Source organism: Ictalurus furcatus, chromosome 29 (genome assembly GCF_023375685.1).
Source record: "Ictalurus furcatus strain D&B chromosome 29, Billie_1.0, whole genome shotgun sequence".
NCBI classification, from domain to species: Eukaryota; Metazoa; Chordata; class Actinopteri; order Siluriformes; family Ictaluridae; genus Ictalurus; species Ictalurus furcatus.
The window spans coordinates 11,510,693-11,632,388 of record NC_071283.1 but is presented as its reverse complement, the minus strand read 5'-3'; the positions used below and the strand labels follow the sequence as shown (position 1 = coordinate 11,632,388).

At 41.1% G+C, this 121,696-nt stretch overlaps 5 protein-coding genes across 9 annotated transcripts; 3 read left to right on the top strand and 2 right to left on the bottom strand.

The window, feature by feature from the left end:
- Positions 1 to 11,849: 11,849 nt before the first annotated feature.
- On the bottom strand, positions 11,850 to 37,062 carry LOC128604482 (serine/threonine-protein phosphatase PP1-beta catalytic subunit). The gene is made up of 8 exons (XM_053619647.1): positions 36,907 to 37,062; positions 17,502 to 17,633; positions 16,590 to 16,820; positions 16,255 to 16,359; positions 14,447 to 14,518; positions 13,965 to 14,116; positions 13,444 to 13,578; positions 11,850 to 12,550 (listed from the first exon to the last, which is right to left on the bottom strand). The coding sequence occupies exons 1-8, from the start codon at positions 36,956 to 36,958 to the stop codon at positions 12,446 to 12,448; spliced, it is 984 nt and encodes a 327-aa protein (XP_053475622.1). The 5' UTR covers positions 36,959 to 37,062; the 3' UTR covers positions 11,850 to 12,445.
- A 5,126-nt stretch (positions 37,063 to 42,188) lies between these two features.
- rela (v-rel avian reticuloendotheliosis viral oncogene homolog A) lies at positions 42,189 to 59,967 on the top strand. The gene is made up of 11 exons (XM_053619646.1): positions 42,189 to 42,391; positions 44,335 to 44,370; positions 45,227 to 45,363; positions 49,406 to 49,551; positions 49,960 to 50,051; positions 53,256 to 53,390; positions 53,649 to 53,753; positions 54,240 to 54,455; positions 56,999 to 57,076; positions 57,239 to 57,322; positions 57,586 to 59,967. The coding sequence occupies exons 1-11, from the start codon at positions 42,385 to 42,387 to the stop codon at positions 58,353 to 58,355; spliced, it is 1,806 nt and encodes a 601-aa protein (XP_053475621.1). The 5' UTR covers positions 42,189 to 42,384; the 3' UTR covers positions 58,356 to 59,967.
- A 949-nt stretch (positions 59,968 to 60,916) lies between these two features.
- On the bottom strand, positions 60,917 to 65,815 carry c29h11orf68 (chromosome 29 C11orf68 homolog). 5 transcript variants are annotated; one of them, XM_053619652.1, is made up of 3 exons: positions 65,617 to 65,815; positions 65,416 to 65,473; positions 60,917 to 62,873 (listed from the first exon to the last, which is right to left on the bottom strand). In XM_053619652.1, exon 3 carries the CDS (start codon positions 62,827 to 62,829, stop codon positions 62,107 to 62,109), a length of 723 nt encoding a protein of 240 aa, XP_053475627.1. In that variant the 5' UTR covers positions 62,830 to 62,873; positions 65,416 to 65,473; positions 65,617 to 65,815; the 3' UTR covers positions 60,917 to 62,106. The 5 variants fall into 5 exon arrangements, with proteins under 5 accessions (XP_053475627.1, XP_053475626.1, XP_053475628.1 ...); XM_053619651.1 differs by lacking the exons at positions 65,416 to 65,473; positions 65,617 to 65,815 and adding exons at positions 64,694 to 64,869; positions 65,193 to 65,406; XM_053619653.1 differs by lacking the exon at positions 65,416 to 65,473.
- Positions 65,517 to 75,884, top strand: drap1 (DR1-associated protein 1 (negative cofactor 2 alpha)). Its single transcript, XM_053619654.1, has 7 exons — positions 65,517 to 65,654; positions 67,373 to 67,445; positions 67,859 to 67,952; positions 68,078 to 68,200; positions 70,122 to 70,212; positions 73,399 to 73,487; positions 74,427 to 75,884. The coding sequence occupies exons 1-7, from the start codon at positions 65,613 to 65,615 to the stop codon at positions 74,599 to 74,601; spliced, it is 687 nt and encodes a 228-aa protein (XP_053475629.1). The 5' UTR covers positions 65,517 to 65,612; the 3' UTR covers positions 74,602 to 75,884.
- Positions 75,885 to 82,390: 6,506 nt separating this feature from the next.
- Positions 82,391 to 118,747, top strand: LOC128604276 (mitogen-activated protein kinase kinase kinase 11). Its single transcript, XM_053619285.1, has 10 exons — positions 82,391 to 84,153; positions 103,153 to 103,333; positions 106,854 to 107,002; positions 108,025 to 108,200; positions 108,362 to 108,608; positions 111,895 to 112,002; positions 112,287 to 112,443; positions 113,386 to 113,492; positions 113,612 to 114,187; positions 114,271 to 118,747. The coding sequence occupies exons 1-10, from the start codon at positions 83,397 to 83,399 to the stop codon at positions 114,876 to 114,878; spliced, it is 3,066 nt and encodes a 1,021-aa protein (XP_053475260.1). The 5' UTR covers positions 82,391 to 83,396; the 3' UTR covers positions 114,879 to 118,747.
- Positions 118,748 to 121,696: the final 2,949 nt, after the last annotated feature.

Genomic DNA, 121,696 nt, shown 5'->3' with positions numbered 1-121,696 from the left:
AAAATGGCTGCTAGTCCTGTTTTGTTGTTGTCGTTATTGTTATTTTTAGCCCTGAGAAGTCTCTTGTCTCATTTTACACATTATGTGTCATATAGTAAGCGTAAACACGTCTGTTTCAAATGACCGAACGAGCTGACAACGCTGTTTGAGGCTTGTGGGTGTAATTTAGGCTTGTAGTTTGTGCTAGAAGTACATTAGGTTCATGACTTTATTAGCAACATTAGCCTAGGGTTGCCTATCTGAATTTCAAACTCCACACTAGATTGGAGGTCATGTAAGCTTGTTTCTGAAACAGAATACTTTAGTTTCTATGACTAAAATACAAAAGGAGATGCTATAGGCACTTTTGCTCGTTTCACACTTAAAATGACTTCCGTCTCACTGTATGGGAAACGTGCGAATATTCTCAGAAGCAGCTTGTTAAAGACTTTAATTAGGGAGTTCTCAGTTTAATGGGGCGCTACAGCATGAAAGCTATCATGTGCTTTTTCCTCCTCCATATTTTTCACAATTCTCAACACATCCTGTCTAGTCTACGTTCTTAATAGGAAGTCAGGCACGTAATGTATGCAATACTTTCAGACTAAATGTTATTATCTTTTATTCTTTGTTTTTAGGTGGTACGTCACATTTTTTGTGCTAGACTTCGATTTTCATTTGTTACCTGCTTTAGGTAGTGTAGAGCTAGAAGGATTAGCGCAGTGTTAATAGCTGAAGCTGAATAAACAGCATAGACTCGCTAAATTAGGTGCCTAGCTAGTTAGCAGGAGAATGGTTACAGAGAACATTTTGAAATATTCCTTGGCTATATCAGATACCATATGGGACACTGGTCCAGGACACCAAACTAGGGGACTTGACTAGCCAATTGCCCATACATCTTTTTTTAGGTTTGTTTGTTTGTTTGTTTTTTTGTCATAGAGGTTTTAAATGGAGAATCATAGCATAATGGAGTTTTCCACCGGTCTTCTGCACACAAAGTGACATTTTAATTGAGTTAAAAACTAAAACAATGGCCATTTTTTCACAAAACTGTTTGTAAGTGAACTTTTAAAACTAAACATGACCTAACTAAAGATAACCAAGTCTTATATAGAGTCACTGAAACAGGAAGAGTCCACTGATACTCTAAGAAAAGGCAGTTCACACCTGCGAGTTAGTTTACAGATGTACCTGTAATACTCAAATACTTGTGTAACACTGTGTATTTACGTTCATGAAGGTGTCTCTTGAGTGTAGACTTTGACAACGATATGCCTACCTCCTCGAGAGTGTTCTTGACTTGGCTCGATGTTCTTTTCACCAAGGAAAGAATTCTGCAATCAACCACTTTAATTGTCTTCCATGGTCTTCCAGGCCTTTTAGTGTTGCTGAGCTCGCCAGTTCTCTCCTTCATTTTAGGAATGTAAATTATTGATTAGGCCACTCATAATGATTCTGCTATCCCTCTGATTGGTCTGTTTTGGTTTCCGCCTAATGATGGTCTCCTTCACTTGCATTGAAACCTCTTTGGACAGCACACTGAGAGTTCCTATGAACAGGAATCAACTCCAGACCTTTCATTTTCTTAATTTGCCATGAGATAACGAGGAAACAAACCACACCTGTCTATGAAACTGCTTATCAGTCAATTATCCATTTACTCAATTACTTTAGTCTGTGAGAATGGATGGACTCTGGATAAAATGGCTGTAATACCTAATGTGTTCATGCAATATTTTTGTTAAACCCCTTGAATTAAAGCTGAAAGTCTACACTTCAATTAAATATTGATTGCTTCATTTCAAATCTGTCATGATGGTGCACAGAGGCCAAATTACAAAAATTGTGGCACTGTCCAAATATTTCTGGAGCTGACTGTATAGGCTGTAATTATTTTTGCAAGTCCTAGTTGTTTGGAGGAGAAAAGAGCCAAACTGAATAGCAATTCGATTTTACACAACATTTTCATCTGTAGGAGGTGTCGCATTTCAAAGGGGCTTTTGTATGAGCGACATTTATCACTTATTCATGAACTCCAACAATGCAGCGGTTTGTGGATGTAGTGCACAGACCAAAGTATTATCTTAAAGGTGACAGTTAACCACACAGAGGGACACACATAGACAGAGAGAGAGAGAGAGAGAGAGAGAGAGACAGAGAGAGAAAGAGAGAGAGAGAGACACACAGAGAGAGAGAGAGAGACACACACACAGACAGAGAGAGAGACAGGCAGACACACAGAGAGAGAGAGACACACACAGAGAGAGAGACACAGACACACACACACAAAGAGAGAGAGTCACAGACACACACACACACAGAGAGACACAGAGAGAGAGAGACAGAGAGAGAGACAGAGAGAGAGATAGAGAGAGACAGAGACACAGAGAGATAGAGAGAGAGACAGGCACAGAGAGAGAGTGAGAGAGAGAGAGAGAGAGAGAGCGCTAGAGCGAGAGAGAGATCTTGTGTACCCGAGTACTATAACCTGTTAGATGTTTGCCTGTTTATCAGTTGGGAAAAATATATATATGTAAAAAAAAAAAAGGACACCCTGGAATTTGTGAAGGGTGTGTACCAACACTATTATTGTCCTCGAGTTGAATTTATTGTAATGAGTAACAGCTGCTGGGAAAAAAGAGACGGTAATTATTTTATCATTATTGCCATCCATAACACATGAGCTGAAACACATGGGAACACTGTTTACTTTTATTTCAAACCACAACATTTTCTGAAATGCTGTATTTTTTTTCCAGAAACACACTGGTTTCAAAATGATTTGTATTTCCATAATTGGTGGAGCCTCCCCAGTAGACTATCAGCACTAATTTTGCATAGTGATGGATGTATATAAAGAACCAAAAGCAAAATGATAAGCAGTCAACTCTTGAATCAATGAGCAAAAACATGTCAAAATAATCACACGTGCAGTTTTGAGCGTATGTCAAATAGTACATTGGTTTCAAAACTACCAGCATGCAATGAATATTTGTTGAAGATGTCCCTGAGGAGAACCAAAACCTGCAGAATATTTTACATTCTTTTAATTTGTTTTTTTTTTGTGTGTGTGTGTGCATGTCTACAGTTCAGACCATAGATCAAGTTGCACTTGAGTTTCAACTTACGGACTGAAGACCGGATATTCTCCTTTAGGATTTTCTGGTAAAGAGAAGAATTCATGTTTCCCTCAATTACTGCAAGTTGCCCAGGTCCTGAAGCAGTAAAGCATCCCTACATCATCACACTACCACCACCACGCTTGACCGTAGGTATGATGATGTTTTTGTGGAATTCACTGTTTGGTTTACACCAGATGTAACGGGACACCTGTCTTCCAAACAGTTCCACTTTCAACTCATCAATCCACAGAACATTCTCCCAAAAGGTTTACGGATCATCAAAGTGTGTTTTGGCAAAATTCAGACAAGTCTTATTGTTCATCTGGGTTAGCAGTGGGTTTGCAGTAATCAGGCCTGGGTGTATTCAGTCCAGCTGAACCCCATTATGAATGCAGTTTCATAGATTGTGGGGGGGGGGGATCCATTTTCACACAGGCCAAGTTGGTAGTGGATAACTTTTAAAATAAGATTATTATTTTCAAATTGTATTTTGTGTTTACTCAGGTGCTTTTATATTAAATTTGGTTTTAATTTCTGAAGTATAAGAGTATAAACATAAATAAAATATAAATGAACTATAATAAGTAATTAAATAATATAATTAATTAATTAAAATGATAACAAATATTGAGTAAAAAGTTTCGATGCAAATATCTTCCGTCGTTTTTAGGGTACTAATACTTTTGGAGTCAACTATAATTTTTTTTAACCTTGCCTGTAAATTTGAGTTTCACATCAGAAATGACTAATCCTATGAGGATATATTTTAACACACACACACAGACACACTATCGCCTTTGGCACATAAAGCAACAGGTTGATTGAGTGCAGAAGGTTAAACTAATTAAGGCATTGTAGAAATGTATAAAAACCTACTCTAGCAGACGCAACCACACCCGCATGAAATATTCCCCATACTGAGTAGCTCATTAACTTTTCCCCTCATTTGTGTCCCTGCATTTATACCAAGTCTTTCTCACATTTGACCTCTGAACCTTGGAACGATTGAGCCGAAACCCGATCCTCCGGTTACAATACAATGTGCTTGCATGTTTGTCTCTGCAGACACCTCGGCTGCGGTGCTGACAGAAAGCCTCAGGCTTCTTATGTTCTCTAAAATTTAATCCTCTGGCAGATAAGAGACACCTCATACGAGCCAAACTGTCTGAAACACCTCGCCGTTCTTATGATCGTGCCAAGGTATGTTGGTTTGTCGCCGCTGAAATAATGGCGCATTGGAGCGAGACTCCATCTAAGAAAATCAGACCTGTCTGCAGTGGCATGCTCTGTTTAATCCCATTGCACGGTTCTGGGGTTTGTGTATGGGTGTGAGTATGTGTGTGCACTTACACCGTATAAGGCCACAGAACAACGTTTTAATATTTTGACAAAACAACATATGAACTATGACTTGTATACTTGTTTGTATTAGTTTGGTCATATGACATCACAACAACCAGCGTGTTTTATTCATACATACAATTCACACAATTTTATACATTTCATACAAATACGAAGTTTCATACAATCCATTCTCTATGCTAGCTTTGCACTGTGTACATTTCATCTCGATTCTAGCTTTCCTTTTGTAAGTTTCATCTCTATGCTAGCTTTCCTTTTGTACATTTCATCTCTATGCTAGCTTTGCATTTTGTACATTTCATCTCTATGCTAGTTTCCTTTTACACGTCATCTCTATGCTAGCTTTCCTTTTGTACATTTCATCTCTATGCTAGCTTTCCTTTTGTACGTCATTTCTATGCTAGCTTTCCTTTTGTACATTTCATCACTATGCTAATTTCCTTTTGTACATTTCATCTCTATGCTAGCTTTCCTTTTGTACATTTCATCTCTATGCTAGCTTTCCTTTTGTACATTTCATCTCTATGCTAGTTTCCTTTTGTACGTCATCTCTATGCTAGCTTTCCTTTTGTACATTTCATCTCTATGCTAGTTTCCTTTTGTACGTCATCTCTATGCTAGCTTTCCTTTTGTACGTCATCTCTATGCTAGTTTTCCTTTTGTACATTTCATCTCTATGCTAGCTTTCCTTTTGTACATTTCATCTCTATGCTAGTTTCCTTTTGTACGTCATCTCTATGCTAGCTTTCCTTTTGTACATTTCATCTCTATGCTAGCTTTCCTTTTGTACGTCATCTCTATGCTAGTTTTCCTTTTGTACATTTCATCTCTATGCTAGCTTTCCTTTTGTACATTTCATCTCTATGCTAGCTTTCCTTTTGTACATTTCATCGCTATGCTAGCTTTCCTTTTGTACATTTCATCTCTATGCTAGCTTTCCTTTTGTACATTTCATCTCTATGCTAGTTTCCTTTTGTACATTTCATCTCTATGCTAATTTCCTTTTGTACATTTCATGTCTATGCTAATTTCCTTTTGTACATTTCATCTCTATGCTAATTTCCTTTTGTACATTTCATCTCTATGCTAGTTTCCTTTTGTACATTTCATCTCTATGCTAGTTTCCTTTTGTACGTCATCTCTATGCTAGTTTCCTTTTGTACGTCATCTCTATGCTAGCTTTCCTTTTGTACATTTCATCTCTATGCTAGCTTTCCTTTTGTACGTCATTTCTATGCTAGCTTTCCTTTTGTACGTCATTTCTATGCTAGCTTTCCTTTTGTACATTTCATCACTATGCTAATTTCCTTTTGTACATTTCATCTCTATGCTAGCTTTCCTTTTGTACATTTCATCTCTATGCTAGCTTTCCTTTTGTACATTTCATCTCTATGCTAGCTTTCCTTTTGTACATTTCATCTCTATGCTAATTTCCTTTTGTACATTTCATCTCTATGCTAGCTTTGCATTTCGCACATTTCATCTCTATGCTAGCTTTCCTTGTGTACATTTCATCTCTATGCTAGCTTTGCATTGTGTACATTTCATATGTATACTAGCTTTCCTTTTGCACATGTCATCTCTATGCTAGTCTCCTTTCACACATTTCATCTCTATACTAGCTTTCCTTTTGTACATGTCATCTCTATGCTAGCTTTCCTTCAGTACACATAAACTTCATGCTTAGCTTTGTATTTGTTTATTTCAGGTCTATGCCAGATTTGAAATATGTCCATGGGTATCTACTTGAACGTATCCTTAAATGACCTTGTTACACTGATTGTAGTTACTTTCTAAAATGAGCTCAGACAAGTTTGCTTCACCTACCCTGAATTTTCTTAAAATCCATTCAAAGCACTTAAAACACAGCTGATAAAACTTGATGTATGAGTAGGCATTATGAGACAGTACAGGTGATTGGAGAGGGATTTGTGTTGCCAGTATGTGGGCGTTATGCAAGTTTTCACATGATGTCGTCGTCTTAATATGAAATTGACCGAGTGGCTGTCGAGTCTTGGTTACTTGTGTTTGCACGTCTTCGTTGTATCTTCATCTCTCTTCTTACACAATCCGCATATTTTTTCAGACTCAAACTGAAAATAGAAACCTTTCTGGCTACGCTGCTGCTTACGCTTGCAGAAACCTGGTAAGCTCTGTTCAAGTCCCATGTCTCTGTTAACCTGCTCAGGACAGAAGTTCATCTGAAAAAGTCATTCACAAGCAACAATTTAGAACACCACTAGGTCTTGTGTTTCCCTGCTTCACAAAGATCCAGGCTACAATGCCAAAAACAGATGGAGGAGAAAAAAACTGTGTCCCTTTGCTGCAACACTGAATCAAGGGTAATAGTAATCCTGAGGAACCTAGATGGTACTCATTAATACACTCTGGTTTTCTCAGCTGTTGCGTGTGTGGATCCTTCATTGCTGGTCCGCCCAACCTATAGAGGAGGGTCCCTTCAAAGATTCCTTTAATTTCATCCCTAGTTTTTAATGAATTTAATTTCAAGGCTCCAGATCTGGAATGTTGGCAATTGAGAACCCCACTAAGGCTTGGGAATTGGGCTACCTTACATGACTGCTAGAACTAAGTATGCCGCACAACTTCCACAATAACACACTCAATGTAAGAATCATTGCAAAATCACTATATTCCTCATGATCAGACTTTTTTTTTTTTTTTTTTTTTTGCAGATTATCTTCCAGCTTTCAAGACCCAGCCCTTCCAAGAGCATTTTAATGATGCAGAAACACCCTCAACTCTCTCCCACTGATTCATGTCTATGGAGGTGTGTTCCCTTTTTCCATGATGTTACATTTGAAGTGATTGACGTGGTTAATACTTAAAGGCAATCATATACTTATCGCATAAAAGACTAAATTCTTCTGTTGGTAATCTTTCCCTCGTGGGTGTGAGCACAAAATGTGATCTCGGCATTCAAGTCAGCACTTCCATTATTTGATGCAAGTATGGCCTTTCTCCTGGAGCGAAACTTTCACCTTTCTGTACTAGCAGGATTTGGTAAACCTACACATCCTATCATGAGTGTTCCAGTGTTGCGGTCGGAGATGAGCAGTCCTTCACGACTGTCCTTCACTGCAAGCAAATGTCAAGATCTGACTCCAATAAACATCATTTTGAACATACAACAGTCTCTTGAGTGAACCTGTGGCCATTGTTGGCTCAGATTCCTGGTCTTGGCTGACAGGAGTGGAACCCCATGTGGTCTTCTTCTGTTGCAGTCCATCTGCCTCATGCTTTAATGTGTTGTGGATACTGAGATGCCTTTCTGCTCACCTCAGTTGTAAAGAGTGGTTATTTGAGGTACTAAAGGCTTCCTGCCAGCTTGAACCAGCGAATTGTGTTCCTAATGAGTGTACTGGAATATTCCTTTAGATAGCTTTTCAAGTATTTCACAGTTATGCCAAGATTACCTCATGGCTCGTTAATAGTGACTAACATTAGATAAGATAAAATAGTATACGTATAATTTACGTTTTTAATAATTTGAAACTCTACAAATTGCTATTTGGCCTGCAGCAAGTCCTAATGAGTTAAAATGGTAGTAAATACCTCTGTATACCAGTGCCTATGGGTGTGCAATGTCTCTTTGAGAGTACCATACTCTACATGGATAAATGTTTGTAGACGTCCGACCATCACACCCATACTTGGGCCTTCCCCAAACTGTTCGAAGCCATCAGACTGATTAATCAAGTCCCCTTCGCACTCACAGTCAAATTAACACCAAATAACATATAAATAACACTAAATAACATAAATATGCATGCATTATTATTATTATTTTTTTTTTTTTTACGAGTGCATGCAAGTACAGTGGATATAAAAAGTCTACACACCCCTGTTAAATTGGCAGATTTTTTAACTTAAAAAAAAAAAAAGGAAACCAAGATAAATCATGTCCATTTATCTGGACATTTCTCGGGGGTGGGGGGGGGGGGGGGATTAAAAAAACGCACAATAACCTGGTTGTATAAGTGTGCACCCCCTTTTATAATTGTGGGTGTGGCTGTGTTCAGAATGACCCAATCACATTCAATCTCATGTTCAAAAGTAATTATCGTACAGCGATTTTCTTCACATCTTCACGGTTTCATCTCACTGCTGAAGCCATGGTCTTCAAAGAGCTTCCAAAGCATGCATGGTATCTCACAGTCAGGAACTGATCAGGAGAGGGTTACGGAAAAATTTCCGAAACATTAGACGTACCATGGAACACTGTGAAGGCCATCATCAACAAAGAAGCCTGATAACTGTAGTCTGTGGAATGATGAAAAGGTGAGCTGTGGCACATACCAAACGTGTCTAACACTTTTGGTCTCTCATCAGGAATGTGACAGAACGGCGATCTGTGAGAGATTTTCTTGTGATGCCATGAAGCGAGGCATGCGGCAAGACACAGAGCTGCATTCTCCTTGTGGAGAGTTTCTGTTTGCATAGCCTCTCGTTCGCTAACTGATAAAACGGTGGCATGCTGAGCTAGTGACTAATAATAACAGGGTTTCGGTATTCCAGCCGAAATGACCTCATTAGGGCATTCTTAGAAAAGGACAAAGGCGAATGTGTGTGTATGGAGTGTGTGCATGTGCACACAGGTGTACGTGTATGTGTGGGTGTATATATATATATATATATATATATATATATATATATATATATATATATATATATATATATATATATAATCTCTATTTATCCCCCAGCCCCCACCCTTTTGAACTTCAGAGATCATATGACACTTGAATTGCATTTTAGTCTACTAATTGTGTGACTTCTAATGGTAGCAAGAACTAATTTGGGGTTTTCACAGCAACAGGTGTGCATACTTATTTAATCATAACATTTTTATGTTTTTTATACATAAAATTTAATTGAAATTAAATCCCAATGAAGTCCATTTCAGTTTCATGTGGAACTGTTCAAGGGGCGTGAATATTTATGCAAGCTACTGTGTATGTATGTGTGTGTATTTGGATGTGTCTCCATAGTAATACAGGTTTACTTCAGGCTGTGTGTGTGTGTGTGTGTGTGTGTGTGTGTATAAGTGTCAGTAGCAGGTCAAAGACACAAAGAGTGTGTGTGTGTGTGTGTGTGTGTGTGTGGGTGGGTGTCCAAAGAAACTCAGGCCTACCTGTCATTAGCAGGCTGTGTAAGAAGCAGCAGGTCAGGTCTAAACCTTCCCCCTTCACCTTAAGGCTTTCTTAAAGCTAGCATGCTTTGTTGACCTTTGACCCCTGCTAAGCAGTCCAGGAAAACAGGTGGCTGAGTTCCGTCAGCTGCCCAGTAAAGTGTGTTTTATTGGTTGATTCGCTCCAACAGCTGTAGAAATCTACCAAAAGGCGATCCACACACCAGTCTGAATTCGTCAGCTCATTCACACGTGCGGTGTTAAAGCAGGAACACGGTATTCCGTGCAGAGTTCAAGAGCTCCGTTGATCGCATTTGTTTCCTTTGTCACTATGGAAGATTAAGGTATAAAGTGTTGATTTTAATCTTACCACAGTGTTTTTGTTTCAGAAAGAGCTCCAAACAGAACTGCTTTATGACGCAAAGGTCCCTTAACTATCCAGAATTATTCAGCAATCCAAGGGGGAAGTTGGTGGAAGGCTCATTTGAAATGTGACAGGAAGTATAGAACTAAATGCCTGCAAAGAATTGTGGGAGCGAGGGTTTCAGGCCTGACTCTGAGTCTTTTATGCAAAATTAGCTAATGTTAGCCAACCGGCTTTGACATTAATATAACTAACATGCTTTCTTATATTGTGCACCATGAGTCATGCCTGTATTTCTATTCTGAGAGGGGATAAACGCTACCGGCCATTCTAGAGCCCCTCCATACAACTAGAATTATGATATTAAGCAGAATTTGACTGGATGTACCAGCATAATAGAGCAGTGTAGTCTGGACTGGATGTGTTCTACGAATCGCTGCACGTCTACTGTGTATACGTGATGACACACAGTGTGGTTTCAGATGCATTTCATCTTTCTGAGGTACTATTTTGGCACGCTATTTACAGCAGACGTATGGACACAGCCCCTGACCATCCTCCTGCCTCAGGCTTGAGGAATACGACATGTTTATGTTCCTGCCCTGCATCCACCCTCTGAAAAAGGCCTTGGCCTCTAATCAGTGCCACCAGGCCGTAGCTCCGGCGCAGCGCACGGATAAAAAGTCCGTCCGTCCAAGTCCTCCTCCTCATAAATCATAAAAGCTACATGTTGTGTAATTTCATGTTTCATGGGTTCCGGAAAGTGCCTGTTAAGTAAGTGTAGACATGAGCGACAGATGTAGCGTGTCGTAGCGCCGCAGCTATCCATTCAGTGGCACCGAACGGTGCGTGTTACCGTGCTGTTTTCCAGAAAGTACAAGCACAAGCACGCTCCGAGCACAATCTGCTCCAACCACCTGCGGCTGTGAATTTGAAAATTGGTTATTGGAACATGGCAGTGGAAGCTTTGAAGCTAATCCTAAAGGTGGGGCCGGTAATTTTTCAATCAAAAACTTTTGTAATCATTTCACAACGTTCTCCGGCAGCTGTCGATTAAAATATTTATTCCGATAATAAACTCCAGTCTCTTTGGATAAATACTGAAATGATAAATAAAAAAATTATTTAAAAAAAAAAACAATTATGCAAAACTTAAATAGAACTAACTAACTAGCTAACTAACTAAAATAAATCATTTTCAGCTAATTGTCTGACACATTCTGGATTCATTAAATGGTATTTAATTTAATTTAATAAATAGAGTATCAATTTCATTAGCCTTAAGTAACCTAGCCTAGATTAAGCATAAGGATGACGTACAGTTTGGGACATATTCCGCCTCACAGAGGACTGGAATATACTATGTGGTTTAGTCTTCCATTAAAATCCATTAAAAATGATCTCTGCTAATAGTTTTATTTCCATTAGCAGGTGAGGTGACGTCGTCCCAGCTAACGTTTTCACGTTAGCAAAACATTTTTATTACGATATCATGAAAAACGCTCAATCTGTAAAGTTTTTTTTTTTTACGTTTTCACATAACGTTTGGCAAACCTCCCTACAACATTTTTCTGTTGTTAGAAATATTTGCGTGAGCAACGTTCTAATAACATCGTTAAACACAACCATTATCACAGCAGATGGCAACAACTTTGCGTTCTCTATGATGACCCTTTTAAAGCCGCTTTATTATTAAATATTTCTAACTTGCAGTAGTTACCTTCGAGTGAAGCGTGTTATTTATTGTGAAAAACATCATTCGAAGCAGATTGCACTCAACAGCAACATCTATTGGCCTTTTTGCGTAACTGCAACCCTTTTTATTTAATTATTTAAAAAATAATAATAATAATAATAATTTGCACACACAGCACTTTCAACTATTCTGGTTTATTTACTGAAAACCCAGACGAAGTTATTGGTTTATTTACGTGTTCCTGTTTCTCTCCAACAGGTTCGGGAAGAATGAAACAAAAAAAAAAACAAACAAAAACAACAGAAAGAACTAGTCAATGTACATCATTCTGCCATAGGTAAATCTAAACAAAATCCAAACAAAAAGAAAGTGGAACACTCTGATATGCAGACAGACTAATGTGTGTGTGTATGTGTTCGTGTGCGTGTGTGCGTGTGTGTGTGTCAATAAGTATACATTTCCCCCCCCAAAACACTTCATTGAAAAACTTGGTTACACAGACAAAGACTCGGACTGAAAGATGGAGAAAAGAACAGAGTATAGGAGTACAGAAGAACGTTTAGGAGATGAGGGGAAAGTTTAATAAGTGTTTAAAAGCAGAAAGGGTCGCTTCTCGCTGTGTATATAATAACTACATTGTTTTTCCATCATGGTAGAAATTGCAGAGGGAGTTTTGATACTCGATCTTGCCTTTACTTCATCCTCCGATTTGTTCAATCTTTTCTCTCTCTCTCTCTTGCTCTACTTTTCGCCGGCATTCGTTCGAGTGTTCACCGTTTTTTGGGTGGGGCGGCTGTGCGGGGCGGAGTCACGGGGCGCCCCGAGTTCATCCCTCCGTACTGGTACTTGGCCTTCTTCTCCGAAGGCTTCAGGATCTAATGAGGACGAATTGAAAATGATAAAGAGCAGTTTGTTTATGTATTTTTACAACTTTCATGCTACGTCATTCTACAAATAAAAAAAAAAAAAGAAGAAGTAAAGAAGCTTTACCAAAGTTTGGCTGATAAATATTAATATATGTTAATTATTAATAAATATTAAAGAGTAAATAAAATACATGCATCCAAACTGAACCAAAAAACAACGCTCCAAATAACAAATAAAAATGGAGACATCCGAAATGAATCAAAAACACTTCAAATAACACAACAAAATTTGTCAGTGACGGTTTTTATTTATTTATTTTAATCACGCTCTCGTACTGTAGAATGACAGCTGACCCTTCTCAGCCACTCGGATGCAAACGGGAAAAATGATCTGTATGGATTTTTGCCGATAACCGATCGGTGCCTGATTAATCGGTCGACCTCTAGTCTAGACGTACATGGATATTTCTGAGAAAACATTCACTGATGATCAAGAAGGCAGCACGATACATTAAGAGCCAGGGTGAGGGGGTGTAAACTTTTGAACAGGATGATCGGTGTAAAAAAAAAAAATAAAAAAATTCATTTAGTACTTCCTTTCAGAAGCTACATAAGATATTTACATGTTTCCCAGAAGACAAAATAATGACAATGTACACCGATCCTCCTGTTCATAAGTTTACACCCCCCTGGCTCTTAATCTATCGTGTTGCCGTCTTGAGAAATATAGTCTTGAGGACTATATTTAAACTTCTGTTATTTCATTTTGCAGATTCTGCAAGGCGTATGTAAACGTATGACCTCGACTGTATCATCATATTCCCCAGCCCTAGTGTTCTCACATCATTACTTCTGACTCCAAACAAACTCCATAAGTGCGTGTGTGTACGTGTGCGTTATACCTGGAAGGAACACATGAGCGTTTCGTCCACACTCATCATGCCGCCAGCGTTGTCGAACTCGCCGCAGTAGTTCGGAGCAGAGAACAGAGTGACCAGCTGTCTCTTGGCAAAGAACTCATACCCGTCCTCCACCACCTGCGGTCACACAAACACACATGCACGATATTACACTTTTATACACACACTTTAAAAAATAAATAAATAAATATTAGTTTCTCATTGTGCTGTGTGAAAATATCACATACACATCTGGCTAGTTTCTGTATTTCAGGCTTTTGTTTACATTTTTCATAGGCTGGATATTAAACTCATCCCACAACGTAGTTTCAGGAGAGGGGGGTGGGGTCTCAACCTCCTACAGGAATCCTACCAACGTATTTTCAATATATTGTAGAAATGGCATCCAACCCTTATGTACGTATTTCGAATGCAATCACCATGGAGTCGTTATTGAAAGAAAATTTTTAGGATCCTTCTGAAGGTTTAGGTGTTTAGGGAGAAACTGAGTGAAGAGCGGTCACCTGGTGCGCTCTGCAGATTAGGTCCAGATCGTGGCGGTTGAGGAACTTGCTGACCACGTCGGCTCCGAAGGTGAAGGACACGCCGCGGTCGTTCTCTCCCCAGCCCTGAACGTCTTTATCCGGGTCGGACCACAGCAGGTCACACAGCAGCCCTGCCGATCAGAGCAGCGGACGATATAGATCTTTTTACCACAGTACTGTTGATTCATTTTCTACGTTTGTGGCCTTGTTGCAATACGTTTTCGTTTCTATCACAGGTACTAACAGGAACTAACTGGCTATGCGGACATGCCAAAAAAACATTAAACGTAACTTTAAGTACCATGAGTCGTTCGGTAATACATTAAAAACTGTAATCATTGGCAAATCGCGCACTTGTAATAGAAGCCTGTTGAATTCTGGAATATTTGTATCGCTTTCATGAGTTTTCTAACATGAAGCTCCAAATGTTTAAAACTCCTCCTTTCGGAGAGCGTGTGTACCTGTGTCGGGGACGTCTGTGGGCCTCATGATCCGTCTGATCTGCTCCATGGACTGCAGGTCAGGAGACAGGCCTGTGGCAGAGGTGGGGGCGGTGAATCGTTTAAAATCAGTCACCTCTGTTAGTCAGTTAGAGCCACTACGTCAATTAAAAAGAGCAGCGCTGATTACACGGGTCCTCTGAGCGCCACGATGGAACTGAGATACTTTATATGTTACGCCCAGGGATGTTAAACCCTGAATTTATGGGTTTTGAAGACGATTACAAAATTTCTGAGTCTAATAAACCCAGATGAGGACGGGTTCCCTTCTGAGTCTGGATCCTCTGAAGGTTTCTTCCTCGTATCACCTTAGGGAGTTTTTCCTCACCACCGTCTCCACCGACTCGCTCAAGAGGGATAAAATTCACACACTTAAAATCTGTATCCTGTGTTTATGTCTCTGTAAAGCTGCTTTGAGACAGTGTCCACTGTTAAAAGCGCTACACAAATAAAACTGAATTGAATTGTAAACATATTGACAGACATCCCAACTCTCCCGGAAGTTCCCGTAGTCTTCCCTTATTTTAATAGCGGCTCCCTGACACCCGCAAATTATATACAATATCCCGGGAATCTGTTATTTTTAGAGCACGTGAGAGAGAGAGAGAGAGAGAGAGAGAAAGAGAGAGAGGGAGAGAGATGGAGAGAGAGCGAGAGAGGGAGAGAGAGAGTGAGAGGAAAAGAGGGAGAGAGAGAGAGAGAGTGTGAGAGAGAGTGAGGGAGAGAGAGAGAGGGAGAGAGAGAGAGAGAGAGCGAGAGAGGGGGAGAGGGAGAGAGAGAGATGGAGAGAAAGAGGAGAGAGAGCGAGAGAGGGAGAGAGAGAGTGAGAGGAAAAGAGGGAGAGAGAGAGTGAGGGAGAGAGTGAGAGAGGGAGAGAGAGAGAGCTAGTGACAGACGTGGTGAGAGAGTGACAGAGTGCGCGTTCAGATTGGTCTCTCCTTTCTCTTTTCAGTTTTCTTGGTAGGCTGGCTTTACGGTCGACCTCTCTCTCTCTCGCTCTCTCTCCCCTCTCTCTCTCTCTCTCTCTCTCCCTCTCCCCCTCTCTCTCGCTCTCCCTCTCTCTCTCTCCAGTTCATCCATCAGTTTGGTTCAGTTTAGTGTCTGCAGCAGCCGGTGCAGCCACCTCGCTGAAATGAGTTTTTGCAGGTCGGGATGTCTGTATTGAGCAATTTGCTCTCATGCCATCAGAAATCCTGTTATATATCGTTTGTCTTTTTCCGTAAATGTGTCAAATAAGGGGAATTACCGTCGAAATGATCACCACAACCCGAGCCGCAAAATTCAGCTAGCAAGGTTACATCAACTCGGCTCAGTTAGAATCATATCTGTAAGTCAGTAACAATCCTAAAATCGAACTCCAAAGAAAATCCAAAATAAAATCCGAAAACTGAAGAAGAAGAAAAAAAGAAAAAGCGCACCAATTTAAAGTGAGAACCATCCAGCAATAATCCGGTCTTTGAAAAATGTATTTTCATACAGGTTTTCGGGATTCGAGTTTGTCGAGTTTGAATTAGAGGCAGAGTAAAAATCGCTTTCCATCCAAGTTGTGAATTGAACATATTCAGTTTAACATTTTCCATCGTCTTCTTATTAAATAAAAAAAAAAAAGATCTACTTCGATTGAGCGCATACATTTTTCCTGTGCATATTTTGGAGATTTTATTCGCATCTGGTGTTTCCATCCAGCGTTTATTTTTTATTTTTTATGCCAAATCCATAAAAAGACACGGATGGAAACATAGCTATTGATAGTTTCCACGTAAACCCACCTCCATGGCAGCAGAATATTTTCTCATCGACGATGGCGGCGATGGGAAGACAGTTGAAACAGTCGGTGAAGGTCTTCCAAAGTTTGATGTTGAACCTGCGCTTGCCTGAAACCGCACAATTATTTGTGAAGAAAATGATCAATTATCGCATACAGACATAAATACAGCATACAGTGAATAAGACAGCCATTTATTTTTCAGCGTATAGTTTATGATTGTCCACTAGGTGGCACTAAATCTATACTCACAAATCTCTATAACTCTCAGAACTTATGCCGAGTACCAAACAATAAAAATAGCACGAAGGGCATATTAAAGTGTGCTTGTGTGCGTACACTCGTCGTAGAAGCCGTAGATGCGGTTGATGGAGGCGCACTCGTGGTTTCCCCGCAGCAGGAAGAAGTTTTCGGGGTATTTGATCTTGTAGGCCAGCAGGAGGCAGATGGTCTCCAGAGACTGCTTTCCTCGATCCACGTAATCGCCCAGGAAGAGGTAGTTCGCCTCCGGGGGGAATCCGCCGTACTCGAACAACCTCAGCAGGTCTGTGTACTGACCGTGGATGTCACCTGTACACACAATCGAACAGGACAGGGATGCTTAAAAAAAGATTTAGTAGGGGAACAAGACAAAGAGAGGCAGAAAGACAGTGTGTCTGATGACGTGAGCTGAATGTCACTAGAGTCTGTGTACTCCAACATCTCAGTCATTCTTGGGACGGTTTGTCTGCACTGTGAATGGACAAATCCTGACGTCCTCAAAAGTTTCTCTCTCCCACTAAATGATGGCTGCAGAAATGGATAGCGTGGACGGAAATCGCAGAAAGCCGCTGTTAAATAATACGGAAAAGAATTCATCGTTTAAAGACATCCTTATTTCTAACCAGTGTTTCTTTTTTCAACGTCCTTTGGCTGTGGTATCTGGGAGACATCATACTTCTGCGGCATTTCCAGCTGTGTTTTCTCGATATCTATATATATATTTGTTTTTAAAAACGACGAAAGAATCTTCTCGTGATCCGAAATGTACAAGCTCCTCTGCGAAACGTGGTGGAGGGGTGGTGTTAAGAAGAAAATCACTTGAGTAATTAAAAAAGCACTGACATGTGACAACAATAACGATGCCTATTTTGATGTTAGTATAGCACAATATCGATATCATGTCATCACTTGACTCAGCCGCACTCCAGAAACCCCCAGGGGTGATGATATGAAGCGGTAAACATGACTGTAAATGTGTGCGATACCAACCGCAGATTTTGAGCGGGGCCTCCAGCTCCAACAGAATGGGCTGACTCAGGAAGATCTCTCGGGATTTAATACACAGCCCTCGCACCTCCGCCTCCGTCATCTGCACAATCTTTCCAGGGCGACATCCTCGCACTGAGAGAGAGTGTGAGAGAGAGAGTGAGAGTGAGTGAGAGAGAGAGTGAGAGAGAGAGAGAGAGTGAGAGAGAGTGAGTGAGAGAGAGTGAGAGAGAGATAGAGAGAGAGAGAGAGAGAGACAGACAGAGAGGTGATCAGACAACAGGTTTAACAATGCAGAATGTATAATACACTACACTACCGGCCATGAAAGGTATAGAGATATTTTTAACATAAGGTGCAGTAATCGAATTCTCGATTCTGATTGGCTGTAAGGTGTTGAATCGTTTTCTGTAACCACAGCTCTGACATTACTTCCAGCTGTAACCATTTGTTATGGTTTATGTCCTGTCTCCGCCCCTGTATTGTCATTGGTTGTTTCCCGTATGTGTCATCATTAGTCCCAGCTGTCTTGTGTTCACCCTTGATTACGTTTGTCATTTAAACCCCTCGTGTCTCTTTGCACCTTGAGAAGTATTACGTGAGTTATATATATACCAAGCGTTTGTTTCTCGGTTCGTGTGTTATTGTTTTGATCTTGTTCTCGCCTGACCTATTGCCTCTTTATGACCACGTCGATGTTTCACGATTTGAATTTGTCTGCCTGTCTTTCATATAATAACGCTCTTATCTGCATTTCCATCCGTCCTAACCTCCGTTACGTGAATTACGTGACATGTATGGTGAAACATGGTGGTGGTAGCAGCATGCTCCGCGGATGCTTTTCATCCTCGGAATGGGGTTCTGGTCAAAACTGTAGGAAGAATTTATGGAGTTGAAATAGAGGCAGGAGAACCTGTGTCGGCCCGCTGATACTAAACTAAACCTTGGAAGAGAAACTTTGGCTTTAAGCAGGAAAAAAAACGGTCCCGAACACACGGCTCAAAACGAAACAAGAAGATGAATGTTCTACAGCGGCCGAAGATCTGAACGCCGGTGAGGATCTGTGGCACTGTTTGAAAACTGCAGTCAGCCATCGGTCAACGTCCAGAGATGAGTCTGATTATCATTCTGAAAATATCAGCTAATACATCACAAAGAGAAACTGTTCTTCTTCTTCTGAAGGAGAAGAAAAAAACCAACGCACTGAAGGCTATTAAAAAGATCGAGGGGTTAATCCTCCAGCTGGTGTGTTCTGAGCAGCGTTTCAGCAACGTAAGCAGAAAGACATAAAAGCACGAGCTGACTTCTCTGCGTCTCGGCGAGCGATGCGAGCCGGAGTGCAAACTTCCTGAGCCAGAGGCGAGCGGCCTGAAGAGGTGATGCTGATGTTTGATAGTGTGGGAGCAGACTCGTATCTGATTCACAAACCAGATTACAGTCAGGTGGCACTGTCATGCTGCATGATGATTTCATATCACAATCGATCATAGCGGTTTCTCGATATTACACAGCACAAAGTTCCTTCAGCGATCAAACTCACTCTTTCAAACGAGTCCTAATGGAAAATATAGGCAGAGACGATATTTTTAAAGCAGCTCCAATAACAATACGACGTGTTATTACCACTTTATTGGACACTGCATATTAAATACACGCTAGAAATACACCTAGTCACACATTTTTATTCTCTGAGGGGGGAAAACATCCAGGTTGGAAATTCTGCGAGTGGAAAAAAAAAGTATTTTTTTATCTATTAGAACTTGGACGTGGACATGGACTGTATGGGTTTATGTGTGTCTGACACTTAGCACCTGTCTACACACACACACACACACACACACTCTCTCTCTCTCACTCTGAAGTGAGAGCATTTACTGGACATCTAAGGATCAGTTAGCAATAAACTAGGCTTCATATAGCACAGAGAGATTACGGCACTTTACACCACCTGGATAAAGTTACACTGACTGTACATACTGCTAGGGCAAGCTGACGTCAAACACACAACACACACACACACACACACACACACACACACACACACACAGAAAGACATCAGCCTATTTAAAGCATGGATGTATTTTGATGAACGAGCATGCACACAAACAACCGAGCACAAACACACAACTGCAAGTGCATGCACTCTGACCTAAACAGTTGAAGAGGCATGTACATACACACACACACACACACACACACACGCACACGCACACGCACACTTACACACACACACACATTTCGCCTTCTGTTCGTCTGCAGGACTCTGCTCTGTGTTTCCACAAAGGAAACTCTCCATGGCAACAGAGTCAGGTGAGGCGAGGGTGAGGGGCGGGGCGGGGCGCGATGATCGAAAACGCGCCGACGGCTCCATGAACACACATTACCGTTTTATCATATACAGTTTTCTTAATTCTCCACCATACACGTTTTATTATTATTACTACTACTACTACTAGATCAATTGTGTGTATATATATATATATATATATATATATATATATAATTCATATTTATTATTATATCAAATGTAATGATTAATTATAAATTTAACAAGTATTTAAAATAAAATATTATTTTAAAAATGATAAGACGGAAAATAAATATTTTCACAGTGAATATGTGGGGAATAAATGGTAATTTATTATAAATTTTGAATTAATATTTAATAGATTAACTTGTTAAAAAATTATGTTGTAATACAATTTTTATGATAATATTGCTACTTATTATTTCATGATGATTTAGCACAAAAATCCGTTCCTCCTGTACACATTTAGGCTATATATATATATATATATATATATATATATATACGGCGGAACACTGTGTAACACCGGGAACACTGACTATCGCAGCAAGCCAACCATCCATGACTTTATATTGAAATATAAAAGCTGTTTAAAGGATTTCAGTGTGTTCCAGTACTTTTTGTACATTTTCAGCACATTTGAACAACACCGTGATAATACTGATAACCATGATATGAAATTTTCATACCGTTACATCTCTACTCCAAAAGTAACGGTGCCAAAAGATTATATGACTTGCGATCGGTATGTTCCTCGCTCCTCAGACACACAACAGATCAAATACTGAGGTACTAGAGAGCCGAGTGTATGTGTGTGGTCTGAGAATGTAATGTGTAGTACGAGGTTTGAAGATCTGAGACGTTGCCGATATCTCTGTATTGTGTTTAGGAGAAGGACAGGAGGAGAAATACATCATGTATTGAGATCATCTGAGATCAAGAGTAAAATATCTGTGTGTGGGTGTGTGTGGGGGAACTGCATTCTTCTCCACAGGGCAGCTGAGTACATCCATCCAAATTTGGCCTGGGTTATGAGAAAGAGGGAATTAGAGAGAGAGAGAGAGAGAGAGGGAGAGAGAGAGAGAGAGATAGGGGGAGAGGGAAGGAGAGAGAGAGGGGGGAAAAGAGAGAGAGGGAAGGAGAGAGAGAGAGGGAGAGAGAGGAAGAGAGAGAGGGAGAGAGAGAGAGAGGTAATTAGAGAGAGAGAGAGAGAGGGAGAGAGAGAGGGAAGGGGAGAGAGAGGGAGGGAGAGAGAGAGAGAGAGGGGAGAGAGAGGGAATTAGAGAGAGAGAGAGGGGGAGAGAGAGGGAAGGAAAGAGAGAGGGGGGGGAGAGAGAGAGAGAGAGAGAGAGGGGGGAGAGAGAGGGAAGGAAAGAGAGAGGGGGGAGAGAGAGGGAATTAGAGAGAGAGAGAGAGAGGGAAGGAGAGAGGGGGGGAGAGGGGGGGAGAGAGGGAATTAGAGAGAGAGAGAGAGGGAGAGAGGGAGAGAGAGGTAGAGAGAGGTAGAGAGAGAGGGAAGGAAAGAGAGGGGGGAGAGAGAGGGAGAGAGAGAGGGAATTAAAGAGAGAGAGAGAGAGAGGGAGAGAGAGAGAGAGGGGGAGAGAGAGGGAAGGAAAGAGAGAGGGGGAGAGAGAGGGGGAGAGAGAGAGAGAGAGAGAGAGAGAGAGAGGGAGAGAGGGAGAGAGAGGTAGAGAGAGAGAGAGAGAGACATGGTGTCCTCTTTGGTTCTCCTTTATGCCAAACTAAAACACTGCAGTGCAGATCTTTGGCCTTCGCCTGCCCTCTTCCTCTTTCCTTCTTCTTCTTCATATCTCTCCATCTCTCTCTCTCTGGGCCACTGCACCACTTCCAAGCACATCAGGTTTTATTCTGTACAGGTCATTTTTATTTGTTTAAGGTTCTCTTTAGCTGCTTTAAACTGGAATCTCAGGAAGCTTTGGAGGTTCATGATGCGGACGAAGATCGATGACGTGCGAGTACCGTGTTGGCAGAAAACCGACCGGCTGAAAGGCGGCCGTGTTTGTGAAAGTTACAGATTAGCAGAATGAAGCTACGTGCACACACACAGCGACTCGTAGCGACAAAGCGACTGGGGGCCGTTCATTTTCAGCGAGAGCCGGAGACTTCCGGTGACGTTAGCGGCAGCGACCGTTGGCGACTAGATGTGGGCGTGTCCAGTTGAGAAAAGTTTAACTTTATCCAAATTTGGAGCGACCTGGTGCAGAGAGAAGACAGTGGAGCGAAGGTGATCCGTGAGCCACCATGCTGCCTGAAAGTCTGAACTGTTTTGTGGACCCAGACTGTCTGGCGCTTGCGCTTGTGATCGATGATGGCCGAAAGATGGCCATGATGGCAAAGACCACACGCTGCTTCTCCTTCATCTCATAGGCTGTGATGCATATATACATATATATATATACACACTGATGAATTTTACATAGTCGCTCTCCCCCCAGAAGGTTTCATTTTAGCGGCAAGAAAACTGGTTTCTTGTCAAAACTGGAATGCTAGTTTTGCCCCCCACTGAAAAATGTTACTATGGCAACCAGTAGTAGTAACACCTACTGGTGACTTCAGAGTACAGTGACTGGTGACTTGCAGTGAAAAAATCTCCACATGACCTGACTGAGATGATAAGACGAGTAATGCAGCACTGCCTTTATCATCATTCGAGTTTGCCACAGGCAGACTGCGTGGCGTGTTTTTCCGGCACCGCAGGTGAGATCATATATATGCTATTCACGAGAGAGGAAAAAAAAGGTGCCGGGGGGGGGGGGGGGGGGGGGGGTGACCAAGCCCTGTCTAGCAGAGCCAGCAAAACCAGCATGAGGACATACTGAGCACCTGAGTGTTACGCCTGTCACTCAGGCACAGAGACCTCTGAGAAACGAGTGCAGAAACACATTTACGGTAGATTTTAAGATATATGTGTGTGTGTGTGTGTGTGTGTGTGTGTTTGTGTGTTTGTGTGTGTGTGTTTGTGTGTGCGTGTCTGTGTGTGCATGGGGAGTAAGAGTGAGAGAGAAGGAAGGAACAGAGACATATATGTATACAAATGACTCCCTCCAAAATCTTACTGCCATATATGGGCAAAAACGGAGAGAAAGGAAGAACCACACACACACACACACACACACACACACACACACACACACACACACACACACAGGAAAACCGTGTCCCTTCGACTGGCTTGTGAAACTGGAAGAAAATGGAGAAGGCCTTTTCACTGTTTATGGAGTGCACACTGAATACGTCTCATTGTGTGTGTGTGTGTGTGTGTGTGTGTGTGTGTGTGTGTGTGTGGGTGTATGAAGTTTAGTAGGAGTTTCTAAAGGCATTATGTTGCATCCTGGTGCCAGCTCTGGTGCCAGGAAGGGAAAACAGCAACACACACACACACACACACATGAACCTTTAGTAAGAATTTACACAGACTAAACCGTTGTACTTACACGCTGATAGTTTCGACTGATTCGTATGTACGATTCAGAGTCTAATGGACTGAATCCCTGCTGCACTGATATTCAATACACAGCACTGTTTTGTTGTTGTTGTTGTTGTTGTTGTTGTTTTCAGTACACAGTCATATGTGTGCTCCTGAGATAAAGTGCACCCTGTTCAAGAGGCCGAATAAGCACTGGAGTCTTTATTATCAAAGCGGACAATCCCATAATTCTGATCAGCGTGACAAAAACAGATCAGGTTGGTTAGTTCTGTCGAACATGTTTTCCCCAAACATACACGTTTTGTAACGAAGGACGTCTCAGATTTTCAGATTCATCACACGTGTGGAAAAACCTGAGCGGCGTCTATATTGCGCAAGGAAGCGATGCGCACACACTTCACACTCTTCCGCTTTCTAAACGAACGCGAACTTTATATGAAATCGTCTACAGCGTCATCGTCGTGCGACCTGTAGCTGCATGAGCGTCACGTTTTTCATCGTAATTACAGTTAGGCCTGTCACGATTACTACATTTGTTGGACGATATACCGTCCCAGAAATAATTGCGATAAACGATATTATTGTCACTTTAAGACCGTTTTCTGCCACCGATATAATGATAATAATATAATATCATAATAACGCAAGTTTCAATCAGAACCCTTCAAACCCTTTCAAACAGAAATAAACGTTTCATTCTGAAGACTATCCAGACATTAATACAATAATGTGAATTATTTACGCTTTAGTTATTCATTGTCCATGTTTTAGTGCGTTGTTACGCTTGGAAAGAGCGTATTCACGACGTGGCTTACCCGTTCTACCTAGCTAGCGCCTTACTGAAGTTCAAGTTCACGTGGGCATTCGCGTCGTTTTGTGCAGAAGCGAGTTGTAATTTGTTGTTTATGTTTATGCTGTGTGTAAATGTCTGATTAATCTCATACGTGTATCGGATTTGTTTGTCTGATTCCGTTGACCCGTTAGTAATGCGCGTCCGTTTACCGCTGTTCAGTTCGCTCTTCGGCTTCAACGGCTCGAGCCCAGACATTACTCACCACGGCTGGATTATTTCCAAGGCTAGAACGTTTCTTTCTAGATTTTTCTTCTTCATTGATAAAAACACTGATAATATCTCGCGTCACTGACGTGATTACCGTGACAGGCCTAATAACAGAACCAGCTTCAGATGTGTCATGGAAATCCCGGAGGCTACTCTGGACTACAGCTCCCAGCAGCCACTGCACTACGTCACGGTCACATGACCACCTGCGCCTGAATCACATTCTAGTTAACGAGCACTATATATATCTATATATATACATATCTATATCTATATATATATAGCCCCAGTTTGCACTGCACGTTTGTCTTGCTTTAATTGTCTCACTTTGCCGTTGTGTTTGTTTTGTCCACGTGTTTATAGCTTCTTTTGTGTTTGTGTTGATTATTATAAAGCTCTTATCTGCACTTGAGTCCGTCCTAACCTCCGTTACAATGGCTTCGTCACCCGTGACTATTAGTTGCCTGGATAAAAACGAGGCTTCTGATTGGCTACCTATAGTTGTCCTGATGATACAGCTATTCCTAGCTGGGAGTCCGGAGAGCAGAGCTGGACGTCTCTCGTTGTGGGAGGAGCCTACTCTCCGTTCGCTAGAAAAACTAGCCAATCGTGGACGTCTGGTTTGAGCTCAGGTATGCGGAAGAGGCCTGGTAGCGCACGTCGTCTTGCAGCTTCACCGGTACACACTGGATGCGTTTCATCCACAGAAATCCTCTCTACCTAGAAAGCCTCTCTACATCAATATTACTACAAAAATTATTATTATTATTTTTTTTTTTTTAAACTGTCCTTAATCAAGAAGGGTTGATTCAGTGCACTAAACGTTCCTAATGTGTTTTCATTATGACTCATTTTGGTAAACCATTAAGAAGCTGACGCTCATTATCCTAAATACCCACACACACAAACTGCGTGATTTACAATTTGTGTTTTATGATCATACGGCTTTATAGCCATAGCTAATTGGCAGGATGGAGGGTGGGTGCAATTACTCACTCTCTCTCTCTCTTTTTCTCTCTCTGTGTGTGAAATAATGACAGAAATACACACAGAAACAAAAACAGAGAGCGAGAGAACAGAGCTGCTGTTGTTTTATAATCTGGAGAGGGCTAACGAGCTAAAATATGAACACCCCCGCAACACACACACACACACACACACACACAGCTCCATTAAACGTAATGAAAAACAGAGGCGAGGACGGTGAAAATAAGAAACAACTTAAGGTGTGCTGCAAAAACATACAGCTCTTTCACAACAAGGTTTTAAAAAGAAGCACTCGTTTATTCGCACATCTGTCCGTCATTTCGCCTGCGACGCTGTTTCATCATACGGGTTTACTGGTGCGATATACGTAATATATATATATATATATAAGCAGTTATCGTTTCATGATGATATCTCGTTTAACTGGAGTCCAGGATAATGAAATGAAATACGATAAGACTGATATTATATAAATAAAAGAAGAGCGGCTCTGTGAATCGTGGGGTTTCCTGTGTGAACGTCTAATATCTGATGGACAAAAGATGCAACTTCCTTTCAGTTCAGTCAACACGTTTAAATATAGACCGCAGTTACTGCTTGCTTACGAGTTTTAAACCGTTCTAAATCGACAGGCAGAAAGTCAAACGATTCATCGGACAAGAAATATAAAGAAACATCAGAGTCAAAGATACAGAGAAGCAAAAAGTCGCGAAGAAGTAGTGAGACAATCGAAAAATATTGGGATTCGGATCGGGATGAGGAGCGTTGTGGCTCCTGGACACGCTGATATAATCCTCGATGAAGAGCCAAAAGTCCAGGGGGTGGAACTGGATCTGATCCAATTCCTCCTATAAGTCTAACCCCTAAACCCTAAATCAGACGTGCTCCGAATTGTCTCCACGTTCTAGACTTTTGTCTTGACTCCGCCCATGTAGGAGGACCTAGATCGTGTCCAACTCCACCCCATTTTTTTGTTCTGCAACGAGGAATACTTGGATCCAGAGCATCAACTGCAAGTAAGGTATATATGCACGCGTGGCAGAATTTTACGATAAAAAACGAGGTTAACCGGCATACTGTTGTATATACGGTGTAGACCTACAAAATCCCGACAGCTCAAGTCTTTGAGTCAGATCTTCATGCGTACATACTGTACGAAAAGCACATCGTAATGCTCGCTCGCTCGCTCGGCCCTCGGGTTGCGTGTGAGCTGTCGCTGTCACTAAACAGTACAGCAGTGATTACTAACAGAGACAGCTGTGCCTGCTGACATTTACACAGAGACAGAGAGAGAAACAGCGAGGGGAAAAGTCATTTCTGTCTGTACTACGCTTGTCGACAGGCAAAAATAAATTCTTTTAAATGTTTAAGAGGTTTCGTTTCGTTGTCAGATATAAAGCTGTGGGAAACATGAGTCTTGTAAACTTGCTAGCTAAACGCCACTGACGTGCTTGATTTCTAAGTAGTGAGGAAGAATTTCCAGGTTTTTTTTTTCTTTTCCCTGTCGCTGAATCTTAAATGAAAGCCTGTTGGATATTAAGCAGGTCCTACGATGCGTTTATGTTATTAAGCCTACGTAGTGAGCACATACAGCGAAGACTGAATACTTCGAAGGTTAAATCTTAGTAACTCAAAGTAACCGGGGAATGAAATTTGTGCCAAAATTGTGCCATTAAACAAAACCTTTCAAGAAACAAACAAAAATATATACGATGAGAAAGAAGAAAAACGGTGAGCTCAAAATTTGGCAAAAATTTAACCTGGTCTTCAAATAAACAGCGTTCCGTTAACGGTTTTCTAAGCTTCGTTTTTTTTTGTTTTTTTTTTAATAATCGCGGTTTATGAACGTGCTGCCAGAGTTTTCGTTTACGCGCCGCAAGTTTACGTTCGCCATTCTGCCGCAAAACCTCCCGTGTGGGCAGGGCTTAATGGCGATTTACTCTTATTGGCTAGTGAGATTGGGATGGACAGCTTCCTGACCAGGAAGTAGAGACGCTCCTGAGAGCTCACCTCGGAAAAATAGTCGTGTGAGTCGACCCGAACCTCAAATATTAATTATCAACTAATATACTAACGAAGTAAGTCAGTAATTTCCACTACAGCGTACACACACTATAACTGAAATCTCTACTTCCAGGTCAGGGAGCTGTCGACTCAAATCTCACTAGCCAGTGAGAGGAAATCGCTGTTAAGCCCCGCCCACTCGTCAGGTTTGGACGTAAACTTGCGGAGCGTAAACGGAAAGTTTGAAAGCGTAAACGAAAACTCTGGCGTTAGGCACAAATTTCATTCCATAAGTAAAACTGCTCTAAAAACTCGACGCGGGCCAAAAAACAGTCGACGTTGCGTTTGTGTGATTTACTAACTGGACAAAAAAAAAAAAAAACGAACATTTTGCTATGAATTGATTCGGTATCCGGACGGGATTCATTTTACACGGGGTCCTGGGGTCATTTCCTATTTTACAGTTATTTTATTTTGGTCTGGCTCGGCCATGTCGGTGTTTCGCCGTCCTCCTCTGGGAAAATTACAGGCTGAATGACCTGTACTCAGCACTTTTTAGTGCTGTGTCCGGGATTTTCTACGCAGATGTCACCTCACGTTGGAAAAAAAAAGAAAAAAGATTTGACTGCTGCTACTTGCTACATATGTAGTCTTGTATCAAAGACCCTTCCCCAGATATTAAACACTTCCCAAGTTGTGAAATAAAAAAAAATGGATGGCTTCTCGTGTGCTCGGGATTACATCTCTGTGATTGCATCTCTACATGATACATGATAGTCAATGTAGTGCTAGAACTAACGATTATTTTCATAATCGATTATTTTAACGACTAATCGGATGGGGGAGGGGGAAACATCCATTACCATTTTTTTCGTTTATTTAAAATAAAATCCACAAACTGAGTGTTACGAATATAAACTTCAGACTAAAATTTTACACAACTGTTTGTCCAATTATATACGACTGAAAAGAACCCAACACACACACACCAGAATATATATTATTCATTTAGGACTGTAGTTTAATTCAGTGCTTTTCGTGCATCCATAAAAACAATGCATAAATACTTTTTATATATATATATATATATATATATATATATATATATATATATATATATATATATATATATATATATATATATATATATATAATGTAAAGTAAAATTTAAGTTTATATTATATAATAGTATTTATGCATTACTTTTTATAAAAAGTAACACTTAGAGACAGTAAACTGAAGAAATTCATTGTCCTTGACTCTGGGTATTAGGCTAAAGTTAGCGGCTAGTATGATGTCATGCGCCGTCGACTAGGAAGCGGCTTATACGTCCGGTTAGAAAAAAAAAACACTCGTGTTACATTTGAGACGATATTACCTTTCTAAAATTCACACACTAATCGAGTACATAATGCATAGTGTAAGTGTACAGTACATCATTTTGGACACAACTTTAGTATTCACTCTCCGCTGCGTGTTTTCGGAACAGAAGTAACGTAGTGAGTAAATGCCCACCGTGCTATGTGCAGACCGACTAATCGATAACGAGATTCGTTTCCGACGATTTTCATAATCGATTATTATCGATTAGTTCTTGCAGCTCTAATTCAATGACGATATTACCTGTGCGTTAAAGGACTGAGCTGAGCGCTTTAAATGCTTTATATTATATACTTTGGTGTCTTTTCTGACGACACTGTAATGTGAGCCAATATTGTTTCTGCGATGTTGCTGTGCACGACGCTGTGACGCGTCTATTCAAGTGTCCATTAAATGGCCTGTTTATTTATTCAGCAGTCGAGAGCGCTGAGAGTGTAAACAGTGGTGTCAGATAGAGCTGTTGCTGGATGCTTGTTGTCCCTGAGAGGCGCTTAGTCTTGTTAAAGTCCCAGAAAAAGCTATGAGACACACTTCTGTGTGCTTTACAATGAACAGAGGGAGAGGAGGGCTGAGGCTTTACTACTGCAGCCATTTACAAAGCGGAATGGAAAATGGCTCGGGCTGACGGGAAAGAGAGAGAGAGAGAGAGAGAGAGAGAGAGAGAGAGAGAGGGTGGACCGGTGCAAACGGAGGGGTGACGTTTGAAATCCTGGAACGGTGGTGTTTTCCACCGTTGTACTTGGGTGCTCTCTTGGTGCCCCCATGTTAGTGCAAATACCATAACTAGGTTTAATTATAAAAAAATGTTGGGATTTTTTTATATTAGAACAACAGCATCACGGTATCTGTAGTGTCAAAAGACAGACTTCTGGTACTTTCTGGTACTAAATGTGGACAAGAAATGCCTACTGTTATTGCAACTGACCAATCACACATTTTCCAAACTACTGGAAGAACACATTTCGTCGGCAAACTTCGGCGAGAGTGTCCTTGTTTCAAACAAAACAATGAAATAACGAACTGATTTTTTAAAAAACGTTTATACGTGCCAAAATCTTTGTTCTACGATTCAGTTTCTACATCTTTTCCTGAAAAGCTCACTGCGTCACAATATTCACAAGCATATTTGTTTACTCGTTGCAAGCTGAATGGCACTGAAGTTTACAACATATGAGATTCTGAAGCTTGTGGCCAGAAAAGTGTCCGATAGGTATCGGACGCTTTGTGAGCCAAGGGTCGTGTGGGTGTGTGTGTGTGTGTGTGTGTACCCGAACAGAAGCCAATACTCCTCAATTTATATTAGAATAATCACCCGAGTGATCTGCGTTGAACAAATTTGAACACGACTGTGCTCGGCGTCTTTAAAACGACCGCAATGAAACCAATGATCCGCAACAAAAGACCTACTGCGTTAGGCCAGCATTAACTGTTGTTTTATGACGCAGTGTTATCTTCAACATGACCTCTTTTAATGATGACAGTCATAACAGACTCTTTCCCATCGCAAAGGAAAAGCACACGGAGAAGTGGCTATTTTAAGAACCCTTACTTTACAGCATAAGGGTTGACGCCTAGGCTGTGTCCAAATAAGGCTCTGAGTGAAAGAAAGCGAGTGTGCGCTCTCCTGTCGTCTCGAGGGTCCCCGTGTAGTGCTGAAGGTCACTTTGAAGGTCACGCTCGTGCTACCGCTCAATACCATCGTCTGGCGCTGGATTAATGTTTGCTCTTACAGTACAGCGAGAACTATATTGCAGATTTAGTGCAGATTTTGGAAGGAAAAAGGACCTCATAAGCTTGCTTTGAGGATTAAAATGAAATAAACCATGCTTGTCAGAACCAGGGTTGTCAAAAATGTCTGATGTCTAACTTCCAGAGACGTACTAATATTATGTTTGCTAATATTATTGTTTTCTAACATAATATTCTGAATCTGAGTGGCGACTCTATCCGCCCTTGTCCGGTAAACGCAAATACCGGAGTGCCTTTTTTACGAGAAGGACTGATTCAATTTGTCCAAGACGTTAAGGTATATTAGAAGCCTCCTCCCAAATGGCGGGGAAGCTGTGTAGTAAAGTGTGTGAATGTTTTCGTAAGCCAAACTGAACTATTTCCTCCAAAACGTTCTTCGTATTCATGTGTCTATGTGGACAAACGCCAATCATCAATATGTTATCAAGCGCGTTCGGCCACACCCGCAAAACTCCATAAAAGACAAAGCTCACAAAAATGAGCACCTCCTAAGCTTGGCATGCGCTAAATCTTCCAGTAATGCAGCTCAGCCGCTTCAGAGCGTCAGCTACCATGGACAACTAAAACTCCTTTATAGGGCGCCATTATTTTTGTCCTAATTGAACGAATAAAACTGTAGTAACTCGGGACAATTATACGGTAAAGCCAGGTTCACATTAGCGAGTCTCTCAGCCTCAAGAGCTCTTGTGGGTAAGGTTGGGCGATATGACAAAATGATCATATCACGATACTTGAGGACATTTTTAGGATACACGATGCGTATCACGATATATAATTTAGCTAACAAACTGTCCGCAAAACAGTAGTAAAATAAACAAAAAAAACGTTAAATTGAGTTTGACGATACTTTTCTTTAATGCCTTCGACGACAAAGAAGAATGAGTTGGTTTTTTTTAAATGACGTCAAATCAACGCCATCCATTCACGAATATTAATGTTGTAATTAAATTATTAAAAACGCAATTATTAAAAATGCATCACCATACCAACGATATCTCAGAAAAGTGTATCACATAATAATTTATTACGATATCGATATCATATCCATATATCACCCAGGCCTTCTTGTCGGATACAAACGTTCCCCCCCCCCCCCCGCAACTAACTGGATTTTCATTCCTTGTGTACACGCTCCTACAAACAATTTACGAATAAACTTCCTCATATCCGGCTTTAGACATGAGGCCTATTATGTGTATTAACCGTCACATTTAAGCTTCATAACGAAGTGCGAAGCTGTTTCCGCTTACTTATTTATTACTTGAGGTGTAACCACACTGTTGCCTAGTTACGTAATGTGTGGTGCAGCTAGCTAGGTTCCTCTGACCGTAGCTGACAATCATTTCAAAGTAGCTCTAACTAACAGATAAAAAGCGAAATGCCATAAACTTCACCGTTGCCAGTCGATAAAACACGGTCATGCGATTTATTCGTTAATCATACAAATTGTGTCGAAAAAATTCATCCCGCACAATTTCCCTCTGGCGACCGTATGAAGAAATTCCTTGTGCGAAGACGTTACGTAAGCGCCGATGGATGAATCTGAATTCTTTCTGGAGCGGATTAGCGGACATCCTGTTAGTCATCGACACAAACAGGCGTCTGTCAGAAAGGACGCAGGGCGATAACTACGTTTTAATGTGACGTGCAGATAATAACAATATTCATAACTTGAGTCCTATAAAGACTAACCATGTGCCAGTATTACATTTATTATTAATGTGACAATAATATGTTCACGATATAATCATAACGTCCTTAATCAACAGAATTTCTTTTCAAAGCCTTGCTAAGCATTTCTCTTTCACGGCAATTTTATCCGTGTCTAACTTTCCCAATTCCTTACTGTTAGAGACTCATAAACTCGACTTGGAGAAATGTGAAGATGTGATTTATTTTGTGTTGAACGTGACCAATAATCCAGGTATGAATCAGAGTGAGAACACCAGACCACTGGATGATGTAAACCCTTTCCCAGCATGATAAATGATGATTAAAATTTAATATACTGTTAGGAAAGTGCACACACACACACACACACTCCGGAACTGGGTCTCTGAAGCGAGGTATGTCCTCAGGAATTCATACTTTGCGTGAACAACCACGGGGACACTTTAATCACCACGGATTCGACTTACATGACGGCGATAATGTCAGATTTGTTTGTTCTTGTCCGTGAAGTCGCGCTTAAACATGTAGAGGATCTTGAAATGTAAGAATATTAATAAATATCATCGAATATTTTAAAATATAAATAGAACTGAAACTTCATTACCAAAAAAAGAATGAAATGAAAAGGCTATAACGCTTGAACGGAATGAGATATTGTCACCAAATTTGGCAGACGTATGTACGGGCTCATTCTGAGGTCACATGCACAAAATGGCAGCACTTGGCAACGTGATGATGCTATAACAGGACAAAACATGAAATAGGTGCTAAATATCGAACCGTTGGCCCGATCGACTTGAAATCTTACTCGGAGTGACTTTGTCCAAGGTCGAATCAGTGTCTATACGGACAGTTGCGAATCTTGAAAAACATGCCCGCCTTCGGCCAATCAATGTTTTGGGCGTCGCCCATTTTGAACCGTGTGTTAAGATGCCGTGTTTCACTAACGCATTGGCGTATCGTTACGAAACTTGGTACATGTCATCGTCCCCATGTCCTGAAGTAAATTAGAGGGTAACAAAAGTAAAAAAAAATACCCCACAAACATGAACAACTGACTTTTTAAAACACATTTTGTTTTTCTTCACGGTTTTTGGACTATATCAGATTTTCTGTGTCATTATTACTTTTTAAACATCCAACTGATCCAACATCCTGCATCCAAACGCATAATCCACATTTTGTAACAAAACTGTTCACCGAATACAACATGACGTTTTGAAGAGATTTTGGATCAGCAATGTTCACGGTAACAAACAAACAAGTACGGTCGTGTAATTATAACATCAGATCGTTTCACAATGTTTGAATAATAATAAAGCGAATCAACATTCCAAAAAAATAGCTAATTAACACATTTTCCCTTGTGTCTGTCAAATCTGTCCTTGCTTATTTATTTTGCGGGAGTCTAATTTTCCCAGGAAAATGCTCTTCATCATCCATCATCGCATCAGTAAAGAATCCATACATCTCCCGTGTCCTGTTTTACACCTTTACTAAGAGCATGACTGCGCGTCTCTGCAGATAAAAGCCATTCTAAACATATTAACTTATACGAACTTGATACAGCCGTGTATATTGTGTTATGGTGGTTATTCCGCTGAATTTCCCGCTACATAACCCCCTCATAGTATAGTAAGTAACTAAAAATAAGTTTCAACTGAGGCTCTTTACTAAGCACGCCACAGTTCATATGTCAAAGGTCAAACCTCAAATATCAGTCTTACTAAATCTGTTCTCAAAGTACCCAAGAGTAAAACGTGAATAAAAAAATCTGTTTTAAATCCTTTACGACATGTAATAAAGGAGTTATGAATGCATGTACTGAGTACAGATCCTTTAATAAAGCCAAGCTTTAATAATACGAGTCGAATTAATAACACTAAGAGCTTGGCCAATACCACACTTTTTCACCGCTCGTGACCATACATAAGCTTATAACCAGTTATAACTACACACAATGTCACCAGGTGTCCCAAAAGAAATGTCAAATATTAACCATTCTGACCGGTTATTATCAGTTAAAACCAGTTTCACCAGCTATACCAACACCAATCCTTTTCACCTGTTGGAACAATACTGATTAGAGGTCAACTAATAGTGGATTTGACCAATACCGATGGCTAAGTTGGGCAGTACATGGCGATAACCGAATAATCAACCAATAGTTTTTAAAAGTGATACTGAATGAAAACATAACATTCAAAGTAAAATATGGCTGAAGTTTATTACAAAAATAAGCTTTCTTAAATGAAATAAATACATACATATTAATATATATTAACTATTAATGAATGTTAAAGCAAGTAAAAATACACATTACAGGTAACACTCCAAATAACAAATCAAAATAGAGACATCAAAAATGAATTAAAAAAAAAAAAACACTTCAAATAACACAACAAAATTTGTCGACTTCTAATACTGATTGTTCTTATCAGTTATAACACCTAACCTTTTTAACAGTTATAACAACACCAATCCTGATCAATTATAATAATACTAATCCTTCTGCCCAGATATAATAACATACTAAATCCTTCAGATCCTTCAGATTTAGTATTGTTATAACCAGTTATAACCAGTTTTCACCAGTTATAATGACACCAATACTTTTAACCAGTTATAACGATACCAAACCATCTGACCAGTTAATAATATTAATGACTTTCACCAGTTATAACAATGCAAATCCTTCTTACCAGTTACATGAGCTATTCTTTTTTACAACTAGTTATAACACCACCAATCCTTTCACCAGTTATAACAACATTTCACTAACTATATCAACACCAACCCTTTCACCAGTTATAGCACCAATCCTTTCACTAATTATAACACCAATCCTTTCACTAGTTATAACACCAATCCTTTCACTGGTTATAACACCAATCCTTTCACTGGTTATAACATCAATCCTTTCACTGGTTATAACAACACCAATCCTTTCACCAGTTATAACAACATTTCACTAACTATAACACCACCAATCCTTTCACCAGTTATAACACCACTAATCTTTCACCAGTTATAACAACATTTCACTAACTATAACAACACCAATCCTTTCACCAGTTATAACAACACCAATCCTTTCACCAGTTATAACAACACCAATCCTTTCACCAGTTATAACAGCATTTCACTAACTATAACAACACCAATCCTTTCACCAGTTATAACACCAATCCTTTCACCAGTTATAACAACACCAATCCTTTCACCAGTTATAACAACATTTCACTAACTATAACAACACCAATCCTTTCACCAGTTATAACACCAATCCTTTCACCAGTTATAACAACACCAATCCTTTCACCAGTTATAACAACACCAATCCTTTCACCAGTTATAACAACACCAATCCTTTCACCAGTTATAACAACACCAATCCGTTCACCAGTTATAACACCAATCCTTTCACCAGTTATAACATTTCACTAACTATAACAACACCAATCCTTTCACCAGTTATAACACCAATCCTTTCACCAGTTATAACATTTCACTAACTATAACAACACCAATCCTTTCACCAGTTATAACACCAATCCTTTCACCAATTATAACAACACCAATCCTTTCACCAGTTATAACACCAATCCGTTCACTAGTTATAACCTATTCTTTAATTTTCCACTAGTTATAACACCACCAGGAATCCTCACCAATTATAATACTACCAATCCTTCTTATCAGTTATTATATGTCCAGTCTTCTTTACCAGTTATAACTCCAATCCTGATCAGTTATAACAAGACTAATCCATCTGCCTAGATATAATAACCATCCTTCTTATCAGTTATAACATGACCAGTCCTCTTCAACAGTTATAACAGCACCAATCCTTTTTAAAAAAAAAATTATTAGTTATAACAATACTAATCCTCCAGCCCCTAACTCATAAAATCCAGTTTTAGTATTGTGATAACCAGTTCAAACCAGTTTTCACCAGTTATAACCACTAAAATGTTCATTTTGATCAGCTTCAATAATGCCGATCATGTGTATTACTGGCTGTAATGGGATTTTGCTCTGCATACAGTATATTAGTGGGTGAAAGTTGAATAGTGGAATTCCTTGAGCAATAAATTATAAACAATAATCTCCAGGCTCGAATGAGTTCATTTGAATGTGCTTGAATTAAGGGATTTTTTTTTATTTTTTTTTTTTACAAGGAATTGAGATGTTAATGCAGATTCAGTCAGCTATAAAAACACCAGGCTTTAATAATGCTGATCATGTACACTGGGCTCTGAGTGTAATAAGCACTTTGAGTCTGTGTAGAGTCGTTAAAAGACTAATATTGGAATCAAGAAAGCATCCAAATCCTTGTAAATTAGTAGATTTTTCCAGTTTTAGCAGTGCTGTGGCTTTATGACTGTTTGTTGTGGGGTTTTTGGGGTTTTTTTTTACACTGTAGGTGTTTACTGTTTGTTTATTCCAGTCGCCCCACAACAAACACACAAACACCGACAGCTAACTAACAACACTGTCTAACAAATCCACAATGTCACAGGTAATAACTACAACAGTTTATTTGTATAGTATATTTAAAAAATTTAAAAAAAGGACATAAATATGTGAATACAAGCTGTGAAGCAGAGATGTCTGAGCTAAAAGGTGTGACCGACATGTTAGCTGTTCTTCGTAAAAGAGGCCTCTTAGCGGGGGGAAAAAACATCCACAACACACAGGATAACTCTCTATTTTGTTAATATATTTCCTCAAACTTCGCTCAGGTTGAAGTTATTGACGTTAAAGTGGTTAAATGTAGATACAGCGAAACAAAACTCACCCTCTAAAAGCCTGGAGATGAGCGAATCGACGTCCAGTTCCCCCTCCGCCATATTTGAAGGGTGTTCGCTGTAGAGGCTTTTTTGCGCCTTCGGTAGAGCAGGGACGCGCGCACACTCGCACACACACACACGCGCGCGCCTGACGCGCTGGAGGCGGGGACGCGCACGCAGCTGGGCGGAAAGCAAAGCGCTCGCTCCCGAGGATACGCCTGTCCCAGGACACGTTTTCGCAAACGCAACAGAGAAACTGTGCTGCTCCGAGGCTAGGTATTTAACTGTAGAGTGTATTTACATATCTGTAATGAAATACTGACTGTATTCAGCAGTGCTGGATGACGCAATAGACTCATTTGCATATTTATTGAATAGGCATGATTATTAGTATATCAAAACGTGTTACGTGCTGAAGGACTATTTTCGGAAGATACTCGTCTTATATGAACTAACTACAGAGCCACTGGGAATAATGGTGATTAGTGATTGTTTATTGGGAACAAGTGTGATTAGTGATTGGTTATTGGGAACTGTGGTGATCAGTGATTGGTCATTGGGAAGAATGGTCATTAGTGCTAGATGTTTGGGAAGAATGGTAACTAGTGCAAGATTATTGGGAACAGCGATGATTCGTGATTGGTTATTGGGAAAGTAGTGATTAGTGACTGGTCTTTGTGAGCAATGGTGATCAGTGATAGGTTATTGGGAACAATGGTGATCAGTGATGGGCTACTGGAAACAATGGTGATTAGTGACTGGTCACTGGGAGCAATGGTGATCAGTGATAGGTTATTGGGAACTATGGTGATTAGTGATAGATTATTGGGAACAATGGTGAACACTGATTGGTCATTGGGAAGAATGGTAATTGGTGCTAGATTATTCTGAATAATGGTGAGTAGTGATTGTTTATTGGGAACAATTGTGATTAGTTATTGGTTATTGGGAACAATTGTGATCAGTGATTGGTCACTGGGAAGAATGTAAATTAGTGCTAGATTTTTGGGAAGAATGGTAACTAGTGCAAGATTATTGGGAACAACTGTGATTCATGATTGGTTATTGGGAAAGTAATAATTAGTGACTGGTCATTGTGAGCAATGGTGATCAGTGATAGGTTATTGGGAACAATGGTGATCGGTGATGGGTTACTGGAAACAATATTGATTAGTGACTGGTCATGGGAGCAATGCTGATCAGTGATAGGTTATTGGGAACTATGGTGATTAGTGATAGATTATTGGGAACAATGGTGATCAGTGATTGGTCATTGGGAAGAATGGTAATTAGTGCTAGATTATTGGGAAGAATGTTAATTAGTGCAAGATTATTGGGAATAATGGTGATTAGTGATTGGTTATTGGGAACAATTGTGATTAGTGATAGATTATTGGGATCAATGGTGATCAGTGATAGGTTATTGGGAACTATGGTGATTAGTGACTGGTTGTTAAAAACATAAACTCAAACAAGTCCACCAAACAAGGTCTCAAACCTGGTCAGCTCATATAACCAGCAGCTGTGATGTGAGCTGGAGAGCCGTATCAAGTGCATCATTAATGTCTACTTAAAGCTCATTTGAGTTGCCATTAGGCTTTGTATTTAAATTAAGGGGCCCAAAAAAACTGCTCAATACAGTAACAAAATACACCAAGATGTCAACACTTGTTCTCCAGGACTACACAAAAGTTCCGCTTGGTTCACAAACTCAGTGGAGGCTGAACCGAACTGTTCAGACCTTTTTACAATGAAAGAAAAATAAGGCAAATCACTAACACTACTCTTATTGGAAAATAATCAATGGCAAGCCTTAATGTAAGTCTTAAAAGGTTTAAATGACAAACAGATAGGTAGGCTATTAGACAGATAGATAGGTAGATATATTGATAGATAGGGCTATTTATTGCCTGGACTCATTTTATGAAAATATCCAATATCCAACAACAGGTCTACTGTAAAATCAGTGCTTGGACCCGTAATTAGAAAGAAAAGAAGCACAGTGACACACATGATAAACAAATATAATCGCACACAATTATACATAATTATACATAATTATAGATAATTATTTATACACAAAGAAAATTATGCCAGGGAACATTACATAGAAGACTGCATGAACGTACGATTAAACAACATTCAATATTAAAAACTAAGTGTAATTAGGGACATGCTTCAGTTTCGTGTATCAGGACAGAAACTGGCTTCTGGGATGGTGGAAATGTCTTCATGTATTTTTTTTTATATTCATTTCGCTTTCTGTATATTAATCCATCCATCCATCCTGAGGATTTATGGTGCAATCTACAAACATGTGTCTCTTTGTAATGGGGCAGTTTCTAATGGATTTCAATCGAATGTATTACATTTTCAGACGCTTTTCATAAGTATACTGTTTCATTGTTCATTCATCGTTCCTGTTCAGAGATTTTAGGAAGATGTGCTGGGGGAAAATGTCTCTAAATGACAATTGGTGAAATAAAAAGAAGCAGTCGAAGATGTGCTATGATGCATACGAACATATTAACCACAAAATCGAAATTTTCTATTTCTTTTCTTGCTCATGCTGAATACGAATCATCCACTAGATGGAGAAATACAAACTAAAGTGTACAGGAGTGTCGTTTCATTGCATACACAAAGTAGAGAGAAATGATTCAAAAAGTGTATGACTTCTTCCAACTCAGCTGAAAATACAGCTTGAAAATAACAATGAGTCGTTTCTTCAGTCTTATTACAAACCAGATGTTTCAAATGTTAGTTGTTAGATGTTTCAGTCCTCTTAGTTGATTCTGTTGATTTCAGCTGATTCTATCTTTTTTTCTTCTTTTTTTTTTACACTGACATTTCCTTTTCCTGTCTTTCTTGGAATATTATCTGTTTATTCTGATTCAGATGCAAGATCATAGATTATCTTTCAAAGCTGTAATATGGCATTTCAGAACAACAATGTTAGACCTGAAATGAAACCTTTTAAAACACTCTGCAGCTTTCTGGAACGTGTTGCTCTTCTGGCGACTTCTAGGGCAGCGTGTCCCAAACTAGAGATCACGACCCCATTTGGGGTCACTTGATTTACAAATGGGGTCTCCTCTTTTGTTTCATTCAATTATTTGACAAAAAAAAATATTAAAAGTAGGGCGCAAAGTGGCTTAGTGGCTAGCACGTTCACCTCACACCTCCAGGGTTGAGGGTTCGATTTCTGCCGCTGCCCCGTGTGTGTGGAGCTTGCGTGTTCTCGTCGTGCTTTGGGGGTTTTCTCCGGGTACTCCGGTTTCCTCCGCCAGTCCAAAGACTTGCATTGCAGGCTGACTGGCATGTCCAAAGTGTTCATAGTGCAGCAATGGGTGTGTGAATGTGTGTGTGATGGATTGGCACCCAGTCCAGTGCATCCCCCGCCTTATGCCCCGTGCTTCCTGGGATAGGCTGCAGGTTCCCCGTGACCCTGTGTAGAATAACCAGTACAGAAAATGGATGGATATTAGAAATATTGAAGACGGATTTTGTGTGCTAATATTTTGAAATGTTACTGGGAGTCACATTCAGACAAGCCATCATTACATTAATAGGGTACATGTTATTTTAGTCTTTTCACTGTAATGACATTGCACTAGAGCAGCAAAAATAAATAAATAAAGACAAATTTCCCTGTCCATCCACCTCCATTAAACGAACTAGTGTTGTGTCTCAAATTGCGTCCTTATGTTATATTATTCTAGGCTGATATTGAGCACTAACACTATCTGATTATCCTATAACAGTCAGTGTTTGAATTTTAAAAGCCTCTCATGTCACATGCAAACCTACCAAAAGGTCTGTTTTGAGTACCAGTCTTCTGGATTTTCTAGATTAGTAAATATTTGTGTATGTAAGGTCAGAGTTTTGATTTGAAACAAATGAGTCCATGACAACAATCAAGACGACAGCAAAACATTTTAAAGAGAGATAGAGCTTGTGAGTGTATCTAACGTCACTAAACATTTTACAGTTTGACCTGGAAAACTGACAGATAGATATGTATTGACTTTGACTCTTTCCATCCATTTTTGCACTGTTTGTTTGATGTCTCCCGCATGTTTCCATCCAATTGGCCTTTTACCAATAAAATGGTGTGCGTAATGACGTCATCCTTAAAAAAAAAAAAAAAAAAAAGTCACATAGGTTTTGGTTATATTGTTCACATAATTTCCACTGAAACAGGAACTCATACTGTGGGCATTGGTAGCTCAGTGGTTAAGACATTGGCCTACTAGTCATAAGTTCAAGCCCCAGCACTGCCAAGCTGTCACTGTTAGGCCTGTGACCCTTAACTGCTCAGATGTATAAATTAAGTCAATGTAAATTGTCTGTCAAATAATGTAAATGTAAGGTAGGATCTGTAAAGTGGCTCCTTACCCTTTTTGAATAGCCAATAGCGTTTCGCTTACCTCACAGCCAGGGTTAACCGGTACTTAACAGATTGTACCATGGATTTTTATAATGTTGGGGGCAGGCGGGACAATTCAGATCCTAGACAGCTTTTGATTGAACAGAAAATCTGAATGTGCAGAACGATGTCATCAAAATTGTTGATCCGTATCGGTGGTAGAGAGAAGCTGTAAACTTTGAACGCATATATCTTCTAAATGTGAATTTTATCATTGTTTTGGAGCACACTATCCATCCATCCATCTTCTATACCGCTTTATCCTTTTCAGGGTCACGGGGAACCTGGAGCCTATCCCAGGGAGCATCGGGCATGAGGCGGGGTATACCATGGACAGGGTGCCAATCCATCGCAGGGCACGATCACATACAAACTCACGCACCCATTCATACACTACGGACACTTTAGACACGCCAATCAGCCTACCATGCATGACTTTGGACTGGGGGAGGAAACCGGAGTACCCGGAGGAAACCCCCGCAGCACGGGGAGAACATGCAAACTCCGCACACACAGAGCCTGGAGCACACTAGCTTATAGATAACCTTAAGACTGACATATTCATACTAAAAAGCCACAAAACTCCCATTTTGATTTCATGGGGACTTTAATACACTTGTGTGAGAGGATATGGCTTTAATCATTGTTGCTGTTGTTGTTGTTTAACATATCTTTCAGGTGACTCTTACTACAAGTAAGTCATTCAAATATTGAACCTTTAAACATATGATATTGTTGTTGATTATCATTTACTGTGTGTCAGTGTTTATTTATCAGTATTCGCGGTTAGTTTCTTAATCATCTGAAGAAATTACAGTAAGATTAGCTTGTGGTTTGTGTTCTTCATGGGATGCGAAACGCAGCGTACTGTTTCTTTAAACTGTACACGTCACTTCCGCTTTGCAAGCAAGGGCGGCCAGCAAACTTACTTTCGTCTCGGTGAAGCGAGGAAGGGCAAAGCTGCCAAAAAATTACTTTACCAAAGTAGTGCAGAAAAGGACTGACTGCTGCGTTTCTGAGGATTTCACACACTTTATGAACGAAAGTTGGAGCCGAAATGGCCGGTAAGTTTCGCTGAGAGTGTTCCGTGTGTGTGCGTGTGTGTTCAATGAAGTTGTTGTTTTTGTCCACCGGTGAGGGGGGGGGAAAGCACCCAAACGTCAACGCTTTACAATACACTACAAGGCTGCGACCGAAAACGAGGCTGTATTCCAAATGGCTCTGTTCTCCCTACATAGGTGCACTATCTCGCAATAGCGTTCCACACCTTACCTAGTGTACTCGACGTCCAAGCTGGAGTCATTTGGGTTGCGGTCGTGGTGCTGCCATGTCTTGTCGGAAGTACAGCTACAAACTTAGCAACGTTAACATTAATGCAAATGGGACTGTTTTCCAGGAAAGGCAGCTGGATTGTTTTTGTACAAACGTATTAGTTATTATTAGTAAACACTTTATTAATATCACATAATTGGCTGTGTTTACGACTTGATCCAAAACCTTTAAGTTTCAGTAAAATGGGCGTAATTTTAGGTTACGTAGTTTTCCCGATGTGAATAAAAGCTGTCCTAAATTAGCCTGTTTCTGATATTATACACAACATAGTTTGGTAAAAATGTGTATATAAAAAAAACAGATCTGATCAGATTTCTCAATATACCCAGGTTATTTTTGAAAGTAAAAAAAGAAAACGGCAACTGTCACCGTCCGTAAACTCCCCATTCCTAACACTGTGATTAAAGCTTGGTTTATTATTAACGCTTGTTTTTTTTTTTTTTTTTTACAATTTAATTAATTATTTAACTGATTAATTGAATACAGAAACTGTACAAATATGTGAACAAACATATACAACTCACAGCAAGTATGAAGACAAATTTATATACATTTATTTGTATACATGTACATTTATGAGAAGGGAAAACAACTTATGCCGGGGTAAAATTACAAGTCAAAGTAATAATATTATTAACGCTTTATTTTCTTACTGCTCACGTTTACAGTCGTCATGTCTTGCAAACGGATATGACGTAGAAAAGCTTACACCTAGCTACCGCGCATGCGCAGTGCAATTGGGACAGGGGCACAAAACGGTGAAAGTGTGTTGATGAAGGTGGTTTTGTCCACAGAGGGCGATATGCGGGTTTGTTGTTGTTGTTTTTGAGCTGGGAAAAAAGTCATGAGTAATTACAATTCAAAGAGCATCGAGACGCTAACGATGTCGTCCAGTCACAGCACTAAATACTTATGATGTCCAATCACGGAGCATTAAACGCATCCAACGTAGTCCAATCACAGAGCATTAAACGCATATGATATCGTCATATCACAGAGTAATGAACATCCATCCAGTTACAGAGCAGTAAAGACTTACGATTTCATCCAGTCACAGGGCATTGAGCGCCTACAAAGTTGTCCAATCACAGTGCCGTAAATGTTTATGATGTCATCCAATCACAATGCAGTAAATGTTTATGATGTCATACAGTCACAGAGCAGGAACTGCTTACAACATCCTCGTCTCTCAGAGAACTGAGTCATCTAATCACAGACCACCGATCACCTGCAACATCCTCCAGTCACAGATCACTAAAAGCTTACACTAGGGCTGGGCGATATATTAATATAATCTCCATATTGTAATAAGTGATGACGTGATACACTTTTCTGAGATATCGTTGTTATGGTGATTTGTATTTTTTTTTTTTATTTATTTATTTTTTTTTACATTTTTAATAATTACAAATGAAACTGTACTGAACGGATGCCATTGATATCCCAGAAGATTAGCTGATTTTGAAATGCACATCCTCATGTTTGACGTGCCCTGTTAACTAACGTATAAATTCGGTAGCGAGCGAATGTTAATATATTTGTATTACGATGACAGTACTGATCAGGTCTTGAGCCATTCGAGTATCAGTAACAAATGATCGTCTTGCTCCTGCAATCTGAGAAATATAGGGATTTACGTTTTCATTCTTTTTTCATTCTCTCTTTTACTTTCCAGAAATGTACGACTGGAGACAGTCCACTGTGCAGCAAGGTAAGGGGTGTGTGTGTGTGTGTGTGTGTGTGTGTGTGTATAAAGTCATTGCCACTGATTTCTATTGTCCACCCCTTCCCACGAACCTTTCTACTATTTGTAATGCTAGAACTTGGGATGAAATGGACATATTAGGGGTTAGATTTTCCAGTTGATTTACACAATACGTGTAACCCGTTCTTTGTATTGTAATTAAACAATGAAGCAGATCGGTTGCAAAAGTTTCCACCCCCCCACCCCCCTTTTTGTCTGCAAGTAAGTTTAAGATTACTGTAACACTCGGCTGAAAAACACTGCTGACAGTAACACTGATATGCCACGATACACTTTAAAGGGCCTTTTTTAATCTTAGGTTGAGGTTCTCTGTTCGGAAATATAAAAAGTGTGAATGAATAGCTTGCAGACTTGCAGATAAGCCACAGTGAGCAAAGAGCAAAAGCAAGTGTAACATGCGGGCGACCACAGACGCCCACATCGAGATGATTAAATGATACTGAAAAACTGTTTATTTGCTATCCATTATAAAAAAACAAAAACACTCTCTCAATATTTTAATATATGGACGAATCAGTCATAATTAGAAATGTAGAAATTGGGCACTTTGAAGTTATACTTAGCTACTGTCATTCTCCTCACATGGCAGTATTCTTATTATCTTAGATTAGATACATAACCTTGTGGCGTAGTTTACAAATCAGTTCTTAGTATTTTGCATCACTAACGTGAGCAGTATAATTTGTGTCACTTCTTGCGGTACAGGATCCGGCAATATATAACTGTCTATATTTATTCCCTCATTGCTGTATTATAACCGAACTTGTTGTATCGATCCGACTGTTTCTAATTCTCGTTCCAGGCTCGCCGTACATCGAGATCATCGAGCAGCCCAAGGCGAGAGGGATGCGCTTCCGTTATAAATGCGAGGGCAGATCAGCTGGCAGCATACCCGGCGAAAAAAGCAACGATTCCACCAAAACACACCCAGCCATCAAGGTGCGGCGCTCACGGCGTCTTCCCACAAAACGCCTTTCCCGTAACTCTCACATTGACGTGGTGACACTGATCCCATTCAGGTCTCGCCACTTTCTCTGCGCTAACTCACACCTAAATAGCTCTGTTACTTTGCACAATTGTTGCTATGGTTACAGCAAAAGGCGTCGGTCGGTCTGTATAGCGCTTCTTTGTAAATCCATGTCATTCTTTTTTTATTTTTTTATTGTCTTATAATCAATCTCGGTTGCCATGTTACGCGAGATCCATCGCCCGGCAACGTTGCTTTCATTCCCAACATCAAGTGGATCAATTAATGAGATTGAACCCGTGCCAGCAAATATATAATGGTGGTCATGGTATAAAGCTGTGTAGTGTGAAGCGGAGTTCCTGTCACCACCCTTTATGCACGTCCCGAAGTGCTTTACTTCATTTATACCACAATAGCAGTTTTGTATGCATGAAACCTCCGGAGCAGGTTAGCCGTCTAGTTACCATGGTGATGAAACCCGCTAAAAACCAATCCGCCTGGGAAAACCAGAGTTTGGTCAAACTAAACGCTCAAACGTCCCGAGGTAGCCACCGAAACCAGCTTCGTGAAACAGGCCCAAGTACGTAAAACGCGGTGTTTTATTTCGGTTGCTATGGTTACTTCCACGCACTGTAGTCTATAAATCATTCAAGTCTCTGTAATAAATCTTATTAGTAGCACAGCATGGTTGAATCTGATTGGTCTGAAGGTGTAGTTACAAGACGGAAGGTTAATATGAACGCGCACATTGTAATACGTTATCGTTTCTATAGTAACGGTTCATACACAAGGGCTTGTATGGCGGACAATCCATATACTCTCAGATTAACAATAAGCAGATGTTTAGAAAACATATTGTATACAAACATCTCTGCTTTGTAAAGTTTTCCAGCACGAAGAGTTGTTTGTTTTTCTTTCTTTTCTTTACTTTTCTTTTCTTTTTTCTTTTGTTGTTGCACATTTCTTGAGAAAGAGAGAGAAAAAACATCATCGATCACAAATAAATTATAAACATTTTGCAGATTATGCAAGGCGTATGTAAACTTATGGCCTCGATTGGAAGCAACGAATGCACACTTTTAACGTTCAGCCAATCGGCGAAGACCGTTTTTTGATGACCTTGGTGTAAGGTTTCCTGTTTCTGCGCAGAGATTTTCGAGATAGCGATCTATTAACGCCACTCAATAACAAGTTACGTTAGCAAGCTTTCTTTGAAACATCACTGATACAGGAGTTGATGTGTTTTGACTTTTGGCCCTTCATCAGCCTCTTCACTGAATGACTCATTCTTCCCTCCATTCTTTGAAGAAAGCGCAACAGTCGATTCCTGCGTACACGAACAGTCGAGACTCGCGTCTTCTGGCACTGATTTTAGAGAAAGTCCTCTTTGCACTCGAAACGTTATTTTGACTGAGCTACGGGACAGAAACATGGAAACTCTGCTGCAAGTCTCCCACACGTACTCGCGACCCGTTCGACTGTTTTGGCAGTTTGTATTTCTTCCGTCATTATCCTTTGATCGTCTCGAGAGACGCTGCAGTTAGGAGTGGGCGACACGACGGAGCGTTATTGTTATTCGAGATCCGTGCACATGTTTAGAAACATCTAAAAGTAGCTTGGCTTGTTTTTGTCTCATCAGTTTGTTTTTCTTTTAGCTTTGAGCGAATTAAATCAATCAGCGGGTTATTATCGTTTATACCACGGCGCTGTTGAATTCTCGATTCTGATTGGTCAGAAGGTTTTGGACTCATTTTCCTATCCTAACAAATCATTCACGTTGACTCGGGGTGCGTCTCAATCGGCTTCGTAGCTCCCGAGGTTATGAATCGGTATATGGTGTACACGAGTTCAGGCAATGGTAAGGACCCTGGATGGGTACACATTACGACAACGATGACGCAATTTCCGGCGACGTGACTGCAATGTCACCACCGGTGTTTATCAACAGCGGGCAGGACTGATATCTGTCTGAGATTATATGTCGTATACATTTGTTAGCTTAATCACATGCGTTTCTGTCAAGGTACTTCAAGCAGGATCGCAGGCTAGTTAGTGGATTAAAAAAAATAATCATTAAACACTTCGAAGTCGTATAAAACGTCAAATAGCGTAAACAAATCGCTCATTTGAGAGCCACGATAACAAGCTGCTTAGGTTTGTAGGCGACGTTGGCTGAGAGTTCGTCCGCCATTTTATTTGATTTTTTTCCGAGCTGAGAGACTTCAGAAAACATGACGTCATTTCCAGTAAGGAAACATAACCAGCATCGATGCTCTCTTGATTTTGCGGGGCATTATGGGATTTATTTATTATTTTTTTAATTGAGCGGACATTCCAGTGCACTGGAAGGATTTTGCCATTGAGACAGCCCTTAAAATGGCCGACTCCCTGATCAGCACCCTGACCACTGAACTAGGGAGCTGATTGAGACGCACCCTTGACTTGTAATGGTGGACAGCAAGGCTAATAATAAACGTGTTGTTATTTAACAGCGAAGGAGACGTTTATTTAACGTTTATGGAACGAGTCTTCACGCTTTGTTTTTTGTTTTTTTCTGTAACCTGACAAGCTGCGTTTTTAAAAAAAAAAAAAAATATTATTGACTTTAGAAACAAAGGGTTGGGCGATATATCGATATAGTATTGACATCGTAATAAATGATTACACGATACACTTTTCTGAGATATCGTTGGCATGGTGATTTTTTTTAATTTTTTTTTTTACGATTTTAATAATTACAAATTAAAAGACACTGAATGGCCATTGATTTGATGTAATTTAAAAAAACAACAACAACAACTTAATCTTCATAGTCTTAGTAGGCTGGTAGATTTCCATGTATCTCAGGAATCTCCAAATCTCAGATTGTGTCTTCCAGATCTCCGTCAGCCCTTTCAGCCTATTCTAGACTTATTAACTATTAACTTTTAGTTCTGTGCTGCTATGAGCTAGAAAGTGTGGTTTACCGCAGAGTTCAGGCACCTGGAGAGTCCGAATGAGCACACACACCGACACGTATGAATGTTCACAGAGACTTCCGGTTTATTCATTCAAAACAGAAGTATTTATACACATCGTACACATTGATAACGGCAGTGTGTGGTTTCTACTGGCGCAGGTGCCAGCCAGATAGACAAAACAAAACACATATAAGTTTTATATAATAAGTCTTTTCAAGACACAGAAAATACCAGTGCCAGCTATAAGAAGGATGGCAGTTGATCAGCTTATTTAAAGAGGTAATTAAATGAATACATTCATTATAGGTATTTGATAGCAGTTCATAATATAAGAGAGTACATGATCTGAGAGAATTTCCTTTCATAGGCATTAAAGAAAAGTATCGTCAAAGTCAGCTTGGTTATTTTACTCCTATTTTTTTATTATTACTATTATTTAATACTATTACTATTTTTTGCAGACAGTTTGTTAGCTAAGTTACATACGCATCGTGTATCGTAGAAATGTCCTCAAGTATCGCGATACGATCATTTAGTCGTATCGCCCAGCCCTCATTCCACAATATTAAATGTAACTATAAACGTTTAAAAGAACAAAACAAATAAGACATGTTGTTCCACACTGGTGTGTCAGGCTGCATCACAGCAAACCCCCGCCCCCCGTCGCTGCTTAGTTTCCTATAACGCCACGCCCAGTCGAGTTTTATTCCTGAACACAATTTTTATTGCGCTATTACTTAACTAGCTTTCGTGTGCATCATAGTTGCATCAAAGGGAGGAAACGGCAGGATCCGACAAATTTCTGTTCTCTACGCCAACGCCGATCTACAGAGAGAGCTGTCCGTTATCTCCGAACAGAAAGATAACGTTTTCAAGAGCTTCCTTTATTTCGTTTCACTTCTCTTCCAACGTCAGTGTCGGTGCCAGGACAAATTCCCCATTCGATTAGCTCCGCTATAAATCTCAGACCAAGTGGACTTCAGATAAGTTGTGGACTCAAGCAGCTCTGGTGCGTTCGACATTAATCTCAAATCAGGTGTGTTTCTCGTAACAGGTGCATAACTACAGCGGCCCAATCAGAGTGAAGATCTCCTTGGTTACCAAGAACCCGCCGTACAAGCCGCACCCACACGAGCTGGTGGGAAAAGACTGTAAACACGGCTACTACGAAGCTGACCTGCCCGAGAGACGGGTTCACAGGTGTGTGTGTGTGTGTGTGTGTGTGTGTGTGTGTGTGTGTGTGTTCTCTAACACAAGGTTATCACTTTCTCAAGGCAAGTTCCTGGATGAAAAACAAAAAAACAACCAAACCAGTCACTACCATCTGAAATGAATCCTCATAGTCAGCTCTGCAGTTCCAGCTATTTAAAATCCCCTCATTTTAATTACAATATAATTACGAATTTAATAACGATTGTAAGTACAATAAACGTTTACAAAGCATTTTTTTTTAACCCAAAATTCCTGTTTGAGAGATTTCCTGTAGAAATAAACGCTCTAGAGCCCAGGACCTCTCCTGCATGTGCACATTTTGCTTTTACTTTTGATTTTGTCATCCATTTTTGTTTTCTCACGCTGCGCTCTCTCTTTCTCTCCCGTCACTCTCAGTTTCCAGAATCTCGGTATTCAGTGTGTGAAGAAGAAGGATGTGGCCGAAGCCGTTTCCTGTCGCCTGCAGACACAGAACAACCCTTTTAACAGTGAGACACTAGTGCCTTTTCTCACACACGCACACACACAAATATGCAGAAGAAAGCTTCCATGTGTGAGTCATCCAACCCGCATCGTTTCCCCACACCGTATATAGATCGTCATAGTAACCACAAACAATTGCACAAACAAAATTTGTTCCATGTTTATAAAGAAATGCTTTTAGAACAGTGCAATAACATTTTTTTGGGGAAACGTTTAGAAACGCGTCAACGTTTAACAGTTAGAATGAGAAAATCTAATGAATAGCTCATCTAGATGTAATCTCGAGCAATCTAGGCTTATAGGAATTTACAGTAACGGAAAAAACGTCCGTATCGAACGAGAACTCTCCTTTCACATAAGGAGACTCGCTAAAGTTAACCAGAATTCATCGGTTTAAATTTTTGCAAGTCACCGCGAATTTACATACGGATTATGGCGTCAAATTTAAACCGCCGTAACTCACATCAGTAACTTTAAAGAAAGCAGTCCAAAAACAAATAAGACACTCTGCAGTGGCTGAGCTGCATTACTAGAAGATTTAGATTTAGATTTCAGCTTTGTGAACTTTTTGCCTTTTATGGATCTGTATGCACGTACCTTCACTTACAGGTGATTGGCGTCAACATGGAGGAGTGAGTACAAAGAAAATCAGCTTTACAGAAAAGAAATGAAGACTTTTTTTTTTTTTTTAGGTTTATCATGTGAAAATACCTACACACAACTTTAGTAAAAAAAAATAAAAAATCAACTGAATCCCATTTGTTGTTATGAACGTGAATATGAACGTGGCTACCTCATCTGTCGGTAGAAAGTGACACATGTATACACGTATACGGAAATCTTTGGCCGAACCCCTTAAAACAGTTTCTAAAGCCGTTTTCAAATATTTCTTTTCACCTACAGTGCTGTGAAAAAGTATCCTGATTTCTTCTGTTCTCATACGAAATAGTTTTAGGTCTTCAAACGAAATACAGCATAAAACAAAGGCAACCTGAATAAACACACAATACAGGTTTTCCCTTACTTCTAGGACTAGGATTTACTCCTGTGCTTTGGATCGTTGTCTTGCTACATAATTCAGTTGCGCTTGAGTTTCAACTTACGGACTGAAGACCGGACATTCTCCTTTAGGATTTTCTGGTACAGAGCAGAATTCATGTTTCCCTCAATTACTGCAAGTTGTCCAGACCCTGAAGCAGTAAAGCATCCCCACACCATCACACTACCACCACCATGCTTGACCGTAGGTATGATGATGTTTTTGTGGAATTCGGTGTTTGGTTCACACCAGATGTAACGGGACACCTGTCTTCCAAACAGTTCCACTTTCAACTCCTCAATCCACAGAACATTCTCCCAAAAGGTTTGAGGATCATCAAGGTGTGTTTTGGCAAAATTCAGACGAGTCTTAATGTTCTTCTGGGTTAGCGGTGGTTTTCACCTCACCACTCTTCCATGGGTGCCATTTTTGCCCAGTGTCTTTCTGATAGTGGAGTCCCGAACAATAACCTTTACTGATGTAAGAGAGGCCTGTAGGTCATCTGATGTTGTACTTGGCTCTTTTGTGACTTCCTGGATGAGTCATTGTTGTGCTCTTGGAGGAAGATCGGCCACTTCTGGGAATGTTCACTATTGTACTTATGGTACTGTACTGAATTTATGATGAATAATCCTCCTTACATAATATTATGCCACTCAATTTTGAGCAAAATAAGCACAATTGACATTTTATTTATTTTTATTTTATACCAGAGAAAAACATTGTTGAGTGATTATCAAAGACCAGGACACTTGACTGCTATATTATAAAGTTTGGCCTTGCCTTTTAAGCGTTACAAATTTAACCAGGTTTAAAAGTAATATGAAAAGTGCCAAACGGTGAACAACAAAACTGAATTAGCTTTGCAAGCTGCACAGAGTCAATCACATTATCAGGCTAAATGAATAAAAGTCACCGTGGCATGTATCTTGCAAGTGTACCCATTTCCTGCATTTCTTGCACCTTGCTGGTTTTTACACCCTTCTGGGCGACGAGCCGCTGCAGAACGTGTAACCTGGTCTCAACAAAATCTTCCAAGCCAACCACAGCCCAGAAAATTCTAGCACTAGTGCAAGGGAGACAAACTCGAAGTCCTTGTGTAGGAAGCAAGTTAAATGGTAAAATGGTCTGCAGTTATACAGCGCTTTTATCCAAAGTGCTTTACACTGTCTCATTCACCCATTCTCACACACACACACACACACACACACACACACACACACACACACACACACACACCAATGGTAGCAGAGCTGCCATGCAAGGCGCTAACTTGCCATCGGGAGCAACTTGGGGTTCAGTGTCTTGCCCAAGGACACTTTGGCATGTGGGCTGGGAATCGAACCGCCAACCCTACGATTAGTGGACAACCCGCTCTACCACCTGAACCACAGCCACCCCAAGTTGTCAAGCCGTGGTCACCACAAAGTACAGGTGTTATCCTCGTTAATTATCTATAATCAAACCAGGTTTATAGATAATTAACCAGGATAATGTCGTGTACCCTTTCATAATCTTTACAGTATAACCTACGACAGAGCTGGTCCTGAGACACATTGTCTGCACTTACGCTTTGCCATGGCCGTTACTTGCGAACAGATGTTTAGATTTAATTCCGAGTATTTGCTTTAAAATAATATCTTCGTGGCCGCAGGCTAGTTTTTACCCAGCCCGCAGCCTTATTCCAAAACCAGCTCAATTCAACCAAAAAAACAGAAACAGAAACCAAAAACTGTGACCCTGTTAACCCTGATTGTAACTTTGTTTATGTAAGTGTGTGTGAGTGCACGGGTGTGACAGTGTGACAGAGAGGATTTAAAAAAATAAATAAAGAAAGAAATAAAAGTTCGTGTTTTAGTCTGGCCCAACAAATTGTACGTGTTTAGATGGATATTCTAAAGAAAAATTCATTAAGCTGTACGCCAGTGAGAACGAGAGAGAAACTGTAGCTTTGATAGACGCAACAGGAGGTGAAACCCTGAAAAACGTCTGATTACTGGCTTATTTGTCTAACACTGGAAGCTGCAGAAGTCTGTTTTAAATTTGATTTGATCTCCTGCTTCTCTTCCTCACGACCTGATTTCTAGGGTGAAACGTGTGTGTATGTCTGTCTAAAGCGTGTGCATGTCCTTGCTTTGTCTCACTCCTCGTCTGCCGTCCCGTGCTGCAGTTCCCGAAGCCAAAGTGTGGGAGGAGGAGTACGACCTGAACGCCGTCCGCCTCTGTTTCCAGGCAACCATCACCCTGGCAACCGGCGAGCTGTACGCTCTGGAGCCTGTCATCTCTCAGCCCATCTACGACAACAGTGAGTGTGCAGAAATCAAACCCCACATGCACCAGTTCCGGTGCGCAAATTAGGACGTGTTTATACTGCAGAATCTGTAGCTATTTACAGCATTGCATTCACATACACACACACACACACAATGTATGCACACAACTCATGCGTGTTCCCTTTTGACCTGCCCCGAAAGAGAAACGTGCTACAAATGAGTGCTTAACTGCTCTCTCTCCCCCTCTCTCCCCTGTCTCTTTCTCTGTGTGTCCATTCTTCTCCCTCCAGGAGCTCCGAACACAGCCGAGCTAAAGATCTGTCGCGTGAACAGGAACTCTGGCAGCTGCCGGGGCGGAGATGAAATCTTCCTACTGTGTGACAAAGTGCAAAAAGGTGTTTGTGTGTGTGTGTTTGTGTGTGTGTGTGTGTGTGTTACCAGGTGCTGCACTCAGAGCAGCTCCTGCAGGTTATCTCGGTGTCCATTCATTTGTTTTTTTTTTCTAGTTCAGTGGAAAGCCAGGAAACAGGCGAACACACAACCTTACATTACAGTAAACCAGTGAGGAAGACTTGAGTCATGACTCGTAATTTGACTTGGAACCACGTATAGGACTTGAGAACAGACGTGGCCTTCAGCTCTAAGATTCAGACTCATTTACTATGTAGTGCATGAGTTGATGTATAAATATTCTGGATTTTAGTATTCTAGTCAACAAGCTAACCCACATTCTAGCGGTGTCGTACACATGCTAACTCACGAACTAGCATTATAATTATTACCATGCTTTTATAGTGAACATAAAAACGGCGTCCATGGAATCCCGTAACATCTCCTCTCATTGGTCTCCCCCTCATACACGATTTTTTTCCCCCCTTCAGAGGACATCGAGGTGCGCTTCTTCCGAGACTCGTGGGAAAGTAAAGGCTCGTTCTCTCAGGCCGACGTCCACAGGCAGGTCGCCATCGTGTTCCGCACGCCGCCCTACTGCGATACGAACCTGACGGAGCCGGTGAGAGTGAAGATGCAGCTCCGCAGGCCGTCAGACCGCGAGGTCAGCGAGCCCATGGACTTCCAGTATCTCCCCGCCGACCCAGGTGACCTATGATGTCATTTCCGTGTTGTCTGAGGCATTGTTTTCATTTTGTAACATACTGATACACAACTCTTTACACCACCTAAAGCGAATTGACAAATATTTCTTAATCATGGAAAAAAAAATCCAAGATTTCATATTGGCTAAGCGTAATAAGCTAGGTAATAGTGGAGCGTATCTTCTGTATGTTCCCAGGGTTCTGTGTTCACCGGATTTATATGGCACGTAATGAACACATGGTGATTTAAAGCTGGAGTTATAGGCCTCGGTATAAATGAGAGCTTGGACATGTTCATACTTAAGATTTTGTTCTTTGTATGAGCGTTTACTGTGTTTTATAGGCTACAGTATTGCGTTTCTTCCATTTAGTGTATACTATTGTTCAAGCATGAACTATATGAATGTAGACTAACAGGTATTCTCCAAGCAGCACAAATGAGGGTTCAGCATGTACAGCCTAGTTCATTTTCCAAGTTCATAACTTTCATATGTTTGTGGATGAAGAGTGGATTTGAATCTAATGTAAGATGTTATTCATTTAAATGTGTCGCTGGTGTTTAAAGTTAAAAGGTCCCTGTGAAAAATGAGTCCTGACTAAATAAAACCTTTAGAAAAGTTTCATTGATGTATGTTAGTAGAACATTGAACTGGGGAACATGGGAATGACCTGAGGTAATAGCTACATGAACATGTTTAAATATAGTTAGCTGGCTAGTTTTACACTGAGGGGTTCTCACTGCAGTAGCAACGCAATCTAGCTAAATAACTAGCTAGTTAGCTAAATAGTTAGCTGCCATCACTATAAAACACGTTAAATAAAATAACATTTTTAATTACACGAGGGTTGTAAACGCAGTCGCTCAAGACAAGCACTCGGCCGACTAGCTAGCACTGTCAAAGTATTCAATAAAAGAAGGTGTTAGATCATTTTAAATGTTGTTTCAAATGGACCTAGTTGGCTAGAGTTACCTAAGAGGATTGTTTTGTCAGTGGGCTAGCAAAACGAAGCTAGTTAGCATTTATCACTGTAAAAAATTAGTATTAGATATGAGAGAGTTTCAAATATAGCTAGCTGACTAGCATTACCTCAGAGCATTGCCTCATAAATTGTTCGATAGCTAGCTACCTTGCTAGTTAGCTAGTATCGTTCTAAAACAATGACAGTAGTTGAAAAAGTAAAGCTAGCTGGCTAATATTGTCAGAAGAGCCAGGCATTATACTGATTATTCTGCATGTATTCATGCTGTGTGTGTGTGTGTGTGTGTGTGTGTGTGTGTGTGTGTGTGTGTGTGTGTGTGTGTTCATGCAGTCTGTAATGGTATTTGTGTGTTTTTCTGTATCACATTTGTAAGCTACACCCTAAACTCCTATGGCTAACCATGTGTTTGAGCTATGCTAACTCAGTTTTAGAGTTTTAGCGCTGTAGCTCTGTGTGCTACGTCCTCCAGTCAGCAGATCTGATCTGGGTTCAGTCGTGAGTTTATTAGTTGAAACAGTACGAGCGCTGTGTCACCTCCTGAGTCATGACATCGAAAAATGACTCGCTGAAGGACGGACCCAGTTTAAACCGGTTTGATTAGTGGTAGTTAACAGGCTATAGGAAGGGTCAGAAGGGACATCGTGTGTACAGGCAGAGTTGCCGGGTCAGATCTCGGCGCCCCAGCGTGTAGCGTGCAGGCTGTGATGAACGAGTTAATGATGTGATTAAGACGTAATGTTGCACAACTCTGTTGACGTCAACTGTAACCGGTAAGACGCCCGTAAGCACTTTGTTTTCTGGGATTGTGTGAAGTCGGTGCTTTGTTTGTTCTGGAATTTTTCATGTTGGGGAAAGAACACTGGAGTGATTCAGCGGCATCAATGATTCACTCGAGCAGAATGACAGACTTGCAGGTTTTTTTCCCCCTTGTTCCCTTAAAGCGATAGTGTAGACACAAAATAAATGTAACCCCAAATGTAGTAAAAAAAAAAAAAAAAAAAAAAAAAACAAACTTTTTTTTTGCACAATAATTTCAATACAGGGAGGTGTGGTCTCTGTGCCTGTTAAGCCTATTGAAGGGGTGTGGCCATTGTATGTGTCAGATGCAGTGAAGGGGTGTGGCTTCTGTATGTGTCAGTCCTAGTGAAGGGGTGTGGCCTCTGTGCCTGTCAATTGAAGTGAAGGGGTGTGGCTTCTGTATGTGTTAGTTGCAGTGAAGGGGTGTGGCCTCTGTTCCTCTTAAGCCTATTGAAGGGGTGTGGCCTCTGTATGTGTCAGTTGCAGTGAAGGGGTGTGGCCTCAGTGCCTGTCAGTCGCAGTGAAGGGGTGTGGCCTCTGTGGTGAAGGGGTGTGGCCTCTGTGGTGAAGGGCTGTGGCTTCTGTCCCTGTCAGTCCCAGGGCAAGGGGGTGTGGCCTTGTCCGAGTGCATCATGTGACAATAATTCAATTATTAAAACGCTCCAGTTTCCTGCTGAGTTTAAGTATTAAAAGTTAACAAAATGACGGTTGAGTAAAATTGAAAATACAGACTGGTTAATTTGTTGTTTATGGTTGCTGTTGAGCAGATGAGTACAGGCTGATGGAGAAGAGGAAGCGGACGGAGGGAATGCTCCAGAACCTCAAACTGAGCAACATCATGCCAGGTGAGTTTTGCATGTGGTTCACTGTAATAAAAGTGCAACACATCAATAATATTTGACTGTTAAACCTTTTTTTTTTTTTTTTTTTTTTTTTTTTTTTTTTTTTTTTTTTTTAACAATAATGTGTGTGTGTGTGTGTGTGTGTGTGTGTGTGTGTGTGTTTAGATGCCAACCCTGCGAGGAATGTCACTACTGCCAGAAGAACACTTCCAGCTCCGAAACCCCTGGCTACTGCCAGTGCTCCACCAGGTAAACGCACCTTTCACTCACCTTACACAAACACCCTGTTTACTGTCAGTAACAATGAAACAAGTGTGAGGTGTAGGGATATTCCTAGGCTGGATTTAATAGGGTTTTTTGGGGGCATTAAAAACATATTAATCACTGTATTCTTTTATATGGGTTATTTTTTAAATGACTTGTCAGTGTGTTATTGTATGTGTATTTGATCTTCCCGGTTTTATTGGGGGTGTTTTTTTCTCCGAACGCTGACGTTGTGTGTCTCCCTCTAGTGGTGAATCCTGTGCCATGCATGGGTCCAGTGAAGCCTCCGTCTTTGTTCAACACTCCCGCTCCAGGCCTTCTGTTCACTCAGACCCAAACCGAGTCGACGCCCTCTAACGGAGACGGATGGAAGTTTTTCACCAACGTCAAAGTGCAGCCTTCTGCCATTCCAGCTCCGTCCGTCGCTCAAGACTTCCGCACGGTCAATCTCTCCGACCTGCACGGCTTCTCCTTTCCTACGTTCCCTCCCTCCGTTCCAGATCAGTCCAACTCGGGCAGCAGGAGGGACGGAACCGGGGCTAACGGAGCTGGTACCATGGTGACCCAAGAGGTCCAAAATACGTACGCCTCTTCCATCAGCCTGATGGATAACGAGATTCCTGAGTTCCCGAGCTTTTCCGAAGTCCAGACGTCAGACGTGGAGAACATCAACACTGACGATTTTCAGGCGCTGCTGGGTCAAAGCGGAGACGGCACTTCGGCTACTTCCGTATGTCACGCCAACGCGGCAGGAAGCATGGCCGTCGATAACGCGCTGGGTTCCAGCGGTGCCGAGCAGGCGGCGAGAAACCTGGGCAACGGAACCTGGATGAGTTTCCCACAAAGCATCATCAACTTTCTGCAGAACGAGCCGATGCCGGACGAGGGGATGGCCGGCACATCAGCCGTACCTGACACCCTCGACGACATAGACTTCCCCTCCATAGACGAGGATCGCCTCATGTCCATGTTGAACAGCGGCAACCAAGTCAGCTTCCTGTCCGGGCATCCCACTTAGATATTACACACAGTCGGATTTGCACCATCCTTACATCGAGACTTGGAAGAGCAGCAACTCAAGAAGAAGGAAGAAAGGGACAGAGGACAAAATGGAGGCCAGACTTTCACAATGCCTACTGAAGCCATCTCATTATCTCATTATCTCTGTCTTTTATATTTCTTTTTGCAATCAAAACGCATCACACGCATAGCTAACAGCATTTTAGTTCATTTGCCTCGTTGATGAAAGCATAGTTTTGTAAAGAGCCTCAGTTCTGAAAGAGAAAGACGTTCCGTAAAGGATAAGCCACACCCACTCGGCGCGCCGTTTCTTTATCATTTCGAACACCAAAAGATTTAATCCCAAACTAGACCCAGCCTTCCAAACAGACCTTCGTTTACATTAAAGCTTTACTCTGTTCAAGTTTTTAGTTACACGATATGGGGGGGAAAAAAAAAAATTTTTAAATGTTAAAGCTGACGCCATAATGACGGAAAATAATCCCCGAAGTGGCACTGACATTACTGCGTTTTCATATATCATGTAAAGTCACATGACTAATCACGTGATTCAGTGGTTAGTCAGCAATAGGTGTGAAAATGTATGGTGAATGTTCATGATGTGGCTGGGAATTCGATTCTCATTTAATAAACAACTGTAATTCAGGTTTGTTCACCTACTTGGTGGACTTTTAAGACAAATTATAATTAAAAAAAAAAAAAATATATATATATATAAATATATTAATTTTTAACATAGCAATCGGTTATGATAATATTCCTGATGTGGAAGGGAAATCTATTGACTGTAATGAAATGTTGTGTTTTTTATTAGAAAGAGAGCTTCAGCAATACAAAATGACGGTAGTATATAAACCGTTACCACATACCTGCAGCTCAGAAAGCGCTACTCAAATTTATTGGCACCCCAGGCAATTTCCATCCGAGTCATCCCATGACTTAAAGGTTCAAAGTGTAACCTTCATGATTGTGATTTAGTGATTCAAAGAGATATGTTTTATTGTTTTAGGGCGAAGACCGATTCTCTTAAGCCACTCCCACTCGGACTTATGAGACCGAACAGGCGTAGAAATGGAACTGGAGTCACGTTTACTGTTTAATATTTCATTTTTTTTTTTTTTTTAGACACTAATCCTTCCGAAGTCCCGTTTCGGCACGGTTTAAAGTAAAGCAAAAACATGCGACGCTCGACAAGCCCGTGTGTTTGAAAACAAAGGAAAAACGCTGATCGTTTTATTACGCGTCGCCCGATTACGTAAACCTAACGTTTACACGGCGAATACTTTTCGTGGTGCCGGATAGTCGCGTGCGATACATCTGAAACGGTTTTTTTTTCAGTCGGAGGCGTCGTTTTCTCTGCTGTTTTCGTCCAAATTTAACGCGCTTCTCGATTAACAGCGTTTCCTGCAACGCTGCCTTTACATCGAGACAAAACAAGCACGTCCTTCGTGTTCTTTCTGCAGTCTTTTAAGCATAAACGTGCGGCCTGATGACGACGGAGATAAAAGGCGAACGGTGTATGTTGAGAATTGCGATGCAGGACTAAGCCTGGTGCCAATATTTTTGGCCAAAACGGTAAGCGCATAGTGAAGTGAGGGTGAGAAAGGTGTGTAGATCGTGACACAGCGGAGGACGATATGGTAAAAGTATATCGTGATGCGTATCGCGGTATTATGTTGTCGTGACGTGACGCCAATCGGGCTGTGTGCAGACGTTTTCAGAAACGCCTCGTGATTATATCGGGTATGTTACGGCAAAATAACCAACGGCGTGGTAGTGCGATGAAGCAGAGTTACTGTTACCACCCTGACGTCGATATATAGCAGAGCAATTTGTGTAAGAATCGATCATTTTTAATGAGACTTGTTAAAAATATATATGTTTGTATTTAAATTACAGCCAAAAAAATTAATCAACGCCTTCTCACCAATCAGATTTTGTGCCTTTATTGCAGTACATTGTAACATAAGTCAATAACCTACACGCCTACACACACACACACACACACACACACACACGGTATGCAAACCAGCTTTTCTGCTTAATCTGTCCAGATAGAAGGTTTTGTACATAGGCGATCATTTCGTGAAGGTGATATAATTCCCTAAATCTCATTACAACACAACAGTTTTCTACCACGGAATAAATATCCTTTTCTTCGTTCGGTATATCGTTCTTTAGTGCTGAAAATACGGCCATATTATCATCTGGTATAGTCTAATACATTTTTATAAATAACAGCTGATCTGTAGTCAAGATATTATCGTGTAAAGATGTATGTAGATTTGATACGCTTGTCTGTCCTGTTGTTGATCAAACAGAAACTGAAGAAAAAAAAATATATTTCCATTAAATAAACTGGTTTTTGGTGGTATTTATAGAATCGTCAAAGTTGCTCAATTATTCGTAAAAATATCCAGAAGGAAGAATTTCGGTTTAACATTAAACCGTTAGGTCTTGTTTGCTGAGGTGTGCAAAAAAAAAAAAAAAAAAAAAAAAAACCAGTCTGTACAGGACATGTTTTTTTTTTTTGTTTTAATTGTTGTTGTGATTGTTGCTATCTAAAATGCTTGATTTTACTGCGGCTTTTTTTCCTTCTTCAAAATTTGCGGTGTAGCTTGCGGAGTTTTTTTTTTATTTTGTGTCTGCGACATCACAATTGCACCAAATAGTTTTGCGTGGGCTTTCACCGGTACTGTTGAGAAATTAGACCTTTTTCGCTGTACTCGTGAATCGAAGAGCGCTTTGGCTGAACGCGTGTCGTGATGATGCCACATGGTGCGTTTTGATGACATCACGATGCGTCTTGGCCCACAAATCTGTGGAAAATCTGCGGTCATTTTTGAAAAATTGCAAGCTCCTCCTACTCTACGCTAAATCCCGGAGGAACTGAAATCCAACCCATGGTACGCCTCGCTTTACTTTACTGAGCTTGCTTTTCCACTGCCGCCTCAACATGGGTGCAATCTTTCCTTCCACTCGCATTCACGCAGGAACTGTATTATATCCGGAAAATGGCCGGTGTGAGTACAGGTTTGTATTCCGATCAAGCCGGAGGCGCACCCGAGTATCGAAAGTGGAATCGGGTGTGGCTCCGGCTTGATTGGAATACAAACCTGCACTCGCACCGGCCCTTTCAGGATAAGATCAGACAGCCCGGGTCCAAGATGTGGAGCTGGATCTGATCCGACTCCACCTATAAGCCTAACCCCACATTAAACTCGTTTATCCAGCCTGAAACGCAGACTACCCCCTTGACTTCTGGCTCGAGTCGGAGTCGGACCTGGAACTGTACGATTCGGTCGGTTGCAGATTCGTGTCGGTATCCCTGTGGTTGTGTCTGCCTGCCTCGTTTGGAAAGTATCTTCACGTAGAAAGAGTTCTACAAAGAAAATGTTTGTCACATATGTTTATTAAGCACGAGGGGTGCTATCTTTTTGCTCCTTAATAATTAAACACAAATTATTAAAGTTTTAATTAGCATTGTGGCAAACCAGAGATGATGAAGTTGCTTGTAAATTAGGTACGATCTCTTTAAAACTGACTTCAGACAAAAGTCTCGAGAAAAAAACAAAACAAACAAAAACAACAGATTGGTAAGAAAAGTTAAGAGAACAATTTTAGGTGAACGAGAGAAGATTAACTTGAACAGGTCGTTAAACAACAAACAAACAAACAAACAAACAAAAACAAACGCTCTCTTCGGTATTCTCAGGACAGTCCACAATGCTGGAGTTTTGATCTTCCGCCTATGTGACCTCCAAGTTGGTGACTTTGTTGGTGATGTGTGAGCGGCGAGGCACGCACTCCAGATCGAACTTGCTCTCGTAAATCGTGGGACACAGCTTCCAGCGGTTATTCCTGTAAATCCCGAGGTACGTGTAGACGTCTGGCTTGTAAGACAGAGGACACTTGATGCCCGTCGCCCTGATGGCCGCGTCCAGCTGCATCACCTGCTCCTCGTCAGCGAAGTTCTGGTTGTAGACGCAAATGACGTGCTTGCCGTCCGAGTTGGGGTCGCGTGGACTCACTTTGGCCACGGAGATCTTCCCGTCCAGGATGGCTCTCGCGACGCACTCCCACGCGTGGTCCACTTTGAAACCCGTGTCCAAGTGCATCAGCCATTTCCCCGTGAGCACGTTGTGGTTCAGTGCGATCTCTTTAATGGTCTGGAAAGTGATGGCTCGGCCGCTGGAGCGAAGTCTTTCCCAGCTCTCCTGCAAGCCCGAGACGTCGCCTTTGCTCGGGCAGTGGCTGGTGCCGTACACGGCGATCCACCCTACAGGCCCCGAGACGTCGTCCCCGAAGCGGCTCACCAACGAGGGACGATTGGACTCGAGCCAACTTGGGAACTCGGCTCTGGGAGTTTTGCGGGCGTCGAATACGATCCAAGGATCCAGATCGGCCGCCATCGCCTCGGCAGCGTAATCCTCCGCTGAAAGAGCTTCGGGGTGGTCGTCTTCTTCCTCCATCTTCTGTTCCGAATGCGACTCGGTGGATAATGCGGTGTGTAATCCTGTGAACGACAAACACTACAGGAATCACCTTAGGCTTTCTTTTCCTTACAAACAAAGCTAGAGCCTAGGGATGCATTGATACCAAGATAACGCCCCTGGAACAAGGTACCATTAGTTTCACCTTGAAGGAAAAGGAGGTTTTTTGTGATTGTCGCAGCTAAAAAAAAACTCGATTTTTGCGGCGGCTTTTTTAAAAATTTGTGTTTTTTTTGTTCTTTTTTTTTTGCGGTAAACTGCTTGAAATCACAATCGTGCGAAATTATTTTGCGTGCTCTTTCACTGTGATGTTTATCAGAAAATGAAACCTTTTGACTGCACTCGTGTTCGACACGTGACTCGAAGAGGACTTGTGACGAGGTCACATGGTCTTGGCTCAAATCTGCGGTGATTTTGAAAAATCGCAAGAGCCGCAGAATATTACGGCGTATGCTTGACTTTGCGTTCGTGAAATTTCGTACAGATTATCAAAACAAACACGCTTTTTACGTAACGCAGTTCCCATCCCGCACTGCTATACAGGTCGCTTCCTTGGTCCGTCGGGTCGGACTGCTTTCTCACCACGTGCCACGCGAACGAGGTGGTCTCGGCCCGATCGATTCTGCGTGGATCCCAGCGCGACTGCCTTGTTCATGTATGTCGAAACGAACCGAATGAGGAACAAGCACCAGGATCTGAAACCAACGCTCCGAACGATCTAGGTGTGAAAACGCTTTAAAAAGGTACCATTGATGAGAAAAGCAAGCGCACGTGTCTCAGTGCTCGCCGAACTGAACTGCTCTCACATAGAACAGTTTCTCTGAACACTCTCATTACACCTCGTGCTCATTTTTACTGACAATGCTGTCAGGTCAAGACTCTATTAAAGCTACTTGTATTGCAGGAACATGCTGTAAGACGTCCTCTTGATATTTTTCTCAAAACACGCTTCACTTCTGATTTGATTTGAAAATAAATCTTGAAATGCGTCCAGAACGCGGTCATCTCGCGTCGTCTGTTGACTTTGCCTGGCAACGTAGACCATCATACGGTCCGTTTACACGGACGACGATAATCGGATATTAACCCGATTAAGACGATACTCTGATTAAGAAACTAGCATGTAAACAGAGATTATTGATGACCTTAATCCGATTAAAGTCACACTCGAAGTAAACACAAATCGGAATTAAGACGTGTGGAGTATTCCTCTTTTACTCGCATTATCGACGTGCATTATAGACGTGTACACACCTTAATCACGCTACTAACATCGTGTGGGAGTTTTCACCGCATTTTGCGACAGGACACGTACACACACGGGAGCGCTCAACCGTTTGACGGCAAACAAGAGAGCACGGCTACGTCCGAAACCGCGTACTTACCTACTATATAGTAGGAGAAGTACACGTACTTTGGCTACTATGTTGTAGGTAAGTATGTGGTTTGGGACGCAGCCCACGGCTTCAAGCAGTCGTCTATCTGCACGTATAGCACGACAAATAATTAACCGCACTTGAGGCGTTCGTAAAATTAAAAATTAAACATCCAAAACTGTATACGGTACCACCTAACGAAGACGAATGTCGATACGTGAAATTCTGGATGTCGGACGGCGTGGCGTGGGGATGTAATGACGTGTGCCGTTAATCGTTCTATAACAAACAGGAACATGAAAGGAATATTCTAAAAGCGACTCATTTAAACACCTTAATCAGAATATTATATTGTCTTATTAGAATAATATGGTCAATAATTTAGACTACTGCTGTCCATGTAAACGTAGTGATAGTATCATGTTAATATCGGTGTATGAGAAAATTATTACGATACTGAACAATACCTGCCTGATATCAGTATCGATGCACCCTTAGTCCAGCCAATAATGTTTTTTTTTTTGTTGTTGTTGTTTTTTTTTTTTTTTTTAAATCTGATTAACTACATGTTGCAAATGCTATACTATATACTACTGCGGATTGGTTTCTTGCTAAAGATAAAGTTGTCCTGTTTTAATCGGACCTGCAACACAAAAAGAAAACGTTTAAACAGAAAAACTCAAATTGGACTTTAGACGTTAGCATCCGGCTAATAAAACTGCGTTTCTATGTTTATCCACTTTAACCATAAACATTTTACCAACAAACAACTCATTTCTACCCAGTCCATCTTTTCCTTCTTGATATACTTAAAAAAAGAGACCTTTATCATTAATAACCGCTTATATTATTTGCATTTATCGCCTTGACTACGCTAAGTGCTAACGGCTACAGTTCCAATACCCAACTTTATTTCACGCTACAAACAAACCTGCATTACAAAAAAAATAACCCAAGTAAACTTACACAAGCGAACGAATTTCAGACCGCTTAATAGTTTACACCGATCTCAATCAAACAAACAAACAAAACAAACAAATAAACACAACACTATAATCCCACCACCGCTTGCTACCAAATCACTGGAAAACTGAGTTGGGTGGGCGGCGTCTAGATTCGCATACTTGTTTCCTAACTAGGGCGCCTAACTAGTGCGTCATTACGTGTATATCAGAAGGAGTTCTCTCACAAGTGAGTGGATGGATGAGTGTATTGGGACGCGGCCCGAGCGGAGCTAGTGAATCCGGCTGGAAGAGAAAAGAAGCCGCAGATCAAAACAGTGGCGTGAATACAGCTGCGAGAAGAAGAGCGATTAAAGGGATTTAAAAAATCAATCATAATAATAATAAAAACCCATCGATCTCGGATTAGAAAAATAATTTTAACATGCCAAGCAAGAAGAAGAAATACAACGCCAGATTTCCTCCGGTAAGTTGGTTAGCTTTAGTTAGCGCACAGGACGTGACAGCTAGCTTCTCAGATCAGCGAACTAACGTCCATTTTTCTAGTTTCCACTCGGTATATTATTCTAATCTGTCACTTTATTCCACTCCAGATACTGCCACTAATATCCCACTGTCCGTCTCTAATCCAACATGGCTGTTTGACGTCAGTTTAGCAAACTAATGCAAATGAGCCTGGCAAGGCCGATGCTAACTGGCTGCTTCAGCCACACTTTCGATAGCTAACGGTCTCCTTTTGTTTTACTTTACAGTGATTAGCTGAGAATAAAAATAGACATGGTATGTAGTAGTGTTTTTTTTTTTTTTTAAATTATTATTTATTTTTAGTATTTGGTTAAACAAATGTGGTTAGTTTTAGAAACTGAGTTAGTAGGAAGGCTTAGCCTGTTAGCTAGGAAGCGGAGTTAGCGAGTTTAAAACACACACACGCACACTGACAGACTTAACGTGTATTAAAAATAAATATTATTACAGTTAATAGTGCATTAATATACAAACATGACTGATGTACTAGAAGCATTTTCTGTTTAGTGTTTTCCTCAAACGAAGACACTAATATTTTGAACTCCCCCTTTACTGCATTAAAACTGTTCTATTCGAACATTAGGTGTATTTAGACTATTTAAATATGTACAATAATATGTAGGTTGTTTACTGAAGCCCCAGAGCAGGGGGTTCTCCTATTCACATTCATTATTATTTTTTGTCTTTTTTTGTAAAAAGTCAAATAAATCCCATGGACCACCTGAGTGTGGATTTATTTATATATTTATTCTTTTTAAAATGGTGAAATATTTTTTTTAGCTATCTATCAGCATGTTTAATATGTCTGAGTTCACTATGGCGCTTGGACCCCTAAATATACTAACTTTTATATATATATATATATATATATATATATATATATATATATATATATATATATATATAGTGTGTGTGTGGATAGAAAAGATATTTAAATGTAAAGTTATGACTATGCCATAATTGGATCTGGGGTTTAGTAGTTTTCCAAATTACAGCCTTGCTTATGAAACTTCACTGCAATCAGGTTACCTACCTACCCATCTCTCTCTGTCTGTCTCTCTCTCTCTCTCTCTCTCTCTCTCTCTCTAACTCTGTCTGTGTCTCTCTCTCTAACTCTGTCTGTGTGTCTCTCTCTTTCTCTTTCTCTTTCTCTCTCTCTTTCTCTCTCTCTCTAACTCTGTCTTTGTGTCTCTCTCTAACTCCCTGTGTCTTTCTCTCTCTAACTGTCTGTGTGTCTCTCTTTCTCTAACTCTGTTTGTGTCTCTCTCTGTGTGTGTGTGTCTGTCTGTGTGTCTCTCTCTTTGTTTCTGTGTATGTGTGTGTGTCTGTCTCTCTGTGTGTGTCTCTCTCGTGTGTGTGTGTCTCTCTGTCTCTAACTCTGTCTGTGTGTGTCTCTCTCTCTGTCTGTGTGTCTCTCTCTCTGTCTGTGTGTCTCTCTCTCTGTCTGTGTGTCTCTCTCTCTCTCTGTGTCTCTATCTCTCTCTCTCTCTCTCTCTGTCTGTGTGTGTCTCTCTCTCTCTCTCTCTCTCTCTCTCTCTGTCTGTGTGTCTCTCTCTGTCTGTGTGTGTCTCTCTCTCTCTCTCTCTCTCTCTGTCTGTGTGTGTGTGTCTCTCTGTCTGTCTGTCTGTGTGTGTGTGCGCGTGCGTGCTTGTCCTTTAGGCAAGGATTAAGAAGATCATGCAGACAGATGAAGAAATAGGCAAAGTAGCTGCTGCAGTTCCTGTCATAATCTGTATCCTTGCGGTTTGCATTGGGAAATGCCCTTTTGTAAATTCTTTTATTTTTTTTAATCATCTCTCTATTATTTCTCCTGCTGGATTCACTGCTTTTTCACCTTAAGTTAAGCAACAAATATCGAGGCGAGAGTCTAGCGTTGATGTATAACGTTTAATGCTTTCTTCCTCCTGTTGGATTGCAGCGGAAGTGCCCCTACTCTGTCGATAACGCACGATAACACTCCCATTAGGTTCCCTTACCCTGGAGAAACAGTGATGACGTGGCCCTAATGCGTGCCCTTTAAATAGAAGAAAACGTGCTGAATTATTATTAGCTATGATGAAATACCAGTCTGGAGGAGGAATCTGTGTACGTAACATAACGTCTGGTTTACCGATGTGCTGGTCACGCCCTTGACTCTTGTATGAGCGCGGGCACTGGAACTCTTCCTGGAGTCTCTTCTGACGAAAGCGTGCCACGTTACCCAGTCCCGCAACGCCAAAACCATGACGACGTCACATTTGTAAGTACCCAGCATCAACTCGTAAAAACTACTAATAGTTCTCCGGATTATTGTGCTTGACTTGAAGTGTGTGTGTGTGTGTGTGTGTGTGTGTGTGTGTGTGTGTGTGTGTTTTATTTCTGTAGGAAACAGTGCATCGAACTGGAGCAGCAGTTTGACTTCCTGAAGGATCTGGTGGCCGCCGTCCCGGACATGCAGGGAGAGGGGGACGAGAATCACGCCGAGGGGGCGGAGAGGATCCCACGCAGGTTACACACACTCTTCCTGGCGCTCTGGGTGAAGGGTGAAGGCATTAGGACGTGTATAAAGGAGTAGATCGAAGTACGATGCAGACATCAGGCCAAGATTTAAAGGACAATTTTGGTACTAAACTAGTACGTAAGGAAAACACTCAACACGCCATGCTGAGGTGCGAAAGTAATCCACGCCGGGTATGTGATGCCGCACGGCACCGCGTGTCGTGCTGCATCACACCCCGCTACGAAGTGCATTATTTTCTTCATACAACAGTGTGTTATTCTGCTTATATCAGACACCGGAAAGCGCAAACTCCTCTGTCTTGAATACGTTCCCGTTTACTACCTTATTACAAAGAGCTTCGAACCGAAACTCCTTCCATAAACGTTACATAAATATTTCCTACCAAACAAATAAACAACCCCATCACCACAACAACGACTGTAGGTTTTACGTTGTTTTCAATTTTATTTTAACCGGTCATTCATTTCACAGTTGGAGCTCAGTCTCTGAGCTGTGCGTTTACACGACCGGTCAAAAGTTTAGACACGCTCATTCTTTGTTTTTATTTTTTAACCCCCCCCTTTGGCGTGTTCCTTGGCGTGTTCTCACCCGATTTCTTGAGGAATTCCCGGAGATGCTTTTTAAACAGTATGAAAGGAGTTCCCACCTACCCCGGACGCTTATCGGCTGCTTTTCAGAATATTTCGCTCCGAGTCGTCCGTTTAAATAAAGATCATTTTTTTTTTCCGTAAATAAAATGCTAGTTTTCTAATGAAAGAAACGAATACGTCGGCACGGTTATGTTTCTGTCTGCGACACCGATTTCATACATTTAATCACACACCTTCAGATCAATAGGTTTTTAAGATGATAAACGTTTCAGTCGAGTGTCCGCAAACTTTTGACCGGTGGCGTGTATGAAAAATAACGCCGACCTTCTGACCAGATCGGATTCGAGCGTTAGTCGGTCACCTCCGAGATCTCGCGATCGCAGACGTGAACGCGACGTTAAGCAAACGCCGCGGTATTCGGAGGAGCTTGCGATTTTTTTATTTTTATTTTTTCTTTCTTTCTTTTCTTTTCAAAAAGGTTTGTCACGTGACGTCATCGCAACACACGCTCTTCGAGTCACGTGTTTCGAACGTGAGTGCAGCTAAAAGGTCTCGTTTGCCAACAAACATCGCCGCGAAAGACAATTTGCGATTCGGCCAATTCGAGTAATTTGAAGAAAGGGGAAGAAAGAAAAAAAGCAATAAATACTCCCTGAGTTGGATCGCAAATTTTGGAGAGGGAAAACAAACAAACAAACAAACAAAAAAAAGCTGCAGGAAAATCGAGCTTTTTTTGGCCACCACAATCAAAAAACTAACTGAGAAATCCTGCACGGCCTGCTTAATTTCCATTGTGGTATAAATCTCTATAAAATGTTATCTTCAGAAATCCCCCAAGAATTTTATTGCCTCCACAAGAAGGATTTTTTCCCCCACGCCTTGCTGTAGATACGACTAGAGCGACTGATGGTTAATCTTGATCTTGCCTCCCTTTAAACATGGCGAGTTTTTGATCTGTAATCCTTCGTGTTTAACATCCTGTAACGGTGCAGATCAGGAAACACGGTCCCACGAGTTTGTACGTGTCCGCCTTCTCACGTTTAAAACCGCTCGCTCGGACAAAAAACGATACGAGCAATGAAATGGCATAAAACGCAAAAACCCTGCGACGTACAGCGCGTGTCGGACGTTCCCCTCTCTAGACGCCGGTCAAACGCCGAGACGAGGTCCGAATCGCGAAATAGGAGAGATGGGTGAGCTTTTCCAGAGTCTGAGGGCGGACACGGCAAATGCCGGGCCCCCCTCGAGTTTTAATCGTGACCTCGGAACAGCCGACGGATCTGTAAAGTAATTGTGAAATGTGGTGTGTTTGGAGCAGAGGCCGGAAGCCTGGCTCAGGACGCAAGAACGGAGGAGCAGGAGCCAAAGGCAAAGACAAGAAGCTGTCGGGCACAGAGTCCGAGCAAGAGGTGAGTCTGGTTAACGAGTGCTCGGCGAGGTGACGCTACACACACGCGCACACGCACACGCAGTATGACATGTATATCTCTCCTGAGAAGTACGCGCTGTAGACGGTCCGATTTCTTTACCGCCTCAAGTTGAGGGAACCGTAACGCTCACGCTACACAGCACTTCATACAGGCCAAGAATCACGTTTGCTTTAATCTTTAATCTGTATTGGTTCCGTAAATAAAGATTACTTTTGCTTTCAGTTCACTGTTTATGCTCACAGCACAGGGTATTGTGTAATGTACTCCTACCTAAGTAGGGCACCGTTTGCTCAAAAGAGTGCCGCTTGGTACGTACTAATAATCTGTAGTCTAATGATATTATTTAGCGGAGAATGTTCGGAGACATTTTATGACCGGCTAAGAGAAGGACGTGAGATCTTAAACGTTCGATTATGAATTTTTCTTTCTATATATATATATATATAATATAAAATATATTTTTTATATACTGATCAGAAGGTCAGGAGTTCAAGCCCCAGCACTCCCAAGCTAGCACTGTTGGGCCCTTGGGCACGGCCCTTAACCCCTCAACTGCTCAGTTGTATAAATAAGATAAACGTAAATCACTCTGGATAAGGGTGTGTGCCAAATGCCGTAAATGTAAATATATTTTATTTATATTTGCACATATATATTATGAGAATTCACATGATAATTTATCGGTTTGGGGTTCGAATCCCGCGTCCGACCGGCGTGCACGGAGCTTGCACGTTCTCGCCGTGCTCTGGGGGTTTCCAGGTTTCCTCCGCCAGTCCAGAGACGTGCGCCGTAGGCTGATCGGCATCTCGGAAATTGCCCGTAGTGTGAACGCGTGTGCGGTTGTGTCCTGTGATGCGTTGGCACCTTGTGCAAGGGTGGACCCCGAGTTCCGTGGGTTAGGCTCCAGGCTCCCTGACGACCCAGTGTAGGATACGCGATACGGATGGACGGATGGATCATAAGCAGTTATACTAGACGTAAATCCCAGACAGAAATAGTTGAGAAAGTTGACCATGGCAATCTGAGTTCAAAATCGAGATTCCAACAATTGCTCTGTTTCCACGTGTCACTAATCTGACTTTACAGCTTACGTGAAATGTTGATATCGATGTTAATTCTTGTCATTTTCTTTGATTACGTTGTACAGCACTGTGGTTAAGTATGTTTTATTATGTGATTAATGAATAAAATCGGATTGGATTAAATGATTTAAACAAAGCCGAAATGTTTTACCTATTGATTTTAAGTTATAACGTGCAGTCATGATGTTTATGAAGAGCATCTTTTTTATTCACGCATCTTGCCCATCATGGTCCTTCTGGCGTCCCGTGAATCCAGCTCGCTCACGGATAACCTCAGTTAACTGGATGACAAGAAATGCCTCTTACTTTGCAAATAACCCACCTTGACTCTGAGAAAAGACCTTCGCAAACATTCTACTGTGCAGGATGTTTTAGCTCCGTGTAAACACACGTTTGTGTGAACGTGACGGTCGTGTTTGCTGTGTCCCAGACTCAGGATGTTGGCTCGGAGATTTAAAACTCGGGTTGTGAGTGCTCTATTGTAATCGATCACATGGGGAAATATTTGCCCGAGCCTAAATTTATGTTGGTTTATTTTTTTTTTTTTGTTAATCTTTTACTTCACTTAAGGCCGCTGTCTGAACGAGGGGGAAAAAAAGGTTCTACAGTGCTGTGAAAAAGTATTTGCTGATTTCTTCTGTTTTTGTGTACATCTCGTACTAAATAGTTTTAGGTCTTCAAACGAAATACAACATGAAACAAAGGCAACCCGAGTAAACACACAATACAGGTTTTATTTATTTAAGTATTTGTTTATTTTATTAAAGGAAAAAAAAAAAATTGATCCAACACCTATCACCCGTGTGAAAAACTAATTAACCCCTTAACGTTAAAATCTGGTTGTGCCACCTTTAGTAGCAATAACTGCAACCAAACATTTCTGATAACTGGAGATCAGACTTTCACTTACATCTAGGACTAGGATTTACTCCTACGCTTTGAATCGGTGTCTTGTTGCATAATCCAGTTGCGCTTGAGTTTCAACTTACGGACTGAAGACCGGACATTCTCCTTTAGGATTTTCTGCTAGAGAGCAGAATTCATGTTTCCCTCAATTACTGCAAGTTGCCCAGACCCTGAAGCAGTAAAGCATCCCTACATCATCACACTACCACCACCATGCTTGACCGTCGGTATGATGTTTTTGTGGAATTCACTGTTTGGTTCACACCAGATGTAACGGGACACCTGTCTTCCAAACAGTTCCACTTTCAACTCATCAATCCACAGAACATTCTCCCAAAAGGTTTGAGGATCATCAAGGTGTGTTTCTGCAAAATTCAGACGAGTCTTAATGTTCTTCTGGGTTAGCGGTGGTTTTCACCTCACCACTCTTCCATGGGTGCCATTTTTTCCCAGTGTCTTTCTGATAGTGGAGTCCTGAACAATAACCTTTACTGATATAAGAGAGGCCTGTAGGTCATCTGATGTTGTACTTGGCTCTTTTGTGACTTCCTGGATGAGTCATCGCTGTGCTCTTGGAGGAATTTTGGAAGGTCGGCCACTTCTTGGACGGTTCACTACCGTGCCGAGTTTTTCCATTTGGAGATAATGGCTCTCACTGTGGTTGTTTGGAGTCCCAGAGCTTTCACGAGGCAGAAAACGTAATTACATCTAAATATTACAAAGCATGATCCGGGACGCTTGTTTGTGTTTGGATGCGCCTCCTGTCAGTCATTTTATAGACCGTCTACTCTACCTGATCCTCGAGGCGGAGCTTCATGTACATGTTGGAATTACTCAAATGTCAAACCCACCTAACTATTAGAGACCCAATCTTGGAAAAAACAAACAACTAGTCTTACCTCACGCACCTTTTTGAATGTTTGTTGAATGTCCGTTCAGTGCAAATTGTAACTTCAGTTCAGTAACAGTGGAGTCGACGAGCGGAGTACTGACGGGCCGACGAGACCCAGTCACGTCGTCTCGCCCGAGCCTCTGGGAACACGTTTGAAACGGCGCGTGCGTTCGGAGTTTGACGTTCAGATCGAACGTTTTCCGTTCACCGGTTTTGTATCGTGACTCGCTCGACCATCCGAGACACGAACGTTTGACAGCGTGCTGTTTCTGTTTCGTTCGTCAGGATGACTCTGAAGACAGCGAGACGGACGGAGACGAGGAGGAGATCTCTCAGCCCAACACACACCATCAGGCAGCTTCCCATTTTCACAGGTATATATATATATATGTGCACGCACGCACACACACACACACACACACACACACACACACACACACACACACACTGCTGTGTTTAATGGTATAGCTTCAGTCTTGAGCAGCAGGATAGAAGCGATGCAGGAAATGGGTGTGGTTTGGTCAGGAAGTGTCCCAAACACTATAATTAATGTATAGGTAGTGCTTAAGAAATCATTCCATTCTAACAAGACTGCGATAGTATTTAGTTTCATCTCACCTGCTCTCTAGCTGTCTGTTTGTAAAAATAGAGAGAGAGAGAGAGAGAGAGGGAGAGAAGTGGCTCAGAGCAGAGACATTCGAATGATAATGAAATACGAATTAATCAGTCCCTCCAGGATTTTGCGATCGCAGAAACGAACGCAAAATCGAGCAAACTCCGCGATATTGGGAAGAGATTTCAATTTTTTAAAAAGTTTTCCGCAGATTCGAGCCAAGACACGTCATGTACAGCTAGAGGGTCTCATTTACATCTCAACAAACTGCAATCACTGCGAAAGAGCGCGCAAAACAATTCCTTGCGAGTGCAGTTTCGCCAAATCAAGTATTTTTCCGGCAAAAAAAAAAAAAAAAAAAGCACAAAATTCTCCACAAGTTAGGGGTGGGGATTTAATTTTTCACAATTAAAAAAAAAAAAAAAAAAACCTCTTGGAAATCCTGTACATGTTACGTACCATCTATGGCTATAATTTGTTTCCTGTCAGATTTGTGATGATTTGTGGGCGGGAATAGAGTATTGTCGTTCGAGCTTTATGTAATGTTTATGCACACTTTACATAAACCGTTGCATGAAATTCAATTCGCTTTTATGTCAGATAGTAGATTTCGGAGAAACGCCGATGGCTGTTAGCTCGGATTTAACGCCAAGTTTGACTTCTAACAACTTTTTCCCTGTCTTTTCTTGTATAAAACCAGCCCCGACATGCCTCCTCCGTACATGGCCATGCCCATGAGTGCCCCTCAGACGGCTCTCGCCATGCCCATCGGTTCCTTCGGCTCCCAGGCTTCAGTCATGGGGATGATCGCGCCTCCTCCCGCCACGGCGCCGCATAAAGAAGAACACGACGACGACGAAGACTACGACTCTTAGCTCCTTGTCCCCGTTTTACATTCGTTTTTTCTTAAGTTGTTCTTGTTTGGCTGCAGAATGCAAACCGATGGAAACTGAACAGAACTTTTCAAACACTTCACGTCCAGACACCGGTGAAGGGGGCGTTAGCAAGCCTGCAGCCACAGCGCAAGAAGAGGAATGGGTTGTATATTAGCTATGTGTTTTAATTTCCTTTTTTTAAGAATTCTTATTTTACTGCCCGGATTAAAAAAAAAAAAAAAAAGAAAGAACAGGACACTTGGTTTAGGCTATTTTTTAAAAAAAAAACTAAACAAAACAGGAAAACAAACATTGTTGCATTCTTGGCTCGCAGCCTCTTTTGGGGAAAATGGCCGTAAGATGATTTATTTATTATTTTTTTAATTAAAAACACAGCGTAGGTATTCCCTGTAGTCTTTTGCACTTTTTTTTTCTTCTTTTTTTTGTTTCTTTGTCATCTTAGGCTGGCGTTCTTCTTTTTCTACGGTCCGCCATTTTGCGACTTTAAGGAAGTAGCACAAACCCTTTCCATCGTTTGGTAGTCCAGGTGGATTTGTGATATTAGAAGCTCCTCAGATTGATCATGGGGAAATATCTTTCCGTGACAGAAAGATGAAGGACGTACGCGCTATTAGGAAACGTGACGTGTGTGTGTGTGTGTGTGTGTGTGTGTGTGTGTGTGTTTGAGTACTGTCGAAGGCGGAATGAGTCAGGAAGTTGCCTGCACGTTAACTCTGGGCCAGTGACCTTGCGGTAGAGCTGTTTTTGTTTGTTTGTTTTTTTTCCCCATAAATACAACTCCTACCAAGCAAAATTTTTTTCATTTAATCCGTAGATCTCGAAAATTTTAATATACACAAGACACATCTTTTTTTTTTTTTCTTCTTCTTCTTCTTCTTTCCCCTTGTCTGTTCTGTTTAGCTACTCTCAAAGCTATCTAAAGAGGTTGTTCTATTTAAAAACTGAACTTGCACAAACAGACATGAACCATGAGCCTCGTCCCCTTTACTAACCGACTGTCCAACCAGATGCACATTTATATCTCAGCGCTGTAAATCTTGATCTTGTATCTTTTTAAATAATTTTAATGTCCTTTGCGAGGCCTTAGACGAGCCGGAACGTTCTCTCAATCCCTCCTACTTGGTTTGTTTGTTTGTTTGTTTTTTTGTGGCTGTCTCTCTTTCTTCAGGTGTGTAAAGTTTGGCTGCTCAGAGGCTGTATGTGAAACTTTTAACATTCTTATTATTTTGTATGAGTGAAATAAAGTGCAAATTTCGGTATAATGTCCTGGATGGTTTTTTTTTTGTTGTTTTGTTTTGTTTTTTTTGTTTTTTTTTTAAACTCCTCTGTTATGTATGTTAGAGAGTGGCTTGTGCGTGTTTCTATATTCATGGAGAATTTGATAACAATTGCAGGTTAAGGCATTGAATAGTAGGATTTTTATAATCAAACTTTGAACTGCAGGACGCATGCAGTGTTCCAGAACAGGTGAAGACTTGGGTGGCATTGAAGGCGGTCATGATCTTGGACGCTTCAGAATATCATCACGAACCCCCGTGTACGACTCGTCTCCTTTTCGACATCTGATCGCTCAGAAGATGGTTCATTTGCTATAACAGCAGATCTGATGGTAGTTCTGGCTGTACTTTAAATCACAGGTATGCATTTTGTTATACACTATCATTTCTATAGTAACCGCTAATTTACAGGGACTTGTATAGTATTTAAGTCTAATAATGAACTTTTTTTTTTTTTTTTTTTTTTTTTTTTTTTAAGTCAAAGAAAACTTCTAATAATTGATATAATGTCGCTTTCTGTAAGAAGGAAAGTTATTTATTTCACATTTATTTGTTAAAGGAGTCTCCCCCTTGTCAGCACTTTTGTAGCAGAAGTACGGATGTAGTAAAAATGTTGCATGAAACTCTAAACAGATATAAAAAAAAAAAGTATGACTAGGCGTTGTGTAATAAATAGTTACTTTTTATTTAAACAGTAAATAATTTTTATTTTATATTTAATATTTAAATAGTTAAATATTAAATAGTCGTTGTGTCTGAAGAATGAAACACAGAACATGCTGTTATTAGTCCGTACAGGATTTCACAGGTTTATTTTTTTTTTTTATTTTTATTTTTTTTATGATTTTCCTCCTGATTTGTTGTGGTAAAAAATGCTCGATTTTTATTTATTTATTTATTTATTTATTTTTCTGCGGCTTTTTTCGAAATTTGTGATGCAACTCGAATCGGCGAAATCGAACGAGATTGTTCCGCACGGTCTCTTCGCGACGTACTCGTGTTCGACGCACGTGAATCGAAGAGCGCTTCGACCGAACGCGCGTCGTGATGACGTCACGTGACGACACAAATCCGTGTAAAAAAAAAAAAAAAAAATCTGCGATAATTTTTAAAAATTGCAAAGCTTCTCAGAATGTTTGATTCTCTTTGATTCTGTGTTTATTTCTGCGATCGCAAAATCGTAGAAGGACCGCGTTATTGGAAAGTAAAGTAATCGACTTTACGGTGGTATCGGTGTTTTATTCCTTACGTAGTAACATTCGCTTAAATAGAAATAATGATCCTGAGAGGGAATCGAGAATATCCATTACGCCGGACAAGCGTGTGTAATCGGGTACTGTCTCGGTCGGTCAGGAGGACGGATACACACGATGCACGTGCAGATTGCAGACACATTTTTGTTTTCTTGGACTGGAGCATTTCCTAGACAAATGCGTCAGCAGGTTAAGCACAACATGCGCTGACTGGCAGCGTTTACACATTTTCACTCTGTTTTGTTTACCGTATTTTGCATATCGAGAAAGTCGGGACTCGTTGCAAAACAATTTTTTATTTTTTTTTTTTTCCCGGTAAACTCCCTGTTTACAGCGATTTAAATATTGCGATAAACACGTCGTTTAGGAGAGTGGACAAAATAAGGGTCGCTAAAATAAAAAGCGATTGTCGTAAGTGTGCGTTTATTGTAGCTTTATCAATAGCTAAACCCTGACTCGAGAATGAGAAACCCTTTTGAACGTATCCTCCCCCGCCTACGCCCCCCCCCCCCCCCCAAGTGTGCTTTTCACATCAATGAAAAGTAAACAAGTTGTCTATCTTCCAAATATAACTAAAAATACAACGTTGGAAGACTGTGTTTTCACCGGCACTTTGTCCTCCATGTTTGTTTTCCTCGCTGATTTGGAAGGGGAAAAAAAAACAAAACAAACGAATGCAAATTGCCAGCTGCAGCGACTTATTTTATTTATTTTTACAAAGTGGCTGCATTCCGACCCCCTTGAGGTCACTTCCTGCCTTACAGCCACAGGTTACATTTAAAATGTCTACTGGTGGTTGTTATTTATTTATTTATTTATTTATTTATTTATTTATTTATTTATTTAGACAGACATCAATAAAAGTCTAGTGTGAGAGCAGCGTAAGCCAACTCTTGCCAAGGTAATAGACGGACATATTTTCCCCACTAAGACTACAAACATACAAAGACTAGAGTTTACTTAGAAAAGGTTGTAGCAGGAACTCTACTCGCTTTGGTAGCTTTTGTGCACTTTTCTGGCTCCAGCCTTCAGAATTCTGATAAGCAATCCTATTTATACCTGCACGCTTCTACCTGAACCATACTTATCGTCTCTTCATCTCAGTGATGATCAAGGTCCACTTGACGGAAAAAGAGCTCCTCTGGTCGTGTGTGTGTGTGTGTGTGTGTGTGTGTGTGTGTGTGTGTGTGTGTGTGTGTGTGTGTGTGTGTGTGTGTGTGTGTGTGTGTGAGTGAACAAAGAAGAGATGGCAGGAACGTGATTGCACGAACCACCTGTCTGATGATTCAGTCTTACAAACATCCCACGATTTCACTTTTTTTTTTTTTTTTTTTTTTTTTTTTAAACCTTTACAGAACAAATTTTCTGCTAAATATATAATATAAATCTATGATTTTACATATTAATACTTCAGACTGTTTGAAAAACCAGGCACAGAGTTTCTTGTTGGAAAAGCAGTGTGTTACAGTTCGCAATAACATGCTGTAACTTTATACTTTATTTAAGTACTCGATCGTTACACAAGTGAAAATAATCTCTTTAAAAATAGAACTCTTTAATTTTACATTAATATTTGTCAATATAAATAAATAACAAATAATACAAATGTGTGGGGGGTTTTCTTTTTTTTTTTTTTTTTTTTTAGAGAAATGAAGCTCAGTGTGATTTACAAATCATTTTAGTATTTATAATATTAAAATATATAAATATAATATTTATAGTTTTTGTTTGTTTTTAACATGCTTCCCTCTTGGTTATCAACTCGTTCGTCCATGCCCCTTTTTTTTTTTTTTTTTTTTTTTTTTTAAACAGAAGCTTACTTGAGAAATAAAAGTTTGAAATGACAATTTTACAAAATAAATAATTGATTTATACTTCGTCAAATGATGCACCACGTCGTAGACTTCACGTGCGTCCAACGTGAGTACAGCTAAAAGGTCTCGTTTACCAACAAACATCGCTGTGAAAGAGCGTGCAGAATTTCCCCACAAACAAATTGCATCGCAAATTTTTTTTTAAAAGCCGGAGCAAAATCGAGCTTTTTTGGCCGTAACAATCCATAAGTGACTTTTTATAAAAATTTGCGACGTGAGTTGTGGAGTTTTTTTGTGGAGGGGGATTACTTGAATTGGCAATATCACAATCGCACATTACTTTCACAGTGATGTTTGATGGAATGTTAGCTGTACTCGTGTCCAACACGCGTGACTTGGGCCGAGACGAGTCATGTGACGTCATCACAAGACGCGTCTCAGCCCAAATCTACAGAAAATCCACTGTACTTTTGAAAAATTTCAAGCTCCTCCAAATATCCATCCATCCATCCATCCATCTTCTATACCGCTTTATCCTTTTCAGGGTCACGGGGAACCTGGAGCCTATCCCAGGAAGCATCGGGCACAAGGCGGGGTACACCCTGGACAGGGTGCCAATCCCTCCTCCAAATATTTTGGAGTTTCCTTGATTTTTCCATCAATTTCCACGATCGCTACTAGTTTGTTTATATTTTCGCAAATGCATCCAACTACATTTTAAATTTTTTTTTATTTTTTTATTTTTTTTTTTTGGGAAAAGAAAACAGTGTGAGCAGGTACAAAGAAATCTACCCTGAAAGGGACCTTTTTAGGAAAAAAGCAAACAAATAAAAAATAATAAAAAAATAATAAATCTTGATGAAACCTGAAAATGATCTGGTGTGAAAGTGAAAGTTATTTTCACAAGGATTTTTTTTTTTCTTCAAGAAACTGAGAAAGTAAGTCATGCGCACTTTCTTGTGAAAACTGATGCTCACCTCAAGTCTTAACCAGCGACTAGCAAGCTTCTCTCCAAAAAACATAAACAAAAAAGTGCACTTTCTATTCATATTTGTGTTTTTAGAACACATTATCAGTTCATTCTCAATAATAGATTCGTATTCAGTTACAGCCGTACTCTGGAGTTGTTGGTTTAATATCTTTTTTTTTTGGTCTCATTTCAAGTCTGAAAAGTCTTGGCCTTTTATCAGGGACACTATTTTCTTGTTCTCAAACTAAACTGTGCTATACGTTTGGGTAATTTAGCATGGACGTCATTAACTCCGATGAGTCACGATCTGAATGACTGAGATTAGTTCCTGATGTTTACAGGATTTGGGTTTAATCGGTGTGGGAAGGTCATTAATCCTGAGGGCTGGTTTCATTGTTTTGGGAAGAAGAAGGAATAAAACACTGGGGCGTGTGCTGGTGTAGGAAAATAATCAGTGACTGGGGGGTGTGGTGCGGCATGATGTAAAGTGGAGTCATGTTTGGGGCCGGAGTTCGTTTTATAGGCTCTGTCTTCTTAAGTACACACCATGTAGACATTTAACACACAAAATGCTGAATCAGAAAAACAATAAATATATGGTTTTAACGTACATTGTGCAAATATGTGAAAATACTCAGTCAAGTAGGGGTGGGTGTGTGTGTGGGTGGGTGGGGGGGGTTCTATTATAATAGCCGGGGCGAAGTCTCAACTCTGTGCTACTGGGCCTCGGAAACCACTGCATCCTTCCTGAAGAAATGATGACTCAGTGCTGTGTGTGTGTTCACTCTTTGATGTGAAGCATTTCCAGAATCTCACCCTTTCCCCTTTGACCCCTTTTTATTTACCCCAACCTAGCAAACCCTCCACAGCCAATAAGAGTCAACTTGACATTCCTTCCTGTTTTGCTGCCTTGAAAATGTTGATGTATATTTTTTTGACCCTCGCCCCCATCCCCCGAGTCTGCGTCTGCACTCGATGAGTGATCTGCGATACGGCATACTAACGGAGACCCGTCGTCGAGAGCCCTCGGAGGGTATTGAGGTGGAACGGCAGCATTTCCGAGCCAAAGTCCTACAGTCTTGACAGTAAAGGTGCCAGAAATTGTGGGTTGCCATAAAAGGTTCAGTAAAGAACCATTTGGGTTGTTGCCACTATAAGCTGAATAATGATTTCCACCACAAAGATCATATCATATAATGGTGGATTAATGTGATGTTTGTGTTCTCTGTAGCTAAAATGATTCATTATTATCCAACCACCAAAAGGTTCTTTAGGAAACCATAAAATGGTTCTTTTTATGGCAACGGTCATAAAAGAAAGATCGTTTTCAGGCTCCTGTTACGTTTAAGAATCCACACTGGGAATAAAAAGGTAATTTGTTGCCTTCTGTTGGTGGCACACTATGTCTAATGGATACTATTAAGGACCAGTAATGGAAATGGTAATTAATGGTTAGCTAACGGTTAATGGTTAGTTTGTAAAGGGATTTGTAGTAGAAACCATTAGAATTTCTAAATGGTTTCTATTGGGTTTCCTTCCAGCTTTAATATGTCTTTCGTTCTTTATTTTAAAAAAAGAAAAGAAAAAAAAAGGCTGAGTAAAGCTGGAGGAACCTGTTTTGCTCCAGGACAAGCACGCGCCACAATAACTAAAACTCGTGATTGACATCACACAAACCCCGCCCACTTGTTTTCATTATTAAGGGCCTAAGCACCGAAGGTGTATATTTTCTTCTTTTCAGCATTGTTATTGTTGTTATTATTTAGCATATTTTGTTGTACTTTTAATGAACATTAAAAGGGTTTAACGATTACAGGATTTAATTAATTAGGATTAAACTAGTCGCCATCTTTAAGTGTTGTTCACTTTCTTCTAAATTTGTGGTTTTCAAATGTTGATCATGACATAATTACATAATGATATCCTTACTGTTGTAATTTAGCTTATAAACATGTTTATCCCAAGTCTAGCAATTCAAATGTGAAGAAATTCAAACTCCAGACTCGTTTATTTCAGTCAACACAAACCTAAAATACATTTCCGTTTCTAATTACAGTCCGGTTTCACACAGACACAACAGTACCGCGTTATGACGGTCATCTGATCCTTTATTTCCTGTTGGACACCGAACATCTCAATATCCCATGATTAGACTAGATAGTACACTAGATAGGGCGCCTAGTTTCCTTGTTGCGCGTTGTATATAGTGCACTAAAACAGGGCGTAACTCCTTGTTTGATATTCAGCCAATAGGAGAGCGTCAAACGGTCATCTGATTAACGCGTATGTCAAACGGGTGTCTAGTGAACTAGACAGGGCGCACAACACAGCAGTATTACACCCTGAGTAGTGCACGTCTATAGGGTGCGACGAGTGATTTAATATTCAGCCGGAAGACGTGCGAGAAAACCTGAAACTCCACCCATATGGTGTGAAAAAAAGGAGGAGGAGGGAGAGTCGGGGGGGCAGTAACTCAAAAAGAAAGTAGCCTGGAAGGTCGGTTGCTGGAGCGCAAAAATAAATAAATAATAATAATAAGTGAGAAATGTGTGGAATATTTGGATTTAATCACGTACAAGAGTCCATTTTTGCGGTTGACGGGAATTCCGGAAGGTTTTTGAGAGTTTGCACGGAACTTCCTGTTTCAAAACTCAGCGGTGGAGGAGAAGAAGAAGAAGAAGAAGAAGAAGCAAAAAGACGAGAAAAACGCACGCGCAGATGTGGGATAGGACTTAAATAAGTCGTGCTGCACATTTTGTTTGTTTGTTTGTTTGTTTGTTTTTGGAGACTTGAGAATGCGTTACACTTTTCGTCTGCTTTGTGCACGTCTCAGGCTTTGAGTTTTGCTCTTTTTTTTTTTTTGGTGTGCGTTTTCCTGCCATTCTTCTATGCGCTTCCTGCTCGGACTGACCGCAAGCTCTTCACGACTAAAAATACTCACCATGGACGGAGAAATGGGCCTTTTTGTCCTTTTAAAACACTCAGGATAACATCATTCTATACATGTATATATGTATATATTTTTTCCCGGAGTAGTTTTTGTTGTAGTTTGCGCGTCCTGGAGCAAGTTGCACTGGTTTTGTTGGAAATTGACTTCATCAATGTAGGGAATCCGATCCATTTCCTGTGAATCGGATCATGGGGTTGTCCTTTGCTTGAATTTGAACTGGTGTTAATGGAGTGCTCAGGGTTTGCGCTCACATCCACCGTTCCCATCTCCATGGAGACCCGCGCGCTCCATGTGTCCCGGTCCTGTGCGCTTTTTTACGGTTAGTGCGCTTTGGGTTTGGAGCAAAAACAAGAGCGCACCAGTCCCTCTCCATGATCCGCACGTACAGGTTGGAAACGGGTGAGAAGAGGGGCCGGAGAGTGTGTACATTTGGATCGTTTTGCAATTCCAAGTGTTTGGATCCGTGCGTAAAGAGAAGGAAGAAGAAGAAGAAGAAGAAGAGGGAGCGCCATGGAGCCTCTGAAGAGCATATTTACGCGCGGCACGCTGTCCCCCTGGAAAAATCTGGAGCAATCCCAGAAAGGGAACTTCACCAACCCGGTGTGGACAGCCCTCTTTGATTATGAGGCGACCGGTAAAGACGAGCTCACCCTGCGCAAGGGCGACGTGGTGGAAGTTCTGTCTTTAGACTCGGAAATTTCCGGGGATGAAGGCTGGTGGGCTGGGAAGGTCAACAACAAGGTGGGAATCTTCCCTTCCAATTACGTCTCGCTCAAACCCAACGGATATGGCAAGATCCCGAGTTCGAGCGTGGCGGGCGAACTCGGGCCTGCGGTGGAGCTGCAGTTCGAGCCGGAGGTCGTGGATTTCCGGGAGCTCAGCTTGCAAGAAGTGATCGGGGTCGGCGGGTTTGGGAAGGTCTACCGAGGCACGTGGAGAGGGGATCTCGTCGCGGTCAAGGCGGCGCGCCAGGACCCGGACGAGGACATCAGCGTGACCGCGCAGAACGTACGCAACGAGGCTCGCCTCTTCGCCATGCTCACGCACCCCAACATCATCGCGCTTAAAGGAGTGTGCTTGCAGGAGCCCAACTTGTGCTTGATCATGGAGTACGCGTCCGGTGGACCTCTGAGCCGTGCGCTGGCCGGGAGACGCATCGCACCACACGTACTGGTCAACTGGGCCGTGCAGATCGCCAGAGGCATGCTGTACCTTCACAATGAGGCTATAGTCACAGTCATTCACAGAGACCTCAAATCAAATAATAGTAAGTGTCCCACCTTCTCCCATCAATCTGCATCAGTATCCATTATCCAGGCGTTCTCTCGTTGTCTTTCTCGAAGTGCTGCATAACACACCAGAGCCAATGATTCATGGTAGTACAGATTGCCCCGTCCATTCAGAAAGCACTTGGTAGCTACCTCACTATAGGTCTGAACAACTAGTTCAGCCAAAAACCTTCTTTCCACAATCTCCTTCACCCCGATATCTGGTGTCCACATTTTTGCTTGGTTAATTTTCCCCACTGTAGCTACGCCATTTAATGTCATTTAATAAGTAACCTGTTCTGTAAATATCTTCCTCAAACTGCACCCAGTTCTTCACGCAGGCTTTCAACGCACTTTACCTCACGGTCCTCAGGCGCTCCGTACTACGGGGTAGTGGTAGCTCAGCGGTTAAGACGTCAGACTAGGGATTTGAAGCGTGCGAGTTCGAATCCCAGCACCACCGACGTGCTTGGCCCTCGAATAATTAACCCTTAACCCTCAAGTGCTCAGTTCGAGGTGAAAATATAAGTTGCTCTAGATTAGAGCATCTGCCAGATGACGTAAATGTAAACGTAGTGTTTTGAAATCATGTTTTCTCGGACCAAATGCGGACATGGAAACGTCTCATCATCGATTGGTTATCACATAAACACTCCCGGTTGGAACAGATTTAAGTAGGCTAGCGGTGCCATCACACGAGAAATCGAAGTACGTCGGTTTTAGTGAGGAATAAAACATTTTCTTATAGCAGTGTTCACCAACTCTGTTCCTGGAGATCTACTTCCTGAAGACTTTCGTGCCAACCATAATCGTGCTCACGTGACCATCTAATCATCGCCTCAGGAAGTTCTTTGTTAAATTTCGCTTGGAGATAAACCCTGCCGGAAGGTAGATCTCAAGGAAGACGGTCGGGAGCACTGTCTTAAAGAAATATCAACAACGAGAAAGGTGGTGCGATGATTAGCGTAAATATCCGAAGTGTTTTATTCCTCTTATACTACAGCAGTTTGCCGACGATTACACGTTTTAAGTTATTTAAAAATGACACTGTTTTGCTTTTTAATCCATTTTTAGCTCTGTTAAGTATCGTGAACCGTCCTTTAAGTAAGCTAGGTCTGGTTGTGTCTTATCCAGGCTCTCTCTTGACGTTCATAAGACAAAACAAACAAAAAAAAAAAAACCCCATGGCTAGTCATGTTACCCAAAAAACCGCCAAATCCCTCCGTTTTCCATGTTGGAAAAGTTACAGCTTTCCCTCTGACTGTTCCAAGGCACCGATGCTCGCCGAAACACGTAAGCGTACGAGTAGTAATGCTCGTTTTTTAAAAAATTCGTTCACCAATACAAGCTGTCGGACGAGTCGTTACTTTAGAAACGATAACGCGTTCGAGCAAGTGCAGGAATAGACACCTGTCATTTGAGTTACGCAAGCAGTACTGTCGCAGCACCGTCTGACCAATCAGAATTGAGAAGTTAGCCGTTTAGGCCCCACCTTCCAACTGTTAAAGGCGAAATTGTAGCAGAAATCAGGACGGTATTTGCTGATATTCTAGGTCGTAAATAAACGCTTTTGTTGCTATTTTGCAAAATTGTTTACATAAAAAGAAGATTTGTCTAGGTGAAATAGACTCGTGTTCGTTTTTAGCTACAAACCAACAACGCAAACAAATATCTCCTGGCTGATTTGACTATATGTGAGATTTGTGGGAAACATTGCGTACGTTTGGGCGTTAATTAAAGGATTCCTCTAACAAACCGGCAGTTCGAGTTTCGCTACTGAAAACGTCCACGTCACTACGATACGTCGGTTCCCAACGCAAGCATGAGTCGCATTAATATAATGCTGATGATTCATGCTACAGACAGCTCTCACTCATGTAGATCCGTTCCTTCGCCATCGACTCTCTCTCCTTCCCGCGCTTTCTGTCTGTTGCGGTGTCGTAACATTTCAGCCGATTGCGTGCCGATACAGTCTGATGTCTGGAGAAGTCACATGACTTCGGATTGGCGAATCGAACGCGCGCTTTCGGAGAAGGTTGGGAAATGGAATGCAGAAATCGATAAGGAAAGCAAAGGTCGAACTAATAATACTGTATGTTTATCCAGACTGCCTAAGGCGGTATTTCTGCGCAGTGTTTATGGCTTAAAATAATAAACGTCTGTCCCTTTGTGACGTAACGTAAAGACGGCAATATTCCAGAAATATTTGCTAAAATGTAAAGGCACCACCGTGAAATGTTTCGATGTGTAATTTTTTTTAAACAGATAACGTTCTGGTATTTCTAAACAGTGAAGCCGTTACTGTGATGTGAAACTTCATGGACTTTGCCACATGTCTGTTTAGGAAGTGATCTCTCTGATTTCAGAACAGTGGGATAGGAGCGAACGGGGTTGCCAGAATTGCAGCGTACGCTAACTTATTTTTAGGTCTCAAACAAGCTACTGTTTTTAGATTGTAATTACACTGTAATAAGGACAAAAATCTGCCAAAATGGTGGAGAAAAGAAATAAAAGAAAATAAATCATTCATTGATTAATAAATAATGAACTAAGTAATACAAATCTAAAACAACAGATTGGCTTATATTTTTTTTAAATTAATGTCTTCCATTAAGTATATTATTTGTAAAAAAAAAAAAAAAAAAATTTATCTGTATTTTTTTATATTTTATTTATTTTTATATATTTTTTTGCAAATGCATGCTAAATGGCAAAAAAGTACATGTGGAAAAAATAATTTAGTACATCGGTAAATTAACAAATTAATTTAGAAAAAATATCAGTATCAGAAAAATGCAATATGAAATTTTTTCTATTTAAAAAAAAAAATATATATATATATATATAATTTATTTTAATTAAGTAGAATGATGTATTTCAAATAATTTGGAGATCTTTTTAAATCCCTTACTAGACTCATAGGTATCCACAACCTTTTTTCTGAAGGCCTTACAGAACTCTTTAGATCTTGGCATGATGACGCCACACACCTCAATAGCAAAGGAAACACCAGACACTAGATATGAGAGGGGTATAAATAAGACCAGTTCCACCTGCACACCCTAAGCAGGTTCTAAATCACTGGCACCCGATCCTGAACCCCTGATTCTTATTATATGTATTTGAAGGTGTGATAAGTGTAGGGGTGTACTTACTTTTTCCATGTGACTGATCTGCGTTTTGTTCAAAATTACTACGAGATGTCGATTTTATGTGTCATTCGATAGTGGAACACCTTTATTAATAGGCAGCGTTTCAAAGAGGATCAAATGTCTACGTGCTGTTTACTTATTTTTTCACATGACTATATATTTCTGTCAGTATCGGAGTCTCATAAAATCATCATGTGGAAAAGAAAAATAAGTGCACCCCATGGAAATTGCTGGCCTTTTTTTTTGAGCACATTTGGTCCAGCAAGCATTTGATCCTCTTTGAAACAGTGCCTATTAATAAACGTCTGTTAAGAAACTTTTGTTGGATTTTATTGGTGGCATGTCATGTCTAGTGGATACCATTAAGGATCGGTAATGGTTTTACTGGTTAACAGCTGCTGGTTTGTAATGGTATTTGTAGTGGAAACCATTAGAATTTCCGTGATGGTTTCTATTGTTTTGGGGGGGTTTTTTTCCAGCAGGGAACGTTTTACAAAATTTTAACACCACATCAACTGTTTCCAGTTTGTAATGAAATAAATTCGTTTTTAATTCTAAAATAAATAAATCAATCAATCAATCAATCAATCAATCCACAACTGTTTCCCGATGCCGTAATGTCCCCCCCAGCCCTAATCTCGTGTTATTGTTATGACGCTCGACATTCAGTTGGGCAACACATCCACCCTGTTCTTTTCCACATTCTTCAGTTTCTTTGTTTTTCTTCTCTCCCTTGCTCCATCCTTTTATTCATCTGTCGTTCTTCTCACACCTTTAATTACCCGTTTTCACCATACTGGAAAACACCTCTTTCTCATGCAGTCTTTTTTTATACATACAATCCACTCTTGTGATCTTATCTCTCTCTCTCTCTCTCTCTCCCTCCCTCTCTCTCTCTCTCCTCTTTGGCCCCTTGTTTTTCAGTTCTTTTCTTTCCGAAACCCTTTGTCCCGGACTTGTCCTTACTTGTCTCCTTCGAGCTCTGTCGTGCCAGAACGTGGCATCCTGTGTTTTTCCTCGTTCTCTCTCTCTCTCTCTCTGTCTCTCTCTATCACTTTTGACTCGTTCTCCCAGGGGACTGACAGGGTTTGCACGGCATCCCGAAGTCCACTCGTTTCTCTAGTGGCTGCCCTGTATTGAGCGAAGTGTGCACACGGTGCAGTTATTTGGAACAGAGCCATGTACATCTAAATATAAAGGTAATTGAAGTGCTGTGTAGAGAGCGAGGAGAGCCGGACGCTGTTGTTGGTGCACTAGAAGGGAACCAGACAGGAAATGTGGACGGCTTATCAGTCTCAAGCTGTTGCTACAGGTGTTTGTGTGTGCGTGTGTGATGTGTGCTAGCTATTATATGGGATGGTGCCAGGAAGAAATAAGTCTCTCTATGAAGCGCACTTTGTCTTTGTAAGTGTTTATTTGGAGACGTGTAAGTGATCAGCTGGCTCTTGTTCCGTGGCTGAATCTCAGGTTCGAAGTGCACTATGTAGGGTCCACTAAGCCATGATGGGATTCAGATGGGACCCGTGTGAATGAGTTTTGTGTGAAGAAGCGACGAATACGCCTTCAGACTTTATGTGGATCGTAATCTTTATTTACTATTCAAATGAATTAGAAATCTTTATAATAAGCGTTATGATGTATAATTAACGTTTTTATTTAAAAAAAATAATAAAATAAAAAAAAGGCTTTATAATGTATGAGCCAGGGTAAAAGTCCTATTCAATTTGTTTTTAAATTTTATATTTTCATTTAGAATTTTTTTATTCTGTTTGTTTCTAATTTATCGGGTTTTTTTTGTAACATTAAAAAAATATATTTTTAAAAAATAATTTTGTATATTTTTTTATTATAATTATTATACATGTTCAAATGTTATTTATTATTGAATTGTTAAACATTTTTAAATTGTAAAAATATGAACACAGTTCGACATTGAATAAATAGTCAATAAAAATTTATAGGACAATCAGAGAGAGAGCGGGAGAGGTAAGATAGAGGTGTGTGTGTGTGTGTGTGTGTGTGTGTGTGTGTGTGTGTGTGTGTGAGGCGGGGTGTGTGTTGCACTAACGACAGATGCTGAGAAGGTAGCCTTGCATCAGTGCTGCTGATGGGAAAAGCTTTGGTCTCGAGCCAGGGCCCATAACTGGAATTCTACTGCAAGCAAATACAGAATGGAGGCTCTTTTTAGAGCCTCCATTCACACGCACACACACACACGCACACGAAACATGCACGCATACATGCACACGTTATCCATGACCCATTTGCACTTAGAAAGTGAATGAAGTGCTAGTACAATGATAAAGACAAACACACACACACATAAACTCAGTGCAGTTGCCTCACCCAGGCAACAAATATTCACCCAGGCCCACACACACACACACATGCACCCTAGGATAGCTGGGAAATCGTGGGAAAGCGCCAAAGCTAAGCACTCGGTCCTGGCCTTTCTCAAGAACATCAACACTTTTTCCCCTCTCTATCTCTCTCTCTCTCTCTCTCTCTCTCTCTCTCTCTCTCCACTTTCCTTCTTTTGTCCCTCGTTTTCTCCCAAGAGGACAGGAATCAGATATAACCAGTGTTTTTCCATGGACTCGGACAGCGTGTTGTGCATATTTCTAATTCGAACGCCCACGCAGACTTTTTTTTATAGATCATTGAAAACATCTTTCATCATATGTGTGTCTCTCTCTCTCTCTCTCTCTCTCTCTCTCTCTCTCTCTGTCTGTCTGCCGCACCCATACCTGGCCTATTGGTTCCATGAGGGTAATTTAGGGCTGCGTGACATTCTGGAGGAATGTGGGGTCTAATCAGACGGCATGATTATAGGCACAGAGAGAGAGAGAGAGAGAAAGAGAGAGAGAGAGAAGAAGTACCACCTGACTACTTTGCACAAATCCTTACAGTGATTTGTTACGACAGTCGTGTAGCAAAACGTTGAGGGTTTCTCTTTCCTTTCCATCCAACCTTAAGAGACAGCTGTCTTTCGTGCTACATTCCTAATTTGACAGAATGTCTTATTTTCCAATCCAGTCCTGCGTTATTATATCCTGGGAACGGGCTTGTGTGATTTAATCATCTCGACATGATCGTACACCGAGATGATATCCAGTGACGTTCATTCTTATTATACTGTATTATATTACATTGCATTATATTACCAGACCTGCCAACATTTATGCATTTTACATAGGCGCTCCACGGTGTAACTTCAGTAGTTGTACGCCAGTACATTTAGTCATCACTCAAAAACAGACGTCGCCTGTAAGCCCCGCCCCTTCTCGCCAATCTCACGCGCCCTTGCTTTCTGTACGTACATGGATAATGCTTCGAGTCCATTTACCAGTGAGTGCTCGACTTAGGAACATTAAACAAGTATATATTTAACATTATTTCACCAGGGATGCGCCAGAATAATTTCGATCATAAAATAAATCATTAAAAATTTTCAGCGCACTCAGACACTTTGGGCAGCAGATCGATGTTGACGTTAGACAACCAGTTTGTTAAAGGATTATATGAAGATTATTTATTTATTTATTTATTTATTGTTTCCTGTGGAGGAATCATCTAAAAACCACCACCATTTGGAATTGCCGCTGCCACCAAGCAGCTCCCGACTGCACAGAGTGTTAATATTATTATTACTATTATTCATTCCTGTACTCTCCTTAAACGTAAAATAGTGGAATTGCTTGTTTTTTTATATTTTTGTCTTTATTTTAGGCTATTGGTTCTTGGTGATTTAGTTGTTTATTTACGTGTTTTTTAATGGAAAATAGAGAGCAGAGAGAAAGTAATATCGCAGAAGCCTAGGGCTGCAACAACCCATTCTTTTTTTTTTTTTTTTTTTTCTTTCCAGGGTTTTTTTTTTGTTTGTTTCTTTTTGGATAATGAACTAATCTAATGATGTTACAATGTGCAAGGAAATGCATTTTTCCCCCAAATCGAAATAATGTGTAGATTCAGTTCGATCATGCTTATCTCTTTCTCCAAAACTTGTATAAACTTGTCAACCATCGACTAATCGAACACGTGCTATGCCGCAGACGTGACACTCATAGAGCCGACCCGGTGTCAAGGGATTTTTCCGATAGCCTGAAACCGAAAGCCGGAATGAAAATCTGGGAACCTTACACATATTCTCGAACAGCAGTATCGTGCATGGTGAATTTCACAGTGTATCGTGTAACGCATCGATGATGTAAGCGATTAAAACCCTCGGAGACGTTTGTTTTCCACTAAGAGCATGTCATGTAGTGTTTTATTCCGATTATTCCACAGCAGTGGTTAATTTACTAAGGAACGTTTTTATCCATTTATAGTTAGAGACAAGTTAGTTCCTGTTACCACTTAAGTAATAGCAGCTATTAAGTGTTTGATAAGAACGTGCACTACAGACAGACGCTCATAAGAAGTGTGAACAGGGCCTATGATGCAATGTGTCATATTGCAATATTTGAAGTCGTTCTTATGAGATGCGATGTGTATCACAGTGCAAAAACAGCCCGGTGTGTGTGTGTGTGTGTACATATATATACACACATTCCTCTTCTATATATGTGTATGTATATATGTAGGTGTATATATGTATGTATGTATGTATGTATGTATGTGTGTGTGTGTGTGTGTGTGTGTGTGTGTGTGTGTATATATATATATATATATATATATATATATATATATATATATATATATATATACACACACACACACACACACATGCATACATACATACATATAAAAAATAAAGTCTCTGTGTAAGCTGCTACTATTAATATGATACCGTATTAAATCGATTGCATTGATATCGACCTGGGATTTGCCTTGTAGCCGGAACTACTTTTATATGAGAGCTGCTTTTATACAAAATCAATCAGCCAATCAGAATCGAGAATTCATGTGACGTGTTTTTCATAGCTCCAACAATGTATTGCACATATATGTTTATATATATATATATATATATATATATATATATATATATATATATATATATATATACACACACACACACACACACACACACACATACAAACTGTGTAGTGCAAGAAGGGGTTTTTTTCCTGATCTAACATTGAACAGTGTGTGTGTGTGTGTTTTCTATCAAAGGAAACGCGGTCTGATAAAATCTGCACCGTTCTGAAGTCGGAGAGTGTTGTTTTAAATGAACTGTTTTAAAAAAGGGCAGGAAACAAAGGGCACTAGTCAGCTTTTTCCCCTCCCTGTCTTTTTTGGCCGAGGCTGATAAGGAAAGGCAGCGCAGCGGTATTGTCTCTTTATTTTGGAAAAGAGAGCTGGCTGTATCCGGAGATGGCAGAGGGAAATGTGGGCAGGAGGAGGGCAGGTGTCCGTCTCACATACAGGACCTGGAGCGATCCCTGTATGTGTGTGTGTGTGTGTGTGTGTGTGTGTGTGTGTGTGTGTGTGTGTGTGTGTGCGTATAAGGGTCAGTTCAACTTACTGCAGAGAGGTTTATGCATACAACCTTATTTCCTCTTCTAATCTCTTAATGAAAGAAAATCACAAGGTTGCGGTATCATTTCATCGTCTCATTCATTCGTAATATAATGATTACAACGATTAAAATTGGTTTATGTTGAGCGTCTGCCATACAAGTCCCTGTGCAAGTTGTAAGTATGGAAAGTATTAAAATGAGCACATTGATATAAACCAGAGCCGCTGTTATAGAAAATATAGAAAAAAAAAACCCACCTTCCGACCAATCAGAATCAACAGAACTAAAAAAAAAAACAACAACAGCGTGTGTTGATGTGTTGAAATGCCGTGCCTGTCCATACCTAGTAACCATAGTAACTAGCAAACATTTGGTGTCTAAAATGTCCAGTCAGACTAACTGATCAGCTGAATTCTGTATTTAAGTTTTTAAATATGTGGGACGGTGTTTCTGAGCTCGAACCCCATGGCATCTTAAATTCAGAGAGTCTTGGCGAGACTGTTTGGTTTAACAATTCAAATTAGCTCAACTAATGCCAACGAAACTTTTTTTTTTTTTGGATTTGGATGTAGATGTTGGTGGGCTGTTTGAATAGCTGTACATCTTAGAAGCTATTGATCGTCAGATGGTGCCGCAGATCAGAAAATAACCCCCAAATACCCCCCAAAAAAGTGTTCAGTTATACACAGGGTGAAATCTGCACACAGCGTTTGAACAGTAGCGTCGACTCATAATAGTCACCCTCTTTGCCAACAACAAGGGCTGAAATAAGTGATCGTGGTGGGTCTGCAAGTGCAATACGTTGTTTGAGCTGTGAAAAAAACAAAAACAACAACAACAAAAAAACCACCTCATATGAATTCTCGATTCTGATTGGCTGATTGATTTTGTATAAAAGCAGCTCTCATATAAAAGTAGTTCCGGCTACAAGGCAAATCCCAGGTCGATATCAATGCAGTCGATTTAATACAGTATCGTTTTAATAGTAGCAGCTTACACAGAGACTTAAAAAAAACAACTTGAGAGCGTGAAAAAATAAACGAGAGGTTGGTGAGGAAACGGCAGTTTATAGCTGTGACGTAATAGCGGACTTTCAACAACATTAAACGTAACTAGAAACGAATAAACAGTATCATTGTTTGGCAAATCGCCACGGTATCAGAGCAGTAAGACACTTTAAGGCATTCTGTTATGGGAAAATAATTCATTCAGGCTACCATGTCAAAATCTCAGTTGAAAAATTGAGATTGTCGGAGAACGAGTGAAAACCGGACGAGTGCTGTAGGAAAACGCCGACACTGAAGGGTCAAGTACGGCAGGAAGTCAACAGGACAGTAAATGAAGGAGTTTTCCAAGCCCCGAGCGCATATTTCTCATTTTCGGGAAAAAATAAAACAATCTTGGTGTAGAGTATGCACTTTTAAAGTTGGCCAGATAACATGGCCAGATACAAGCTAGCATAACAACTAGCATTCTTACTCGTTTTAAGTGGTACATCACATTTAGAGTTGTACTGTAATCTATCTTTAACAATTTCTGGGGGAAAAAAAAAAATAATAATAATAAAAAGCTTAAACTCGTACGCTCTGTCGAGTCGCCAGATACACGGTCCAAATGTCTGTTTTGGAAATAGTGACACTTTAGCAGTACTTTAGAAATACCACAGAAAACAAAGTAGAAAATCAATGGTTTCTATGTTCATGCAGGTGTAATTTGCTTTTATAACACCAATTGCTAATGTGAACATTTGACCATAAGCTAATTCTCCCACGTTTAACGGTTGCTGCGTTGTTGTTCCTAGGCAAACGTAGATAAGAGGTCAATATAATTCTGGATCGTATTCGCGTATAGTTTAAAACGATACCTTTCTATCCATTTTCCTTCCCAAAATGAGCGGATTAGCATCGTATAAGTGTTAGGAAGCATATGGGTGATGACTTTCACTGTGTTGACAACTTCTATAATGGAACAGCTATATTATACACTTATGTGTGTGTGGGAGGGGATTGTGAACGAGTGAGACTGTATATGCTTGACTGTACAGAGTTGTGCAATAAGATGAGTTTTGCTCTCTAAGCACTATTTGCGGTAGCAGTTAGCTTGGAGTGGAGGAGGGGAGGAGTCTGAACCCGCAGGCTGTGTATCAGGGGGTTTTTATAGTCCTGTTATTAACCAGTCGTCCAGCTGTACCTTTCCACCCCTATTCCCCGAAGAAATATTAGATCCTGCAGACATGATAATGCACCATTCATCGCCGTTTGGAATCGTCAGGGGGAGCGCATACTTTTACTCATCACCATCATTCATCCATGATCAGCAGAAAATCCCTTTCTCAGAAATGATGCTCGCGCCAGGGGGCCAGTTAACCATCAGCTCATGACTGGCGTGCCTCCAGAACTTCAGGCGTTCGCTGAGGTTAATGGATCATGATTTGGGTTAATAAGTGACAAAGCGCTTAGCATTTTAACCGTTTACAGTGCCAGGGAATATTTTTTTTTAGACGTCTTATGAAAGCAGCTAGGGTTAAGGTCAGTAGATCAGTGTTAGCTGCTAAACTTTTTGTTTTTTTTTTAATGGAGAACTTTATGACAACCAAGACCAGTGTTATGCCATACTTGGCAAAAAGCAAGTTGCTAGCTATTGGTTAGCTCATAGCATAGCTTCCATAATTCCTATAGCATAACTATATAAATATTTAACATTATTAAATGTTATTCACTTTTTCCCTTGTACGGTTTAATCCCTTTATGGTTAGACTATAAAGTCCTGGAAAATGAGCTATTAGTATAGAAACCATACTGTATAGAAACCATACAAGCACATTAATGCAAACCTTGCTGACCAATCAGATTCGAGAATTTCACAGCACTTGTGGTATAATGTACTTTAAATCATTAAGTCATTTCAGTGGACGCACGGCGTAATGAGGTGGGATATTCTGAACGTTATTATTATCGTGACCTGTCTACTTTTCTTTCGTCCGTCTCTCTCTCTCTCTCTCTCTGGGCCGTGGGCGGGAGCAGAATTCCTGCAGGGTGGGGGTTTTCCCCTGGAAGAAGGAGGGCTTTGTCTCTCTGGGTCGCAGCACACTGACACGGACGCTGTCTGGCAACCTCACACTCATACACACACACATACACTTGTGCACAATGAGAGGGTAATCACACACGGAGAGAATGTAGAAAGGTTATGGGGAAAGAGGGAGGAAGAGAGAATGCAGGCAGAGAATGGAAGACGAGCAGTACAATAGTGAAGGGAGGAAGGATGGATCAAGGAGAACGAGAGAATGGAGGGTCGAGAAATGAGACACAAGGGAAAGAGTTTTATGAGGGTGTTTAAAGCTGTGATATAATACAGTACAGTTCAGTCTGGTTGTTTTTGTTTATTTTTTTTTTTTAAGTGTCTGAGGCCACACCTCTTAGTGAGACTGACTGACACGGTAGGTGTCTAACAGGCACATGAGCCACACCCCCTTTCCTGGGACTGACAGGCACATAGGTTAGACATCCTTCACTAGGGCAGATGAGCACATAGGCCACACCTCCTTCTCCTTCGTCAGTGGAACATATGGGTACCTAGGCCATGCCTGCTTCACTGAGACTGACAGGCACCAAGGCCACGCTTCCTTCACCTCCTTCATAGGCACTGACCGGCAAAGAGGCCACGCCTCCTGTACTGGGACTGACTGCTTTCTTTACTGGGACATGTTTTCTTCACTGGGATTGACAGGCATAGAGGACACACCTCCACCTGGACTGACAGACGCAAAGGTCATACCTCCTTCACAGGCACAAAGACCACACCCTAATTTCTTCACAGAGACTGACATGAACAAAGGCAACTCTTCCTACTTTTCACATAGACTGACAGGCACAGAGGCCACGCCTCCTTCACCTCCTTCACAAGCACTGAGTGGCACAGAGGCCACACCTCCAGAATTTCTTCACAGAGACGAAAGCCACTCCTCCTACTTTCCACAAGGACTGACAGGCACAGAGGCCACGCCTCCTTCACCTCCTTCACAAGCACTGAGTGGCACAGAGGCCACACCTCCAAAATTTCTGCACAGAGACGAAGGCCACTCCTCCTACTTTCCACAAGGACTGACAGGCACAGAGGCCACGCCTCCTTCACCTCCTTCACAAGCACTGAGTGGCACAGAGGCCACACCTCCAAAATTTCTTCGCAGAGACGAAGGCCACTCTTACTACTTTCCACAAGGACTGACAGGCACAGAGGCCACGCCTCCTAATTTTTTCACAGAGACTGACATTCACAGAGGTCCGCCTCCGAGGCCTGTAATTAAAATAGAAATTTAAGCTAAACCACAAATGTTAAACGTTTCCTCAAAGGAATGTTTCAGTAATATCTGTCACAGTCTGTCACTGTGTCTCCCCGTGGGTGTGTGGTGTGACCGAGTTCAGCCTGTGCCGTTCAGCTTACCAACATCTCTGCCTCCCAAACAGTCAACAAACAGCAAACACAGCCCGTTGTCATGGTTACTGTCTCTCCTAGCGCCAGTGTTCGTTCAGCGTGGTGTCTAGCGCGCCCTCATTTCTCTCCTTTGTTTCGTTTTTCCTGCGCCACCATATTAAAAAAAAAAAATAACAGCTTCCTGGCTCAGGGCCTAACAGATAGCGTTTAAGAGAACACCGGTCTGAAAGCAGCGTAGCTCTTGGGTGAATGTGGGACTAAATTGGTGGTTACGGCTCACTAGAGTTGGTCTGATGACCCGTCTTGTGGTTTTTTGGTTATAGTCACTACGTTTTTTTTTAGCTGAGGAGCTGACATTTATGCTCCTTACAGAATCACTCTGAATCACTCTTAATCTTCTTTATTATTTGTTGTCGTTGTTGTTGTTGTTGTTGTTGTTGTTGTTGTTGTGTGTTCTCAGTGAAGCTTTAAAGCTGTTGGAAGTGTGTGAACTCTCAGTGGCCCTGCTTTCTGCCACACGAATTACAGGCAGACATGCTGACTCTGCACAATGTGTGTGTGTGTGTGTGTGTGTGTGTGTGTGTGTGTGTTTTCAATTCGATAATGAAAATAACTGGCAACGAATTTCATTATCAGGTAGTTGCTGTAAGGTATGAAACACACTATACTTCACTTCACACTGCAAGTTTTTCAGTCAGTTTGCTTATGAGTAAAATGTTTTGTTTTGTTTTTTTTTTCAAACTGGTCGCTTATATAGTTATCAGTATGGAAAGTATGTATATTTTGGATATATACAGTTCACAGTTCACATTGAATGTTGTGGGAGTCGATCTCATGGGACCGTCACACTTGCACATTCACACACCACGGACAATTTAGAGATGTCAGTCAGCTTTACGAGGCATGTCTTTGGACTGGTGGAGGAGACCAGAGGGGAACCCAGAGAAAACCCTCAAAACATGGGGAGAACATGCAAACGGCGTATACACAGGGCAGAAGCGGGACTCGAGCCCCCAACCCCGGAGATTCGAGGCAAACGTGCTAACCGAGACAACCAGTGGGCCGTATTTTTAATTAGGCTGATCGTACTTAGAAGAAATCAGGGCTTGAAATGCCGGCAAGACTCTGACTTTTGAGAGCGTTTGAGACCGTCGGTGATTGGAGATTGGTTAATCACACTGACATATAGTTGCACTAAATTAGTTTGCCAGTAATTATGGGCATTTCTCCAAAAATCTATGGATTAACCATAGTTTAGACGATGCAAATGTACCAGTCATGACATTACTTACTTTCCTAGGCTTTTGTTGCTCCCCCGTCCCAACTTTTTTGAAACGTTGCAGCCATCAAATTCAAAATGACCTTATTTTTCTCCTTCAAATGATACATTTCCCCAGTTTAAACAATTGCTATGTTTCCTATGTTCTATTGGGATTAACATATGGGTCTATGAGATTCGCTTATTGAAATTTCGCACAGCGTCCCAACTTTTTTGGTTGTAGATCGGATATTTCAAGAGAAAGCAATCGGAGACAGTACGTGTTGCAGAGGAGCCAGAACTCTGTCTGTATGTGATGAACAATACTTGAAGGTCATCATTTCCTTAAGGGCTCGAAATAAAGCCAGGCAAATACTTGCTCAGCATCTGGCACCAGAGCCAGCCCTTGGACTGTGGGAAGGAATGGTTCTGTAGGGTGTGTCACAGCTAAGAAACCGTTTTTGGCTCAAATAAACCTGAGAAAACGTGAGATTTTCGGTTCACAAAGGCACCAGTATGTCAAGAGGGTTTCAGTGGAGCTTAGCGAGCGCCCTGTCACGGAGAACACAGAGAAATATGAAAAGAGTTTTAGTACTCATGCTGTTCACCTTGGGGAAATGACTGTGGTAGATGTTTCTCAGAACAAGAACAATAATCATTAGTGAAACCTCTTTTTTTTTTTTTTTTTTTTTCTCCCTTAAAGTTAAAGTTCAGAAGACAAGAAGATATGTAGCATATTATATCATCAAGAGCTTCCAAAGCTGATATATATCTTTAAATTAAACCATAAAAATCCAAATTTACATTTAAAATCCAAGTCCTAATAGCACAGGTATACACAGCTGGCTGTGAAGTAATTGGTTTGTGATTTATATAGACTTTTAATTGGTTATTATTAATATTTATTTTAAATATATTTTTGTTTTCTGGTTTGGTTTATTTCATAAAAACACCCCGTTAAATTTCATACAACACCATGAAATGTATTATTGAAAAAAAAAAAAACACACAAAAAAAACCATGACGTTGTGGAGGGTTTTATTCCTCTTATACGACAGCGATTGCTACTTATTTATTTGTTTATTTATGAAATAATAACCGCTCTTACTTTTTATCCATTTATAGTTACATTTGACGTCGCGGAACAAACACGAAACCAGCGAATTCCTTTTCAGCCTTCCACTTTACAGCTTGCGAAAGAATTACACGTTCGGAATTACAAGTCGGAAAACTCCAATCTGGCCCTTGCTAGCATTTTCCTTCCGTAAACGCTAAACATCCCGGGAAAGAAAAATCCACCGTATCAACTATTCGGTCCCTCCCGGATTTCATGATCTTGCGATCGTAGAAACGAACGCCAAATCGAGCGAACGCCGCAGTCTTGAGGTTTTTTTTCAAAACTCCCACGGATTTTCCGCAGAGACGCGGAAACGTCGCGCGACGTCGTCGGAACCGCGAATTCGGACAAAGGCGCTCTTCGATTCACGTGCGTCGAACGTGAGTACGGCTAAAAGGTCTCGTTTGCCGATCGCTGAGAAAGAGCACGCGGGACAATCGAGTGCGATTGCGATTTCGCCGATTCGAGTAGTTTCCCACACGAAAAAGGCACAAAAACCTCGTTTTATTTTGTTGCATCGCAGATTTTGAAGAAAGAAAAAAAAACGCAGGAAAATCGAGCGTTTTTGGCCGCAACAATCAGAAAAACTCTGCGAAATCCTGTACGTCCTGCATGATACTGTTTGTGAAGAGCTGCTGTTAGAAAGGTAATCAATACGTTTAGACCAATCAGAATCGAGCATTCGACAGCACCGAGGGGCGGGGGGGAATCTTTCAGTAATTTTCCTGTATTCGTGTTTTCTGCTGTTTTACACTGAAATGTTTGTGAGTTTTGTCAGGACCGACCCCAGATTTAAGGCGTGTTCTTATCGGACGTGCTTCCGGTGTGTGTTCGCGAGTCTCCGGTTCTAGCAGAGCCGAACGAGGGATATTTTCCGTCCTCTTTTGAGGAACTTTTGAGCAGGGCAGAATCGCGTCACGTCCTGTGGGGGAGGTCACAGGAACGAGCTGGAGGAAACCACCACTTTGTGTGTGTGTGTGTGTGTGTCTGTGGTATAATTTTCTAGTATGGTTTTTGGCTTGCTTGTAGTTACTGCAGCAGATTTGCAGGGTTGGGGTTGGGCAGGAGTTTCTGAGAAAAGCGGTGCGACGGAGCAGCGAGCGTTGTGTGTGTTCTTTATTAGAAAATGAAGACAGGAGCCGTTTTACTTCTGCCTAACACACCACATTTCACAGTGTGTGTTCAGAGTCCAAATTCCACTTGGATAGTGATGGCTATCTGGAGATACTGAAAGACGCCTGTGTGTGTGTGTGTGTGTGTGTGTGTGTGTGTGTGTGTGGTCGCACAGGTCCCTTTTGTACTTGCCACTGCAATGCATGCTGTGCACGACGTGCTGACTCTGTGACTGTGTGTGTGTGTGTGTGTGGAGAGCAGGAAGAGTGCATGGCGAAGATGCAACCCTGTTTCTCCCCACCCTCTATAGTCTCGCGACATATTCGGTCATGACGTCTCACACACGCACACGCTTCTGCTTTTCTGCCAACAAAGAGGAAGTGAGAAACCGAGAGAGAGGGAGAGAGAGAGAGCGAGCGCGCGACAGACAAAGTGAGAGAGAGAGAAAGAGTTATATTAGTGCGATAGAGCGCACACACACACACCGTTGCATCGTTTCACAAGAAGAAGACCGGACACTTACGAAACTTCTGTTTTGAAGTCAGGCCTTTATCCCGAGTTCTGATCCGTGCTAGCTACATTTGGCGATAACGGATTATAATTAATATTCACGTGAGATCTTGTTCTACCGGACACGCCGGGACTGCCTGCGTAGGCGGTGTTCTCACTCCTGAGATAAAGCCTGTATACGCAATATAAGTCGACGCTACTGCCACGCCCATCCTGCTGAGATTCTAAAATCATTTTGTTTATGTATTTAAACATAAGATTAGATGTGCTCATGTTAACCCTTTAAATTCCCTTAAATTACTCCATCATTCATTACGAAGCATCTTATTCAGGCGCTGGAGTGACGTTCATAAGAAAAGCGTCACGTAAGGGGAAAAAACATACTCCTAGGAAACACGGTGGTGCGATGTGGGTCGTACTGTTACCACTTTAAAGTGTATTATTGTTATTTTCCTATAATATGTTTTATTGCTCTTATATGACACCGATTTGGACGGAGTCCCTCACATGACATGTAGGTTAAAAAAAAGAATCTATATCTCATGGCCACGTTTTATTAATTCGTTCCCTCGTTTTAGGTAAATGCGTTCAGGGGTACGAATGAATAATACGTGGCCATGTATTATGTCGTGGGAACGAATTCTTAATTCGTGGCTATGAAATGTTGTTGTTTTGTCATGCGCGGGGCTCCGTAGAGTTAACATTAAATACAAACGTTAAAGAACGACACTTCGGTTTTTTATCACTCACGTTATAGCACAAGCCTTTCTTCTCTCTCTCTCGCTCTCTCTCTCTCCCTGTATCTATCCCTCTCCCTCTCTGTCCCTCTCTTCTCTCTCTCCCTCTCTCTCTTTCCCTCCCTCTATCTATCCCTCTCTCTCCCTCACTTCTCTCTCTCTCCCTGTATCTATCCCTCTCCCTCTTGCTCTCTATCCCTCTCTCCCTCTCTTCTCTCTCTCCCTCTCTCTCTCCCTCCCTCTATCTATCCCTCTCCCTCTCTCTCTCCCTCTCTCTCTCCCTCACTTCTCTATCTCTCCCTCTATCTATCTATCCCTCTCCCTCTCTCTACCTATCTCTCTATCTCCCTCTCTCTATCTCCCTCTCTCTCCCTCACTTCTCTCTCTCTCCCTCTATCTATCCCTCTCTCTCTCCCTCTCTCTCTATCTCTCTGTCTCTCTCCCTCTCTCTCTCCCTCTCTCTCCCTCACTTCTCTCTCTCTCCCTCTCTCTCTCTCCCTCTCTCTCCCTCTCTCTATCCCTCTTTCTCTCTCTCTCCCTCTCTCTATCCCTCTTTCTCCCTCTCTCTCTCTCCCTCTCTCTCTCTCTCACTCTCTCTCTCTCTCTCTCCCACTCTCTCTCTCTCTCTCTCCATCTCTCTCTCTCTGTCTCTCTGTCTCTCTCGTCATGTTGCAGAGAAATCCTTTGCACTGAAGACTTCCCCGTAGTGGAAAACGCTCTGAATGTCCTTCCATAAAAAAAAGCTTCAGAAAGCGTTATATAACAGCACGTTTTATTTATTTATTTATTATTATCGTTTATTATTAGGCCTAGATTATGTTTCTCATGTCCCTGTGAATCAACCGATCCTGGCAAAGAAATCCTCTCTAGCTGTCCGTTAACCCTGTCACGTGTCAGTACAGTCGGTTTTCCACCTCACCGATTCCCCGGACGTATAACCCATACGCACATTTTAAATCGGATCAGTGTAATTGAACGTGTAAATACATTTTTTCACTAATTATCTTGAGATATTTACCTGAAATATTGATAATACCATAGCGATGAAAGAAGCTTGGATTTGCACAGGAGTATAAATGCAGATTTAATCCGCTCTGATGATGGAGTCTTTCATTTAATGGAAATTTAATAGTTCAATATTTACAGTGTCTGTCTGTGTCTCTCTCTCTCTCTCTCTCTCTCTCTCTCTCTCTCTCTCTCTCTCTCTCTCGCTCAGTCCTCCTGGCCCAGCCGATAGAAAAGAACGGGATGGAGGGAAACACTCTGAAGATCACGGATTTCGGGTTGGCGCGAGAGTGGCAGAAGACCACCAAAATGAGCACAGCGGGGACCTACGCCTGGATGGCACCGGAGGTCATCAAATCCTCCACCTTCTCCAAGGGCAGCGACGTGTGGAGGTGAGCCAGTCACTGATTATTTTCCTGGATCAGCACACCCGTCATGTGTTACTCCTCACTCAGCGCATGATGAGCGTGAGATAACACGCAACGCATCGTGATTTCATTTCCCTTTTTGGCTGCTCCTTTAACATCGTACTAAGGGTTCGGCTCAGCTCTAGTCCTTCTGGAGTCCTGTTGGAAAATCACTGCGTGCAATTTTTAAAGATGTACCGCGGATTTTCCGCAGCTCCGGCGTCATCAAAACGCGCATTCAACCAAAGTCCTCTTCGATTCGCTCGTGTCGAACACGATACAGCTGAAAGGTCTCATTTACCAACAAGCATCACTGATCAAAAGCGCGCAGAACAATCGAGTGCGATTCAAGTAGTTTTCCGGGGAGGGGGTGGGGGGTCGGGTAAAAAAAGAAAAGCCAGCAAATTTGGAGAAAAGCCGCAGCACAATCGAGCATTATTGGCTGCAACACTCACAAAAAAAAAACCCCCTCCTGTACGGACAGAATAAGGAACACTTGATCTGCTGAGACATGTTTGCTGTCTGAATCATCACACATTTGATTCAGAAGACATTGTTTTTAGTCCTGCACCATTTTATTTATTTATTTTATAGATAACACTGAGCTCTACAGTGACAGAAACCACATTCGCAAGTCTGTTCGAGAGATCGAACCCGCCGAGAATTTCGATTTTTTTTTTTTTTTTGCCTTCCCGTAACATTCGAACGCGGGTTAGGATCGAGTTAGGGTAGTTGTTTTATCTCCTTTATAAAGGAGAGTCTTTTTTTTTTTTTTTTGCTGGGAAAATTGAACCGGGACGAAAGGAAATGGAGAGGGTGTAAGAAACGAAGCGTACAATGATGAGGAAAGAGTGAGTAAGCGGAGCGAAGCAAAGGGCCGACGGTAATCAGAGGCTTGATCAGAGCTCGCAGATGACTCCTGCTGTTCTCTCCCACATTCTTACACACCCACACACACACACGCATATATATTGCTGCTTTGATTCACAGCAGGTGAGCGAAACAATAGCGCTCTTATCCAGGTTTAGAGACTGAGAGGCGAGAGAGAGCCACACACATACAGTCACAATAGCATGTAAAGGGATTTAACCTCAACACAGCAACCGCACACACATTACGAACAATAGACACCTCTGTCCTCAAGGGCGCATCCCTACGGTGAATACACTGCCAGTCACTCGGGCAGAAACGACTGTCAGGCGTTTACACACACACACACACACACACACACACATTCTTTATCAATGAAGAGAGGTGTGGAATGTCTGGCGAGACAGGTCCAGTCCGTCTCCCCCGAAATCTTTTCCGCCGCTGATGTGGCTTTAAGATGCACTGTACCGTACTGTAATCTGTACACCCGAACAAAGCTTCACCACGACGACGGTAAAGGTAGCTCAACACGTCACACGTTACACGAGTGACACGTACTCGTCAGGCTATGCGTTCCCAAAATAAACTGATAAATTCGTAAGTGTATACCAAGGGGAAATCATTTTGGCTTGGTGTGTTTTTAAGCAAGCAGTCGTTTTTAAACACTGCATTAGCTGTAATCCTTATGTTTACATGGACTCTGGTTAATGGACAGGCCTGGGATTTTAATTGTGTAATAAATCCAACGCAGCCTGAGGAGCGCGGTGTTGCAACATGGCTGTTCGATTGCACAGAGATCCAGTTAAGTATGCTAGTATGAAAGGATAAAGGTGAGATGAGGTTTAAATGCATAATAACACGCTAGCATACTAGCTGGAGTTGAAGTTTTGAAAATAACAAACAAACAAACAAAAAAAACCAAGCACCTAGGCTGCGTCCGAATATCCCTACTATCGAAAAGCAGTACGCCGAAACGTCCGAGATTCTCAGTATTGATAAAACAGCAGGTGAGAAAGCCCCCGGATAACCTACTGCTTCCGCCGAGATTCTGCAGTATGGAACTACTGGACACTGTGGGCACATCCCATAATGCAACGGGACTGGTGTGGAAGAGCTGTCAGAATAAAAAAAACGGCAGAAGGCATCACGTCGGCGCTTTTTAAGGTCTTGTAGGTCACATGACAATGCCAACATGGCGGACGCCTCGTCGGACGTACTCTATGAGCGCATGGATTGTATGCAGGAAGTGCACAATTTCAAAACAAAACAAAACTCAGCCCTGTTCTTTGTTTTTTTTTTTTTCCAGTCTTCAACTATCTAGTTTTTGGTGAGTTTGTGCCCTCAGATTCTAGCTCTTGGCTCACAGGAATGGAGCCTGATGTGGTCTTCTGCTGTCGTAGCTCATCTTCCTCAAGGTTTGATATGCTGTGCATGCAGAGATACGTGTCTGCTCACCACGGCTGTAAAGCGTGTTTGGATTTGACTTACTGTAGACTTCCTGTCAGCTCAAACCAGTCTGATCATTCTCCTCTGATCTCAAGATGTTTCTGCTGATGATAGTTTTTTGTTTGGTTTTTGTTTGGTTTTTCGCACCATTCTGTGTAAACTCGAGAGACTGTTTTTGTGTGAAATTCCCAGGAGCTCGGCAATTTCTGACATTCTCAAGCCAGCCCGTCTGGTACCGACATCCATCCCGCACTTTTTCTTCATTCTGACCTTTGAGAACTCAAGCTCCAGACCTGTATCTGCACGTGCGTCGGCGTTCCTAATAAAGTGGCGGGTGAGGGTATATTCGGGTAGATGCTTGCAGGTGGATAGAACGTTGAATAACTAATGCTCAAAGCACTGTCGTGTTTGCGTACTCGGAAAGCGTATGATTGTTTGAATACTCGGAAGCGAGAGACGGTTGAGACGAGTTGTTGCCGGTTTGTTCGTGCAGCCGTGGCTCAGCCTGATTTTCTGTGCTTTCTAGAATTTGAACATCTGCAGCACAGATCTGGAAGTTATTACCAACACTTGTTACTTTGCACACATTAGACCACATCTTTCCCTGTAAAATTCACACATTCGTCGTAATGACGTCTGCTAACTATCGAGATGTGCCCTGCAGCGACAGGCCAGACCGCTGTAGAATCACAACACTTAAAAAAAAAAAAAAAAAAAAAAAAAAAAAAAGAAAGAAAGAAAATAGTTTTCTTTCTTCTCTGACTTTAAAGGCATCTTAATATACTCCTTAGATTATAGTGTTTAGAAGCTGCGGGGCAGAGAAAGCTATGTTGTGCTGCGTACGTGCGCATGCTGTAATTAGCGGGCTATATAAAGCCACCGTGGGCGCGTCTCTCTCTAAGAGTGAGAGAGTTTAAAAGAGAAAGCGCTCTTGTGGGGGTTTTCGGCAGGCAATTGTTGGTTCTTAGGAGCCAAGACACGGAGGACGCTGCTGTTCTTTTTCTGAACAGCTGTGTCAAGTGCGTATGTGTCTGCAGTATATGTGTGTGTGTGTGTGTGTGCGTGTGTGTTTGCGGCACAATTCCGTGTGTCTACGCCATCCTGCATAGTGTGTTTGGATGTTGGAGTTTGGGTTGGATTGATTTCAAATGTGTGTCTGTCTCTCTCTCTCTCTCTCTCTGTTTTCTAGCTATGGAGTTTTACTGTGGGAGTTACTCACAGGCGAGGCTCCGTACAGAGGGATCGATGGTCTGGCTGTGGCCTACGGAGTGGCAGTAAACAAACTGACTCTGCCCATCCCCTCGACCTGCCCCGAACCCTTCACCCAACTCATGTCAGGTAACTTCTTTTATCCATTCATCCATCCATCCATTCATTCATTCATCAGTCCATTCATCCATCCAGCCATCCATTCGTCTATTATCTTGATCCATTCAATGGATCCATCCATTACATAAATCTCTGGATGTCTCCATCCATTCATTTCCATAGCCATCCATCTACCCCTCCGTCCAGCCGGTCAGTTATATGCACAACCAGCCATCCTCCTTTTACATACCCATCCATCCATCCTTTCATCCTTTTACATATCCATTCCATCGATCCGTTCAGAAATACATCTCTCTATCCATCCACTCATCCATCAATCACTTCGATCTCTTCATGCAGTCTTCCATCCATGTACATAACCATCCAGCCATCTTTTCATGTCTCCATCCATTCATTTATATAGCCGTCCATCCATCTACCCCTCTGTCCAGCCAGTTATTTTATATGCACAGCCATCCATCCACCCAGTCAACCAGCAATCGTCCTTTTACATATCTGTCCATACGTCCGTTCCGTCGATCCGTTCACAAATACATCTGTCCATAAATTCGTCCATCAGTTTGTCTATCCATCCATCCATCCATCCATCCGCCTTCATATTTATGCAGTTATGAAGCAGCGCCATCCGACACGCATATATCTCTTCATCTATCCATTTATTTACATTTAATCCATCCATCTGTCCTATTGATAAGCTCATGTATCCATCTATTTACATATCCGTTCATCCCCATTCTATTCATCCATTCACATATTTATCCGTCCATTCCAAAATGGATCAAATGATTCCTTCAGGTTTGAAGCAGTGCATGCATCCGATAGTAAGCATCCATCCATCCATCCATCCATCTTCGTATTTTTACAGTTATGAAGCAGGGGCGTACATCCATTAATTCCACCAATCCATTTATTTACATCTCATCCATCCATCTGTGAATCCATTTATCCATGCATGATTTAGGTATCTGTCTATTTGTTCATCAGTAAGCATTTTGTGTGTGTGTGTGTGTGTGTGTGTGTGTTTTTATCAGGGTGCTGGGATCAGGACCCCCACCACAGGCCAAGCTTTGCTTCAATCTTGGCTCAGCTGTGTGCTCTTGAGCAGCAGGTGATGGAGGAGATGCCTCAGGACTCCTTCCATTCCCTGCAGGACGACTGGAGACTGGAGATCCAGGGCATGTTCGATGAGTTGCGTGCTAAGGAAAAGGTGTGTGTGTGTGTGTGTTTGGGGCGGGGGGGGTGGAGAAACCTTGTAAGGTGTTATATAATATACGTACTGTGTAGGAAACAATAAGTTTCTGTTAAGCTTTATCTGATATAATAATGGAGGTGAAAGGTCATGTAACACACACGCGTGTTTGTGCACAGGAGCTGCGTTGTCGTGAAGAGGAGCTGAAACGTGCCGCTCTGGAGCAGAAGTCTCACGAGGAGTTTCTGCGTCTGCGCGAGCAGCAGCTGGCCCAGTGGGAGCAGGATGTGTTCGAGAGGGAGCTCTCGCTCCTCATCCTCCACCTAAACCAAAATCAGGAGAAACCCAACGTCAAGAAGCGCAAAGGAACCTTCAAGAAGCACAAGCTGAAATGCAAGAACGGGGAGAAGATCAGTATGCCACAAGGTAGATACCACTAGAGAGGGCACACTCTCTTACTACTAAATACTCTTTGTTATGAAGCTAGAATGGAGAGTATCGACTAAGGTATATGTTTCATGGCATATTCATATTGCTACATGACAGGAACAGGAAGTCTTATGTGATTACTAAGACATTCTGAGAAAAAAAAAGGACGGTTTTTGAGCTTGAGGTCGTGCCCATCAGACACCTTCTACATCATTCATCCTGCCCACCAAACATAGGGAGAAAGCAGAACTCTCTGAAACTAGAGGCAAGTTTTTTACCACAAGGCCATCAGTCTCCTCAAGAGCTGTTTGGTGTCACAGTGACTATCATGTCCGCCAAGAAAAATCCCCCCCCCCCCCTCCTTTTTTTTTGCAGCTGTCATTTAAAAACAGAAAAGCGCTAGACAGTTTTCTTTCGTTACGTCAGGGTTATGTATAGGAAGGTGAAAAGGTGTATAAAAATGATTTGTTTTGTGCAAGGTACCTTTTCACCTTCATATACATAACCCTGAACTAAAGCAAAGAAAACTGTTTCCCTACCTAACATTGGCAAATGCTGGATTCGAACCAATAACCTCATAGGGCCAGCGGCAAGGAGTTTACCACAAGGCCATGAACCTCCACATGAGTAACTTTGTGTTAGATCACTGCCACAAAAAAAAAATACCCTCTTTTTTTTTGTTTGTTTTTTGCAGTTGTCATTTAAATCCACAAAAGCGCTATGACAGCTGGTTGCTCTTGTCAGGTTTGGTGGCCTTGTGGTAAAAGTGTTGCTGCTGGAGCTCAGAGGTTTGTGGTTTGAATCCAGCGTTTGACTATGTTTGGTGGGCAAATGTCAACAGTTTTCTTTTTAATGTTACCGCAGGGTTATGTATATGAAAGTGAATAGGTCTATAAAACCATTAGCTTGTACAAAGTCCTGTAGCTCATGTGGATGAGCATCGCCTCTGGGTTGCGAGGTTGCTGGTTCAAACCCCAGCCAGGGCTCCAAGGTAAGGTGACTGTGGACAACTGGCCCCCCAGGTTTTGAGGAGAGGAAAGCTGGGGGTTATGCACCAAAAAGAAAGAGGTTTGACTTAGTTTTTGCATCTATAGAATTTTTCAGAAAAATAACCTATCACCCACATTTTTTTTTTAGGGTTGTGAAGTACCATTTACTTCATCAACCCTTTCACCACACTGATCTGTTCTCCACTCTTCTCTAACACCCCACTCAACCAAGCGCAGGTCACACCCACAGTGGTGGGCATTAACCACCTTCTTCACTCAGTCACACCTTCTGATACCTTCATCCCAAACCTTCCACACCACTGTTTCCTGAACCTTCATGCTCATATCCTGGAGTCCTGACTGGGGTTTGAACCAGCGAGCTCTCTATCCAGAGGCAATGCTCTTCCATATGAGCTACAGGACTTTGTACAAACTAACACTTTTATAGTCCTTTTCACCTTCATATACATAATACCCTGACCTAAAGCAAAGAACACACTACATTTCCCCACTAAACATAAGCAAACACTGGATTCGAGCCCATGATCTCTGAGTCCAGCGGCAAGGCTTTTGCCACAATGCCACCCACTCCCACAAGAATGGCTAGGTGTCATGTCACCATCCTGCCCCGCCCCACATAAACACCGCCCCTCGGCCCTGCCCCCAAGATCACCCCCCACCACCCTCCACCCCCCCATGCCACCTCCCCCCCGACTATTTCTGTCTCTTGCTTCATTAACTTGTATCTTCAATTCAAGCTTTTTCAAAACTTCAGCTCTGCTCAGCCTTCAAAGTAACACCCAAGAGATCTCTTTGAGCATAAAAGATAACATGTTACAACTATCCATGTGTATTAAAAAAAAAAACCTTGAAAAATGAATTCCTCATCTGCCTTTGGTGTTGAGCTTGCTGTCAGTCAGTCCTGATGATGCCCCAGACTGCAGCTGCCAAAACTGCTGCAAGCCAGGTCTCTGATGTTCGAGGTCATCGTATGTTGGCTTGCCATTTTGTCTAATCAAGTCTTCTTCCCCCCCTTCCCAAAAATGAACAGCTAGCCAGCATTGTGCATTGATATTCACTGAACATTATATCATTCACACACACACACAAAATCAAAACGCCACGTGACCTTTCTGTACAAAAACATCTGCTAAGTTCATCTCCAAGTATCTGAATGACTTTATTTGCCATTTCAATTTGTTCTAATTTGTGAACCAGTTTAAAAACTCACTTCTGTATATAAATACATCAACACTATGGCAAATTCCTTGCATCACTCTCTTGTTGAAGTGACAACACTTGGTTTCATTATTTAATTATTATTATTATTTTTACCTCACAAAGTTCTGTCTTTCTAACTCCACCTCCTACATTCTCCACCCTACACAACATGTACAGGAACAAGCTGGATTTGAACCTACAACCTCCCAATCCAGATGGCAGCATTTTAACCACAAAGCCACCAAATCCCCCACAGACACACTGGTATTATAGCACCTTCGGGTTTTAAAATGACACCCGCAAAAAAAACATTTTTGTCTTTTGCGTCATTTATATCCTTCATTTTATTTTCTCTTCGAGTCTCATGTATATTAAATCCCAGCTTTTACCAAACTTTTACAAAGCTCTGAATGCATTGTGTTGTGATGGTCACATGACACGTCTCTTGGCTCGAATCTGCGGAAATTTCTGGAAAGTTCATTTCTGCCATCGCAACATCGTGAAATCCTGGAGGGAATGACTAGTCATTTAATGCTTCAGTGATCAGTTTACTGTGCACAACGTGCCTGAACTTACATTAGTGTTAAATTACTGAGCCTGAAAATAACTTGTAATATTGAATGTGTTTTGTTTCCACCCTGGAGTTGATCGTTTTCCAATAACAGCACGTCCCGAAGTGTTTTATTCCTCTTATATACTTTTATTAAAGAATGATACATTGTACATTTTATAGTTCAAAGTTAGTATGATATAAACATTCGTTCGCTCACTATCACAAATCTCTCTTTAAAAATAAATACATACATACATACATAATAATAATTATAATAATAATAAGACAAAAACATGCAGCTTTAGTCAGAGGACAGTTACAAAGTCCTTCCAAAAATGTTACATAAACATCACCTTACAGAAAACTTCACCATGTTTATATCAGCATGTTTATCTGGAGCATCCGTCGTACAAGTCCTCGCAGCCGGAAGTTCTGTCAGAGCTGCTGTTCTAGGAAATGAAGCAACACCTCCTTCCAGTCTAAATAGTAATATTGAATACGTTTTTTTTTTCCCCCTTAGATTTTATCCATAAAATCACAGTGCAGGCTTCTCCTGGGTTGGAGAAGAGACGGAATTCTCCAGATTTGGGTTCTCCTTCCATTGGTCCACGGTTTCGTGCCATCCAACGTGAGTTCATCCTTTATGACTAAAACACACACAAAGAGGAATAAAAGAAGAGAGCAAGTATTCATTCATATAATTCCCATAAGCATTAAAAACATGATTTTTTTTTAGCAAAGGAATTGGTAATTGCTCTGTGATCACATGGAATCAAGTTACTAGGAATCAAGCTATTTATGTAGACGGTTCTGCCATTTCATCACTCATAGTACATGGCCACAGTGTGTAAAAGATACTTCTTAGAAAAAGTGTTTGAATGTTAAACCGTTCTCCGCTCTTTGCTCCTGCAGTGAGCCCCAGTGAAAGTAAGTGGAGCTCGGTCTGGCCGCTGGAAACTCTTCCTCTGAAGGCTAACGGTGAGAGGAGACTCGCATCTCACTGGAGCCCTCAAAGCCCCAAAAGCCCCAAGAGTCCCAAAGTGCAGCGTCTGAGTCCTCAGGAGAGCGGGTACTTGCTTGCACACACACACGCTTTAAAAGAATGGAAAAATGATTCTGTAAAATAAACACCACATACAATTATTCATATTTTCCACGCGAACATCCGAAGACACTGCTCATCTTTCCCATAAATTATTCCTTTAAAATATTTGGTCATATTCATCAAGGGTGCCAATATTTCTGGAGTTGACCGTATAAACCATTACCACACAGCCAAACGATATACACCTACATACTACCTACTATATTAACCTACACGTGCGTAATCCGTGTTAGTTATTTAAGCGGTAAAAGTAAATGTTTTTTTTTTTAATTCAAATGAAGTGTATGTAGTACAAGTGGAATTATTATTGTGATAAGACATGAAGAAATCATACAGAGATAGAGAACAGACGTTCTTCCGCAACATGCTCGGAAACGTTAAAGATACTATTCAGATGGGATGCGTCTGGTTTCCTCCCATTACTGTATGATGTTTATCGTGATTCGTAGTATCTAAACACTTCTGTTCTCTGTGAAAAGGTCCAAATTGTCCTCTTGTAGGTCTTCTGATGGTCTCTTCATCCCATTATCTCTTAACCGTTTCTGTGTTTTAAACCGTTTAATGTTCAACACCTCGATTGAGACAAAGTAAAAGTATCTGATTGTTTTCGGCCATTAGAGAGCCTAACGACACGCACACATTCGATTAAATTAACTAGAGTATATCAAGAGGGTTGCAGACGTTGGAGCTTGTTAGTAAAGATAGATGATTGTGGTTACTATAATGTTTAGGCTGGTTAGGATGTTAAAAGAAAGAAAAGAAACACCATGCTTTTAATGATGCACCGCGTCTGCAGTTTTCTAGTATACTCTGCAAGCTTTACATGCACCACGCCAGCTTACCTTTGACCTATGTGACCTTTGACTCATTGGTTCTGTCACTGAAATCTGCGTACATGTCTCTTAGTCTGTCTATGAGAGCTCGGCTATTGGCTTTGGACAGCAACGAGAACGGAGACTCCAAAGACGACTTTGAGGAGTACAGACCCACTACACCTGAACCAAGCCAAAACGGTACGCTCTATACGACAACGGATAAGCCGTACACGTTGTAGAATAGGACTGATACTCATTCTTTTTGAAGTTCCTGGTTTTGTTGCTTGTTTTTCGCTCACATTTACGTCTTGTTCTAGGATCTAACTCGGTTAAGGAACCTTCCTGGACAGCTCTCCCAGAAGAGGACTCTGGGAGTGAAGAGGGATATTTGTCCCCTCGAAGTTCACCAAACCTAGACTGTCGCTCCAGTGTTCCCCCTCATACTAAAAGCACTCACCGCGCTTTGCTTAGTGGTGCCGTTCTTCTCGCATCTGTGGCTCTGGGACGCCATCTTGAACCCCAGCACCCACCAACACCCCCTCCACGAACTGCCCATAGAACTAATGTTCCTGCTCTGGAGTTAGGGCGAGAACACCCTCCACTGCCTGTGGTGGACTTACCCACGGATCCCACCTTGGTTGGGGACCTTATCACATTTAGTACAGACTGTCTGCCCCAAGAGTTTCTTGACACCTCACTGAAGCCCCCGGAGAATAAGCCGTTACCGTTGACCCCACCTCCTCCGAACCCCAGAGAGAGAGACAGGTCAAGCCGAAAGACCTTCCAGCATAGCTCTGCTGAGTGGATCGCTAACGGAGAGACCGAGAGTGAGAGTGTGAACCAGACTGGAGAGAGAAGGAGAAGATCTAGTCAAGGACTTTCCTCGCAACTAGGTAAGATTCTATTTTTCTATAAGATGTTATTATTGGCTGACTTTACCTAGTATATAAATCCTTTTTATTCCCTTTTTCCTTAGTGTTGGATCTACCGTTGTGTCAAGATACTATGGAAGCAGACGAGAAATCCCCGGTTCCATTTGTTCTCTACCCAGATCCTCGTCTTTGGAGCCCTAAAACACGACGCCTAGAGGTAAACATCATACCTCGACCTCGGCCGTCTCCTAACCGACCCCGGATAGATCCCTGGAGCTTCATTTCAGCTGGCGGGATGGAAAAATGCAGCTCGCGGCATGCCATTTCAACTAGCAGCCCCACAAGTCCACGACTGGGATACAGACCCTCGCCTACCAACCCCTTCACGAATTGTGACCCCTTCCCTTCACCTGACTGCGATCCCTTCAATCTCAAGGCTGACCCGTTGATAAACTCGGATCTTCCCTCACCGTTTGATCCCTTCTCTACCCCTTTTCCTATTTCCCGCTCTGCGCCATGTTCCACCAACGGGAGTCCCAACCTCTCTCTCAGGGTAGCCCCATTGAACCCTGCTGACGCCCCATTCATAGACATGGGTTGGGCAGGGGTCAACAAGCCCATAGGTGTTGCCAAAGAGAAAGTGTTCCCCAGAAAGACTCTGGGTCTTAGTCCCTTCAAGTCTTCAACGAAACAAAGCGACGACATATTCTGAGCTTCTAAGGGAAGCCGCACATTTGCCAGTTCAGATTAACACAACACAGTCCGTAAGGAGTGATTGCTCCCAGTATTTGGTGCTTTTTTTTTTGTGTTCCTTTGAAAAGCTTCAGACTAACCAAGTGTCGGATTATAAGTTTTGCCTTCGCACACAAAAAAAAGAAGCTCGTGATATGTGCAATTTTATGATGTGGCTTATTTTCTTCAAATCAACATCAATCACCATTCCAGATTCTTCCAGAACCGGTGCATTTTCCATCTAGCATTATTAGCATTGTGACTTGGGCAATATGCATTCATTACTTTAAGTGCCTTTTTCTGTTGGTTATCTCAATTAGGAACAATGTCTGTTTCAGCTAATGAGCAGTTAAAGTAAGAGTTACACCACGGCTAAAGACCAGGAAGGCGTGGAAACAAGCAGATGTATTAGTCTTATTCGAATATCGACTTTGTTTTTGTCATCAGCTGTGTTAGGATTTTTAGATGATCTGATTCTAATATGTCTATCTTGAGTTCAGCAAGGTTCCTTTAATTCTGCTTCTCTCTTCACATGGAGTATAGTCTGTATAAACAATTAAGCTGTTGATTTTCTGTATGCAATGTTGACAGGATCTAAATTTATCTCATTCATAGGGCGAATGTTCCAGTCTGGTAGCGACAGCCTGGAGAGGACAAACTTGCTGGTCATTCCATATACACACACCAAAGAATGAAAAAAAAAAAAAAAAAAAAAGCTCAGGCCACCGCATAGAATCGCTATCAACTCCTCACATCTACCTGTAGCAAAATCTACATGAGCATACCAAGTTAATTCTCTCAAAATGGACGAGTCATCCTTTAGAAAGCTTCACTTTTAATTTTCCGAGCGAAATAGACCCGATTTTGAACTGTGTAGAACCTTGAGGGCCCAATTTTCATACGTTAGTAGTGCTTGAGGGATCGTTACAGCTCGTCAGCACTTTAGACACAATATTCGCAGGAAAGACATGGTCCACTAATTGGACTCGGGCTAATAGATTTCACCCTGAGCGGCTCGAGTTAGAGCACATGTCACCACAGCATGGTTTTCAATGTGACTAAACCACTAAGTCATTTTCTTTTGAATAATGAGGCAAACGATCACAGAGGATATTACAGAAAAGTAAACACTCAGCTCAGTTACCTTGGCCAGACTTGCTTCTTTTAATTCGAACCACAAGAGATGTTGCCCTAAATCCTTTTTTTTTATTATTATTATATATATATTTTTTTTAAACTACTGAGAAAAGTGTGTAGCAATGTATAAGGCAGGTCATCTACTTCCCTTATGTATAATGTGCATGTACTGTACTAAAAAAAATCTCATTATAATGTAATCTACAAAATGTCTCCAGCTTTTTAGGGTTTGAGTGAAACTAAGTCTTCAATCTATATGACACATATACAGTGACATCTACCACATATCAGTTTCGCATGATTATTACAAACGTTTCTATGTATTTACCCCTAATCCAGATTGGCCCTTTATCATCGAAACGCCATGTAATCGATAGCGCTCAAATACGATCCGGCTTCAATCCAAGCACAGAAATTGCAACGCCTTTATCCGAGTCTGGAGGAAAATGTGTTAGGAACACCAAAGGATCCCTGGAGGCTTTGACTGCTGTTCTAAAAAGTGTACAGAAAGTGCATTCATCGTACAAAAATTGTATCCGCACAGGCACGCAGAAGTCCCACACCGTCAGCGCTAACTTGCTGTCACAGCTGCTTGCTGTCAAAGGCTACATAGTCTCAGAGAGATGAAAAGTGTTCACAATACTAAAAAAAAAAAAAAAAAAAAAAAAAAAAAAAAAGTGACTATGTCAGCGTTTTCATGCCTGGTGGAATCGAACATCATAAACCCAAGCCTGTATGCTTCTTTAGTTTTGCAATGGAGCTATGAGGATGATGTAACTAAAACGTAATGGATCTCGGTCTCACCCAAAACTTATTTCCAGAAATACATAATACATGTATTTGCTTAAAATGACATGAAGTTGGTCAGTAATTGATTTATTTTTTATTTTTTTAATTAGTAGGCAGAGTTTGTAGTAGATGACATTACGGCGTAATGCGTCACTTTCAGACTTTGTGAGGCGGAGTCTAGCAGGGCAGAAGGATACCAGATTATAAGGAAATAGGTGATTTCAATTTAGCTACAGTATGTGACTGCCTACGTGTAAAATAACAACATCCGGCCGTGACATTTTCCTTTTCTTTCTTTTTTCAAATCCACGGCCGCAGATTTACTATACAGTCTACTATATGAATTCGTTAGCGACAAATTGAAACAGTTAGCCCTTTGTAGCTCCAGTGCGAAACAAAATAACCAAACATGCTGCCACATGGTGCCACCCCAACGTTGATCATTTGCCAATAAGTAAAGCTTCGCACTTAAGACGTCCCTGACTGTTACGAAGAGCCGACACTGGAGACTCCTTCCAAAAATGCGTTAAAAAAAAAAAAAATTCGTAAGGAGTTTTTAACGTTCGTGGAGCATCCATTATACAAGTCGCAGTGGCTGCTGTCCCGTAACTACTGTCAGAGCTGCCGATATAGAACATGACTCAACACCTTCTGACCAATCAGAAACGAGAATTCTTTTTTTTTTTTTTTTTTTTTTTAACTTTACTTTATCCCTTCAAGGGTTAGTACTATGGCCTTTTCACTACCAAAGATATTGTGAGGTTTGATATTCGGTTTCTTGTCTTCAGTTCTAAGGTTAGTGGTCATTTGCATGGAGTGCTCATTCATCAAAACATAATTGGACTGTTTATATTAAGGACCGTTTTATATATATTTAAATCAGCAGTTCATCTTTAACTCACGTGCGACATCTTCAACTCTGGCAGTAAATGGATTATTCCTGAAATGTCTAGTTTTAGTCAACACTGAGATAATCTACATTGACGGATCAGATCAATAAGGCTTTTTGAGGTAATTAGCCGTTATGCTAGCTTAGGCACTGCACTCTTGTCATTGCTAATCGCCGCCTTGAACTAGAGATCGAAACTGGTCAAAAATCAAGAAAAATCACCTCTACTGTTGTTTAAAAGTGTAACTGATGTAATCGATGTAACCGTATTAAATTTCAAAAGTTTGGCCAATACTGAAATACTAGTTTAGACGTAATGCTAATATGATGAATTGTAGCTAGCTAGGAAGATAACCAGATGTTAGCGTAACATGACTGATGAGCAGAGGTTAAAATACATGGTTTTAAGTTTCTGAACGAATCTATTTTGTCCCTCTTTATTTGAAAATTGCCTTTTTAAAATATTTCTTTCTATAACGAAGCTATATGTGTGGCGGCCTGGGAAAACCCGTCAGGCGTCAACGTGGCTCAGTTCGGGCCAAAAAGGTGAAATGTTTCAGTCAAGATTGGATTTTTCTCAACTTTAAGAAACCGAAAAAAAAAAACAATGTGGGAATGTTTTATTTACTTTTTATTCTTACCTTGGCAAATATCATGTTGTGAAAGGAGCCAGGTTAACAAATGTAGTCTACCTGATGGTGTCTAAAAAGCTTGCTAGCTGATCATGATTTCCTCACACAGCGAATGTCAGGCTTTGATCAAGTTGTTTGTTCGCTATGGACCCAATCGATGCGCTCAACGCAGTTTATGATTGCACACAGGCTGTCAGGATGAAATCTTAAAATGTGTTCATTTTTGCGGGGTAACCAGATTTTAAAACGTTCCGCTTTTACTTCTTGTTAAGATACATGCTAAAGAGAAACACGTTTCAGTTCAGGAAAGCCTGTATATAGTTTTCTCAGGCCAGCACACATATCAATTCCTTTCATTTACACAATATATACACAGTTTCCAGTGGTGTATATATATATATATATATATATATATATAAAAAAAAAAAAAAAAAAAATCCAAACCTTACACTAGCATTATCCAGCCACCGAATGAGTCAGCTATTATTTCAGCGTGGTCGCTAAAACATTAGCATGAAGCTCCTTTGGTTTTTCCTGCAATTTCCAAAGTCAACATCTGCCGGGCTCGTTTTACCGATAACGTTTCATTCTCAAGTTGATCATCCGGGCTTGGGAGTCTGTTTTTTTTTTTTTTTTTTAAATGGCTGCTCTTAATGCTAGTCAGGATCTCTAGGTCACGCTGAACAGCTGCGCTCACGCCCGAAAGCCCAGCAGCAATTCATCATAACCGTCATACGAGCCATCATTAGCAAGTTCTCATTTATCAGTGCCACCTTGTCCTCTTTTTTTTTTTTGTTTTATCAGTCTTTTTTTCTCTCCTCTCGACTTGTCAGTAGTGATGTAGTTGTTCATAAGACACTGTTATCATGTACTAGCATCATTTCTTGTGCCAAAGAAACTTCGTAACCCGCTCTTCTAAGCCATTTAGGACGAAGGAGTGTCTTGGGCTATGGTTTTAAACGTAGCAGTTAGCATCGGAAATAACAGACTAGACTAATTGTTTGTTTTTTTATGCCTGTGCTCTTTGCTAATGCTTTTCCATCTGCTTCTTCAGTAATTAGGCTAAACTTTATTTTGTGCTAAGCACAATCAGCTTCGACAGAGTAACTAGTACTGTGCACTCCCCTGTGAGAGAAAGATTATTTTGTTTTTAAAGCGAGAGATAATTATATTTATTAAGGCCTTTTAGACACTGGATTAAAGATATTTTAACGGGCCAGAGACAGAGTCCTCATCAGGATGCTTTGTGTATTGTATTTTACGTCACTGGAGCGTGTGATGGAGATGTATGGGTGCTGCAAAGGGACAAATCAATCTATTCTACAAGCTCATACGATCTCAACCATCATCCGTAGTCGGTTACAGACAGGCTTTTTGGACGACGACCTATTCTGCGATTTTTTTAATTTTATTTTTTATTTTTTTATCCCTTTATATTTTTCTCCATTCCATTGTTTGTAAATGACTCAGAAGAAGGAGAAGAAAAAAAAAACTTCAAATGGACACAAGCGCTCTTGGACGTTTGTTCTTCTTTCTGAGAAAACATGTTTGCTTTTGTTTAATTCATTGTTTTTAATACTAGACTTTATGATGATATTCCATTTCGTGGCGCCTGAATAAGATTTTATGCTGTCCTTCCTTCCTATTATGGATGTGTTCGATTTCCACTGGGCTTTGTGATGTTGCCTTTTTTGTTTGTTTGTTTGTTTGTTTTTTGTGATTGCAAAATGACATACTGGGCTGGGCCTAATCATTCTATGACTTTGTGTTTCAGAGAGTCTGTGTTTTTATGTATCTACAAAATGTGCTCAAGTGTGTTTTGCCTCTTGTAATGTTTTAACCTGTGGAACGTTTAAAAAAAAAAAAAAAATGTTTAAAAAAAAAAAAATGGAAGAGAGTAAATGAGACCAAATAAAATTTAACACAACTTTAAAAAAAAAAACAAAAAAAACCCACCACTTTGCTGGACAGTATTAACTGAGGCGTAAAATTAATTTGAAATGTTTTTTTAATGTTTTATAGAGTGCTAATTAATGGTGGAGAGGATTGTATGCTTCACTGGGATGTTAATAGTTCTGCGTGGGTCATTGTGTTAGCGGGGGAAAGTTTGGGCCGTGTCAGGATTTCCTCACCCCAACACTCCCTTATTTCCCTTTTAAATGGAGTGTTTTATACATTTTGGCTCTTTTGCCTTGGCTTGGCGTGTTTGTTTGGTTTGTGTGCGGCCCAATAAGACCGTTAACTTAAAAGGATGAATTTTTCTACGCGGCATGTTTAAAAAAAAATATGTAAAAAATGTTGGCACCATCACACCTAACAATAACACCACTTCCTAATGACTCTTTCTTTGTTTAAAAAGGTTTAATTTCCTTAACTTTGGTAGGTTTGCTCGTGAGGATCGTCTCCTTCCGATCAATTTTTCAACAGGTTTACAGTCCAGAGATTAGGATAGCAAAAGATTGATTTTCCATCCTGCAACCAGTTCTGTTCATTTGGATTTAAGATTTGATGAAAGATCCTATGACCAGGTCTTAACCTCTTGTTCATGGTTCTGTATCTTAGGTCTAAACTGGAACCATTCCAGATGTTTCCAACTCAAAACTTTTGGCCCTACCGCCAAAAGCCTGTTTACCTGGAGCTAATTCTGTGCCATTTCAATGCCTGAAAAATGTGTGTTGGGGGTTTAAAGATTATTGCTGAATTAAACAAACAAAAAAAAGCGCTACATTAATATTGCAACAATGAATCAACGGCACACCGTGTTAGAATTTTTTTGTGTGTGTGTATATAATTAACTATGATGACAGTCTTCTAGGATTCAAGTTTAATGGCAAAGTTGTCGAAGTCGTTTTTTTTTTTTATTAAGTATTAACCTTGTACTTATAATCTTGTTAATATGTTCATGATGTTAGTTATTTAGTGTCTTTGCTTCTAGCTCCTCATTAAGTTTCTCCTTGGAATGCATATTTAATGCATCTTCACTAACTACAATGAAAAAAACATTCTGTACCACTGGGTTGTTCGAATTTAGTGGCTTAATCCAGTGAAAATGAGGACTGATTCTCAATATATTTGCTGTTTCCCTGCAGCAATGCCAGCTCCAGCAACGGTGGAAAAGGTCTCTCTCTCTCTCCCCCCATATATATATATATATATACCTACTCACATTAAATAGATATACATCTACATAGATATCTACATAGATTCATTGGCCTTGTATTTTGGATTGCTGTCTTGGTAGAGGATACACTCATTTCATTTTTAATTTTCTCAAACACCACTAAAATTAGTGATGGGGAAAGGGTGTGGAACATGAAAGGCATACATTTGCTTGGGGTGGCGGTTTGCACC

Coding starts and splice junctions, on each gene's coding strand:
- LOC128604482 (XM_053619647.1), bottom strand. CDS start 36,958: ATGGCGGAGGGGGAACTGGACGTCGATTCGCTCATCTCCAGGCTTTTA. Junction 16,360..16,589: donor CTACGGCTTCTACGACGAGT/GTACGCACACAA, acceptor GTGCGGTTTCAG/GCAAGCGCAGGTTCAACATC. Junction 14,519..16,254: donor AATATTCTGCTGCCATGGAG/GTGGGTTTACGT, acceptor CCTCTGCCACAG/GCCTGTCTCCTGACCTGCAG.
- rela (XM_053619646.1), top strand. Junction 50,052..53,255: donor ACAGAACAACCCTTTTAACA/GTGAGACACTAG, acceptor CCCGTGCTGCAG/TTCCCGAAGCCAAAGTGTGG. Junction 57,077..57,238: donor ACTGAGCAACATCATGCCAG/GTGAGTTTTGCA, acceptor GTGTGTGTTTAG/ATGCCAACCCTGCGAGGAAT.
- c29h11orf68 (XM_053619652.1), bottom strand. CDS start 62,829: ATGGAGGAAGAAGACGACCACCCCGAAGCTCTTTCAGCGGAGGATTAC.
- drap1 (XM_053619654.1), top strand. CDS start 65,613: ATGCCAAGCAAGAAGAAGAAATACAACGCCAGATTTCCTCCG. Junction 68,201..70,121: donor GCGGAGAGGATCCCACGCAG/GTTACACACACT, acceptor TGTTTGGAGCAG/AGGCCGGAAGCCTGGCTCAG. Junction 70,213..73,398: donor GCACAGAGTCCGAGCAAGAG/GTGAGTCTGGTT, acceptor TTCGTTCGTCAG/GATGACTCTGAAGACAGCGA.
- LOC128604276 (XM_053619285.1), top strand. CDS start 83,397: ATGGAGCCTCTGAAGAGCATATTTACGCGCGGCACGCTGTCCCCCTGG. Junction 107,003..108,024: donor CTTCACCCAACTCATGTCAG/GTAACTTCTTTT, acceptor TGTTTTTATCAG/GGTGCTGGGATCAGGACCCC. Junction 108,609..111,894: donor GAAGATCAGTATGCCACAAG/GTAGATACCACT, acceptor TTTCCCCCTTAG/ATTTTATCCATAAAATCACA.